Source organism: Camelus bactrianus, chromosome 7 (assembly GCF_048773025.1).
Source record: "Camelus bactrianus isolate YW-2024 breed Bactrian camel chromosome 7, ASM4877302v1, whole genome shotgun sequence".
NCBI lineage: Eukaryota > Metazoa > Chordata > Mammalia > Artiodactyla > Camelidae > Camelus > Camelus bactrianus.
Window position 1 is genome coordinate 2401662 of NC_133545.1, and position 139009 is coordinate 2540670.

General features: G+C 50.1%; 1 protein-coding gene and 2 long non-coding RNA genes across 4 annotated transcripts; 2 read left to right on the top strand and 1 right to left on the bottom strand.

The window, feature by feature from the left end:
• The first annotated feature begins 4450 nt into the window (after nucleotides 1-4450).
• LOC141578098 (uncharacterized) lies at nucleotides 4451-83381 on the top strand. 2 transcript variants are annotated; one of them, XR_012507977.1, is made up of 3 exons: nucleotides 4451-5724; nucleotides 72223-72366; nucleotides 74127-83381. It is a non-coding gene; the product is annotated as an uncharacterized LOC141578098 (long non-coding RNA). The 2 variants fall into 2 exon arrangements; XR_012507978.1 differs by lacking the exon at nucleotides 4451-5724 and adding an exon at nucleotides 56673-57066.
• A 10-nt stretch (nucleotides 83382-83391) lies between these two features.
• LOC123617003 (uncharacterized) lies at nucleotides 83392-91898 on the top strand. Its single transcript, XR_006725090.2, has 5 exons — nucleotides 83392-84564; nucleotides 85369-86503; nucleotides 86718-86807; nucleotides 88787-88870; nucleotides 90904-91898. It is a non-coding gene; the product is annotated as an uncharacterized LOC123617003 (long non-coding RNA).
• A 10-nt stretch (nucleotides 91899-91908) lies between these two features.
• HTR5A (5-hydroxytryptamine receptor 5A) lies at nucleotides 91909-102898 on the bottom strand. The gene is made up of 2 exons (XM_010955580.3): nucleotides 101962-102898; nucleotides 91909-92313 (listed from the first exon to the last, which is right to left on the bottom strand). Exons 1-2 carry the CDS (start codon nucleotides 102724-102726, stop codon nucleotides 91981-91983), a joined length of 1098 nt encoding a protein of 365 aa, XP_010953882.1. The 5' UTR covers nucleotides 102727-102898; the 3' UTR covers nucleotides 91909-91980.
• Nucleotides 102899-139009: the final 36111 nt, after the last annotated feature.

Here is a 139009-nt window from a genome sequence, read left to right on the forward strand (position 1 = left end):
CCTGGTGCAGGTGGAGGACGCCTGCCACGCCAGGCTACATGACAGCCTGCAAGGCCAGCGAGGCCCAGAGACCAGTGCGCCGCACGCCGGCCCTCCCTGGCTTCGTTGCTGGGCTGCACGTTCCCTCTGATTATGTGCAACCTGGCACCACCCACACTCTTCGAGAAATCCCATCCTGCCACACATCCGACATCTCCCAGGCCCACACGGGGCTGCTGTCTTGCCAGCTTGGTTTGGGGCTCTGACCACGGACCAGAAACCTGCCTTCCTCACCTGCCGCACGGGCCCTCGCTGGCATCTTGTGCTTCCCTGGTTATCGGTAGGAGCACAAATATCACTGGCGGTTAAATCACTGAACGTAAACAGCAGTGACGTTCTGGAGAGGTTGTTGACAGCAGAAGCCAGTGAACTTTGGATCTGTCCAGTGTGAATTCAAAAGCTACTTGAAGAAAGTTCTTCCCTTTTTTTTCCCCACATGATGAAATGTCGGGAAGTGTTTGGTTAACAGGATAAAAAATTCTAGTAGGAAATGACTTGTGTTAGATCGCAGAACCTCCCGGACGAGTCTTGTGGGACACACACCTGGAACTACATTTACCAGGCCAGTCTCCTCACGCTGGGCCAATTTCAGAATTTGTGTGCGTTCAGATACCAGTCGGTCTGAAGCTGGCTTTATCGCTTTCAATGGCATGAGATTTGCCAGCAAATATCTCAGTCATTTGGCAGACAATGTGTTTCAGGTTCCTCAAAAGCAGCTTAAAACGTCTGGACTGACATGTTAATTGATCAGAGCCCCAGGGCCCTGGAAGAGGCAGGACAGAGAGTGAGAGCGTGGGCAGCGCCTGGGTCTGCGTCTGGGACCTGCCTCCCGCCGCCTTGGTCCCTTGCTGCCTCAGAGCTGTTTACTCACCTGTGAGATGGGAGGGCAGTTACTTCAAAGGCACTGTCAAGACTGAACTGCGTTGATGTTTAAAGATGCCGCCCCTGCTTCAGCTCCGCCAGCCAGAACTTGGTCTGTCTGCTCCAGGGAAGCAGGGAGGGGCATCAGGGATTCCTGCCATCAGCAATATCAGTGCTGCTGTTGTGCTGAGTTGATATAAAACGGGCAAGGAACAAACAGACTGCCAAGGAGAGGCATGAACACGAAACAGCCAAACGTTCGGCATGAAAGCGGGACAAACCTGAGCGCAGCCCCTTGTCCCCACTGGCAGTTCCCTCCGCCCCAGTGACGCAGTCCTGATGAGAACCAGGGGGCCATGTGCGTTTTGTTTTTTTTTTAATTGCGCTTGTATTTTTACATATTTTATAAATTCTTAATTTTTTTAAGGGAGGCACTGGGGATTGAACCCAGGACCCCTGAGCTATACCCTCCCCCCATGTTTCCTTTTGCTGCCTTAATGAATCATGACAAATTCAACGGCTTGCAACAACACAGAGGAATGAACTTACAGTTCTGTAGTTCAGAAGTCCAGGCAGCTCTCACCTGGCTGAAAGCAAGGTGCTGGAGGGCTGGCTCCTTCTGCAGACTTCAGCGGAGAATCTGTCTCCTGGCCTTTTCCAACCTTAGGGGCGGCCCACGTTCCTTGGCTCCAGGTCCTGTCTGTCTTCAAAGCCAGCAGCAGTGTCTCCAGCCCCTGCTCCTGCCCTCACACCTTCCTCTGACTCTTCTTCTGCCTCCCTCTTCCCCTTTGAAGACTCCTGGCGAGTCTCCCCACTTGACGTCATCTGACTGGCCCCCTTAATTCCATCTGCATCATGCATTGCCTTTTCCTCAGGTGCTCATAGGTTCCGGGAATCAGGACGGGGATGACGCTGGGAGCCGTTATTCTGGCGACCCCAGGAGTGAACTTGGGTGACACCATCTGAGCTTCTGCTGGTTAGGACACAGAGATCACGTGGCTTTGCCAAAGTAGCCGCCGCAGCCAGTCAGGAATAATGATGTCTGTCCGTCACTTTGAGGCTCTGTTCAAGCATTTGATTCCTTGCTCTGGAGATGTCCCTTCTTGTTAAATCTCTGGGAATTCTGTGCTTTGCAGTGGATGGGGCCAGTTTATCTTCACTGAGGCCCTCGCCTGCGCCCATGACGCCAGTCTCAGTGATGGAGAGCCAGGGCCAGGCTCTTGTTCCTCCGGAAGGCCGACTCCAGGGCCAGAAATGCACGGAGGTCTGGGCACCCTGCTAAGTCTGCAGCAGTGTCCTGGGGTGTGTGTGCTGGGCCAACAGTGTCTGAATCCCAGGGGTGCTGGGTCGACGGGCAGAGCTCTGCTGCCCGGCCCGGCCCTGCGGAGGCCGGGTGGGGCTGGGAAGCTGCAGTCTTCTACCATCTTCCCGTGTGACTCTCACGCACGATGGACTCTGACAGCCATCCGCGGGTAGACAGAGCCCTGGCAAGTTAGCCAGGCGGGCGGCGCTATTGAACAGGAGTGGGGGCGGGGGGCGGGGGAGCTGTGGTGGCCGCGCTGGCCCGTGTTCTTCAAAAAGTGCATCTGGATGTACGGTCACCTCCACTCCGCCTGGTGTGACGCGGACTCGGGGTGAGGGCGACCCCTCCCGAGTTCCCAAGCCTTGGATTGAAGAAGTAAGGATGTGCGGTAGCCCAGGGTGTGCCTCGGACAGCAGGCCCTCCATGTGGTCTTATCGTGAGGGTTTGGGGTGGAACGGGTCGTTCTTGGCTCCATTGAAGGAAGGGCCACCTCCCAGGAGCCCCGCCTCCTCCCTCAGCGCCCTGCAGCGTCTCCTGCTTCTCTCTGGTTTACGGACACGATGATTTTCTGGTCTTTTTCACTGTAAGATTCATGGGCTTCTCCTGTGCCAGTAAAAGCCCATCCTGCACATAACTCACGAGGACCAGAGACTCTGCCGTCACTGACCCCAGCACCCTCAGCTGGGTCTTTAGGGCGACGACACAGTCTGGTTGACCAAGGCTGTTTGTCCCCACAAGTGGAAATGATGGTGGGTGGTGGACAGTGCTGAGTTACCTGACATGGACTACACCCTGTTCCGTCTACGAGGAAGTGTTCCAGACCGACGTCGTTTGGGGTGGGTGTTGTGCAGAGTTGCCCAGATAACCAGAATTTAACTGGTTTCAGCACGATCAGTGACGCTGACCCCACAAAGAATGCCCAGTGGGTACAGGGTCAGGCAGCTCGTTGGCCGGACGACGTGGCCCATCGCCAGCTGTTTGTTCGGGCAGATGAGAAGCGGGGAGGGTCCACAGGAATGTCACTCCCGGAGGGGGTGGCATCATGGAGTCTGAGAGCGCAAGGAAGGCTGGGGCAGGAGTGGGCCGGGGAGCCAGTGCTTTAAGTTTTTCTCTGCTTTTCTGTCAGTACGGGATTGAGCCAGGACCCCTGGCGCTGTGGCTCAGCCTCGCGTCACCGCCCGGGGAAGTCACACTCCGTCTGCTGCGAGTGCTTGACGCTCACTGTTCTTTTATTATTGTTTACATTTTTAAACAGCTTAGTTGAGACACAGTTGACATACAATGCTGAGTCAGTTTCCGGTGTGCGGCTAATGACTTGCTCTCTGTGCATATTGAGAAATGATCCCTACAGTAGGTTTAGCTGGTGGCTCACCTCACACAGATGTGTCTTCTATTTTCCTTGTGACGAGGCCTTGTAAGACCTGCTCTCAGCAACTTTCAAACACGAAATGTAGTCTGTCAACTGCAGTCGCCAGGCTGTACACACGACCACGACTTACGCGTCTGATAACTGGAGGTCTGTGCCTTTGACCCCGCCCCCTCCCCGCCCCCACATTACCAGCGTGGCTCGGCGTGGGCTGTCCCGGAGGCCCCTGTGGCCGAGGTGTGGGAGGGTCGCCACCCTCGCTCTTCAGAACAAAACCCCAGCTCTCTCCTCTCTTGTCCCCCATGTCCCACCAGCCAGGTGCCCGCTGGTGCCCACCTGGCCCCACCCCGACCCCCCGCCCGTGCCCGGCCTGCCCCCTGCACCCCATGCGGTCAGTTCCCGCAGCTCTCCCTTTCACTGTGAACTGGTGCCTTTGGTTAAAAGGCGCCGACACTCTCCGCAGAGAGCTTAGATGGAGAGACTGTCACAGGGAAAGGTTCTCCAGGAACCTAGGGTGGGAGGCACTGCCTTGGGCTGGGCAGGGCCTGGGGAGCCCCTGAAGTCAGGACAGTGCTCCCTTCCTTCCCTAGTCTCTCCCTGCCTCCCCGTCTCTCCAGCTCTCCGTCTCTGCTCTTCTCTGTGTCTCTGTTCGACCCCCTTAGTGCTCTGCATACCCAGCCCTCTGGCCAGCTGCCACCTGGTGGCTTCCCAGGATGGGGTCCTCAGAGCCTGGCCCTGGCCCCTCTCGGATGGTCTCCGGGCGGTGGCTGGCCCGCCCAGGTGTCCACCCTCAGGAGCACCGACTCAGCAGATGGCCATCGAGGACGGTCAGAGCCCCCGCCCCCGCAGAGCACTCAGCGAGGAAGGGCCCTGCCTCTGAACCCCCGCACCTCCTTCCTTCACCCGCTGCCCTCACCGCCCACAGGCCGTCAGCAGCTTGGGTGTGAAAAGGCCTGGAGACCGGCTCTGGCCTGGCACCCCATCCAGCCACTGCCCGGGTGGCCCAGCGCTCACTCCAGTCCATACGGCAATGGGGCCCGTGGTCAGGGGCACAGGGCCTCGGCCCTTTCTCTCCTCCTGGGAGCTTCCCTGCTGCGCACGGGGAGCAGTGTTGAACCCTGGAGTCCTTTATGCACCTTCCACCCCTCCCTGTGGAGGTTCTACAAATATTGACCAAGTCCTTCTGTTCCAGAAACTTTTAAAAAAAGAGCCACAACAAAATACAGGGTGGGCCTTGGGGGCCCCTCTGCTGGTGACTTCAGTTTACTGCTGCAGAAAAGCAGAAAGCCAGCACCTCTCCCCGAATTAAGATGGAACAGGTGTGTTACTTAGCACCTAAGGGGTCGTTCCTCCGTGGATGGTCTGTGCACATGAAAGTCGCGGGAAAGGCACACGGGGAGGGAGTGGGAGGCTGTCCCCTTCCCTCCCAGCCAGCCGCCCCTCCCAGAGCTTTCTGGAACTTTCTTCCAGAGGTGGAAGGAGAGCTTCCCGATGCTGCTCAGGTGATGTGTATTCATGGCCACGCTCGGTTCCTCCCGGGCTTATTTCTGCAAACCCTTCCAGGATTGTTAAGGAACATCTGAAAGGCTGCGGCCCTGAGCTTTGATCTGACTGCTTAATTGCCTTTACTAATCACACCAACATCAAGCGGATAAAAATAGCCCCCAGGGTGGCAGGTGGGGGTGGGGGTGAATCCCTTGTGTGGGGGTGGGGGCGGCAGGGCTGAGGTCTTGCTGACTCCCACTGGCAGCCTGAAATCATCGCTCTGCTGAAATGAGCTGACCATGACCGCCAGAGCTGAGCAAACATCCTGACCTCAGGTCTGGAGTATTTACCTACGGAGGAGCCAAAAGAGAACGGGGAGGAGCTTCCCGGAAAAGATTTCAAGTTATTTTCCCAAGTGCTCTGTTCCCTCTCTCCTCCTCCCGCCTCCCCTGCCTCTCAGTGTTTTCTCTTAAAGCAAACCTTCTGAATAAAAGGCTTCTGTTTTGTAGTACTGACTAGTGCTTCTTCTCATTTTGGAATATCCTCCTGGGCACCAGTCCATGTCCTGTAAAATCAGGCTTGAGACTTACAGAAGCCTCCTGCAGGAAGGCTTCCAGGATTACTCTCATCTCTTTCTGATGAACTCATCAGTTCTCTCTGCCCTTACGCAGTAAGTGTGGAATATGCTGTTTTGTCTTTACACGTAAATTCCTTTATAACTTATTTTAGTTAATGGGGGGGCTAGGTTAAAGCCCTGCTTTGTGATTCTCTGCTCACTGAGGTGCAGTCCGTTTAGTGTGTTACTGTCTGGTCTGGGGCATAGTGATCCAGTTACACAAATGTACGTGTGTGTGCCTTTTCAGCTTCTTTTCCGCTGTAGGTCACTACAAGGTGGTGAGTATAGTTCCCTGTGCTGTGCAGTAGGACATGGTTGTTTATCTGAACTTATTTTAGACGCATCATGCGTGCACATTTCAGCTTTCCAAATAGATTGTGTGTTGTATCGGGTCTGAAACGGTGTTTTTCATCTGTTTCCCGCTTCCCCAAACGGAGCTCACCTGTCAAATAGTCCAGGTGAGTGGCGCCGTCATCTCCCAGCCTCCCAGGCCTGAAGCCCTCGGCTAGAAAGCCCGAGTTATGCCTAACTAGAATAACTAGTCTTCTTTGTCTGTGACGTCCAGTCAGGCACCAAATCCTGAAAGTCAAAATTCCTTCTCCCGCCCAGCTGTCCCCGCTCCCCCCACCCTCACCTGGACAACAGCAGCCTGCCCGGGACACCCGGCCGCCCGGCTGGCTGACCGGCGCTTCAGATGCTCCTGCCCTGCGCCCGGAGGGGCTCGCGCCCAGCAGGACCCTCAGCGGAAGCTTGCTGGCTGCTCCAGGAGCGAGCATCCGTGTTTTCCAGAGCATCTACCCTGCTGCAGGGCACAGAGGGCGGCTCCTAGGGACCCACAACAGATTTGCAAATCTTTCACCACCCCACCCAGACTGCCTCAGGCCATTCCAAGGATGCGGTCCAGAACCGAGCTCCTCTTCTGCGGATGGGGCGTGATTGGTTTTTGAGGTCAGAAAGCCTTGTGCTCATCTCCAAAAATCTCTTTTCTCACCAATGGGGTCACTGGCACCCTGACTTCTGTGGCAAACCAGGAGAAATTTCCTCATTTCCAGGAGGCCACTGGGGTCTGGGGTGTTTATGCCACGTGGCTGGGCTCACCCAGCTTTGGAGAGGAGCAGATGTGGACAGGGAGGCGCTGGAGGAAGGACACACATCACAGCAGGTCACTCAGGGGAGGAGGGGCTCGGCTTCCAGCACGTGCTTGTCCTCGCTAGCCGTGCTAACCGGAGGGTCGGTCCTCAGCGGAGGTCAGCGCTGGAAGCTGGTGGAGCATCCTCGCCCATGCACACTGACATTTACACCCAGACACACTCCAGGCCAGCACGGGAACAGGATTTCACACCCCTGACCTCTACGTGGAAACAGCCGTAACCAGCAGCTTCAGAGAAAGCAGGGACGCTGTGAGTTTGGGGTTTGGAGCCGACATCTTCTCCTTTGACCTTGGGGGTGAAGGACAGGCCTTGGGAGCAGCTGGTCTGAAAGCTGCCTTTGAACTCCCGGGACTGGGCTCTGCCACTGGGGCCCGTGAGCCCCCTCCCAGGCACTGGACTCCCGCCCTGGCCAGCGAGGCTCCTCGTCTGTCAGAAGGGCCGAAGCTACCAGAGGAGCAGGTAACGAGTGGGAGGGGCTTTGCAGAGACAACAGCCTTGCAGACATTTTAAGATATCTTCCTAGTTTAAGATTTAGTAGCTCTGAGTGACATGCATGTCAATGGGGAAAAAGAAACCAGGTTTAATTCCGTTAGATCAGAGACACCCCCGCCATGAAGTCGCTCTGCCTCACCCTGAGATGCTCTCTAACCCAGCCGCAGCTTCATGCAGAAACCGCCTCAGTCCTTGTGTCACCTGGCCTCTGCCTCCACCACGAACGAGCAGGTGGCCCCCTGGTGCCTGGACCACCCCGCGGACACACCACTGCTGGCCGCGCTAGGCCACCGCGGGGTGCACGGAACAGCCGGGTGGTGAGTGCCTGATGCATCGCGGGTATCCTTCTGTCCCCAGTACCAGGGCCCTAAGAGTTTCTGGCAGAGCCGGCAGCACCGCCCCGCCACCCACGCGAGGCAAGAACACAGCGGGAACTAGAGGGAACTCCTCGCCACACTGGGCGGCCGGGTGCATGTTCCGCCTTGGTTTCACGGGTGGTCAGGCCCAGCTTTTCAGTCCTCCTGACACTGACCACGGGAGACAAAGCCATGGGTCCTGATTGTCTCGGCTCCCGATCTCCTAAAGGTCCGGCATCTGGAGGTCATCTCGTGCAGGGGGGAGGGCCCAAGGAGAGCGCTTGGTGGTGGGCCGGGACCATCCTTGGGTGATGGACACTCCTTCCGTGCTCATTCCTGGGCTGCTGGCTCGGAGCGCCGCAAGCCGGGCAGCTCACCGCAGCGGAGACCTACTGCTGGCCAGCGGCGCCCTCCTGGAGGGCGTGGGGGGGGCCCGGTGCGGCCTCTCCTAGCTCCCGGTGGGGGCCGTCCACCCTCTGCCTGGGGCTTCCTCACTGCCTGTCCCCGCACGGCCCTGTCCTCTCTGGGTCTCAGATCTCCTTGTCCTTTCTCTTGTAAGGACACCAGGGACTGGACTTGGGGCCCACCCTAAATCCAGATCTTAACTTGACATCTGCCAAGACCCTATTCTCAAATAAGGTCGCGCTCACAGGTCCTGGAGCTAGGGTTGGCCATCGCTTTTGGGGACCCCTATTCCACCCGCCACGCTGGCCCTTGGGCTCACGAGCTTGGACATCAACACTCCGGGCAACCTAAATGGGGCTGCATGTGGTCTGTGTCCTGCTGTTTGGGGACTCAGTCCTGCCCTCCAGGGGCTTGTCCTGCCTCATCCCGGGAGGGGCCGTTCGGTGCGTGCTGAGCCAGGAGGGCCACCTCCCGGCGCCGGGATGCGTGCTGACTCTGTAAATGACAGGCGTGTCTGGCCTGGCCCCAGGTGGCTCACACTCGGTACTGAGGACCTCCACGTGCAGAGAGTGAAGGCTTCCTTCACCCGGCGAGCCAGGTCAGTCGAGGAACAGGCGTCTGAACACAACCCACAGGGAGAAGTGCTACCACGTGCCCTGCCTCGGGCTTCGTGGGGCCAAACCTCCGGAATGTCTGATGCACTGAACAGGTGGTCTGAGGACACCTGCGGGGCGGAAGAGCCAGGAATGGGGGGCAGACCAAGACTGGAAAGTTCAGGCTCGTTTTAATGCGTCAATGACTGTAGCAGACTCTTAACAGAGGTTTTGGCTGGTTGGTTAATTGAAAAAGTTGTGAGAGCTAGAAGCAACTTCTTTTTTCCCACAGACATATAAATGTCTTGTTTAAATTTCAAACATAAAAATGTAACTTCCACCTTCGTATTTTTAGCGTGCCGGGCCGCAGCCTCCTCCTGGAGTGCATGTCCCCTGACGGGCGTTCCCCGCCCTCCCCTGTGCAAACCGTGCCTGCGATCTCGGTCTGGGGCTTCCAGCGTGGGTCTGTCTGAGTGCGGTGACCTTCCTGAGAGGCACAGGACGACGACTGCGTCCTGGGGAGGGACGAGAGGGACTCACTGCTGAAGGCACTGGGTGCTTTCACAGGTTCTGGAATGTTCTCCATCTTTTTTTTTTTTTTTTTTTTTTGGCCATAACTTCACTTTATTTGTATTTCCTTCTTACACAAAGCCATCAAAACAGGAACAAAGATGGGAAGGGGAAAGGGCTGAAAATATGTTCAATCCGCATGTTCTCAGGGCCATCCCAGGGAGCACCTGAAGCTGAGTGCCTGCTGGAGTAGCCTCGGGTCTAACAAGAATTCCTCATGCCCTGGCGTGAAGTCTTCACAGATTGGTGGCTTGAGCCCTGCAATTCTCATCCTTTGCCCATCTTGCCATAAGGTAGGAAAGCAGACTGAAACGCTCTTCTCTTGATGGGCAAGGCCAATCAGCACTCACAGCATACTGCGTCTTCTGTGCTACAGGAACAGAACCTGAAGCAGCTTCTGAAGCTCTGGACACTTGCAGACAAGGCTAGAGGCCGATGGTGTAAGAGCGGCCTGTGGGGTTGTGAATGGCAGAACAGACCGGTGCTGTCACAGCCCACGCACACCACACCTTCTTGGAGTTGCTGCATCGCCAGAAACGCACACAGATGGTTCGGCCTTCACGTACCGTAATGGGCTGCTTAATAGGGAAGAGGATGGGAAACCATGAGAACATCCCAGGAGAGTGAGTCTCTGGACGGGTACTCAGAGTGATGTCCTGAGAAAGCACAGTCTCAGAGTAGCCTGCAAAGCCGTGCAGCACTGTGTTCTCCTCCACGGGAAACTCCAAGGTGCGGAAGCGGTTGTTGTCAATCATAGGATCTCTGTTGGGATGGCTGAAGGTAAAACAGGGCTGGGGCGCAGAGAGCTGGTGGAAGTTGTGCAGCCGTTTTTTAAAGTAAGCTACCTTATTTTAAAAGTTTTGTACTGAGGTAGAAGATGCGCAAAACTGATCTTAAATGTGCAGCTTGGTGAATTCTTACCCTGTGACCACCGTGTGGTTTAAGATGGAGAACTAAAGACGCGATATAAACTTAGGGTGGAATTCTAAATTTTTATAACTTTCCTTATCTTTTCCAAGGGTTTTGCTGACACCTAATACCATAGCAGTTTTTTCTAAGGCAGGCTGTTTATGGAATCTCCCCAAAGTACTCCAATGCAGTGTTCACATAAACGAAGCTCTCTTTCTGTGCCCCAGTGACATCAGCTCTGTATTGTTTAACTCAGTTACGTGCTGCGACAGGGTCTAGGGACAGACTTGAATAACTCTTGCGAGGCACAGAGCTGGCTTGCAGGCAGCAGAGCAGTGGCCCTGCCGGCCAGGACCGTGGCACGCAGCTCCGGGCGGGGGTGGTGGCAGCTGGCCATTGGGAGGAGCCACTGAAAACTGGAGCCCTTGACTACAAATAGACAACCCTGACTTCTCACTGCTGTAAACTGGGCTCGATGTTTCATTTATATTTTGCAAGACAGTCTTCAGAAGCACCAGTTCTCCCTGGTGGCTCTATTGTGTGTAAACCAAGGACCTAGCTGCGGCCCCTGACCCCGAGGGGCTGCCCTGGAGGATGCTTGTGGGTGACAGGGAGGTGGCGGGGGCAGCACGAGGGTCAGTGTGGAAGCGGGGTCTCTGTGTCATCTCCTTGCCCCGCCGTGGCCTCAGCACCGGGGACTCTCCCAGGACTGAGCTTCGAAGTCACCCCTGTGGCAAAGCAGAGAGGAGGAGGACCAGTGGGAACAGGGACCGCAGCAGGGTGGGCTGGGGGCTACGTGGGCACTGAGGGCCCCCGGCGGCCGCCTGAGCAGGGACTGCTCATCTTCCAGAGGCTTCTCCTTAAGGCCAGCCCCACACGCTCATGGACGCTCTCATTAAAGCAAAGCAGAAACGCTACTGTGTAAGGTGTTGTCAGGGGCTGAGTGATGTCCCCCGAAATTTATCTGTCGAAGTCCTGACCCCCAGCACCTCGGACTGTGGCCACGTCCCAGCCCAGGGGAGAGGCCACAGGAGGAGCCAGAGCCGCTGACGCCTTGGTCTTGGACTTCCGGCCCCAGACGTGCCCTGCAGTCAGTCTCTGTGCCTCCAGCCCCGGTGAGTGGGGCTTCCCTGTCCCCGCCAGCTCACAGACCTGTAGTCCACCCAGAAACCAGAGCTGCTGTCCTTGGCGCTGCACACGTCACTGCAGAGCTGACACAGGAGGACAAGGGCCAATGCAATCACACTGAGTGCAGGCTGGCCAGACTGGAGGGACCTGCCTGGGGTTCGGGTTGGTAGGCACCAGACAAAGGGAGGTTCTGGGGCACAGGGGGTCAGTAGAGGGCTTGGGGTCTCAGCCTTCATCCCTGAACCGAGCAACTGCCGTGCCTGTCCCGCTAATCGGCTAAGCCTGAAAGCAAGCTGGTCACTTACAGAAAGGACACACAAGAGGGAAAAGATTCTGGACAAGGAAGTGGACTCATCTCCCAGAGACCTGGGGCTTGTCTGTTTCTCAAAAGGTGGGGACCACAGTGCCCATGGGAAAAATCATCTGAATGTACTGAAGTTTTTAAATAAGATGAGAATTTCACAGTATTTCAAGAATCCAGTGCCTCAGAATGTGACTGTATTTGGAGGTGGGGCCTTTGAAGAGGTGATGAAGGTAACGTGAGGTCCAGTAGGAGGGCCCTGATCCAGTCTGCCCGGTGTCCTTAGGAGAGGAGAGGTCAGCACAGACACACAGAGGGATGGCCACGTGAGGACGCAGGAGAAGACGGCCATCCACACGCCAAGGACAGAGGCCTCGGAAGACATCAGCTCTGCTGACACCCTGGTCTTGGACTTCCAACCTCTAGAAATATGAGAAAACACATTTCCATTGAGTAAGGCACCCAGGCGTGGTGCTGTCATGGCAGAGCTAGGACACTAACACACGCACACACAAGAACACACCCCCGACACCTCACACATTTTTCATAAGGGGCAGTACGGTCTGTGACTGAAAACCACGGGGCCAAGGCTACTGTTCATGTGCAAACATGGTTCAGGGAGGACGTGGGCCACTGACTGTCAGTAACGAATAACTTAGCATGTGAGGTGGAACAGCCCAGAGGGTGAGCCTGGGCCCTGTGGTCTTCCTACCTGGGTTGAATCCTGACTCTGTCCCTTCTTAGCTGTGTGTCCACCAGCAAGGATCTTAACCTCTCTGTGCTTCCTCTGTAATCGGGGGTGATAACAGCTCACCTCTTGGCATTATGAGGATTAAGAACAGCAGCTAGAAGTTGGGGAGGCACAGTGTGTTTGCTGTTCTAACCCTCACCTGAGAGGCCCAGGTGCCAGGTGACAAGGAACACAGGACACTGGTTTCCTGGAGCGGGTGCAGTGATCAGATCAACAATCAAGTACTCAGTCTCGGGACCTCGTCACATGCGCAGAAGTGATCGAGGGCCCCAGGGGTCATTTGTTTCTGTGGGTTGTATCTCATGACATTTGCCACATTAGAAATGATCAGTTACAAACTTGCCATATTAGAAAACAAAACCAAGAACATTTAAAAACATTAATCCATTTAAAAATAACAATAAACCCTTGATATTTTAACATAAATATTTTATGACAAACAGCCATAGTTACATGTTTGCAAATCTCTTTACCATCTGGCTTAATAGATGCCGGGTTTTCCTGTCTGCTTCTGCAACCCACCTGTCATGATGTGTTTAGGCTGAAGGAAAGTGCACAGACATGTAGCCGAGTGGGGAAGGGCTGTGTGGGGAAGGGCTGTGGGTCTCCTGAAAGGGCCTTGGGGCTCCGAGGAGGCTGCGTTTCCGAGGTGCTCGGCAGAGTGGGGTGTGGGGGGGTCGGGGGCATGCAGCAGGCTGACCCGCGGGCTCCACCAGGTCGGCTCCGTTTCCGTCAGGCTCGCTCGCCCCTGTGACTGCTGAGTCGTAGGCTCAGGTGCGTGGGCTGGTTCTGAGAAGTGAAGGCCTGGGAGGGTTCCACCTGGAGAGCCCTGGGAGTGGAGCACAGAGAGGCCTCCAGGTGCGCCCAGGTGGGCAAGGCAGGGCGCCGCTGCGCTGTTGGCCAAGCGCCGGGCCAGCTGCGCGCCTCCACGCCAGCTTTGGGAAACACCACCGGCAGCTGCACCAAGGCCCGTGGGTGCAGGCTGCCGGCAGCTGGCTCACCCAGGGGCGGCCGGCCCGGGGACACGGCGCACCTGCCCCCCCAGGGGCCTCGGAGCCGCCCTCCCCGAGGGGCTGGCCCCACCGCCGGCCCTCAGCTCTCAAGCCAGAGATTTGATCCCAGCGACCTGACTCTGAACACGTCAGGCCCTCAGCCGGGTCCCTTAGCGCCCACGGCAGCAGTGACAGCTGACTTAGCTCCACTCGCTGGTGCAAACGGGCCCTGGGCGGTGCTGGCCGTCCACGCAGCCTCCAGGCCTGGGCACCAATGTCCCTCTCGAAGGCAAAGATGAGCCTGCACCCTGTGCTGTGTCCCCAAGGCAGCCCGGCAGCCCGGGAACCCAGGCTCGTGCCGGGCCGTCCTTTTGGCGGCCAGGAGATGTCACCGTCACCTCTTTGGCAGAGCCAAGGTCAGAAGGCCATAGCAGGTGAGAGTTCAGACCAATGAGTGCAGCGTGCAGCCAGGTCACCAGAAAAGCAGAACCAGCAGGAGAGACCAGTATGTGTATATATATATTCACGTTGTAAGGACCTGGCCACGTGGTTATGGAGGCTGACAAGTCCCATGACCCACCAACTGCAAGCGGGAGACCCAGGAGAGCCAACGGTGTGAGTCCAGCCTGAGTACAGAGGGGAAGCCACGTCCCAGCTCTGAAACAGGCCGAAACGGTGCGTTCTCCTCCCTGCCTTTCGTTCTATCCCGGCTCCAACGGGTAGGAGGAGGCCCAGCCACACTGGGGAGGACCGTCTGCTTTACTCTGCCTACAAGTTCAAGTGTGCATTTCGCCATCCAGAGACACCCTCACTGACACACCTGGAGTAACCTCCAGAAGTCTGGGCGGCTGGGGCCCCGCAGAGCTGACGTGTAAAATTAACCGTCACATCCGGAGAGGGCTGCCCAGGTCCCTCCTTCCCCAGGCTCAGAACCTGATGTGTGTCAGCGCAGCCTGAGGGCACTCTGCCGTCCTGGGAGACAGGAGATCGGTGCCCCTCTCACCCCAGCCCCAGCCCCCGCGCCCGCCCTCAGTGTAAGCGAGGGGTCTGGACTGGCCGGCCTTCCAGCCTCTACCCCGTGACGCTGCCCTCAGTGCCTCTGGGAACGCTGGCATCACAGGGGTGGTTTGGGGGCCGCCCCCGCCCCAGGACAGGGCCTGCATGGCTCCTTCAGGCCAAGGGGCAGTGTGGGGACCCTCCTGTGCCCTCCAGCAGGGCCCCGCCCTCGGGACCAGAGTCCTCACCTCCCTGGTCGTTTTAAGGCTTGTTTTAAGACTTTCCCCAGAAATTGGCTCCCAGGCAGTCCCAGCTGAAATCAGTGCAGACAAGATTTTAGTTCATCCAAATGGAAAACCATGTTTGATTTTTCCACTTTGCCACTCCGAAACCTTAGGAAACTGGTTACTTGATCCCTCTAACTATGCAGTCACCCTGTGCCAGGAGGTGAGACTCCCCTGCCCAGGGGACCCAGCCAGTGGCCCTGGCTCCTTCCCCCGCAACCAGCCCTTTCTCCTCCTCGATGCTGGATGGAAGATCTGAAGTAGAATAAACTCTTAGCAGATATCAACGTCAATTGAGATGAACATCAAGCTTTATTGACCAAAGAGGTAAATATTGATGGAGCTTAAATACCAAATCAATATTTACCTCCAGGGACAACATAGCCCGAAATTGCAGTCGGGATGCGTGTGCTGAAACACATCCACAAATTTCCCACGTCTTCATCAGGAGCGCGGCCACTTCAGCAGCGGACAAGAGCCCGCAGACGTGCTGCTGGTCAGCTCGCACAGGCACCAGGACGGGGCGCTGGCGGGAGTTCTGCACAACAAGGGCGAGCGTCAGCTTCACCCGCGGGGTTGGAGCTGAAGAGGACGGCCCGTGCAGGACGAGCCAGGAAACCAGCTGTGCTTTGCTGAGTTCACCTGAGAGGACACAGAGTTCCAGCCAGAAACGCAGCAGGTGCCTGTGCCAGCCAGGTCTTGTCACCAGCCCCCAGGTGGCGTGTTCAGTGCCTGGCGTCCCAGCTTCCCGGCTTCCCGACCACGGGAAAGGGCTCACGGGAAGGAGAGTGGTGCGGATTGTTTGCTTAGAAAGAGAAGCTGCAGCAGGTGTGGAGGATTAAGAAGAGATTATCAGGGAAGGAAGCCAAGGGCCAAAGCTGTGCAGCTCCACCCACCAACTCCCCCGCCCCCCCGGGATCTGGGGACCGGTCAACATCACTCAGTTTTGGAGGGGTGGCCCCTCACCTGCCCACAGCGCCCAGGAATGTCTGCCCACCTCACTCCATTTCCACCCTCCGTGGGCAGATAAGGACTCAGAGGTTAGGAAGTTCCTCTGTCCTCGAAGTCACAGTTATCTGCTCCAAGTCCAGCACATTCCCCACCAGAGCAGCCCCTCCCAGGCTAGGTGTCCACCGCTGACCACTCATCACCGAGTCCCTCTCTGAATCGTCCTCAGCCCAGGAGGGGCTCTGCCCAAGATCACTCCCTTCCTGGGGGCGGCTGGATGCTGACTGGCACCAGGACGGGGCGCTGGCGGGAGTTCTGCACAACAAGGGCGAGCGTCAGCTTCACCCGCGGGGTTGGAGCTGAAGAGGACGGCCCGTGCAGGACGAGCCAGGAAACCAGCTGTGCTTTGCTGAGTTCACCTGAGAGGACACAGAGTTCCAGCCAGAAACGCAGGGCCACCCAGCCCCTGAGCTCCCTGCGTCACGGAGTTCAGCTTCTCCCGGTGCCCCTCCCTGCTTCTCAACAGCCCCCTGGGAAGCCCCTCACACCTGCACCTTAGAGCGGGCTTCCCAGGAGCCTGACCGGGGACAGTCACCAAGGACGTGAGAGATGCAGAGGGAGGCAGGGTTGGGGGTTTGGGCGGCCGCCCCTCCAGATGGCAGGTTTCTGAGGACGGGAACCATTCTCCTCCGGTTCACTGCTGTGTCCCAGAACCTGGTTGGCACCCGGGATGCAGTGGCCCTTAATTATTTTTTGATTGAATACATGAAGGAATTTGTGAGTTGGTAAGAAGAGGCAAAGACGTGTATCCTGTACCAAATTTGGGGCTTTTTGTTTTGTAAGCTCTTCCGTGTTCCAAGTTCCATGTCCTCCTAGTGGCAGAGTCTCTAGCACAGCAGGGACCCAGGACAGCAGGGACCCAGGACAGCAGGGACCCACCACAGCAGGGACCTAGGACAGCAGGGACCCAGGACAGCAGGGACCTAGGACAGCAGGGATCTAGCACAGCAGGCTGACCCTACACAGATTTTCCACTGGGCAGAGGGTCAGTGCCCCAACCCCTGTGTTGTCTGAGGGTCAACTGTGTGTGTCTGTGGTGTGTGTGCATCTGTGGGGGTGGGGGTGCACGTGTGTGTGTCTGCGCACTCGTGTGCACAAGCAGGAATGCACACGTTGAAAGAACCGCAGGCCAGGACGCCCACCCAGGCCTCTGCATCCGACCCTGTGGACACTGGGGCGCTGCAGCTCAGGGCCGGGTCTAAGGCTGGTCCCTGCGGGGACGGAGCAGGTGGGCACCAGCGGGGACTTGGGAGCGACGCAATGAGGACTGCACGGTGCCCCCAGGGAGCAGAGCCCCCAGCAGCCAGCGCTGTGAAAGGGACAGGGCGGGGACATGCGGCGTTAGCTCTGCTCTCCACTTGGGCGGCTGTGAGGTGACCGGTCCCCAGTCCCCAGACCTGCGTTCACGCCACCCACCACCCACCAGCAGTTAGACGGTGGGTGAGGCTCTTCACTTTCTCATCCAAACAGCAGCGGCCGGGGCCGCACGGGGGGTGGGGGAGCAGCCAGCCCTGCTGGGAGGACTCGCGGCGCCCACGCCCCGTGATGAGGGCTGCCCTGGCTTCCGTTTCTGTCAAGCACTGGGGTCGAACCTCATGACCTGAGGTCTTCCCGTAACCAGGACTGGTCAGACCTGTTTCCGGTTACCATGGCGATGAGGTTGCCATGGGGACGCTGTGGTTGGACGTCATTTCTGGGGGTGGGCCCACACACCGGGTAATTAGGGCTCACCCCTGGGGAAGGAGACCCTCGCTCTTCTCCCCACATCTGCCTCGGCCCAGGTTTTCTCGTCTGTGAGTGGCTTCTGACACGTCCTGCCTTCAGAAGTCCGTTACAAAGGCTGATAAGGTGACGTATTTGAGGCCCTCCGTGCTCGGCTTGTTCAGAGGCTGCTGCACCTGCGGTGCTCTTACTGTCCTGGGGACAGAAGCTGGCCTTCCCCGTGGGCCGTGCCATCCCGGGCACGTCTGCGGATTCCTCCAGGACCCGCCCGCGTCCCCAGCCCCTCGTGGCGCTCCAGGCTCAGGCATCAGCGCGCAGCCGGCGCCCTGGGAGCTGCTAAGTCCCGGCGCCCGGGCCACACACGAGCCTAGGGTGTCAGGCTCCCGGGCGGGAGGCCTTCCAGAGCTCCTGGTGGCCCACCTCACAGCCTCGGACCCCTGCCTGGTCTGCAGGCCATGGCTGCTGGCCCCAGGGACCAGGGCGGGGGCCAGCACATCAAGCTGCGTGGTCAGCATGGCATGTTCTCACACAGCAAAATTTCGGGAAAACTTAATTCCTATGGAAACAAGCACAGGTATATTTTGAGAAAGCCTCCCTGAGAGGCTCCCCTCTGCTGACCGGCCTCGCCCCTCCAGGCCTCTACTTCCTTCATTCTTTAATTTAAAAAGCCTGTGTAATAAGTGAACAAATCCCACTGTGTACAAATCCATACAAGCAGACACACAGGAAAAAAATTAAAGTCCTCCCACGCTGCATGCTCTTCTTGGGAAGCAGCCGCCGGGAGCTCCGGCCAGCTTCCCACCAGGCCTTTTGCCGTGAAGATACACGCGTGTGTCATCCCAGCTGAGCGAGTGACTGTCGCAGCTTCTTTGATTTTATATAAACGGGCTCAGGTCACAGACATGGGTCTGTAACTTGTCTTTTTATGCAACAAGGCAACATGGTGACCTTTCGAATTAGTAAAACAGAGCGAGTTCAGTCTCATCACTGCTGCATAGTATTCCTGAGCAGCACGGCTCAAACTTTGCTCTCAGGGCCCCTGCACACTCTTAAACATCACTGAGGACCCCAGAGATTCTTGTGGGCGTGGACTGCACTGCCGCCCGCAGTCTGAATTTTATTGGCCTGACAGGGAGACGGGGAGCGGGAACTCCACATAGCAGCGGACGAGCTGAGCGGGGGAGGTTGTGCCCAAACACCGAGAGCCGTTTCCTCCTGTGTCACTTTTGGGTCCTCTGGGGTGATGCAGGGCTGGGCCCCAGGGGTCTCTGGGGCTCACACCTGAATCCGAGTCTGGACTCATAGGTGACCATAAGGACCACCTAATTCCAAGCCAGCATCCTGCCAGGGCAGCACAAAGCTGATCATCTTATCGACAGAGCTCTGGGTACCCACCTCCGTGAGGGGAGAAGTCCTGGCTGGACGCAGCTCTCGGGGGCAACACCCCTGTGACACCTGCTTCCTCTTCAGAGATGTAGGTGGCCCCATGCTGCAGGGAGAGCCCAGGTGTGGCGCCCGGACGTGGTCATCTCCGAGCAGATTTCAACAGCTTCAGCCCTCGCAACAGTCCTGTTGGGTCGGTGCTATCATCTCCCACTTTGTGGATGAGAAAACTGTCACAGCTCTTCCCTTAAGGGTTTGTCAATCAGTCTGTGTGCCACCAGCACCTGAGGGTCTGAGCACTGGGCCTGGAAGGCGTGAAGCACGCCGCCCCACCCACAGCACCATTACTGGAAGTTTGTACCGGCTGGTTCTGATGGTTCAGAGGTGCGTGGCCAGGTGCCCTGGCATCTCTGGCCTCTCCCCACTGCCTGCCAGCAGCGGACTTCCCCCGGCTGCGACACCAAAAACGCCCCAGAACTGTGGGATGTCCTCTGGGGGCCCACGCACCGCCGCTTGAGAACCACTGGCTTGAAGCAGGGGGTCTGGGCCCACACTGTGGAAGTCGCCTCCTGGGGCAGGAGCCAGGGATACAGATCAGGAAGCCCCCGATGACTCCGCCGGCCCCAGCTGCCCTGCCTAGAGGTGGGGCCTTTCTCGGCTCAGGGAGATGAGAGGCTCAGCAGGTGAGGAGCTGAGGTCCGGGCCTTTCCCTGTAACAGCTTTTTCAAGAAGGGAGGGAGAAGGCTTGGGGTCTCCCCAGGCCCGAGGCGGGGAAGGGGCTGTGGGGTGCAGGCATCAGGAACAGAAGTGACTCCCTGCCGTTGGCAAAACTGGAACCCTCCCAGGTCCCCAGACGTCGCAAGAGGAGTTGAGCCTGTCTGACTGGCAGGTTCTGGGCAACTTTATCTGACACAACTCAAGGGAACAGCTGCTGGGCTCAGCGTGGGAAGACAGCCTGCAAGCGGTGATCTGGGGAGAAGAGTGGACAGAGGAGACGCCGCCCAGCCAGCTGTGCGTCCGGGGGCGAGTCGGGGGCCTCCCCTTCCTCGTCTGCAATGCGGGTGGGTTGGGGAATGTGAGTCCTGAAGATCCTGCAGCCCCGACGATCTCTCTGCTTCTGCTCTGTCCTTTTGACGTCCCCCCCGCAGTCCCCGAGCGCAGACAGCTGTTTGGTCTCCCGAGCACGGCGGGAGGACCGAGTTAGAATCCACTGTTGACGCTTGGTTGACCCAGAAGCGGAGGGCTGTCCTCCTGGCTGGCGCCCTGCCGCAGTCTCATCGGGCGACTCGCAACAAAGATCAAAGGGCACGAGTGTACTTGGTTGTTTTCCAGACCACAGTTTGCTCTTCTCTGTCTCAATCAGCTAAGTGAAAAATGTAAGAAAAATGGTCTAAGAATAGATCTCATGTCCTCCCTTTTGGGCCTCCCTCTTGCGAACCACTTTCCTTCATCAGAAAGAGGGGGCGCTGTGTATCTGGAACCAGGAAAGGTGAGTAGGTGTCTTCCTCCTGATGCTTTTAAACACTGTCGGAGTAAACTGGTCCTGGCCCCAGAGAGGAGGCAATGCCGCGCTGATCTCACCGAGAGGCAGGGCCAACAGCAGATCAAAATGCCCTGCACCTGCTCTGACACCCGACACATCAGCTGCATTAGGACGGGAGACCAGCGTCCCAGCATCACGGCGCCAGCCCAGGGCTTGGGTACCAGCTCCACCCTGTGCCGGAGCTGGAGACCGATGTGAGTCATGAGACCTCTTAGGGCCTCAGTGTCTCACTTGTAAATGGGGATGCATATAGTAATGGTAACAACAGCTGCCATTAGAGGCTTGTGGTGAGAGTCGGTGCGATCGTATGCGGGCAGCACTTAGCACGGCGCCTGGGGTTGTACCACCTTTGCCGGCTTTTGTTTTGTGTTTCTAAATTTTCCTCCTTTTTCTTTGATGAGGAATTAACCAGCCTTTAAATTTATTTATAAATCTAGCTGCTGTTCTATTTTATAACTCACTTTTTCTATTATCCTCATTAATCCTTTTTTCTGTTTTGCTTCAGTTTTTTTATTGTTCTTTTTCCAACTTTTTGAGCAAGGTGATGAATTCATTTTAATTTCTTTTTTACTGACGTAAATATTTAAGTCTATGAACGTGCTTTATTTATAGCCCACAAATTTGATCTAGTATTTTCATTATTACTGTTTCCCAGAAATTCTGTAATTTCGCTTTGTATTTCCCTCTGACCCAAAAGTTGATTAATAGGGAATTAGAAAATTTAGAAAACCTTTTTGGTTTTGTGATGTTATCAACCTCCAGTTTTATTTCACAATGATTAAAAATATTGTCTACGTTATTTTGAAATTAGTTGAAATTACTTTGTGGCTTACAACTTGGCCAATTTTTGTGAATAAAGTTAGCACAGAAATGGGATATTCTAATAGACTCTCCTCTTGAACTCTTTACAATGCACGTGACTGTCGAAATCAAGCACCCGCACATCTCCCGGATTGACTGATTGATTATGAAGGCACCAAGGTGGTTGTGAAGCTTCTGCAGTTACCGTGGAATTGGCAGAACTCGAACTGCATGCAGACCATGCGACGTTGGGGAAGCTTGCTGTAATCTCTGCAGCGACTGCTGATAAAATAACACAGAAAGATGAAGCCAAAAGGACAAGAGAGCATTTAAAATGGAATACTAAGCAAATACTCCACTTACTCGAAGGAGGCAGGAAAAGGGGGCACAGCCAGAGAGGACAAACAGCATCTCCTGCAAATCATGTGCTTCTGCCGACCTGCCTCGTGTCTTCCGTCATCTCTGCTTTTTGAAAGTTTTGCAATATCGAGTGTGTTGATGTTCACGATTGTTACATCTTTGTTGTAAATTATAATGCTAAAGGCCTCAAAGTGTCTTTGCTCTGCCTCATTTCATGTGTTGTGGCTGAAAAACTACCCTGTCCATATTAAGACTGAAAGTTTAGCCTTTTTTTTTTTTTTTTTGTATGTCTTTGCCTATACTTTGATTTTTTTTCCTTTTAAATACCTGGGTGAGTTTGGGGTGAATCTCTTGGCTACACCCGCAGAGTTGGATCTGTCCCTGATTGTGGCAGCAGCTCCCTGTGGTCCCAGAGCGCCTCACCCTTGCAGTCTACATCCCCTTGTGTGATTCCTCCTACGTCAGCCAGGGCAGCTCTGTGTAACCAGTGGAAGGTGGTGGAAATGATGGCGTGTGTTGGATGCGGGGACGCCTACTAAAGTGTCCAGGTCTGACTTCTTTCCCTTGTCTTTTTGTCTGGACACCTAAAGGATTTCCCTTGTATTAAACTCCACAGGGCACATGCCACGCAGGCACCGGTCCAGGGCACTGGGGGGAGCTCCCTCTGCCCTCGACCCATCGTGTACAGCCCCTCCCAGGGCTCCAGCCAAAGTGAGAAGAATGTGGGATTTGGAAAAGACACCTGATTTCCACACCCAGCTCTGTTATGGCTAGAATGTCCTGTGGCTTCTCTGAGCCCCATCTGTAAATGGGTTTAGTACCATCTCTGACACCTCTTGTCTGCAGGTTTTAGGCTTGATCAGACAAGCTAATGCAGGTGGGAAAGGAAGGCTTTCTTGAACAACACCAGGAGCTGGCAGACATCTGGATGCTGTTGCCTGACACAGTCCTCCCAGAGCAGGTTATGGGGGATATGGCCCTGGCTTTTGGGAACATGTGGTCTAGCTATGCCCACTGAGGCAACACCCGCAAATTAAACATACAAAATATGTTTAAGGAACCAAGTAAACTGTTCCGAGTCAGTGGCACAGATTTCAGAGAAGGAAGTGAGAGTGGGGGCTGAGGGTCTCAGGAGGTCTTCCTGGAGGAGGAGAACTGGAGCTGGTCTCCATGGGACAGAATTCAGAAAGGCAGAATAGGGTGGAGACTGGAGGACATCCCCCAGGGGCTTTAACCCAGGGCTGAGATTCCAAATACTGATAAGGATGCATGGCCCAGGAGGGCAAGGGAAGCACCAGCCAACCAGAAAGGACTCACCAACAGCTGGAGGCAGCCAACATCAGCTCTTGGTTTCCTGGATGTCAGGGTGGTTTGATGGCAAATTTTTTGTGTCAGCTTGGCTGGGCCATAGTGCTGATAATTGGTTAAACACCAGTCCACATGTTGCTGTGAAGGTATAATTTAGATGAGATTAACATGTAAATCAACAGATTTTGAGTAAGGCAGATTGCCCTCCATAATGTGGGTGGGCCTTGCCCAAGCAGTTGAAGGTCTTAAGAGAAAAAGACTGCAGTTCCCTGAAGAAGGAGCGTTCTGTCAGCAGACGGCCTTCAGACTCACTCGAGCTGCAGCGCCAGCTCTTCCCTGGATTTCCAGTCTACCAGCCTGCCCTGCTGACTTCAGACATGCCAGCTCCCCGCCTCCCTGTCACTCTGGGCCTGCATGGGGTCCTCCATTCCTGGTGCTGCTCCGTTGCAGGCCAGTGCGCCTGGTGCTGTCAATGCTGCTTGAATTGATGGGGGACCCAGCCCATAACCAGAGGCCCAAGATGAGTCCTTGGTTACATGGAGTCTTGTAAGACCACAGAAGTCTGCCCTGACCTTGCACATTGCCCCTCTGGACCTCAGTCCCTCTCCCACCACCCCCCCGCCCCAGCACCAGAGAAGGCCCTCTGTGTCCTGACTTCATGTGCTTCTGGCTGAGTCAGAAGGAAGGAGGGAGGTGACTCCAGGGTCCCAGGTAGAAATGCTCTGTGGGCTGCATGTGCAATTTAAACATGCTGGAGCCACGTGAAAGGTGTCACAGGAAACAGAGGAAATTACCAATGTCGTGTAACCCAGGGTACCGAATACCCTTCCAGTGTGCAGGCCATATGAAAGTGTGTTTACACTAGTTCACTTTCTTTTGGTGTTAGGTCTTCACTCTTGGTGAATATTTTATGGTTACAGCACATCTTAAGTCAGACACTAAATTTTCAACCATTAAGGGGAAATGTCATCCTACCACAACCATAAAGGTGCATTTAAAGCAAAAACAGCTTGCACTGCCTCTGACTTTCAAGCTGAATTAAAATTGGATTCAGCCTTTCAGACCTGCCATGCTGCGTGTGGGGTGCCACCCAGCGGCCGCGCCTGGGAGTGCAGGGTCCGGCCGGGGATTCGAAACCTTCCTGAATACTGATTGTGATGGCGGTGCTTGAATTTGAATGCACACTTTCGGTGGACGGAAGGAATGTGAGGCAAAGCAGTGGTTTGTGTGTTCATTCCCGGTTCCCAAATCACCGTGGTGACTGCAGCTGGCACGTGCAGGGTTGTCTGGTGTCCTTAGCCACCTGCTCTGGCTGCCGTGATGGGCTGAGCCTGCAGAAGGCGATGGAGTGTCTGAGCCCAATGGCTGGATTGCAGAGCTGGTGGCCATCTCGGTCAGCTCAGGTGCCCAGGACAAACTGGACCTCAGTTTGAGGTCCCTGAGTACACAGAACTGGGTACTCACAGCTCTGGAGGCTGGAAGTCCAAGATCAAGGTGCCATCAGGGTCGGTCCAGCGGAGACCTCTCTTCCTGGCTTGCAGACGGCGTCTTCTTGCTGTCTGCCCCTGCGGCCTCTTTTCTGCGTGCATTCAGAAGAGCGCTCTGGTGTTTCTTCTTACAAGGTCCACCACCCTTATGACCTCGTGTAACCTGAATTACTATCCTAAAGTCTTCATCTCCAAATTCAGTCACACTGAGGGTTAGGGCTACAACACATGACTTTTGGAGAACACATTTCAGTCCACAACAGTGGCAGTCGCCCCATTTTATAGCTGGCAACTGAGGTTAAGTCTTGCTCAAAATCATGCAGAGCCGGGAATGGGCCAGGCCGTCAGGCCCCTGAGCGCCCATTCTCCCGTGAGTGTTCACAGTCTCTTTGCCTCTGGTCCCCGTGGACAAAAAAATTAATCCACGGTCAATCTAAGAAAGAAATGGAAGGTTTTATTGGAGTGAATCTGGGGGTTATAACCCGGGAGACGTTTTCTCACAGAGAACTCTGAGGACTGCTCCGAAGAGGCAAGGGGTGGGGAGGTCAGCATAGCTGTAATCTGGGGGGAAGGGGGAATGTGCAGCCAAGCACTCATCTGGGTAGAAGCTCCTGCTGGTCCCAGGGAGCAGGTATCTTAGTCGATGGTTTGAGTGCTTGTCTAAGTAGGGGAAGATGCAAGACATCGGGTTCTTAAAACTTTCTCTTGAGAATATCTAACCATCTGAGGGCCAATTTTATCAGTTTTCCAGAGACCAAAGTGCCTCCTCCTGACCTTGGCCCTGAATTCCTTTCAGGATGTGAACTGCAGCGGCTCTTGACTTGGTTCTTGTAGAACTGGATGGTGCAACATTTTTTATTTCGCAATCCCTTCCCTTTCGGTCCTAATTTTGACTCAGGTTTGGAAGGCGTTTCCTGGCCGATTTGTCCCAAGGCGCCGGGAGTGCTCGCTCCAGGGTCAGGCGAGGCCTCCGCTGATGCGCCACTCCCCGCCTGTTACTGGACTGGGCCTGCTAGCAGTGGCCCAAGGCCTCTGCCCGCCTGTCTTACTGGTCTGTTACGGTCCGGGAAATGGTCTTCCATACCCAGAGCTGCACGCTTGCGGTCGTTGGCCTTACAGGGCCGCATGTTTGAGCAATGGTTTCCAGCTGCCTAGTCGTCATTGATTCTGTCTGAGGCACAGGCTTGCGTCTGATAACGCAGGAAGTGCGAGCCTGGCGGAACACACAGAACGCGGTAGCTAGCAGCACTAGTAAGGCCACACTTCTCTTTGTTCTAGAAAAGCGTCTAAGCACTTGAGCTAAGACCTTCTGTTAGGTGAGGCCCAGTGTCTCCCCAGGTCGTCTGAACAGCCTGTTCTGCACCGGTTGCTGCCTCTAAGGGAAGTGATGCGCCGGCATTGTACACAAGGTCCACCAAAGATGTCTGCACGCCCAGGGCGAGCGGTGGGTCACCTTGACCCCGTGCAGGGTTGAGAGAGGACTGCTACCTTCTAAGGAGTTCCATGGCTGGTGCCAGAAGAGAGAACACTTGACCTTTATGGTTGAGCAGGCATTTCTGGTGAACGCACAGTGCCGATGCAGATTACACTCCAGAGAGCAGGCAGGAGGCCCAGGCGGGCAGAGAAAAACTGTGCGCTTAAAATTGTCTTGTCTTGTCATGACAAGGGTCAGGAGAGGCCGGAGGGGAGGAGGGGCGGGGGTTTGAGAAGGGTGATTCTGTGTGCTTGATCGTTTTACCCTTTTCAGAGGCATGAACTGGAAAACCAAAGACACATTTCTCTTTGTTCTAGAAAGGGGCCTAAGTAACTGATTTCCATGAAGCAAGCAAGCGCCTCACCTCATGCTGTTGTCTGCAGCTGCCATCAGCGTCTCTCTGCTCCTCCTTGTCCTTCGTGGACGGACACCCAGACCGGCACAGACGTCCCTTAGACAAACCCGGTCCTCCAAGGCTTCCGAGGCAGCTGAGGGGTCAGGGTGGCTGGAGAAGGGCCACAGGCCCCGTGGGCGGAGGGGAGAGAGGGGAGCTCCTGGGCTCCCCAGGAGGGACACCGGTGTTGGGGTGCATGTGAGCAAGGGTCCCCGCAGGCTTCCCAGAAGCTGGAAGAAGGCCTCTGGGCTCATGACTCTGCATTCTGTGCGGAGGCTGGTCTGGGAAGCGGCTGGGCCCCACCCCTCCAGGCTCCGTGCACAGCTTCAACCCCAGTCACGTAGCCCCGAGAGGCACAGGGCCCCGCTGGGCCGCGGATGCTGAACTGTTTGTCTCTTTCAGGCTCCCTGAGATGTCGGGGAATCTGAGCAGCACCGCGGTCAGGAAGCACTGGGAGCCGCCAGGCGGGCCCTCCCCAGTCCCGTTAGGCAGGGTTGGCCCAATGGGGTTCCATTCTTGGGGTCCAGTTATCCCAGTCCCCAGACCCCTTGGATGGTGCTTGAATGAGCCTGTCTCTACAGCCTCCCATTTTTATGCCCCCAGAGCTGCGCCTTCCAGTCTGAGCACCCTGCCCGAGGCACCGGCGTGGCCTGGAGGGACCGCGCGGGGCCGCGGCAGCAGGAGGACCAGCAGGTGGCCGGGAGCAGCTCCGGCCTGCCCGGGGTGCAGCTGCTGCTCCTTCGACCCGGTGAGCCTAGGATGCCACTGGGTCGAAGAGCATGAGCATCAGTGCGGTTTCTCAGGCAGGTTGGGAGGGACATCATGGGAAGACTGGGCTCACCGCAGGGCCTGGACCGTTTGAATCAGCATCAGGAGAGATGTGGGCCTGTGGGTCACACCCAGGTCAGCAAGTGGAGGCCACAGGGCCAGGCGTCCAGGTATGGATGGAGGTGGGGGGAGGATCAGGCCTGGGCCCCACCCCCGGCATCTTCTTCTTCATCTCTGGGCTTTTCCTTTTGCCTGTGTTCCGATTTAGGGCAACGTAACTGGGGAGGCCTCTCCATTATCTTGGCGGACAGGCCGTTGGCAGCGCCCTGCCACGCCGCTGCTTCCCGACGGAAAGGCAGGCCACACGCGTCATCGACAGGGGCAGCCTCTCCCGCTCGCTCGGCGGGCCCAGCTGGGACGGGCCTCTGCCTGGGGAGCTGCAGCCAGACCCCCTGCCCAGGGCGCCAGCCTGGGAAGGTTGCTGCCCCACCAGCAGCTGCTTCTGTGGCTTCTGGTTCTGCAGAGGGTGGGCCCACCTCCCACTCCTGCAGGTGCCACTGGCAAGAGAAAGTGCTGGTGGACAACGTGGCTTGGTTTTGGGGGCAGCTGACATTTACTAAGAACCTGCCACAGCCGACAGAGAGGACGTATGTGGCCCCATGTGGCCTTGACTGAAGAGGCTGATTTTAGTGACACCGAGCATGAAGTAAGGTTGCTCAGAGCTGCATGGAATCGGGTCGTAACCTGTCTAGCGACTACTTCGTTCTCCAGAAGACAGGGCCGTGGGGCAGGTGGGAGACAGTCGGGAAGGTCCCTGGGGCCGGCTCAGCTTCTGCACACACTGAGGAGGGCAGAGGCCTGGGGGTGGTCACAGAAAGTCCAGGGCCCCAGCTGCCACTTCTGCAGCTTTGCCCACATGTCCTCACTTTCTGAGCAGCCGGGAGGGGACACAGGCTGGCTGGCAGGTTCCAGAGTCCTGGCTCTTAATCATATTAGCAAGAATCATACAAGTAAAATTGGTCTTTATGGAAAATGTAGAAAAGCAGAAAGAAAATGGAAGTCCAGAGGCTGTGCTGTGAAGAGTTCACTTTACCTGGATAGCAATCTGGCCTGTGCCCTGGGCCACTGAGAGGTGGCCTCCAGGCCCTGGAATGTCTTGTTTATAGGGGTGTCTTTGTTGGCCTGGGGTTTTGGCCAGTGGACAGTCTGTCGATGTGCTTTGTGACTTGGCTTGGATAGCCGTGGCCCTGAGGCCAAACCCCAGGCCTTCCGACCTGAGCCTCGCTTGTTTTTCATCCTCACGCACATCTGCGTTCCTTGAGGCCTCGTGTCCCAAACTCCCCTGATGATCAGGAGCGATACTGTCCTGTTCGTCGCCCTCAGGCCCCTGAGATGTCCGGGGAGTGGGGGCTGACGCTGGGAACTCACCCCAGAGCATCTGGTTCCTTTGGCCTGGGTGTGGTGCAGACATCAAAGTTAAAAACTGCCTCTCGGTGATTCTCCTGCACCCAGCTTGAGAAGCCCTGGCCTGTGCTGTAGCCTGCTTTGCAGCGAGGTTGTCCCTGAGCCAGCCGAGGTCCTAGTGCAGCCCCTGAAGATTTTTGTTGCTGTCGCTGAACATGAGAAAGGCCCACTCCTTCCCAAACTGGGGGCCCTGGGCCTCAGGGCTGGACACCTGCCCCAGCTCTCAGCTGCTCTGCCCAGACTTCATCATCCACTCCCTTGCATAGCTTTTCCAGGACTTCCCTCCCATCCGCTGCAGGACGGAAGCCCTCACTGCCCAGCAGGAGACATTTAGGAGTGTCCTTGTCGACATGTACCCCCGGCTAGCTTCATGGCAACGGCTATGATACTAACATTCACTGAAGGTTACCGTGAGGCAGGTGCAGCTCAAAATGCCTCACCTTTACATCGTCTCCTGATCTCTGCTGAGGCTGGTAGATCAGTACGAGACCCGTATCACAGACGAGGGAGGCAAAGCTCAGAGAGGTTGAGCTTCCTGCTCTGAGTCACACAACATGGGGCAGGTCTAGGTGTGGCCCCGGCTGCCCGACCCAGAACTTGAGGGGTCAGCCTCCGCGCCGTGCTCCCCCAGCTCTGCGGCCCGAGCCCCGGCCGCCCCGAGCCCCACGCGGGCACGCCTCTGCGTCCACCACGCTCCCTACCTGCCTTTGCACCAGCCGCTTCCTCTGCCGTGACGAGCCGCCCCCTGCCGCCCCGACGGCCTGGAGAGCCGCCCCGGGACTTCCACACTCAGTTTCCTGAAGAGACTTTCCTGCCTCCGAGCGCCCTTCCTACCCCCTCCCGCCGCCGTTCGCACGGCCACTCGGTGCCGGTGTTCGCACTGCCCGGGTCCTCCGGCGCAAGCGCACGCCTCCCTTCTCTCCAAGCCGGCCCCTCCGCGGCGCCCCGTGCGTGCGAAGGCGGGAGGAGGCAAGAACCGCCCCAGGCTTGCGGGAAAGCAACAGTGGACGTTGTGTCGTTGCTTAATTGTCGGTGCCACACGGAGTGTCCCTAATCAGCCTGCCTGAGCAGTTCGGCACCTTGCTGCGCGTCCGTGAGCGCTCAGCCCACACCCCTGGGGGCGTAGCTGTCACTCGTGTGTGTTTGATTAAAACGCTGCAACCCCGACAAGTGCTGCCTGTTTACCTCCCTGTAGGGTTAGGTTAACTCCACACATTGGTTACTTGTTGTGATTTCACAGCCCAGGAGAGAGGGACCCCAGAGCGGCTTCAGACCCCCCTGATGGAGGCTGAGCGGTCACACCCCCTGCGTCCTGTCGCCAGGCCTTCCTCTCTCGGTTGACGGCGAGTCTCTGTCCCTTAAACACCCCTTGGACCAGCTGCTCCTCTGTCTTCCTGCTGGTTCTCGCCTGACAGCGGTAAACAGTTTTCTGACCCATGCTATCAGGTCTTTTTGTGACTTTTGAATTAATAGCAATTCCTTAACTCGTATTTGTCAGAGGTACGCCTGAAGCACGGATGAGCGTGTTATTGCTGGCCGGCTTGGTTATCATCTGCCTCCAGGGAGACTGAAGTTGTGACAAGAGCCTCTGCTTCTAGAGCGCCGCCGCGGGAGTCACCCTCCGGTTCCAAGGGCACTTACCCGCGGCAGCACAGCACGCGCAAGCCAGGTTCCTTCCTGGATCGCTCAAGAGGAGACGCAGCTGCTGAACGGAGGGGTGGCCGTCAGGGGATGCCCTGCCCCGAGCTCCTCCAAGGGGACCTCTTCCTCCCTCAGCCTCGCCGGCCCCGAGCTGGGACGTGAGTCTGTCCTTGTGGGGGCGGATCTCAGAGCAGCTCAGGGCACAGGTGCGAAGTCACCCCATTTTCAGATCAGCGCCTTTGCCGGACGTTGGACAGCCAGGCCCTGCCCCTTCACTGGGGAGGCCAGGCTCACATTAGGGTCCCACGTCTGTGACCCCCCCCCCCATCCATTCCAGTAACCCCCGGCTTCCAGACCAATTTTCTCCAGGGTTCCTCCCCCAAAGTGGGAGGTGAAGACGTCCTGCTACGCTTTCCTGCCAGGTCCCCCTCCTCCCAGGCTCCGGGGGGGTCATTAATTGAATAATCACACACATCTCCCAAGAACTAAATGATACATTTCAGGCACAGTGTGCTATAAACTTTTTTTTTAATTAACATTTTCCTGAAGGAAATGAGCCCTTTCCTGAAGGAAACAGTCTGCAGAGATGCGAATAGGCCCACAGCACAAGCCTGACCCCTGATGCAGAGTTATCCGGCAATTCCTTCATGGGACCTTTATTTCTGGAGGAAAAACAGAATCCCACCCACTAAAGTTACTTTCCCAAAGGAGCGGTCTAGATGCAAAGATACATTAAAGAATTCACGTCTGGATGGGGAAAAAAATGTAGCTATAAAATGGTGACAACCAAGCCACCTCACCCGCAGCTGCCAGCCGTCAGGGTTTGAGGAGCACGTGTGGCTGGACCGCCCCCCAGCCCACGTCCTGTCGTCGCTCTAATGAACGTAATGAATCTGTTCCCAGCTCTGTGAAGACATAGCCCTTGCCTTGATGGAGCAAATACAAACCAAAGTAATTAGGGTGGCGGTGGCCAGGCCCCCACGGGAGGGCGCGGTCTGCGAGGGAGCTGGGCTCTCCCGGCAAGGTCACCAGGGCCAGGCCGGAGCTGCCTGTGCCACGACTGCACACCTGCGTTTCCGCAGAACCCCTGTGTTGAAACGCACGGTGTGACAGTGTTGGGAGGTGGGGCCCGTGGGAGGGTGGAGCCCCCCGAATGGAGTGAGTGTCCTTACCAAAGAAACCCCGAGAGCTCCCTGCCCACTTCCGTCCTGTGCGGCTCAAGTGAAAAGCAGCCGTCTAGGAGGTGAGCTCTCTCTGGACCCCGAGTCTGCCAGCGTCGTGGCCCCGGCCTCCCCAGCCCCCTGAGCTGTGAGGAATCAGGTTCGGGTTCATAAACCGCCAAGTCTAGGGTATTCTGCTGTGGCACTCTGAGTGGGCTGAGACCCTGCGGAGAAGCTCTTGTCTGAGAAGCGCCGTCCAGTACCGAGCTGCGCCCTGGATCCCCCGGGCCGTGTTTGCCGTCCTGCAGGGGCCACGTGCTGTTTGCACAGCTCTGTTGATAAGCATGCATGCCGTTTTCTAGTTGCAGAATTTAGCCAAGGGTTCCCTTAGAAAGAGCGCCAACGGAAGCCTTTTAATCCGTCACCAAGCAGTCGCCACCCAGAACGCCAGTGCAGCCTGCAGAGAAGAGCCTGGGTTAGTACGGTGTTAACTCATCGACCTGTGCGGACGGGTGAGTCCCTGTGACCTGCCGAGGCCAGGACTTTAACATGCATTCTGTCTCACACGAGCCGTCCTTCCTCCGCTCTGAAGGCTCTGGGGGCCCGTGTGACGTCAGGCGCAGCTCGGATGACTGTGGGCAGGCGGTGCTTTGGGAAGTCCGTGCGAGTCGGCACAGGTCGCCAGGGGCTGAGGTGGTGCGTGGGCCGGGCCTCCAGGCTCGCACCTGTGGCTTCGCCGTCTCAGCTGCGACCCTTGGTCGTGGAGGGCAGCGTCCTCCCCCCGGGATGAGGTCAGGGATGCGATCATCTGCCCCCCTGACCCTCCTCCTTTGCGCATCTCAGACGTCACCAGTGCGTCACATCTGCTGTCCAGCCGGACCCAGAGGGCGCGGAAGATCCCTTGTCCAGCCCCACCTGGACAAGGAGAGGCTCCTGGCGCCCCCGTCCGCCGAGGGGCAGCAGCACCAGGGCTGAGATCTGGGAGCCTCCCTGGGCTAGTGATCCCCGCAGTTCCCTCACGGTGGCCACCTCACCCGGCGTATCTGTTTCTGAGAGTTGCTATAACAAAGCACCACAGACTGGCTGCCTGAAAAACAAAGACAAGACAAAAACTTACTCTCTCAAGCTCTGGATCCAGAAGCTCAAAGTCAAGGTGTCCACAGGGTTGGCTCTGTCTGGAGGCTCTGGGGGGAGTCTGTCCAGGCCCCGCTCCTGGCTCTCGGTGGTTCCCGTGGCGCTCATCACCCCAGAGACGCATTGCCCGGGCCTCGGCCTCCCTCCCTGTGTGTCTCCCTCCCTGTCCCTCCTGTAAGGACGCCCGCCACTGGACTCGGGGCGCACACTAATCCAGGACGAGCTCGCGTCCAGTCACACGTGCGAAGACCCTGTGCCCAGTCAGGGTCACGTTTGCACGTTCTGGGTGTATGCGTCTTCGGGGGGACACCACTCAGCTCACCGCGCCTGGACAGCACGGTGACCCTGCCGTGAGTTCCTGGGCCTGGCCCCCTGGATCAGTGATTGCTACGCTGTCCTTAACCGCGGTGCTACGACGACAAGACCTCGGCTTTCCTTCTTACAGGCCTGCGGTGGGCAGCTGGTGAGGGGTCTCCTGGGCGTGCCTGGACTGGAGAGCCCGGCTCCAGGCTGTGGGGTGGGCCCAGGCCTGCTCCACGCACCTCTTCCTTTCCCTTGGACCAGTGTCCACCCTGGGCATGTTCCTCTGATGACAAACGATTGGACCACAAGGGGTGAAGCCAAAACACTCAGGCACATTTGAGCCTCTGCTTTTGTCCTGCCCTTCATTTCACACAGGCCAAGGCCTGTCACCTGGACCAACCAGCATGGACGGGGTGCGAGTGTACTGTCCCCACAGGGAAGGGGCAGCAAGACGACATGGACTGGGTGTGGATATCCAGGGGGTACACTGCCGCGTGTCACTGCCAGGTACCAGGCATGCGGAGACCTGGCCCGACTAAGCGGTGCCAGGGGACCTTGGGCCGCGCTGCCACCAGCACCCGGGAGGGCCTGCGTCACCAGGGGCCTGTGGCACTTGGCGTCTCCAAACCTCCAGCTTTTGTCAATCAGACGAATGTAAAGTGATAGCGCACTGTTTTAATCCGTGTTCCTCTGATTAATGGTGGCGCGGGCACTTCCTCATTTGCTGAATGCCTCTCTGGGTTTCCTTTCTGTTAACCAAGCTATTGGGCCCCTTTACCCATTTCCTGTTGGCGCTGGCATCCTTGTGGCTGGTGCAAGAATGCTTTTTAATTGTGTGTCAGTTTTGGATGTTACACTGTCTCCCCCCATCCCCGCTGTCTGCCACAACTGAGCCCAGGGTGTCCGTGGAAGGGAAACCCATACTTTTTATTTTATCTTATTTTATTTTTTATTGCAGCATAGTTGATCTACAGTGTTGTGTTAGTTTCTGGTGTACAGCATCATGTTCAGTCAACATACATCTATATGTTCTTTTTTATATTGCTTTTCACTATAGGCTATTACAAGCTATTGAATCTAGTTCCCTGTGCTGTACAGTAGGACTTTGTTTTTTGTCTATTTTACGTATAGTAGTTTGTGTCTGCAAATCCTGAACTCCTAATTTATCCCTCCCCCCTCACTTCCCCTTTGCTAACCAGAAGTTTGTTTCTGTGTCTGAGTATCCGTTTTGTAAATAAGTTCATTTGTATCCTTTTTTAGATTCCATATGTAAGTGATGTCATGTATTTGTCTTTCTCTATCTGACTTACTTCACTTAGTATGATCACCTCGAGGTCCATCCATGTTGCTGCAAATGGCTTTATTTCATCTTTTTTTTTTTTTTTTTGCTCTTTCTCTCTTTTTTTAATGGAGATATTGGGAATTAAACCCAGGACCTCATGCATGCTAAGCACACACTCTACCACTGAGCTCTACCCCACATTCTTTTTTTTTTTTTTAATAAAGTTTTTTTTATTGAGTTATAGTCATTTTACAATGTTGTGTCAAATTCCAGTGTAGAGCACAATTTTTCAGTTATACATGAAAACATACACATATTCATTGTCACATTTTTTTTTGCTGTGAGCTACCACAAGATCTTGTATATATTTCCCTGTGCTACACTGTATAATCTTGTTTGTCTATTCTGCATATGCCTTATTGTCATACAAATTTTGAAGTCCCAGTCTGTCCCTTCCCACCCCGTCCCCTTGGCAACCATAAGTTTGTATTCTATGTCTATGAGTCTGTTTCTGTTTTGTATTTATGTTCTTTTTTTTTTTTTTTTAGATTCCACATATGAGCGATCTCATATGGTATTTTTCTTTCTCCTTCTGGCTTACTTCACTTAGAATGACATTCTCCAAGAACATTCATGTTGCTGCAAAAGGCGTTGTGTTGTCATTTTTAAGGCTGAATAGTATTCCATTGTATAAATATATCACATTTGCTTTATCCGGTCATTGGTTGATGGACATTTAGGCTGTCTCCATGTCTTGGCCATTGTAAATGTGCTGCTATGAACATTGGGGTGCAGATGTCTTTTTGAAGTAGGGTACTTCTGGATATATGCCCAGGAGTGGGATTCCTGGGTCATATGGTAAGTCTATTCCTAGTCTTTTGAGGAATCTCCATACTGTTTTCCACAGTGGCTGCACCAAACTGCATTCCCACCAGCAGTGTAGGGGTTCCCTTTTCTCCACAGCCTCTCCAGCATTTGTCACTTGTGGATTTTTGAATGATGGCCATTCTGACTGATATGAGGTGATACTTCACTGTAGTTTTGATTTGCGTTTCTCTGATAATTAGTGATATTGAGCATTTTTCGTGTGCCTATTGATCATTTGTATCTCTTCCTTGGAGAATGGCTTGTTTAGGTCTTCTGCCCATTTTTGGATTGGGTTGTTTGTTTTCTTCTTATTGAGTCGTATGAGCTGCTTATATATTCTGGAGATCAAGCCTTTGTCGGTTTCACTTGCAAAAATTTTCTCCCATTCTGTAGGTGGTTGTTTCGTTTTACTTATGGTTTCCTTTGCTGTGCAGAAGCTTGTAAGTTTCATTAGGTCCCGTTTGTTTATTCTTGCTTTTATTTCTATTGCTTGGGTAGACTGCCCTAGGAGACCATTTTTGAGATGTATGTCAGATAATGTTTTGCCTATATTTTCTTCTAGGAGGTTTATTGTGTCTTGTCTTATGTTTAAGTCTTTGATCCATTTTGAGTTGACTTTTGTGTCTGATGTAAGGGAGTGTTCTAGCTTCATTGTTTTACATGCTGCTGTCCAGTTTTCCCAACACCATTTGCTGAAGAGACTGTCTTTATTCCATTGTATATTCTTGCCTCCTTTGTCGAAGATTAGTTGACCAAAAGTTTGTGGTTTCATTTCTGGGCTCTCTATTCTGTTCCATTTGTCTATATGTCTGTTTTTGTACCAATACCGTGCTGTCTTGCTGACTGTAGCTCTATAGTATTGTCTGAAGTCTGAGAGAGTTATTCCTCCAGCCTCTTTTTTTTTCTTCAGTAAGCTTTGGCAATTCTAGGTCTTTTGTGGTTTCATATAAATTTTATTATGATTTGTTCTAGTTCTGTGAAGTATGTCCTGGGTAATTTGATAGGGATTGGATTAAATCTGTAGATTGCCTTGGGCAGTGTGACCATTTTAACAATATTGATTCTTCCAATCCAGGATCATGGGATATCTTTCCATTTTTTTAAGTCTTCTTTAATTTCCTTCATCAGTGTTTTACACTTTCCTGCGTGTAAGTCTTTCACGTCCTTGGTTTGATTTACTCCTACGTATTTTATGACTTTAGGTGCTATTTTAAAGGGGATTGATTCTTTACTTTCTTTTTCTGTTGATTCATCATTATTATAACAAAATACAACTGATTTTTGAACATTAATCTTGTAACCTGCTACCTTGCTGAATTCTTCAATTATTTCTAGTAGTTTCTGTGTGGACCTTTTAGGGTTTTCTATATATAATATCATGTCATCTGTATATAGTGACACTTTTACCTCTTCTTTTCCAATTTGGATCCCTTTTATTTCTCTCTCTTGCCTGATTGCTGTGGCTAGGACTTCCAAGACTATGTCGAATAGGAGTGGTGATAGTGGGCAGCCTTGTCTTGTCCCAGATTTTAGTGGGAAGCTTTTGAGTTTTTCACCATTGAGTACTATGGTGGCTGTAGGTTTGTCATATATAGTTTTTATTATGTTGAGATATGTTTCCTCTACACCTGCTTTGGTAAGAGTTTTTATCAAAAATGGGTGTTGATTTTTATCAAATGCTTTTACCGCATCTACTGAGATGATCATGTGGTTTTTGTCCTTTCTCTTGTTGATGTGATGTGTTACATTGATTGATTTGCGTATGTTGAACCACCCTTGTGTCCCTGGGATGAACCCCACTTGGTCATGATGTATAATCTTTTTTATGTGCTGTTGGATTCTATTTGCTAATATTTTGGTGAGGATTTTTGCATCTATGTTCATCAGTGATATTGGTCTATAATTCTGTTTTTTGGTGGTGTCTTTGCCTGGTTTTGGTATCAGGGTGATGGTGGCTTCATAGAATGAGTTTGGGAGTATTCCCTCCTTTTCAATCTTCTGGAAGAGTTTGAGAAGGACTGGTATGAGTTCTTCTTTGTATGTGTGGTAGAATTCCCCAATGAAGCCGTCTGGTCCTGGACTTCATTTGTAGGGAGGTTTTTTATTGCTAATTCAATTTCATTTCTAGTGATCAATTTGTTCAAGTGGTCAGTTTCTTCTTGATTCAGTCTTGGTGGACTGTATGGTTCCAGAAACTTGTCCATCTCCTCTAGGTTATCCAGTTTGGTTCCATATAGTTTTTCATAATAGTCTCGTATGATATTCTGTATTTGTATGTTATTGGTTGTAATTTCTCCATTTTCCTTTCTTATTTTGCTTATTTGTGCTCTCTCTTTTTTCTTCTTTGTGAGTTTGGCCAGAGGTTTGTCGATTTTATTTGCTTTTTCAAAAAACCAGCTTTTGGTTTGATTGATTTTTTTCTCTGGTTTTTTTTAAATCTCTATTTTGTTTATTTCCTCCCTGATCCTTATTATTTCTTTCCTTCTGCTGCCTTTTGGGTTTTTTTTGCTCTTCTTTTTCTAATTCTTTTAGCTGGTGGGTTAGATTGTTTATTTGAGATTGTTCTTCTTTTTGAGGAAGGTCTGTATCACTATAAACTTCCCTCTTAGCACTGCCTTTGCTGTGTCCCATAAATTTTGTGTGGCTGTGTTTTCATTTTCATTTGTCTCAACGTATTTTTTAATTTCAACTTTGATTTCATCGTTGACCCACTGGTAAAGATGCTTGAGATAATTTCTATCTTCTTAAAATTGTTGAGGCTTCTTTTGTGCCCAAGTACATGATCAATCCTAGAAAATGTTCCACGTTCACTTGAAAAGAATGTATATCCTATTTTTTGGGGGTGTAATGCTCTGAAAATATCCATCAAATCTAATTTTTCTATTGTATCATTTAATTTCTCTGTTGCCTTATTTATTTTCTGTCTGGAAGATCTGTCTAGTGCTGTTAATGTGGTGTTAAAATCTCTGACAATGATTGTATTCCCATCAATTTCCCCCTTTATCTCTGTTAGTAACTGTTTTATGTACTTAGGTGCTCCTATATTGGGTGCATATATATTAATGAGTGTAATATCCTCATCTTGTATCACTCCTTTAATCATTATAAAATGTCCTTCTTTATCTTTCTTTATGGCCTTTGTTTTAAAGTTTAGTTTGTCTGAAATCAGTACTGCTACACCTGCTTTTTCAGCTTTTCCATTTGCATGGAATATCCTTTTCCATCCTTTCACTCTCAGTCTGTATGAGTCCTTCTCCCTAAAGTGGGTCTCTTGTATGCAGCATATGGAAGGTTCTTGCTTTATTATCCAGTCTGCCACTCTCCATCTTTTGATTGGTGCATTTAGTCCATTAACATTTACAGTAATTAATGATAGATGTGTGTTTACTGCCATTTTGAACTTATTTTTGCAGTTGATTTGGTATTTCCTCTTTGTTCCTTTCTTCTTCCTTTTGTGGTTTGGTAATTTTCCTTTGCATTATCTTGGATTTTATTTAGTTTTTGTGACTCACTTGTAGGTTTTTGGCTTGTGGTTACCCTTTTTTGTAAGTCTATTAACCCATTACTAGAACTGTTTGTATTAAACAGTTAGTAATATAAGCTCAAATCCATCCCACTGAGAACAAAAAATTTAGAAAAGAAAAAAAAAGTACTCTATATTTTCTTGCTTCCCTCTCCCACTCTTAATGACTTAGATGCCTTCTTTTACAATTTTGTGTTTATTCTATTTGTAATTCATGATAGTTATCACCTTTCCAGTTATGAGTTTCTCATTTTTGTAACATCCTGCTTCTTTTCTATTTAGAGTAGACCTGTCAATATTTCTTTTAGCATTGGTTTATTGTTGCTAAACTCTTCTAGGTTTTGCTTGTCTGTGAAATTCTTTATCTCTCCTTCTATTCTAAAGGATAGCCTTGCTGGATAGAGTATCCTAGGCTGCATCTGTTTTTCATTCAGGACTTTGAATATATCTTGCCACTCCCTTCTGGCCTGTAGTGTTTATGTAAAGAAATCAGCTGAGAGCCTTATGGGGGTTCCCTTGTAACTCACTCTTTGTTTTTCTCTTGCTGCCTTTAAGATCCTTTCTTTATCCTTGACTATGGCCATCTTGATTATGATATGTCTTGGTGTAGGTCTGTTTGGGTTCTTCCTGTTTGGGACCCTCTGAGCTTCTTGTACTTGGATATCTGATTTCTTCTCTAGGTTTGGGAAGTTTTCAGTCATGATTTCTTCAAATACCTTTTCAATCCCCTTGGTTCTTTCTTCCCCTTCTGGAACCCCTATTATGCTTAGATTGGCACCCTTTATATTATCCCATAGGTCCCTTATATTGTTTTCATTGTTTTTTTATTTGTTTTTCTCTGAGCTGTTCTGATTGGGTGCTTTCTGTTGTCCTGTCTTCTAGTTCACTTATTTGTTCCTCTGCATTATCCAGCCTGCTTTGTACAGCCTTTAGGTCAGCTCTCATCTCAGCAAATGAGTTTACCAACTTTACTTGGCTCTTCTTTATAGCTTCAGTTTCATTTTTGACATATTTTATATCTCTAAACACTATCTCTTTTAGTTCCTTCAGTACTTTGATCACTCCTTTTTTGAAATCTTGATCTAGTAGGCCATCAATGTCTATTTCCTTGATCTTCCTTTCAGGGGATTTCTCTTGCTCTTTTAATTGGGAGTGATTCCTCTGCTTCTTCATATTGCTCATATCTCTCTGGCACTGTGGCTTATGGAGTATCAGTTATCTATTGTGGTACTTAGGGAGTTTATTTATTTATCTATCTAAAGCCTATCCAGGAGTAAAACTTTAAAAAGAGAGAGAGAGAATTTTAAAAGAAGGGAGGAAAAAAAAGGTTTGAAAACAATGTATAATCAATAATAGAAGAGCAAGTTGAAGCAGAACAGCAACTGAGTTGAGACGTCTTTTAAAAACCCTAAAAAAAGGAGAAAAGATCAAAAAACAATATTTGAAACCTGTGTATAATCAATAACAGGAGATCAAAACCAAGAAAAATAAAAATAAAATGAGGTAGATTTTTAAAAATAATAATAATAAAAATATTTTAAAAGAAAAGTTTTAAACGGATTAAAACTGGAGACATATACAATTGTTTAAAAAGTAAAATTTTAAAAGGTAATAGAAAATAGAACAGATTTTTAAAGAGATAAAACAAGAGAGAATTTTAAAAGAAGGGAGGAAAAAAGGTTTGAAAACAGTGTATGATGAATAATAGAAAAGCAAGTTGAAGCAGAATAGCAATCGAGTTGAGACATCTTTTAAAAACCTTTAAAAAAGGAGAAAAATCAAAAAACAATATTTGAAACCTAGGTATAATCAATAACAGGTGATCAAAACCAAGAGAAATAAAAATGAAATGAGGTGGATTTTTAAAAATAATAATAATAAAGTTATTTTAAAAGAAATATTTTAAAGCAATTAAAACTGTAGACATATACAATTGTTTAAAAACTAAAGATTGAAAAGGTAATAGATAAAAAAAAAAAGATTAAGAAGAAAAAGGGATGTGTTCCCCTGGAGACTGTGTGCTCTTAATGATTTTATTGAGAAGTCTTTCTGTCTGCGTCCTGTTTCGTGAACTCAGCTTGCTGTTTCCAGAGGCCCTCCGTTGGTGCCCTCGTCTGTGCTGCTCCCAGTGCCTGTCGGCAAGCAGATCACGCCCCCTCCCAACACTGGGTCAGGTGCTGCTCTCCTTCGTGGTGGGCGGGTGGATCATTCCCCCTCCTGATGCCACAGTCAGATGCTGCACTTGGGTGAGGTAGGTGGGGATCGTGCCCCCTCCCAGCACCGTGGTCAGGTGCTGCGTTCCTGCCAGGAAGGCAGGTGGCCACCCGCCCTCTCCTGGCACCGGTCATTCCGCTGCTCTGTGCAGCTGTGCGCTCCGCCTCGGGTCAGCATTCTGTAGGCAGGCTTGGGGAAGACCGTGGAACCGCCCCACCCTGCTCCGTGCCAAAACTCAGCTCCTTGTTTGTCTTGGCAGCATGAGTTCTCTGGTACTAGGCTGGAAGGATCCTATCTGCCTCGGGCTGTAAATAAGTCTCCGTCTGGTCTTTGAGGCTGCTAAACCCTTAGGTACGGATTCAGGTCTCGGCCCTGCCCCTGCCTGGGCACTGCACACAGGAGGACATGGTGGCTGTGGCTGCGCCCTGCCTCTCTTCTCGCGTCTACTCTGTCATCTTGGCCCCTATCCCCCATTCTTTTTTATGGCTGAGTAGTATTCTAATGTGTGTGTTTGTGTATAAAATCTCACAACTTCTTTATTCAATCATCTTTTTATGGACATTTATGTTGCTTCCATGTCTTGGCTATTGTAAATAGTGCTGCTATGAACATTGGGGTGCAGGTATCTTTTCCAATTAGAGTTTTCTCCAGATATATGCCCTGGACTGGGACTGCTGGATCATATAGTAAGTCTATTTTTAGTTTTTTAAGGAATCTCCATACTATTTCCCATAGTGGCTACACCAGATTACATTTCCACCAACAGTGAAGGAGGAGAAACCCTTACTTTGACGTAATCAAGTTGCGTGTATGTGCCTCACGGTTTTGGGTTTGGAAGTTTTGTTGAAGAAATTCTTCCCAACTTTCAAGGTCAAGAGACATTCTCTTGAATTTTCTACCATGAACATTATATCTTTCACATTTAGGCTTTTCATTCATCTAAGTCCACTTTCACACGTAGGGGTTCTGGTGGGGATTCAGTTTTAATTCTTCCCTGGGAGAATCAATTTCAATTCATGAAGTTACTTGCACTCTAATTTCTCAATTTATTCCTAGGGAGGGATTCTTTTTTCTTCTAATAGAGGCAGTTATCATTTTTCTCTGGAAAAAGACTGGTACAGCTTGTACAGAAAATCATAGCTCTCATAGCTGGAGCTGCCATTTCTTGTGAAAATACAGTGTCTACTGGTGACCTGGCTGTGGCACAATAAATGAGTTTAAAATTTGATTTCTAGCTTAGCAGTTGGAGGGATCATTAAACTTGACATTTTGTTTGAAGTTGGAGCTCTTATAAGAACTAAAAATAATTCCAATTTACCCTGTGTCCTAGAAGGGTGATTTCATGGCCTATATACAAAACATAATGAGAATGAGACATTCCCAACTCTAATTGCAAAAACGTAATTTCATCACAGGGAGGACTGGGGATGTAGAATTACTTCCTTTCCCTTTTGTATCTTGGTTTACTGTTTTCAGTAAACACCCCGATTTTAATTTTTTTTCTCTTTCTCTTTTTTCTCTTGAATTCATAAGCCAACCTACCCCCTTTTCTCTCTCCTAATTTGCAGTTAATTAGGAAAAATGGAGAAATTTGAGTAAGCAAATGTCTGAGCAAGTAGACTTCCCCCTTTTATTTTACCGAATCTAATTGAAACATAACACATATACAGAAAAATATACAAATCATAAGTGTACAGCTCAATGAATTTCACAAAGTGAACACATCACACAGCCACCTCCCAGATCAAGAAACAAAAATGACTGACATCTCAGGAGCTGCCTCGGTTCCTTCCAGCAGTTACCTGCCCCCGCCAAGGGTGGTGCTGTCCGACGTCCAGCACATAGATTAACATTGCCTGATTTTTGAACTTTATCTAAGGAGACTCAGAATGTGCAGGACCTTGGTTCCTGTTGTTTACTGCGTTGTGGGAATTCACCCAAGTGTTGCATGTCAGTATTCCATCCATTTGCACTGCTGCGTGGTAGTCTGTTGTGTAGATATACCACCACACAATTATCCATTCTGCTGTTATAAACGTTCTTGGTTTCCTGTTTTGGGCTTTGGGGGATGGTGCTACTGTGAAGTTCTTATTCATGTGTTTTGGTGAATATATGTGAAATTTTCTATCGAGAGAGACACTGCCGGGAGAGAAACTGCCAGGAGAGACGGTATGTGTGTATGTTCCGCCAAACAGTTTTCTAACGTGATTGTACCGGTTCGCACCCACTGGCAGAGCGCGCGTGCGCTAGAGGCTTCACATCTTTGCTAATGCTCCTTTTGTCTGTCTTTTCCATTTACATTCTGGTGGGTGGGGAAGAATATCTTGTTGTGGTTTTAATTTGCTTTTCTTTGATTTGACTAATGAAGTCGAGCACCTTTTCACATGCGTACTGTCCATTGGGCACATTTCGTTTGTGAAGTTCCTATTTTGCTATTATTTATTGGTTTGTCTGTCATTTCCTTATTGATTTATAGGTTGTTAAAAATATGTTTTCAATATCCATCCTTTATGTATTACAAATATCTGCCTCACTCTGTGGCTTGACTTTTTTCTCTCTTAATAGTATCTTTTTATGAGTAGAGGTTCCTAGTTTTAATGTAGCTCAGTTTATCATCTTTTTGCTTTATGATTAATATTTTGTGGGTACTGTTTAAGAAACACTTGCCTATTCCAACAGCTGTATCCTCCTAGATTTTCTTCTAAAAACCTGGTTATTTTATTTCTCACGTTTAGGCCTACATCCTCCTTGAATTGATTTTTTTGAGTGTGTCTTGTGTACTATAGGTATCAAGATGCATTTTACTTTTTATTTGGATATATATTTGACCAGCATCATTTATTGAAAAGATTATCCTTTCTCCACTGTGTTGCAGTGTCACCTTTGTCACAAAGAGGTGGCCCCACATAATACATGGGCCTATAGCAGATGCATGTCATGACACTCCACCCATCAAGAGATGCAGGTTATCTCCCCGTCTCCCTCTCCTTGTGAGCCTTCTCAACAATGGAATATAGTGGGCGCAGCTGTACCAGCTGTGGGCTCAGCCCTGAGACACCTGGCACCTTCTACCTTCGTGCTGCGTAAAGAATCTGACTGCTGAGACCGCCGTGCTGTGCGGGAGGCAGAGGGAGCCACACAGAGTCCACAAGGGGGAGAACAGATGCAAATAGCCAATGGCGAGGACTGAGGCCCAGAAAGATGACTCTAGTCGGCTGTTCCAGCCAGTCCGCTGGTGTTTGGGCCACTCCAGCTGAAGCCTAGTCATTGTGGAGCAAAGAAAGCTGCTCTTTGTGCTCCTGACCAGCGTCCACTGGGGAAACTTGTCACACAGTAATGGGCCACTGGGACAGTTCTGTGTTCTGGTCTGTGGGTCTAGTTAATGTCCTTGTGTCACCGCCACCACATCTTAATGACTGTCACTCTATGGCAGGTCCTAGGATCTGGTCATGGAGGTCCTCCAGCTTTCTTCTTCTTCTTTAAGATAGCCTTGGCCATTTTTTTGTCTTTTATATTTTGAAATATGTTTTACAATCAGTGTTTCATCTTTCAAAACAAGCAAACAAACTCACTACTAGGCTTTTTGTTGATACCGCATTGAATCTGTAAATCAATATTGGGAGATATTTATAACCTTGAGTCTTCCAGTCTATGAACCATGGTATGTATCTCTAGTCATTAGGTCTTACTTAATTTCAGTAATGTCTGATAGTTCTCAGTGCAGACAGTTAAATTTATTCCTAGGTATTTGAAGTTTCTGATGCTAGTGTGTGTGTGTGTGTGTGTGTGTGTGTGTGTGTTTTACATTTATTCTCTACTTTTTGCTAATGAATAGAAATACAATTTTTTTTTATATATTAGACTTATATTTAGTGATCTTGCAAAGTTCATTCATTGATTCTAATAGACTATAGATTCCTTTGGACTTTCTGCATATAAAATCTTTCATTTGTGAATAATAACGTTCTATTTCTTATGTTCCATTTGTATGTTTTTTATTACCTTTTCTTGCCTTATTGTGCTGGCTGGAACCTCTAGTACAATGCTAGTAGGAGTGATAATGGTGAGCATTTTACCTAATGTCTGATTTCTGAGGGAAAGCTCTCAATAGAGTGTAAATTTTCTTAAGTATTTTGTAGATTATCAGATTACGAAAATTCTCTTTTATTTCTAATTATAAGAGGTTTTGGTTTTAATCATGAAAAGATATTGAATTTGACATTTTGCCACGTTCACTCAGCTGTTAACTAGGGTAAAGTTGGACAAGAGAGATATGAACCAGTAATTATCATTGGAAGTGGGTGTTGGGGACAACAGGGCCAACAGCAGAGCCAGAGCAGGCTGGGACTTAACAAGACTTCACACGATTCCAGAAGTGTATCTCACTTATTCTTCCATTCAACAAGGTGTCATTGAAGGTCTACTGGGTGCTAGTTACTGGGATACAACAGTGTGAGGATAGGAATTTACAAGTGCTGGAAAATGGGTCCAGTCTTTGCGCTCGGCTCCTGGGATGTAACCTCAGAGCCCTTGGAATACCCTTCCTGATAGGAGAGCCTGTTTGCCTGGGGCTCTGGTCACACTGGACAGCCTGACAATGTCATTTAGGGTGGGGGCTTCGGTCACGTGGTATCAGAAGATCCCCACAGAGTGTGGAATCAGCCACGTGGGTAATTAATTAACCTGTGTGGTGTCCATGTGACGGAACTCTGAACCCTCGGCTTGGCTGAGCTCCCCAGTAGTCTGTGAGCTCAGTGGCACATTGATGCTGTGAGTGTCACGCTGTCCTGACTTCCTGGGGAGAGGACCGTGGCAGCTCTGAGTTTGGACCTCTCCTGGACTTTTCCTTGACTGATGTTAATCTGTAGCCTTTCCCTGTAATACACTGTGACTGTGGCTCCAACAGCTTTTATGAGCTCAGTCAGTCCTGCTAGTGAATTACTAAACCTGTGGACAATCTCGGGAACCTGGAAACTTACAACCGATGTCAGAAGTGAGGGTGCAATGCGGACCGTTCCCTCTCGCTGGACAGGTGGCTGCCTTTTCACAGACAGTGAATGTGAGAGTTCTTACTTGCAGGGCCTGGCCATCTAGTGGGAACCCTTACCACTCAGGGTCACGTTTCCCAAATTGTGTCCAGATGGGAGCCACGGACACGAGGATTCTAAGGTTAGATAAACTGCTACACCCTCCGTCTTCCACCCGGGAATCACACCAATGGTTTCCAACCAAAGCCTCTGAGAAAATGTGAGTTTGAGAAGCTGATTGATGTGTTTATTTTTCGCAAGCTTTCCCGTTCATATCATCATCTAACACCTTTCCTTCTTTATCTAACTTTCTCTACTTAATACCTGGTAATTTATTGGGGAACAATGTCTGGAAAATGCTGTTCTAGGAGATGAGAATGGGTATCGTGACTGGAGCACCGGCCATGCACTGGTGCCTCGCAGACGTCACCTTATTGCCCCTTCGCTGCAGCCCTGCAGGCAGCTAAGACCCCTATTTTACAAATAAGGAAGCCAAGACCCAGCAAGACTAAGTCTGTCTGTGGAGCTGGAGCTGGTGGAAGGCGGAGCTGGGATCCCAGCTCGGGTCTGTCTGCTTTTAGCGCCTTCCCGTCCATGCAGAGACGGACGCCCAGGCTCCCCAGGAAGTCCTGGGGTGTGCGGTGTGTTTCTGTAAGTAGAGGGTCCACAGCTTTCCTTAGATTCTCGAGGTCTGTGACCCAGACAAGGTGAAGAAACACCAGTTCATGCAGATGCTCAGTCATCCGTCCCGAGCGCGCTCTAGGGTGCTAAGGCCGCAGGGCCCGTGCCCTTCTTCACGTGGGACAGCCTTGGAGGAGGGGCGGCACTTCCCCAGGGACAGAGGCCTTCCTCTGCAGTGCCGCTTCCGTCCCGGGGGGGAGCTTCTCCATGGAAAGAGCTGGACCTTTCACTCCCCCCCATGCCCCCAAGCATCTGGCAGAGCGGACGGCCAGCCTGTGCGTTATCCCTGGCGGGTGGTGCAGAGCAGGCCCACGTGTGGGAGGGCGCAGGGGGCAGGTGCTGGGCTGGACGGGTGGTCGGCCAGGGCTCCGGCAGGGGCTCAGAGAGCAGTGCAGTGGCTTCTGCCTTCCCTGGGATTTCCTGTGTTTGCTCCACACACAGCTTTGGGTGATTCAATCCTTTGTCACAAGTGGAGTCCCCTCCAAGGGCCGACCCGCCGGGAGCCACGCCCACGCCCTGAGCCCCTGCAGCGTGCGTGGCCGCTGTGCTCTGGGCACCGCGTGTGTTTCCTCCTCATTTATCCTCTTAGCCGCCTTCTGAACAAAAAAACTGCCGTAGCTAATATTTTACAGATGAAGAACCTGTCTTTGAGGGGATAAATAGCTTGCTCAAGGTCACTCAGACAGTGAGGCGACGTCCAGGGTGGGAGCCGGGCTGTCTCCGACCTGCTGGTGAACGATCTGAAGGCCGGGGCCCCGGGAGGTCACATGGTCTCTCGGATCCCTGGGGTCAGGCTCTATTTTTCGTTTTTCCATCTGTTGGTTCCAGCAGCTTTGGCCATCTGGTGACGTCAACTCCTGTGCAGGTTCATTTTCTTCTCAGGAGGGGGTGCTAAGATGCCGGTTGTTGCAAACCACAGGGGCAAAGCAGAGGGAGACACCTGGGGCGAGGGGGGACAGGGCATAGAAGCGCGGAGAAAGGGCCCACGGGGGATCTCCGCAGGTGTGTGCTGTGCCAGCAGGGAGTGAGGTTCCTGTCCGTTTGGAGACATCCGGGATCAGGTGACGAACCAGGACGGTGACGGAACCAAGGATGAGGCTCACGAATCTTTGTCCAGGGCTGTTTTCACTCTGACTGATGCGACCTGCATCACCAGGACGCAGAGGACCCCAGGCCCCTGTCTAGAATGAGGTCACCTTTCCTGCAAGGGAGCAGGGTGGTGCCAGCCACGCTCTCAGCAGGAACCCAGTCCAGCCTGGATCCTGCTAGCGGCCCAGCACCTGCAGCCACAGGGGCTGAAAACGCAGCGGCAGTCCGTGTGCCTGTTTCATGCCTTTGAAATCCATCTCCCAGGACTCTGGAGCCAGGGGTCCGATGGTCTGGGATGTTCTTACTTGGAAAATTGCCATCTTTTTATGTTTTGTTTGAACCTTATGAAATTGCCACTTTGTCGGTCAAATGGTCGAATATCAGAAATTTCATCTGGTTCCACTTGATAATAAGAGTGTTCATGGTGGAAGGATGCCTGTGAAACCTGAGCCGGCTGGTGAGAAGTGAGTGAGCCAGTGGATGGATGCGTGGATGGGTGGCCGGTCCTCGTGGGGTGAAGGGCTGCTGGCGCGCACGTGCTCAGGCAAGGAGGCGGGAAGGATGAAGGAGGCGGGAAGGATGAAGGCGGCAGTCAGAGCTCGCGATGCTGGATGCTGGGGCTTCAGGGAGAAGCGTGCGGCCTCGGGAGACCTAGGGCCTGACCTGAGAGTCAGCGGGAGAGGAGGAGCGAGGACAAGAAGATGTTTGTCAAAACCTGTGCGGTGCTTGCTTCTCAGGCCTGGGGCTTTGGTGGTTCTTAGATAGTGTGAACACTCCCACTTTACTGAAGCCAAAAGCAGGCTTATGAGTGTTCAAGAAACTGTATCAGCAGACAAATCCAGGTTCTAAATCAGGTCCAGCTGCCTCAAAACTGCATGTTTTTCCCACTGTTTTACTATGAGGAGACCTGGAGGAGCTCACACAAGCACAAGCTGAGCCGATTTTGAACTGCTGTCTCCAAGTCGTTTCTGTCTTTCCATGTTCGGTGTTTGCTTCGACCAGACCCACCCACAGAGGGAGCCCGGGACTGAGCTTTCCTTGACCATAAGTGTAGATATTGAGGCAAACGCACATCACATGCCTCTCCGGGAACGTTCTCTCGCTTCAGCCTCTCTCTAGGATCCTTGAAGGCGCCGGCTTGTCCTCTCCTTGTGTTTCCCACACTCAGGCCGGGGCTGAGCTCCCACTAAGTGTGGTGTTGATCTATGAGGTCATCGGAGCTGCACACGCTTGACCAAGAGGAAGTAGCCCTAAGGTTAAGCCCCGAGTGGGGAGTGCCCAGACCTCTGGGGTCTTGAGTGAAGACGGGAAGGGGGTAGGGGCACCCCAGCACGTGGCTCATCCTGGCACCGAGGCGGGTGGCGCTGGGGTGATCTGGGAGGACTCCTTGGAAGTGGAGTTGACCGTGAGCTGCAGCGGACTTGTTCCTGCTGCGTGAGTCCGAGAAAGCCCCCACGTTTCTGCCCGGCAGGGAAAGGTACTGACCTGAAAGGGGACATCACCACCAGCACTGGCAGTGGCCTCCAGGGCAGCCAGCACGTCACCTCCTGATTCTCTGGTATGTGCTGACCCTTCCAGACACCTTGAGACGTCAGCCTTCACGGGTGCCAGGATCTTTGTGGCGCAAATGTGTGGATCTCTTCATTTTTACTACCAGCTGCAGGTTGGGGGGCCAGACAGGATGGGTTGAAGGAAAATAAGGCTCAGAAAAGGAGCAGCCTAAACTTGTGTCCACCACCGGAAGGGGGTCCTCATATGGACCCCTCCTCGGTTTCCATGGTTAGACTGCGTCCTGAAGGATGCCCTTTCTCAGTGAAGAGCTCTTCCTCGACCGGGCCTTTTTCTGTGCAGATGTCCCCGATTGCCAGTTAGAACGTCAATTGTCAGCACCCCGTGGATGGGCTTCCCAGTTCCCAAGCACTTTCCCATGCCTGCCAGTGGTCCCTTCCCGTGACCCTCTTTCCCCCCACCGGCCCCCTCCACCCTCCCTCCTGCCCCCTCCACCCTCCCTCCTGGCTACTCTTGGAGACCCCGTGCCGTCCCTGTGGTGACTCCAGTCCCTGCTTTACTTGATTTCTCTACAGAGACAGCCACGCCTCTCAGAGTTTGGGTTTTCAAGATTTTAACATATTTTACAAAATAATGGATCTGTATTTCAAATTCTATCTTTCTGTAACACAAAGCATCATATTGTTATCCTTGGAGGATAAATGTTCTGCTTATTCAGCTGTTTGAGAAGCTGTGTGTATGTACACGAAATGTCAGTGAAAACTGCTGCTGGATTTTAAATATTGATGCTGTATTTAGCTTATCCGTTACTCATTATATTTTGTTTTGTCAAGAGAGCATATTTAGAATCTTTAATAGTACTTTGTTACTTTTCATCCCTAAAATATCCATATATTTTTTTCACAGTTTGTAAAACTAAAATTGTACCAGAACTTACATGGATGCTGCAACGCCAGACAGCCCCCCACAGCCACTGCCAGTCCACGGATTCTTCCCTCCGGGTTTTCCTCGTGACTCTCCTTGGTGGGGACCGCCTCTCTGGTTTTGTTAATAAAGTTTTATTATAGGAACATGGGCAGCCAGCTGTTCCCCTGTGCTGTAGTCCATAGACTTCCAACCTGGGCCACCAGCCAGCTGGTGGATTTCTTGCTTGTCTCGGGCCATTTAAAGCCTCCTTCTTGCATGTTTGCTTTAATTAATTAATTAATTAAGACTTTGTGTTTTTCTCAAGAATGTATTTTTAAATCGTTCTTTTTTTAAATGGCTGGTGTCACTCGCCAATGCTCTGTGTGTTGCTCTGTCAGCTTTCAGGGGGAAACGTATCTCGCTGTGGCTCGCAGGGGCATCCAGAGTTCCGCCTCGTCGGAAGTGAGGTGGGCCTGCCTCTTTGGCTAACGGGCCGTTCGGAGGACCCTGTGGAACCTGCTCTTGCCTGTCCTTTTGTGCAACAGCCGGTGCTGAGCTGTCCTCCTCTCCTTGCCTACTTTGTTTTTTGTTTTTAGGGGTTTTTTTGAGGGAGGAGGTAATTAGGTTTATTTATCTCTTTATGAGTTTGCTTATTTATTTTAATGGAGGTGCTGGGGATTGAACCCAGGACCTCATGCATGCTAAGCACGTGCTCTACCACTGAGCTACACCCTCCCCTTCCTTGGCTACTTGGGATTTTTCCTGGGAGTGACTCCCAGTTTCTGGTGTGTATTTCCTGCTTAAACAGATGGAAACAAGTAGATACCTGTGCTTCATAAATTGACATATAATAGAAGAAACAAAGCACTCATAGAAACCCCTGTGTTCCACTCACTAATACCGATCCAGACTTGCATCCCCTACGCCCCAGAGTAGCACCGGCTCCACACTCTGCACCATGTCACCGTGGGGTGTGTCTGTAAGTCCCTGTAACTAGCTGGTGTTTCTACTTGTTGTCTTATTTATTGTCTGTCTTCCCTGGACCGATGTTAGCCCCGCGAGGGCAGCTCACCGCTGCAGCCCAAGGGCCAAGAACAGTGAGTAGCAGAGTTGGGTTCTTAAACGAGTAAGTAGATGAACGGGAAAGTCGATGCAGGGACCTGGGGATGTCTAGCCAGGTCCGCAGTGCTTTTCAGTGGAGGGGCGGTGACCTGGAGGTGCGGGGCCGTGAACTTGGGAGGCCCGTGGTCACGGCCCACATAGGCTCTCGCGTTACCAGAGTGCCTTGGGGCCTTAGAGAGGCTCTTGCCAGGGCCAGGCCCCAGGCACAGAGCGAGGTGAGATCAGTCTTGACAAGGGAAGGCGAATGCTGGGGGTGTTTAAGCTTCAAGCTGAGGCGGTGGCTGCCCTGCCCACCTGGAAATTCTCCACACTTGAAAATCAGGGAGCTATGCATGTGGTCCCCCCACAAAGGGCGTGCAGGCGAAGGTCTGGAGTGGCTCGGGGAAGCCAGGCTGGCTCTTTCCTGACCTTTGCCCTTCCTGCTTCCGGGCTAGAGCAAGCCCACATCCTAATGGGCTTGGAGGCCAGCCCCTCTCTGTGTGTCATCTGTTACACCCGGGCCTGCCCAGGAACTTGGGGTTGGTGCCCAGGGGCCAGACCTCTGCTGTCTCCTCTGTGACATGCCTCTAGGGGAGTTCAATGGGCAGCTCTGGTTATAATTATCTTCCTTAATGACTGCGGGCTCTGCCTGTGCCCATGGCTGCGGTCTGCATGATGCAGGAGGGTTGAAAGGCCAGGGAAGTAAGCAGTCTTGTGGGTTGGAAGGTGAGTCCAGACAAGGCTGGAAGCATCCGTCACCCACGGGTCGTCCACCTGCCCGGCCGCCTAGAAGTGGGTGTAATTATTGTGCATTAGATTATAACCTGCAGGGATTTATGGGAAGTTCAGAGAGGTGCACCCCAAATGACACCTGGTCTAATCAATTCTTTTAGTTTATGTTGTTTCAAATTGGGCTCTGGTTCCAAATTTTGATATGACCCACGGGCAGGCATCACAGCTCCCCACCCCTTCACAGCGGCGCAGCCCGATGGCAGCACATAATTGCCTGCCTCTCGCCCATTATTTCCAACAATCCGTCGAGGGCCTGTGGCTCTCCAGCCTGCACATTTTTGATGATGTCAGGGGTGCCTGGCAGTTGATGACTTAATTTTCTCGGACCCTGCGACATCATCTGTCACTGCCCAAGACAATGAGTGTCACAGGGGCAGCGCAGTCACTTCTGATTTGCGGAAGGCGGTGAGCATGGGCGTGTGAGGGTCAGTCTGGCTCAGAGGGAGGGGCGAGGAGGAAGGCCAGGCAGCGCCTGGACCGGCAGCTGTTTAACGTCCCGGTGAAAATTCTCCTTGTCCGAAGGTGGCGAAAACCCCAGCAGCGGTCTCTCCAGGAGGAGGGCAGTTTTGTGCTTTAGGAAGAAAATGCTGATCATTTCATGTCTGTTTCCATCACCAAAATATACACTCCGGGAGGGCAGGGGCCACGAAAGCTTGAGAGCAGGAGAGCAGAAGAAGGTCGATGAATCCTCCTAGGGCAGCGCTGCAGCCTCTGGCTGGGGCAGGTCCAGGGGAGCTCTGACCAGCTGGCTGGGCCCTGGGCACCTGAAGCCTGCGTGTGGGGCCCCGCTGGTCAGTGACGCAGGATGCTGAGGGAGGTCGTGCTGGTGGTGGTGGTGGGCTGGGCAGTAGGACTCAGGACACTGTGAGAACGAGGGGGAGTCGTGACGAGCACCGCGCTGGCAGGTGCCTGGTCCACACGCATCATCCACACACACGCACGGCCTCCTGTGAGACTGGGCTGTGGACTGTGGAAGTGCTTCCCCTGATACGTAAATTTAGGTGGCAAGTGACAGTGACTAAACTAAGCCAAGTAAGACTTCATGGCTCACTCCTGGAAGGTCAGAGGGTGGCGTCACGCAGGTGTGGACCCGCAGGCTCACACAGTGTCACAGATACTTCCCACTTCTGGGCTCTGTTCCCTCCTTGTGGTAGCTTCATTCTCGGGCAGGCTTGCTCCACTGGGTGGGGAAGTGGCCACGGGCAGAGCCAGACCTAAATCCTGATACCTTGGAATCCAAAAAGCAGAGAGTCCCTCTCTCTCCCAGGACCAGACTCTGCTGGCCCTGCTGGGATCATTGCCCACCTCTGAGCTAGTCATGTGCTGGGGGATGAGGGGAGTATTGCCAGCCCAGGTCACGTGGGTGGAGAGACAGGTGAAGAGACGGGTGATCTTGTTCTCCCAGGACCGTTTGTCCCCACTGGAGCAACACGGGGTAACTTAATGAACACAATTGTCACAAAAATGAGGGTCTGGTGGAGAGAATCTGAAGGGAGGGTGAAATCCCCCAGGACGGGCAACAGCAGGAAGCTGGGTCCACCTCCAGGCCAGATGGTCGAGGGGAAGGAGTGGCGTCAGAACCCTAGCAGGACAGAGGTCAGCGTGGCCACACAGGCCCGGGAGGAGGGGCGGTCAGTGCAGCCCCCGGCAGAGGCCAGCGGCAGTGCGGAGGGAGGGACAGGAGCCCGGATCCTCATCTGCAGGCCTGCCCATGCAGTACAGCTCAGACTCCCCAGTGTGCAGTGTGAGGAGTGGGGATCAGAGAATGGGCCTGGGGCGGGCGGGGGGAGTCCACAGAGCACCTGAGAGGTGCTGCTGGGAGGCCAGTTCACAACGGCTTCACTGAGAGCATTTACCACACTGTGAATACTTGCTTGCACTTGGCTACACATTTTATTTTTATCCTTATTTGGTTTAATTAATAGGACATGGATTGTGAGAACACTCGCTAGACCAGTATAACAGAAGAAGAAAGACTGCTGGAGCGCAAAGATTTAGCACTGAGAAGCAGAACTGACTGCCAAGCTGGGGTCTGGGCACAGCAGTCTGGGTGGGCTCCTGGGAATGTGGTTCCAGGGCCCAGAATGGGGAAGGTTACTCAAAACCCAAAGACCACAAAGTGTCTTTGTTCTACATTCGGAAAGCAAAGCCTCTGAGTGATGCGACTGGCTGGGACACATGGCTCCTCTGTGATGTAGACATGGCTAGTTCAGTTGGTCTATGGGTTTCCTGCGGTGCTGTGTCAATAAGGTGTCCATCTGCCTCTGCTGAGAGGTGAGGGCTGTGGTGACACATGCTGACAGATGTCATCCAGCCAGGCCCAGGGCACAGGTATGGCTGCAGGGTGGCTGCTCTGGGTGGGGGTCTGGACGGCAGAGCTCTAAGGTGCTGTGATCCTGGGAGCCCCGAGGGGTGCGAGTGAGGAACAGGTTAGAGAGATGAGCCCAGTAAAAGAGCCCCCAAAAGACAAGAGATTCCAGAATGAGCGACAGACGAGAGTGGTGGCTGTCACAGGTGAGGCAAAGAACTGGTGCCGTAGGCTTGATTCCAAGCCAGGCTTCCCAACAGAAACCACACAGAAGGAAATTGTGCTCTAGGTGTCCGGTTGGAGGGACTAAGTTTGGGTAGGGCTAAAGGGAGCAAATTCTGGGTTATCTTAGACAAATTGTGAATTAATACAAGAAAGATTATCAAAATCTCTGGTAATTCAGATTGTGTCAGTAAGTCATATTGTGTAAAATATTGGAAACCATAATTTAATCATAAAATAGTTTTATACTTCTTAGATTGTATAAATTTTTAAAAACTACCAAAATTTGGTGAGATTATGGTGAAATTGGCACTTATGTGTTAGCCTACATACTAACACAATTGGGGGGGTCAATTTTTTATATAATATAACACATCCAAATAATTTGACATAGTAGTCCCTCTCCAGAAACTTCAGACCAAGGAAACAAGTCACAGTGATGATTACAAGGATGGCAGGGAAATACTTGTTATTACATAATCATGCATGGAAAAGCAAAGCATGGATTTTATTGTGTGCTAGGCCCACACCTAAGTGAAATGACATGTTTGCAGTAGGTTTCACCTATCCATTTTAGAAATTATAGTAAAGTATTTCTTATTATCAAATGATCCTTCTCTTCTTAGATTAATCCCACTTTGTCATGGTTGTTATTTTTTTAATGTAGCACCAGATTCCACTTCCTCATTTCCTATTCAGGATTTCTGAGTCCTCATTACCAGGTGAGATTAATCAAATAGTATTTCTTAAAAAAAAAAAACAAACCACTCTGTCTTGTTTTGGCAGTAATATAAAGCTTCAAAAAATGAATTAAGACATTTCTCGTCTCTTTCTATCATCTGAAACAATTTCAAAGGCAAAAGAGTTCTCTAATCTTCAAAGACTTGACATAATTTTTCTATTAAATTATCGGGGCCGGGTGTTTCTTGGAGGCATCCACCGATCAGGATGTCCAGGGTCCCCGTCCCATCCCCGGCTGGCAGGCGGGGTCAGCATGGCAGCTTCATTCCTTAATAACCTGTTTTTGTGTGAGGCCTAAGGTATTTCCTGGGAAACAGAACTTGAGGCTGGTTGCTAAAATGTAAACCCTTTAAAGTAATAGCTTCAGTCTTTAGAAAATCATAGGTTTTGGTTTTCTTTCTAAGCTCTTTGGGGAACTGAAAGACACCAGAGAAGCACCGCGGCTGTGGTGCCCCAGGCCGTCCCAGCGCAGGGGGTGTGGGGGATCCTGCACAGGAGTCAGTGTGCTCGTCTTCCTCGGTGTCTGCGCGACTCCACAGACCCTCCTGGCCATCTTTTGACCACGGTTGTGCCTCCCAAGCCCGCTGTCCCCTGTGCTGTCCAGCATCGCTGCTGCTGGCCGTTACTGGGAGTTTAAGGTGACGTGCGCCTCAGCGGACACTGTGTCCCTCTGCCTGGCCATGTGTGCCCTTTCCTAATCACTGAATCCTAACTGAACAAAGGCAAGAGCTGATTGACAATGATGGAAGAGCTTTGTGCGCGGCTAAGGAGGGGGTCAGGAAGTTCTCGGGTCCCTGCACTGAAGCCTTCTCTCAGCTTCTGTCCCTGCCCCACTGGCCCCTTGAGGGGACACGTAGGGCCGTATCTCCTTATGAGACAGACTGCCATACAGGGATGGATGCTACGTGGGCCAACCCTTTTTCCTGTTTCCAGTTAACTTTCAATTTACACGGTCATTTCCTGGGCTATCAGACCCCAGGGGAGGGCATGCTTCTGAGCTGGTCTCTTTTAAACAGCCGTTGTTCAGCCAGGGTTCGTTTAATTAACATCGATTGAGCCCTTTATGTCAGGCCCTGTGCTGGCCCTGAGCATTAAAGATGAATGAGACACCGCCTATGCCTCCAGGTGGGGACCCGGACAAATAAAGAGCAATCGCAACATTAGGGCAGGGACTCTGTGAAGTGCCCCTGGTCAGGCCGAGAGGACGCCCTGTGTGCCCGAGCGCGCGTGCGCATGGCCGGCGTGTGGCCACTGCCTGAGTGTGCGCATGCTGGCGGACAGAAGCCCGTCCTGGGGGGACTACCTCCGTCTGAGCCGAGTTCCCAGGAGCTGAGCTTTACACACAGAGGACCGCGGATTGTCCGCACAAGCAGAAAGGCTGTGAAGACCGGTCAAGAGAAAAGAAAGGGCGCTTTGGAGGAGGCACCAGGAGCTCGGCCAGTCAGGACCTTGGCCTCTGAAAGCCAGGGCAGCCATCACTTGGACCCGTTCAACCGTAACTTGCTTAACAGACACTGAGCCTTGCCCCGCGCTCATGGAGCAAGCTCACTTTAATTGTTTTTACAAAAGTTTTCGTGTCCTCCTAGCCTTACGTAGCCTAAGCAGGAAGATGTTTATATGAGGGTTTTTACAGGAACTGGGAGTCAGCTCGGTCCAGCTGGAGCTCCAACTCGCTAAGACTTGCTGGGACCGCCCCACCCCGAGCTGGGCATGCGGGGCGGGGCTGTGACGTCTGCGGACGGGACCTCCCCGCCTCACGTGCTTCCCGCCTCCGCGGAGCCGCCTGCGGCTCGGATGCGCCTGCGCAGAACCACGACGCCCTTGGCTTTTTCCCATTTCCAGTCCCCCACCCCAACCCCGCCACCCACCACCTGCCGGTCTCAGCTCGACCCGCTCCTTTGTCCCCCAGCACCCCAGCCCCTCGCCTGCCTTCAGGAGGCAGGTTAGAGATTTGTCCTCTGTCTCCCTGGCTGTCTCGGGAGGAAGCCCTCTGGGGGACAAACCCGGGGGGCTCCGTGCTTGGCTCGCGGCCTGACTCACCGACCCCTTCAAGGTGCGCAGGTGGAAGGCCACCAGCGAGTGGGGCCTTAGCGCCTCCCGGCTCGCGTCGAAGGGCTGCGCGCGGAGCGGGCGCAGGACCCCCGAGCCCCGGCGTGGGCACGGCCGGGCCAGGGGCAGAGCCCACCGCCGCCCGGGACGGCCGTGTGGGTGGCCAGAGCCGCGAGTACAGAGAGGCGGACGAAGGAGGGCCAGTCGGTGAGTCGGTGGTGAGCCCGAGGGGAGGCCCCAGGGGTTGGGACTTGGAGCAGGGAAGCGTCCGCGTGTCGCGTGTCGGGGGGAGAAGACGCTGGAACAGGGCGTGGGAGCTCCCGGGCACGTGCTGCGTGCGGCGCCGGCCCCGGGACGTCGGGGGCCTGGGCGGGTCCGAGCTCTGCAGGGTACATGGGCTGGACGCTGATGCTGGGTCTCTGCCGGGAGGCGATGACGGAAGCTTCCAGAGAGCCCCCAGCCCCGGGGAGGTAGTGTAGGGTGAGAAGGAAAAAGGCACTGTTGGGGGTGGGACTCGGGAACAGCGAAGGTCAAGGGCAGGGCAAGGAGGAAGGGCCTGCAGGAGCAAGAAGAGGTCGGAAGGTGGGAGAGGTATCCGGATCAGAGTGGCAGCAGCCCACGGAGGACAAAGCTCTAAGTTCTGAGAAGGGGGCGCGGCCAACCGCACTGACCCTGCGGGGAGCCGGGGCTGCGACCACCCGTCCTCTGCTCCCCGCCCAGACTCCTCCACTTTCCTCGTCCTCTGCAGCTTCCTCTGCAACCAGCTGCTCCAGGTCAGCCGCCCCCCCCCCCCCCTGCGGGACCCCTCGCGCGCAGGAGTCACTGCTCCCAAAGAAAGAAACGCTGGTAGGAATGGATGCGACTTGTGGGGCCACTTAGCACGCCTTCTCGCTTCTGTTGGATGGAGCACCAGGTGTTCTTTGAAGCAGCGTCTTTGTCTCGGTGGGTGCCTCAGGCCGAGCTGCCATCAAATCCTCTTACCCAGCGGCCAGGAGTGGGCGTGTGGCCCAGCGGGTCAACAGGATGCTTGTCCTGCAGCTTGGAGCGCAGTGAGAGCAGACTGAGGAAACAGCCGGAGCTGACCTGCGCCCAGCGCTGGGAACCTTCGAGCGCCCTGCGGCCTTCCGCCTGCTCGCCTGGTTCTCCAGAGGGGCTCTCAGTTCTGCAGCCCCTCTAGGCCCTTCCAATAAGTGTCTTCATGCCTGATGTGCCCGGTCGCACTGTTTGTCGCTAAAGCAGGCTGACTTCTGCCCAGCCCAGTCCTCACCAGCTCTGGACCGCTTCCCCACCCCTTCCTCTCTCTTCCTCTTTGCCCGCTTCACCTTCTGTCTTGCATTTCTTACTGTAAACTTGTTCTGAAATGCAGAGAATCTGACAGGGACCCTGAGAGCTTGTTCTGGGTCATGTGGGACCCCCCCCCTCCCCTGAGAGTAGGGGGAAACTTCTCTCACTCCCCCAGCAGGAGGCGCCCCACTAGACCAGACACTGGGTGCTGCTCCCGGCCTGGGCACTTGGTCCTCTGTGGGCCTGGACTCCAGGCTCCTGGGTCCCTTAAGCCTGTAAGCCAGGTACCCCCAGCACACTCTGCCTAGCACCCTGATGTCCCCCCACTGACAGGGCCACGTTTCCACGTTTGCCCTACACAGAAGTCACCAACTGGAGCAGTGCCCCTCCACTGGCACCTGCACCTAACCTGGGGCCCAGCAGAGCCCTGCCCGGCACAGCTTTTTCAGGGAGCACAGGGAAGGTGGGGAGGCCATTGCTGGTGGACTGGTTTTCACTTTCCAGGTAAAGGTTAATTCTGCACACTGTTCTATAGGACGTCCTGGAGTTGCTCTGGAGTCTGGGTCTTGACAGCCCTCGTTCTCACGTGCTGTCCCAGCATAATTCTTAGGCATGCTCCTTTCAGTCTTAAAAGTGTCCTGGTTTAGACAAGAAGTGAGAGTCGCTCTGCTCAGAAGGCATACAGCACAGATGAGACAGAAGGCCACCAGTGGGACAGTCAGTGCCCACTGGGCCTTCCTCACGCTTCCGAGTGCAGGCGTGCCGTGCTCAGCCTCCTCTGTGCACGTGAGCCCAGGGCTCACTTACCGCTCACCTCTTCAAAACCTGAGCAGTGATGGAGTCCATTCGAGCAGACGTGCGAGAATGTCAGTTCTAAAGAAAAGGCGTTGGCTGCCACTGGGCGTGTGTGTTCACAGAAACGACATCACACTGCAGCATTTAAGTAGTGGCAGCCGGTCCTGGTCAGGCACCAGGAGCTTGTCTGCCGAGGGAGGCGCCTTACCTCACTTCTCCCCGCACCCACAGCAGGGCAGGGGAGAAGGGGAAGGAAGGGGAGGGTTTGCAAATGTTTTTTTATTTTTATTTTTATTTATTTAATTGAAGTACAGTCAATTACAACGTGTCAATCTCTGGTGTACAGCACAATGTCCAGTCATGCATGTACATACATATACTTGTTTTCTTTTTTTTTCTGTTCAAGGTCATTATAAGATATTGAACATAGTTCCCTGTGCTATACAAAAGAAACTTTTTAAAATCTATTTTTATATATAGTGGCTAGCGTTTGTAAATCTCAAACTCCCAAGTTTATCTCTTCCCACCCCCTGTCCCCGGTAACTTAAGATTGTTTACTAAGTCTGGGAGTCTGTTTCTGTTTTGTAAGTGAGTTCATAGTGTCCCCCCCCTTTTTTTAGATTCCACATATGAGTAATATCATATGGTATTTTTCTTTCTCTTTCTGGCTTACTTCACTTAGAATTATGATCTATCTCTAGGTCCATCCATGTTGCTGCAAATGGCATTATTTTGTTTTGTTTTTAATGGAAGAGTAGTATTCAGAATGGCCATCATTCAAAAGTCCACAAAGGATAAATGCTGGAGAGGGTGTGGAGAAAAGGGAACCATCCTACACTGCTGGTGGGAATGTAGTTTGGTGCAAATAGTTTTACAGAGAACCAGCGAAACACTGAAGACCGACTGCCACCAAAAGGCAAAGGAAATAATCAACAGAAAGAAAAGGCAGCCTACTGAATGGGGGAGATATTTGCAAACCATATACCTGTTAAGGGGTTAATGTCCCAAACATATAAGGACCTTCTCGGACTCAATAGCAAAAAAACTAATAACCTGATTTTTTAAAGGGGGAAAGGACTTGAATAGATATTTCTCCAAAGAAGACACACAGAAGGCCAACTGGTGTATGAAATAGTGCTGAGTGTCCCTCATCGTCAGAGAAATACAAGTTAGAACCACAGGGAGGTGGCACCTCACACCTGTCAGAATGCCTGCTATCAAGAAAGCAGGAGACAGCAAGTGTCGGCGAGGATGTGGAGAAACTGAATCCTTGTACGCTGTCCGTGCGGGCGTAAAGTGGGGCAGCTGCTCTGGAAAACAGCATGGAGGGTCCTCCCGAAACTGAAAATGAAGTGCCACTTCTGGGCATTTATCCAGAAGAATCAAAATCAGGAGATCAAAGCGGTGTTTGTACACCCATGCTCATGGCAGCACTCGTCTCAGGAGCCAAAAGGTAGAAAGACCCAAATGCCCATTGATGGATCATGGATTTTAAAAGTGTGGGATATGAACTTACTTGCAAAACAGAAAAAGACTCACCAACGTAGAAAACAATCTATGGTTACCAAAGGGGGACGGTGGGGAGAGGGATGAAAAACATGGAATGTACATTGTACAATGGAATATTATTCAGACATTAAAAAAGGAAATCCTGCCGTTTGTGACATCATAAATGGACCTTGAGGGCGTTATGCTAGGTGAAGAAGTGAGACGGAGGAAGATGAGTACTATAACATTGTGTGATCTCCCTCAATATGTGGAGTCTGAAAAAACCTGGATCCATAGGCACAGAGGACAGATTGGTAATTGCCAGAGTTGGGGGGAGTGCGTGGGAGACATGAGTGAAGGGGGCCAACGGGTGCAAACTCCCAGTTACAGGATATGTAAGCCCTGGGATGTGATGCATAGCGTGGTGACTGTAGTTAAACAACCGTGTTGAACATTTGAGCGTTAAGAGAGTAGATCTTGAAAGCTCTCATCACAAGAAGAAATGTTTTACCTCTTTGGGGTGATGGAAGTTAATCTATCTGATTGTGGTGATCATTTTGCAATATATATAAATATCCAACCATTATGTTCACTTGAAACTAATGCAACTTTGTATGTCAATTATTATATATATGTACATATCTCAATAAAACTGGAAAAATAGGTTTCAAAGAGAGAAGGAGGTCCTGCTATTTGCAAGAACGTGCTTGAACCCTGAGGACATTATGCTAAGTGAAATAGCCCAGTCACAGAGAGACGGGTGCTCCGTGATTCCTCTTATAAGAGGTACCTAAAATAGCCGAACTCACCAAGTCAGAGTGGGGTGGTGGTTTTTCAGGGGCCGGGGTAGAGGGGAGGGTTTGCTCTGTGGCGGGTACAGTGTTTCAGTCGAGCAGGAGGCCTCAGCTATAGAGACTGGACAGCGTGGTGCCGACAACAGGACTGCCTGTCACTTAAAACCTCTTAAGAGTAGATCTCGTGTTAAGTGTTCTTACTCCAGTAAGATAAAAAAATAAATTAACATACAGTAAAAAAAAAAAAAAAAGCAGAACCAAGGCCGGTCTCCTTCCTGGCCCCCTCAGGCACCTGGACCCTTCCGAAGGAGGCCTCATTCATGCAAGTAATGGACTTTTCTTCCTCTCTTGCTGGGGGTGTGGCGGCAGCAAGCTCCACATCTGAGCCACTCTGCGGGTGGGGGCCCCTCTGCCTCTGCTGGGACCACCCCTGCAGGCTCCCTGCACTGCGCACCTGCCGCGATGCTCCCCGAAGCGCTCGGCTTTCGTGTCTGTCACAGTCTGAGACGCCGGTATCACTGGTGTGCCTGAGTCCAAGCAGTAAAATGGGGGTAAATCTGCCTGTTTCTCAAATGTCTTGAAAGGAATGAAATGAGGTAATTTATGGAAAATGTTCAGCACAGTGCTGGCACCGTCTGCTCAATCCATCATTTATTCAGGAAGGTGGTTTGGAAGGCCTGCCCCTTCTGGGGTCTCAGCCCAGCCGGCACGTGCGGCCCCCTGACCTGCTCTCCCCGGAGGACAGGCTTCTGGGGGCCAGACTCAGCGCCACATCCTGGGACAGAGGTGACCGGCTGTCCTCTCGCTCGGTGTTCACTGCGTGCTCGTGGGATGCAGGGAGGCGTTCAGAGCACACAGTGGACAGTATTTGGTGAAACCAGGAGGAATGTGTGCAGTTCTGAGAGGTCTTTCAGAATTTCTTCCGGATTTCTGTAATGGAAGGAGGTTTTCCTTCTGGGAAGAGGGTCAGATGATTTAGATGCTTGGAGCCGAGGGCTGCTCTGCTGGGCTGGTCGACAGGGGTTTCCCTGGGCTGCTCCAACCACAGGGGTGTCCAGGGCCTGAGGGCGTGAGCCCTGGACTCGGAGGGGCCAGACAGAACCCGGTGTGGAAAGGCCCGGCGGAGTCACCAGCCCCCTGTCAGGGGAGAGCCCCGAGGGGGCAGAGGCGGCAGGCTGAGTTTAACCGGAAGTTCTGAGTGTCCAAAGGTTTCTTTCAAGAAGTAATCTGTAAGAGCTCATGTTAAAATGCTCTCTGTAGCTTTCTTATGTTCTCAACTAGCACAGCCCCCAAAAGAGCCCAACTTTTCATGTCTGTGAAATTTACAATACCAGCGAAATTCACAGGCTGTGTTCTCTCACATGCGTACTGTCGTTGCGCCTCTGGTAAAGTGTGCGCACGGGTGTGTCTGAGCAGGTGCGCGTGTGCACATGTGTGCACCCCCCGCCGCAGGGAAGGAGACACCAGTCTGCACATTGTACGCAACAGTTATTCCTAAGTATTAGGAAGAGAAATGTGAAGAGGCCGCATTCCACAAAGCAGTGCCCCGGGAAGATTCATGGAAGTGTCTGTGTGGATGTTCTAAGCTCTAAGAAGGGAGAGGGAAGCGGACACCAGTGGAAAAGCTCATTCAGGAGGTCTGTGCCCCTCAGTGTGGCTTCCAGGGAAACGCTTGGGGACCCTTCAGTCAGAGCAGCCACGCAGTGGGAACACGTGTCTCTGGTATTTTCAGTGTCCAATTCTCTCTTCCTTACAGGAACCAGAGCACGGAGGTGAAGCAGATCCTGCTTTTGCTTTTTTTAAATTGAGGTTTAGTTGATTTGCAATGTTGTGTTAGTTTCAGGTGTCCAGCAAAGTGATTCAGTCACATATATTCTTTTTCAGATTCTTTTCCATTATAGATTACAAGAGAGACAAACCCCGTTGGCTGTTGTTTTAATTCCCCCAATTTTACTGTAGTCTGCAGTGCTTCTCGGGGAACGGGGGGTGGGGAGGGACAGTTTGCCCTTGGGCGCAAGGCAGGGTCTAGGGTGAGCTACAGCCTGGGGACTTCCAAGCATCACTGATCATCTTTGCTTCCTGTTGGGAGTGCTTCACACCCTGAGAGTATAATTATAATCTGGTGTTTCTCACTAATTGAGGGTTAAAGAAATGGTAAATTAGGATTCCGTGAGTCAGCGGACATAACCCATTCCCTTGGCTGCCCCGCGTCTGTACCCTTTTCGCACGGCTGGGGGTTCCTGTCTCTCAACCAAATCTTACCTGCCTCCACCACCATCTCTCCCCTTGGTTCACGCTGGCAGACCCAAGCCGCCAAAGGGGGCGTGAGTGGCCACCATTGGCCCATCAAGGGCAGAACCAGGGCGAGAACCTAGTTTTCAACTCCCTTCATCTCCTGTGTTGTATTATTTCAAGGTGATCACTGGTGCAGTTAATCAGAAGTCCTGAATTTTAAAAAAAAAGTTCATGATTTGTCATCTTTGACAAGATTTAGGATAAAGCTGAGGAAGCAGTAAAGCACAGATGTGGATTCATTTTCTAAAAAGTCACCAAGGATATTTCTTTAACATGACAAAATATATCTATCTCAACCCCAAAACCCATATAAAGTTGGGTTTTTGTAGGTCATGTGTGTGTAACCAAGGACCCAAACCCGAAACCGAACGAGAGAATTTAGTAAGGCGTCGGGGCACAAACCTGTAGTGCAGCGATCATAGTTTTCACATTCCAAACACGATAAATAACTAATTGGGAGAAATGATCCTGTTTACACTGACAACACAAAACTTGAGATTATGAGAAATAAATGTAACAAGTAATTGACAAGGTCTGTACCAGGGATGCGTTAAAATACCCCTGAGGGCTACAGAGGACACTTCACCGAAAGGGCAGTTGTCCCGTGGTCTTGGGTAGGAAGACTCTACGCCTGGCCCGTGTGCGTACCGCCCAGATCTCCCCGTCAGGACTGAGGCGCTGGTTTCCTGAGCTGCTGGGAGTGTTGCCTGGAGCTTCTGTCCTCAAGTTGTCCCGAGGGCGCTGCCCTGCCCAGGAGTAGCCCTTCTCCCTGAGGACAGCTGTCAACAGTGACTGGCCAGTGCAGGGTACAAGGGCCGTGCCCCACGTGCCGCGGTTGTGCACGTCCGTGGAGGGCCAGCCCGAGCTCAGAGCCCCCATGGGTCGGCTGAGGTCTCTGCCGCCGTTCAGCTCCTCTCTCTGTCCAGTTCTGTTCTGTTCCATGGATCTGGGAGAGTCCCTCACCCTCTCAAAGGTGTTGGCCTGAGGAGCACACCCTAGAAGTTTTTCTGCATGCACATCTTCATCTTAGCGTGTTTCTTGGGGGACCTGGTTTACAACAACATCATAAGGTGTCATTTCTCCCTAACTTAATTTATAAAGTCAATTCCAGTAATCATAATAATATAATTTTGAGGTTGGATTAACAAAGGATGGTAGGCAGGATTTGTCCTATACCAGACGTTAAAACTGAAAGGCTTTATGATTAAATCAGCACCCCCCCCCCAGTGGAATAGATCAATAGAACGTAAGAGATAATCCAGAAATAGGTCCACATACGTGCAGGAACTTAGTACAATTAGCAGGGAAGTAGATTGTTCAGGAAACGATTTGTCAGACGTGTGAGTTACCTCCTGCTGCAGAAGAGCTCGTCCCCGCAGCCTGTGTCTTCACACCTCGCTGAACATGTATCACCTCCCACAGTTTCTGTGGGGCAAGAATTCACCAGGGGCTTAGCTGAGTGGCTCTGGCTTGGGGTCTCTCCAGGGCTCAGTCCCGCTCTTGGCTCGGGGGGCTTCAGCTGGAGCCTGGGGCTGGAGTGTCTGCTTCCGCTGCTCGCTCACACGTGTGCGGGTTGATGGCTGGCTGTGGGCTGGCGGCCTCAGCTCCTCCCGTGGGACTTCTCCACATGGCTGCTCGGGTGTCTTCACAGCATGGTGGCTGTTGTCCCCTGAACCGTGACCCGAGAGCGAGCCAGGCAGAAGCTGCCGTCTCCTTTATGACCTGGTCTCAGAAGCCACACACCCTCACTTCTGCCACGTTCTCTTAACTGGCAGTGAGTCACTAAGTCTGACCTGTACCCAAGGTGAGAGGAGTTAGCCTCCACCTTTTGAAGGGAGGAGGGTCGGAGAATTTATGGACATGTTTTAAAGCAACCACAGTGGAAAAATGGGTAAGCAGGTGTAAGACAATTGACTCCGGGATAAATTCCAAATGGATTAAAAATCTAGAGGCAAAAATAAAACCTTCAACTACCAGAAGAATCTCTGGGAGAGCTTTCCTAGCCTGGAGCTGAAAGGCCTGAGAACATGAAACCCAGAAGCCGTAAAATTAAAGGTGAAGAAATCTGACTACTCATGGTGCTCTTGCCATGCCGAAATTTGTTCCCTGTTTACAGTCGAAAGGCAAATAAAGTGGGGAAAGACACTTCCGAGTAATATCCCAGACCAGGGGTTAATTTTCATACTAAATGAAGAGTGTCCACAAATTGATAAAAATGAAGACCCAGGACTCAAAAGCGAGAAGAGCTTGAGGGAAAAAAAGAGGCACATGAAACAGGAAAAGACACTCAATTTTACTCCTGACGAGAAATGCAAAGGGAACTGTGTTGTGATTTCATTTTTCGCCCCTGATATTGGCACAGATTTGAAAGCATGATGACTGCTCCGCCTTCTGCCGTCGTGGGATTGTAAATCGACGCAGCGCTCCGGAGGGCGAGCTTGTCATCCTTACTGATTCTCACTCATACTCAGCGACCAGAGATTTCTACTTCCAGGAATCATGGATGGTTTATTGTGTGAGTGCCCATCAACAGAACGAAGAACGTTGTAGTGCAGGGTGTGCCCACGTTGCACACGCACTCACACAAAGGTGGAATTCTTTATACGCTGATGTGCAAAGAACACCACAGTGTATCATAGAAAGAAAAACAGTTTGAGTGTGCGTCAGTATAAACTGACCATTTTTTGTAGTGGGCTGGGTAGAGGCGTTGACGACCGCTAAGACTGTGAACCCTTACGTGTGTGTTCATTTTCCAAGTTAGCTCGATTTTATTAGCAGGAGAGGTGTCTCTGTCCGCTTCAGCGTCTGTAAATCACTGCTCACGTCCTATGTCACCTTTACTTCTGGACAGGGAGATTGTCATGAGGATGTTTCTCTTTAAGAGGCGTTGCCCCTCGACTTTGAAGCCCGCGAAGCTCGCTGAAGGGTTAATTCAGAAATGTGTTCACATCTGTGTCTGATGTTGAGACGCTGCTGCAATTCCAAATGCCACGGGCTCAGTACAAGCCAGTAAGATGGCGTTTGCGAGGGACAGATGCTTCTGAACAAAGGAAAGGGCAGAAAACGAAGCAGCAATGACCCAGAGAAACAGGTGGCTGCTGAATTGCGCTTGGGGGGTTTGCAGCCGCTGCCACACCGCACCCCAGACAAAGGCCCAGCAGGGCTGCTGTCTGCCCAGGCCCGGCTCCTGGAACCTTGGCAGGTGCGTGCAGACTGCACAGACGCTGGGCCAGGAGCCACGCTCCTCTCCCTCATCCCCCTGGCAGGGCTGACGTTCAGCGTCACGTCGTGGTTGGACTCAGACAAAACATCTCTCTGCTGAGCCCTGAGAACATGGCTCAGACTTGGAACGTCCTGAGCAACGGTCAGTCTGATATTGGTTAATCCCAAAAGGCTGGCCTGAGGACTCTCCTCTGTGCTGTGATGGAGCACAAGCCGGGACAGAGAAAGACTCCGTGAATCGATGGAAAACTGGCAGAGGTTGAGGGAAATTCACAGACAAGCAAATAAAAACATCCCTGACGCCAAGGCTGGTGCTCACGTGTGCAGGAGCCTCCTCTGTCCGCGGTGCATCTGCTGCTCGCTCCCCGCCCCCGGCGCCCTGGTCCTGCTCTGTGGTAACCGTGCTCGCCGTCAGGCGCCTCCCCGCAGCGCGAGCACAGCGCTCAGTCTCTCAGCAGAGGGTGCTGCAGGCCCGCGGCGGGACCAGGACGCCCCGCGGCTGCTCTGAGAGGTCGGTCAGCGGGCGGGCGGGCTGAGGACCCCCGGCAGGGCTGCCCCGCTTCTGCAGCCTCGGCCTGGCAGTCCCCCTGCACTGGGAACCTGAGCCCCCGTGTGCCACCCCGCCTGACCCAGCTGTGCCGCGCACACCTGCCCCTGGCCATCGCTGCTGCCTGCCCCGCGCGCCCCCCGCACTTGGAAGGGCGGCCCGGTGCCTGCCCAGCAGTGCAGACCATACTGAAGGCCACGGGCCCTCGGGGACCAGGACAGCTCCCATGCCCCAAAGTTGGAAGCATTTTCACAAAGCGACCATGCGTGTGAAGGTAGAGAACTCTGGGTCGGGTCTGCCAAACTGAGCCTGCCGGGGCCACGTGAGCAGGCCCCGGGGCCTGCGTCCCCCCACCCTCAGCCTGCCAGGGAGCGGCACTCTCTCCTGGGGGAGCCTCTCCAGCACTGGTGGCTGCCCCTCTGGAGTTTTAATTGCTCCCTCAGGATTGAGAAGCAGCTCCCAGAAATCTGACTGAACTGTCAGCTTACCTTCCAGTGGTGAGAGGGCCCTTTATTCTTTGGGGGAAGGCAAAAATAGACTGGTTTCACGGGGTCAGCGAGCCCAAAGAGAAGGCAGACCGAAGGCGGAATAATTATCAACGCGGTTTGCAGCTCCTTGCTGAACACAGCACTGGGGTAAGAGCTTGGAACGCGAGTGTAGAACTCTGGTTACCGCAGCAGTGTACACGCCGGGCAGACTGGATTGGGCAGTGCTTGAGTTTAGTTATCTGAGCATCGGGTCGTGCATGATTAGTGACAAGGCAGTCAGTGGTGGACTCTCAGAGCTGCAAAACACATAGAAGTTTCTAGATTGAGTCTTTGTCCGCAAAGGGAAATAAGGTAGTGGCTCCATTAACAGAGGGCACAGTCGAAGGTAACCCCAGGTACCAGGTGCTGCCCACCCGGCCCCTCCCCTTGCGGCTTTTGCAGGGCGGAGCCTTCTTTGCTCAGAGCCGTGCTCCTCCTCTTTCAGCCTGATCTCACATCCCAGCTGCTCGCCCTCCTCCAGGACCAGTCAGTACTTGGATTAATGGGGCCTTTGGGTCCGAAGCTCTTTCCCAGGCTTGCCTGGCGTGCTCCCAGTCACACAGCAGGAGGAGCGCAAGGCTGGAGCACAGGCCAAACTCACGTCAGAATCACTTTTCCTTCACGCAGGGTGGAACCAGCGTCTGCCAGACCTGCCTCGTGAGTTCTCCGGAAATGAGAACGTGGACGGGAACTGTCGTGTATTTTGAAAGTGTAAACCGTAATGTTACTGTCAAACAATCTTCTGTAAGTCGATTCTCTGCTAATTCGGACCAGGGGCTTGGAGCCCCTGCAGCAAGGGGAGCTCATTCGTAGGAAACTGAAGGAAGGCATCTCATGCACTGTGAGCAGAGAGCCGGGCGCTGGTGCCGGGCGGTGGCCGGAGTCGGTACCGTGGCCTACGGGTCCAGCAAAGAAGCTGTTCAGCGAATGACAGCCTCAGAACCAGCAGGAGTCTCGAGAACGATGTGTTTAGACTGAAAGCAGACAGAGCCCTAAATCTCCCAGGCTTGTCCCCAAGGGCCTGAATTCCACAGGCAGTGTGTGTGGACAGCTTGTCTCAGTCTCATGCTTAGCCCAGAGCTCCCCCGTCCCCAGACTAGAAAAATTCTTCTGTGGTCGGGGAGACTGTAAGAAGCTGGGGTTGGAAGTGGGAGGAGTGAGCCTCGCAGACTGGGGACAGGCAGCAGGTGTCGCTGGGTCGCGCAGCTGGTCAGCAGTCAGTGATTCTTTCAACTGGCTAATCTCCTGGGAGGAGTCATATGAAAGTCTGTCCAAGCTGCTGGGACAATACGACATCCACATGCAAAAGTGAGGTGGACCATACCTCACAGAATACACAAAAATTAACTCCAAGTGGACTGAAAACCTGAATACAAGAGCTTTAAAATCAGGAAACTCAGAATAAAACACGGGTAAATCTTAGGACCTTGGATTTGTTGACGGGTTCTTAGATACGAGACCAAAAGCACGAATGATGAAAGCACACCTGGCACGTAGGATGTCATTAGCATTAGAGGCTTCTGGGTAGCAAGGGCCATTATCGAGAAGGGACAGCCTGTAGAGTGGGAGAGGATATTGGCAAATCATGTGTCTGGAAAGGGTCTGTTATGCAGAAAATATAAAGAACTCTTGCAACTCACCACAGAAAGACAGCCCAGTTTAAAAACTGGCAAAACCTGGCAACGGACGTGAAGAGACATTTCTCCAGAGAAAACATACAAATGGCCACTAAGCACGTGAAAGGGTGCTTCACGTCCTGAGGCATCAGAGAAACGCAAATCAAAACCCCAGTGACAGGTGAGGTGCCACTTCTCCCCTGCTGGGAGGGCTGGAACAAGAAATTGAACGAACAGGAAACAGCAAAGCAGAGGAAGTGCTGGTGAGGACGTGGACAGACAGGAAGCCTCCTGCTTTGCTGGTGGGCGCGTGAAGCGGTTCCTCCTAGTGGAAACAGCCTGGCTGCTCCTCAGGAAGTTGAACACAAGGTTACTGCAGGTCTCCGAGATTCCGACCCTGGGCACATGCCCGAAAGAACCAAAGACAGGGACTCAGACAAGTGCTCGTGGCCGGATGCTCACGGACGCCTCAGCAGCACTGCGCGCAGCAGCCAAAGGACGGAAGCAGCCCAAACGTCCGTCGGCAGACGGATGGATGAACTGCGGTGTGCTCGTACGCTGGAGCATTACTCAGCCACGTGAGGGAGGGACGGACGGACGGACGGACGCCCGCAGCAGCAGGGGTGGACCAGGAACTTGTGCTGAAAGTGAGAGGCCCCGGGCGGCAGGGCCCGTGCTGCGTGGTCCGTGTGGCGTGGTGTGCAGAAGCAGGAGGTGGATTGGTTGCCCAGGGGAGAGGGGAGAGGAAGTGGGGATTAACCACGTGATGGGTCCAAGGTTTGTTCGGGGGAGATGCAGCTGTTTTGGAACTGGATGCGGGTGATTCAGCACTAGGTGTGGCTGAGTTGTTCACTTCAAAGTAGCTAATCGCACACTGTGGGAATTCCACCTCAATAAAGAGAAATCGACACCCAAGAGCACTTGAAGTCAGAGGGGCAAGCTCAGGCATCAGTCCTTGTTAGAAAGTCCTCCAGGCGCCGTGAACTTGTCCCTCTGGCTGAGACCCGCAGATCTAGGTGGAAAGGAATGTGGGTCTCCGTGTCCCGAGCGTGTCACAGGAGGGGAAGGGTGTGGCATACCCCGGATGCGGGCTCTCACGCGTCTCCGCAAGGACCCTGGCTGAGGCCAGGCGGGCAGGCCCACTCCCCTCCCTGCGGCGCTGGACGAGACTCTGGAACCACACTGTAGCTTGGCAGTTGAAGGGCGCCACCCACCCGAGGAAAGAGGACTTGAACTGTAATTAAAGTGATGTTTTGAGCACATCTGAGTTCAAGGGCTGACCTTAAATGCTCCATGTCCTTACGCATTTTAATTTACATGTGCTCACTCATAACATAAAATTCCCGCAGGGTGCTGCCGAGGGGAACGGGAGTCTGGCTACCATTTATTCATTAACAAATATTTCCTGGGCTTCTACTGAGTGCCGGGCACTGCCCCAGGCACTGAGTCATAGCAGTGAACCAGCAGGCACTCGACCTCTTGACGTGTTAGTGGGCGCACCACTGGCCCTGGTCCATGTTCTCATGGCGCCAGCCCACGTGACCTTGGTGTCTGTGTTTAGTTTGAGGGTTCTCTGTTGCTGTCCTCGGTTTCCCTCCGGCAGGTGAAATGACCCCAGGGTCACGGTTTAATTGCCGCATCGGTCTTTAACCATCTCATGTCACATTTGTATAATAATCTCCAAGAGAGCCCTCTCGAGCAAGGCTGGCAAACTCTCCCAGAGGGCCAGATAAAGGCCGTGTGGGCCAGGAGGCAGCACTGAGGCCGTCGGGCGGGCACCTGCAGAACTCTGTGTTGTGAACATTTGCAAATGGTAAAGCCATTGTTGGCTCATGGCCCTGGTGACAAGCAGCAGGCTCTGGAGGGTCCCCTTGCCAGAAGGTGGATGTGGCAGGTGGAGTAATGGTCTCCAGTTGCTGCAACCTTCGGTCTTGGAGGGAGGTGGGCTCTCCTCATGACCGGGCTGGTTGTCACAGGGCGGCAGTGATGGGACCTCGAGCTCCCCTTGGGCAATGATCTGTCCACCAAGATCTCCTGTGAAGGGCCTTCATTACCTACATCTGCATCACTGACCTTTCATTGGTGATTGCCCAGGGCTTTCTCCAGAACACGATGAGATTTGCTCTCCTAGACAAAAAAAAAGCGGTTGGTGGGGAGGTAGGCAGGTGGGCTGGAAGGAAAAGGATTAAGCATAACTGGGGTTTTCTTGCGGCTTAGTGAGCTGATCAAAATTAATACTTTATCATTGGTTGTCATTTGTTAATAAGTTTCTTCATCAATGGGGCAGTTCAGTAGCTGTCTTTAATAAGCCTGTTTGTCCTATAACAGAACTTTCATTTCTTTGGGTAACTTACAATATTCATCTGCATGCCTTCCCCTTGGACTTTAAAAATAAGTGAAAACTTTGCCCAATGACAGGACAAAGACATGAATTAAAATTTAAAGTTTTGTCTCTGATTTCAAGTAAGTCGACTGAAGACAGATTAATAGGTTTAAAATGAAAGTTTCAAACTCAACTGAATGTTTGAGTCTAGAACTTCAGTAACCACTAACTGGTAAGGGAAGACTGTTACCTTCTTAGAATTGTACCGTAGCTTCATATTTCTGTAGTTAACTGTCTTCAGAAGTAACTAAAACACCACGATCTGGTCTTAATACTCATCAGCTCAGCGGTGCTCCCTGGGCCAGTCCAGCCTTGTATTCTTTAGTCATGAGTACTCCAGTGTTTTAAAAAAACTTGGCCAAAAATAATTTGTTATCGACCAGCACTGAGGAGTCCTCTGTCTCCCCCCCAGTTTCATCTCCCAGGTCCTTCATACAATGCATCATTCCCACCGTGGGCTGATGCGCAGGCCTTCCCGCTGGTCCGTACCGTAGACCCATCGTCCTGGCACCTGTCGCCCTGGAATGCCTGCATCCTCGCTCATCCTGTGAGCCCGGTACGAATCTCAGTTTACTCTCTAATCTCTTCAGTGTACAGAATTCCTACCTCCTCAGAGGCCGTCAGTTACCTCCAGGTTGAGATCTTGGGTTTTGGCGAGGGGGTCATTGATTTATAAGGTCTTGTGTTCCGCAACCAGCTACGTCTGCTTTAACATTTATTATCCATATGTGGACTTTGCTGCTATGCCTTTTCCAGATCCTTCAAGTCTCACGCCCTCACTCACATATTTGAAGATGAAGTCCGTGCGGGCCGTTAGCAGGATGGGGGGCAAGGCCACCTGGCTAAGGGACATCACAGTCTGCTGAGATTCGTGTCACGAGAGAGGCTGCGTGGAGGAGGGTCCCAGAGGGGAGCCTGCATGGGCTGCCGGTCCTCTCTGAGCAGGTGGCTCCCAGGTCTTGGGTGTGCAGACCCCACCCCAGGGCCTCACACCCAGCCTGCTGTGTTCTCATCCCTCTGGAGCCCCGTGCGTTCCCCCCCACCCCGAATCATAGAAGGAGCTGGTCGCCTGAGAGGCTCTGTGGGGCCGGGGCCGGGGCCGGGGCGGGGGCTTACGTGTCAGTACGTTTAGGCCAGCGTTTCCCAGCCACAGCACCACTGACCTGTGAGCCCCAGCAGTTCCTCGGGTGGGGTGGTCCTGCACGTCCTGGGCTGTTACCAGCATCCCCAGACTCAACCCACCCCACGTCACCAGAGCACCCCTTCCCCCCACCGGCCCCCAGTTTTAGCAACAGAAACTGTCTCCAGACCTTGCAGAAGTGCCCTAGGGGAGAGTCCCTTACAGAATCTTAGACATTCGCAGTGTGTGTTTCCACAGGTTTTGTTCCCAGAAACTTAAGAAGGTCATTTTACTCAATTTTTCCTGAACTTTCTTGTCTGTAGATACAGAACGCTTATGTTCATGTGGGAGCTATTAACATTTCTTGGAATTAGGGGTTTTATGAAGCACCTTGGAAAGGGGCCGGTTTAGGAGCTATCCCGTCCATCAGGGCTGGGCTGGAGGGCTGCGTGTGGTGCAGGGCGGGTGAGGAGTTAGTCGGAGAGCGTCCATCGGAGGACCCCCTGGCGCACGTGCAGTGAGGAGCAGCCTCGCCTGCCCTGCGCTGGGTCCTTCAGACTGTTCCTTCTGGTCCCTTCTTGCGCAGGTGGATGTTAAAGCAGAGGTAGGCCCGGTGGCTGAGGGCGTTGGTGTCAGGACAGGTTTCATTCTCTTTCTGGGGTGGGATCTGTGGAGGAAGCAGCCTTGTCAGTGTCCTGGTGGGGCCCCAGGCCCCCATCCTACACCGAGATGCTCTCCCCCGACCGCAGATCCCTTTGGGGACACTTTCTTCTCCTTTTTCTCCTTCTATGGCTTCAACTGATGTCTTAAGGCCGTTTTTCAGTGTATAAAAGTGTTGTGGGGAGTGTCTCCCCACCCCAGACCCTGAGAACGGCCTGGAATCTGCAGAGGGGAGCAGGGCTGGAGTTGTTGGTCGGCAGCCTCTTATCCAGGCAAAGCCCTGCACACGCACTCAGCACCGGCGAGTCTCAGCTGGGCCTTCCCGTGACGTGTCAGAAGAGCCTTTTCTCCTGTGGAGCTTGGGCCCAGGCAGGAAGAGATTTGGGTTTGACAAGTTGTTCTACTTCATAAAAATGTACTTCTTCTGCCCTACATGGAGCATCAGGGAAACCAGATGTATCCCTTTGAATATTTATGGTCTCACAGCTTCTTCCATGAATAATTCATCACACGTTGTACTGTCTACCCATCAACAGGGCTGCACAGGCGAGCAGGATCAGAACCCCCTCCCTCCCCCTGGACGTCCCAGTACCCGAAGCAGACAGATGGGGAGCTGCATGCCTTGCTTGGATCACCCTGTGCAAGATAATAAAACACACTTTGTTGGAATTTTCTGCAACAAGCCTTCATTACTGTAATAAATCACAGGGTTGGGGGAGGCGGCAGTCATCAGGAAAGAAGCATTGCTTCCCAGCCAAACTTCTCAGAGGAACATTTGGCTGCTTTTGTCGTTGTGGGGCCAAATATTGTTGCTAAATTAGTCTGTTTTACATACATAAGGAAGCTTTCTGCCCCGTACAAGTTAGCTCTGTCTCCAGCTTCTATAGCTCTCAAAATTGCAAACACCTTTGTTTCTGATTCTAAATCGTGATCGCCGCAAGAATGTCAGAAGATATTTTAAAAGTTCAGATAAAAAGTCACCTGTAATCCTACATGTAGAGATCAGTACCCTGTATGTCTCGCTTTATAACTTTCTAGGATATACAGCCCTATGTGCATAAATATGTACTTCAAATCAGAAGTAGTGTCATACTGTAAGCTCTTGTCAGTTCTTTCAGTAGAGACGCATCGTGGTCCTCATTTCCTGTAATTCACACGCGGTGTGACGGCTTCATGACCTTCCATTGTATGTATCGTTCTCTCATCAAATTCCCTACTGATTAATAACAACATTACTTCCACTTTTCTCTGTTCTTAAAACAGCGCTGTGATGAGTGCTCTGGTGTTGCGATGTCGTGTGATGGGAGTCCCTTCTCCGCTAGTGCCTCCGTCCCCATCCTGTTGGGCGAATGTCTGCGCCTGCACATCTCACCTCGTCCACTTCGGTCCAGTGGATGTGGGCCGGCAGGTGATGACATTTCCCTCATTCTGCCTGAAGGTTATGGGCTTTCCTCCACGGTAAGACACAGGAGCAGAAGCGGTTCGAATGGACAGCTGGATAGCCACGCCCAGACCCTTCCCTGTGGGGTCAGTGTCCTGCTCCAGGAAATTAGTCACAGAATCACCCTGCGGGGAACTCACAGAGCCTTTGTGATGGGATTTTTTTTGAATTGAAGGTTTGAGCACTTGGGATCCTAGCCCTGAGCACTGGAGTTTGATGCTGTAAATGAAATGAGTTTTTCTGCTGTTGATGGCTATCCAGGTGGTTTTCTCAAGGACGTATAGCAAGTGTGTCAGAGCATTCAGCAACAGAAGTGAACAGAGCAGGGTCACACAAGCCCCAGGAAGGCCGGGCACGTGGTGTCACGGCACCCTGCCTCCTGCGCTTCTGCTGCCCGGCGCTGTGCCCATCTGCCGTCCCCCGTGGACGCTGGCCTCCCTTGACTCCTCATGTCACAGCCCACTGAGGCTGGGCTCATCAAGACATTTTGAAGACTTGACGTCCCTCCGATGGAATTCTCCTAAACACTAGGTCCTGTCACCACTTCAGAGTCCGCTGGCCGTGTGCCTTCAGACACGGGACCCCACATAGAGACGAGTCTTGTCTCGATCTTACATCTCAGGGGCTTGATCTGACTTCATGAAACAGGCGTCTCGGTTGGCAGGTCTCCACCTCTTCCGTTCTCTCCCCAGCCCTCAGCGTGGAAAAACGAAATCCTGTTAGAACCTTGATCTCTGCATCTTAGAAAGAAATGATCTTGCATTAGGATGTAAGATAGTTCCAACTCCTAGGTACTAACTTCACTTCAGAACAAGATGTTACTTTTCAAGGCTCAGCTGAAGACTCTTCCCAAATAAAAGATCCCACCCTGCTAAGTGAAGTTCATTCTTCCCCTCCAGCAAAACTGAAAACAAACAAGGAACCCAAGAAATAGCTTCCTGAAGACGTCAGTATTTCCGGGTCAGTTTCTTAGCCGGACTTGGTATCAGAGTCCTCAGACACAACCACCACCTTCTCAAATATGCCTTCTTTTCTGAATGGAAAGCTTTTCTGAGCTTCGTGGGGACTCGTCCCCAGTGTGGGGGTGGGAGGAACAAGTAGAATGTACATGTGTTCAAGCATTTGTTAGAAAGGAGCCAGGTGGACCTTCAAGAGTATTGAGGCGGTTTCCACTCCCATCAGCTGGGAATGAGGATACTTGTGACCATCCCAGCACTGGGCAGGGTTCCTTTTTGCCAATGTGTTACAATTTTTTCAACTTGCTGATTCTTTTCTTAACTAAAAGATTGAGTATTATTTAAATAACATACTGTTCTTTATAATAAATCACATAGTATTGGTGATGCGTAATTTTTTGAGCTGCCTACTTATACTCTCAGCTCTGTTTTCCATTTGGGTATTTTTCTGGTGTAAGACATTTAGCTGATGCAAAGCCATGAAAACCATAACAATCTAATGTAAGTTATATGTAATTAAATGAGATCACCATGAGTCAGAAACTCAGAAACTCAGAACGGAAACAGGAAAGTATTAAGGCCTGAAGTTGTTGACAAAAGATCAGCCCCTGTCCCTGATGAGCCGGACTGAAACTCAGAGACAGGGTCTTGGAGCTTAGAAAAGAAACAGCTTTATTACTTTGCCGGGCAAAGGGGACTCACAGCAGGCAAGTGCCTTCAAAAGCGTGAACCCCACTTGGGGATGGGGCGGGGTGATTATACAGCCATAGCTCGAACAATAAAACATTCGTAACAATCAACAGAATCGTTTTCTTCCCATGAGACTCAGAGTGGTTTCATGGTGTCTCCAGGTGACCAGTTCTACAGAGGCTAGCGGTTGTCACTTGTCACTTTTTCGATCTCTTTATCTCGCAAGTGCCCAAGGTGTGGTCTTCTTCGTATTTGGCCTGTTTTGTAAGGTTACAGTTCGTGACCTTCTCCCTAGAAGACAACTCAGAAACTAAGTATGAGTATCCCTTTTGATGACTGGAGTGAAGCAGAAACAGCAAAATTAACAGCTTTATTTTAACAATGGGCCTGGAACTGTGAGTAGCAACCGGTCAGTAGGTCAGTTGAACATTTTAACAGCAAGTGTAAGAATAAGCAATCTGTCAGCCTGAATGTGGCCGTTTTATTAGTTCTCCTTCAAAGTGGGCACTGATCAAACTCAGAAAAGGAAAAGAAGAAAAAGACAAAGTTAGATCAGAGATGAATACTGAATTACAAAGATAAGCAATGGAGATGACACAGAACCAAAAGCACAGCGAGGAGCATAACAGAGAAGCATAAGAAATGCCCAGGGGAAGAAGAAAAGGGAATTGGTCAAAGAGAGTCCACGACATAGAATCCCAGCAAAGAGGGCCCAACGTGCGGACAGGTGGAGTCCTTCAGCGGTAGAAGGCGATGGAAGAGATTACGTAGAGTTTAATTCAGGGAAGTTTTTCTGAAATAGAAGATTGATCTGAATAAACATCTCGAAAGGTTCTACTCCCAGGCAGCTGGGAGAATTGAAATGTCCACTCTGAAATACAACCTAATAAAACAAATTTTGAAGATTAAAAAAAAAAAATCCCTAGGACTCCTTGCCAAAAGGAGAATAAAGAAAATGAGGCTGGCATCCGACTGCAGTATCACCATACATTGGAAGGAAGTGCAACATTTCAGGAAAGTTAAAGACAGAAAGCAGGCCTTTATTAAAAGGTACAGCAAGGGAACAGTTCAGGAAGCAAGAAATTTAGAGATTTTAAAGATTAGATCATAGTTGAGAAAATTCATCTGTGGGCCAAGTCTGCCACCTATTCTTGTGTGACACACTAGCTAACAGTGGTTTTTACATTTTTACATGGATGGAAGAAAGTCAAAAGAATAATACTTCATGATGTGTGAAAATTGTATGAAGTCCAAATTTCTGTGTCCATAAATAGTTTCTTTAATTAATGGATTTTATTTTTTTAGAGCAGTTACAGATTTACAGAAGAATTGAGCAGAAAATACAGAGAGTTCGCACAGAGCCCTCCCCACCCACACATATATACTCCCCTACCCTCAACATCCCGCATCAGTGTGGCATATTTGGGACAATCAATGAACCAACAAAGACACATTATCATCAACCAAAGTCCATAGTTTACATGAGGGCTCACTCTTGAGGTTGTACATCCTGTGGGTTTTGACAAATGCGTGATGACATGCAGCCGCCGCTGTGGTATCGCAGAATAACTTCCTTGCCCTAAAAGTCCCCTGTGCCCCCTCTGCTCAGCCCGCCCTCCCTCCCTCTCCCCAGACCCCTGGAATCCACGGTCTTTTTATTGTTTCTGTAGCTGTGCCTCTTCCAGAACGTCCTTTGGTTGCAGTCGTACAGTTTGTGGCCTTTTCAGGCTGGTTTCTTTCACTTAGGAACGTGTCCTTTAAGTTTCTTCCACGGCTTTCATGGCTTGATATTTAATTTTTTTACTGCACATGTATTTTTTAGTTTATGTATATGTATATCAAGTGTATATATATAAACATTATTTATAATTGCCAAGATACGGAATCATCCTAAGTGCACATCAGTAGTTGAATAGATAAAGAAGATGCTGCATATATATATGTAACGGAATACAACGCACCCGTAAGAAAGGATGTTTGCCATTTGAGGCCCTTCATTCACTTTTTTTTTTTCACTTCAAAAACCAGAATTTTATAACTGGCATAAACATCTCCATTACATCCAAAACAACAAAATACCTAGAAATAAATTTAACCAAGGAGGTTACCTATACTCTGAAAACTGAAATGACACAAAGAAATGGAAAGATTTCTTGTGCTCTTGGATTGGAAGAATCAACACTATCCAAATGGCCACACTGCGCAAAGCAACGCACAGATCCAACCCAACCCCCATCAAAATACTCAACGACATTCCTCACAGAGCGGGAACAAGCAATTCCAAAATTTATAAGGACCCGCAAAAGACCCCGAACGGCCAAAGCAATCTTTTGTAGGTCCTTTTTTTTTTTTCTCTCTCTTTCTTCTTTTTGTTCTCTTTTCTTGTAGTTTGATGACTAGAGAAGGTCCTTTAACATTTGTTGTAAAGCTGGTTTGGTGCTGAAATCGTTCAGCTTTTATCTGTGAAGCTTTGATTTCTCCATCAAATCTGAACGAGAGCCTTGCTGGATAAGAGTATTCCTGGTTCTAAGTTTCCCCCTTGTATCACTTTAAATACACCTTGCCACTGCCTTCTGGCCTGAAGGGTTTCTGCTGAGAAATCGGCTGATCACCTATGGGAGCTCCCTTGTATGTTTGTTGCTTTCCTCTTGCTGATTTTAATATTTTCTCCTTGTCCTTAATTGTTGTCAGTTTGATGACTGTGTGCTGTGGTGTGCTCCTCTTTGGGTGGATCCTGTGTGGAACTCTCTGCACTTCCTGGACTTGGGTGACTGTTTCCTTTCCCAAGTTGGGGAAGTTTTCAGTGATTCTCTCTCCAAAAATTTTCTCAGGTCCTCTCTCTCTCTCTTCTCTTTCTGGGACCCCTATGATGTGAATATTAGAGCGCTTCATGTTGTCCCAGAGCTCTCTTAAACTACCCTCATTCCTTTTCATTCTTTTTTCTTTTTTCTGTTCTGCAGTAGTGATTTCCACTAAGCCATTTTCTAGCTCACTGATCTGTTCATTCTTCTGCCTCATTCAGTCTCTTCTTGGTTCATTCTAGTGTGTTACTCATTTCAGTGATTTTATTCTTCAACTCTGCGTATTCTTTATATTTTCCAGTTCTTGGCTAAAAACTTCTCTCTGTGCATCTATACTCCTCTTGAGTTCCCTGAACATCTTGGCCATCATTACGTTAAACTCTTTCTCAGATAGGTTGCCTATCTCCTCATCACTTATTTCTTCTTCTGGGATTTTATCTTGTGCCTTGGCCTGTGAGATACTCCTTTGCCACCTCATATCGTCTATCTATGTGTTTGTGGATTCCTTCCACAGGCTTTGGGATTATTTTATTTCTGGTACCTGCCCTGGTGGGTGAGGCTGGACTAGAGGCTTGTGCAGGTTTCCTGGCAGGAGGAGCCGGTGCCTGCCCACTGCTGGGTGGAGCTTGGTCCTGGAACTCTGGTGGGTAGGGCTGTGTCTGGAAGCCTTTGTGGCTCAGGAGGTCTGCTGGTGGGTGTGGCTGTGCCCCCACCCTGTGTGTTGACTGGCCTAAGGCTTCCCCACAGGCTGTTGGGTGGGGCTCAGTCTTGGTGCTAATGATCCAGTCAAGACATCAGCCTCCAGGAAAGCTCATGTAGATGAGCACTCCCTGAATGTCCGCCACCAGCTTTTATGTCCCCTGGGTGAGCCACAGCCGTCCCCCATGTCCCCAGGAGACCCTCCAGATCCAGCAGGCAGGCCTGGCCCAGGTTCCTGTGACATCACTGCCTCCGTCCCTGGACCCGGTTCACGCGAGTTTCCACGTGCGCTTCCCGAGAGAAGGGGGTCTCCGGTTCCCCCAGTCCCTGGGGCTCCCGGAGCCACGCCCCCTGGCCTTCAAAACTAGGTGTCCTGGGTCTCTTAATCTTCCAAATGCCAGAACCCCAGCTGGGGGGCCTGACGTGGGGCTCAGAGCTCTCACTTCTGTGGGAGGGCCTCTGCGGCTTAACAAATCTTCAGCTTATGGCTCGCCCACCCTGGGGGGTATGGGGCCCAATTGTATCACAAGCACCCCCCTCCTACAGTCCTGCCGCGCATCCCTCTTTATGTTTCCAGTTGCAGAAGATCTTTTTCACTAGGTTCCAGTCTTTCTGGCATTCAGTTGTGGTTTTGGAGTCACGAGGAGAGGCCAGCTCGTGGTCCTACTGCTCCACCATCTTGACTGGAAAGTAGTTTTTTTTTTTTTTTTTCAAGTATAGTTGATTTGCAATGTTGTGTTTCTGGTGTGCAGCATAGTGATTCAGTTATATACATGTGTATATATTCTTTTTCATTATAGGTTATTACAAGATATTGCATATAGTTCTCTGTGCTCTGCAGTAGGTCCTTGTTGATTATCTGTTCTTTATATAGTAGTGTGTATCTGCCAATCCCAAACTTCTACTTTATCCTCCCAACCTTCCCCTTTGGCAGCCACAAGTTTGTTTTCACAGATATCATATGATACCACTTGTATGTGGAAACTAAATAAAAAAATGGCACATGCAGTTCTACTAGAACACAGCCACTTTGATTTTGTGTTGTGGTTGGCGGCCCTGGTGCTCCAGTGACAAGGTTACTGGTTATGATGTGAAGGAAAAGCCCAGCTGGGCTAACAAGCTAAGTCACAAATCTAAGTGTAACAAGTGTCAGATTACTGATCTGAGTTCTGCTGGGCTAACTCGTAAATCTAAATTAGTAAGTGTCAGTTTGCTGATTCCCTGTTCATGTTTTGCTAGCCAGCTGGATTTTCAAAGAGACATATCTGGCCTTGAAATGTTGGTTTGCTGCCTCCCTGCCTCTACTTTTGTGATAATGATGCTGCTAAAGCTGTTCCATGCCTATTGGCAGAACACCCCAAGCTTGTACTTAACCCTATAAAACCTCATGTGCACGTCTTGGAGGTGCTCAGGGCTTAGGAGCAGAAGCCCCTCTGAGCCCGCCGGTGTAATACATCTGAGTACTCCAACCCTCCAAGTGGTGCTTGTTTCTTGACTGGCCTGTCATTTCCGTAACAATGACAGAGACTGTATGACCTGCAAAGCCTAAAATATTTATTCTTTGGCTCTTTACAGAAAAAGTTTGCAAACACTTGTTTCGATTGAGGCAAGTCCGAATCTCGTGTCGCCCTGAGATTGCTCATTGTAGCATCTCTCCTGAGGTCTGCGGAAGCTGCGGTTAAATTAGCGGCGAGATCGGCGGTATTGTTTAGAACCACTGTTGGACGATTAGGATTGAGAAGGAGGAATGGCAAGGAGCAGGGTGCTGCGAAGATGGGACGAAATGTCTCGTCCTTCCACATCTTTCAGTGTGCCGGCCGCTTGGATTTGTGTGGCTGCTGCAGCTGGAGTACGCAGTCCCGGCAGGCTCAGGCTCTGCAGGCAGGTGCGGTGCACTCCGCGTGCGTGCCTGCCCCGCCCCGCTCCTCTGGAGAAGGCGCTCTTGGTGGTGGGTGGGCTCACGACCTAGGAGGTGCCCTCTGGACCTGCTCTTGTCTCTGCTGTGGAATGGCTAGGATGGCTTTCTTGCCAGCCCACTGACCTCAGATTAGGGACTGGTCCCATTTTTCCTCTGGAGATTGTATGCTGGAACCTGGTGCTGACCTATCTTAGCCATTTATATCTTTGTACCATCCCTGCCTGTGGCCACTATCCATTCATCATCCTTCGAGGCACCTATGTGTCGCCTCAGAACAGAGCACAGCAGGCTGTCTCCTTGCACCCCCCTCCCCCAGGTCACATTCTGGACCAGCAGTAACTCTAGCCACTCAGCTCTGTCTCTCTGGTTCCATGTTGGACTCAGTGCTGAACTCGCACCGACTGCTGCAGTGCACAGATGCCCAGGACCCTGCTTCTGCTGCAGGAAAACGGATGTGGGGCGTGAGGAGGGCCGAGTCCCAGGTCTCGGTTGAGCCCCTGGGACGTGCCCTGCCAAGTGTGGGTCCTTGGCTTCGTGCAGGAAAGAATTCAAGTGCGAGCCACCGTTGAGTGAAAGGTAGATTTATTTAGAGAGGCACGTACTGCATAGTGTGAGGCAAGAGAAAGGCCAGGAAAGAGGTGTGGGAGTTGGGTGCTCAGGTTAAAGTAAAAGTAGGTACACACTCCATAGACAGAATGCGGGCGTCTCCAAAGGGGAGAGCGTGAAAAAGGGCCACTAGACGTGTTGTTGTCAGTTTTTGTGGTCTCAGTAGCTTCACAGGCCTACAGGTGGGACCATTCCAACTGCCCTGGGGGAGGGGCTGAGATTCCCAGGAAATGGGCCACCGCCCATTCTTTGGCCTTTTGCGGTTAGCCTTGGGGCGGTCATGACGCCTGCGGGCGTGTTATTTATAATGCTGTTACACTGAGCATATAATGAAGCTCGAGGTCTACTAGAAGTTAAACCTCTCAATCCTTAAGGCTAACTGGGAGTTGAGTCTTCCACCATTTTGGTGAATCTTCCACCATTTTGGTGTTAAATTGCTGTCATTCCTTGAGTGGCTGTGCCCTGCCCCCCCCCCCCCATCTCACGTCCTCAGTCTCCTGCATAGTGGCTGAGTCTAAAGCATCCCAGGAAGGCCTGAACCACAGGGACTGTATGCCTGACCTCACCGCTCACCTCCACATCCGTTCTTCTCAGTTCCTTCAGTGGCAAAGGCAGAGTTTAGCCTTTCTACTTTTCTTCAAAAAAATATTTGAGAGCTTACTGTGTTCCAGATACGGAACACAGTGCGGTAGAGAATGAGCAACATGCTTCTCCTCTGCCGTGGGCTCCAAGTTTCATGGCCAAGCTGCCACAGGCAGGAGAGTTAGCCTCTATGATGGTGAATTTTATGTGATACTTGGCCAAATATTAGTCTCGATGTTTCTGTGAAGATATTTTCCAAGTGAGACTAGCATTTAAATCAGCAGGCTTTGCATAAAGCAGATTACTCTCCATAATGTGGCTGGGCTTCGTCCAATCAGGTGAAGGCCTTAGGAGAGAAAGGTTGAGATTCCCTGAGGTCAGAAGTGTTTTGGATCCCAGCTGCAACACCAGCTATTCCCTGGGTCTCCAGCCTGCTGGCCGACTATATCCTAGACTTCCAGCCTTATGGTCATGTAAGCCAATCAGTCCCTTAAAATCCTCCCCACCCCCGTGTACACACACACTCTCCTATTGATTTTGTTTCTCTGGAGAAATATGACTAACACCGCCTCTCTACTCAAATGAACAAGTTGGGGTCTCCCAACCCTAACTCTGTTACCTAAGAACAGAGTTAGAGGAACTTGGAAACTGCTTTCCTCTCAGAGTTTTTGTTACTGAAGTTCCTGTGCCTCATGCACAGTGAGGCCAAACAAACTGAAACGTCAGAGTCTGGAGCAGAAGGAGGTTTACTTCCATCCTGTCTCACTGTGGTTTTCGGAGAAAGGCCTTTATGGGCAGAATCTGGGGGGAGGACTGCAGGGTGTGTGCCTTGCTTCTGATTGGTTGGTGGGGAGGTAACAGCAGTGCTCCGTGAATCCTGGGCTCAGCCTGAAGTTACCAACCTGGGTGGGGGCCTCAGTGCAGGCAGAAGAAGTCACGGACATTGTTATGTAAATCCCTTGGGGAGGAACCAGAGCCCTGCCCCCAGGCTGCTCTCTTGTTTCTTGATTGTCCTCCCCTGTCTCTGCACCTCCTCCTTTCTCTGATTAGCAACTGTTTGAATCTGCTCTTTGGAACTCCGGGAAAGTCCAGGAGGCTGACTGAAACCTAGGTCCCACCAACAGGAAATAGAGGACACAGAAAGTATCTGCACCAGGGAGGACCCCGCGGGGTCCTGCTCCATTTCACTTCCAGGACTGATGTCTTCTCAGAGCTGCTACTCAGAGCTGGGTGGATCCATCCTGTCATTCTTGCAACAGCCTTAGCCTCCAGTCCTGGCAGGTGGGTACCTCTCATGACGAGGGAGAAGCCTGTTTGCCTGGAGGAATAAGGCATGTGAATGTATTCTTTAAAGAGCGTGCCAGCTCCTCCTCAATTTGCATTTTGAGTAAGTAACACGGGGTGTAGTTAGCGCGGTCACCACAGCACATCCCATGGCCTGGGTGGCTCGTACCACAGAAACGTATTTTCTGACAGTTCTGGAGGCTGGGAGCTCAAGGTCAAGGTTTCAGCTGATTCAGTGTCTGGTGAGAGCACCCTTCCTGGTGCAGGTGGTCACCTTCTACTGTGTGCTCACGCGACCTGTCCGTTGTGTGCGTGCGCAGAGACTGCAGACTCTGTGTCTGTTCTTCAGGGGCCCCACCCTCACGGCCTCATCTGACCCTGGTCACCTCCCCAAAGTCCTCCCTGCAAAGACCATTACGCTGGGGGTTAAGGCTTCCATACATGCACTTGTCTGCATGTGAGGGATGGGGGACACTCAGTCCATAATACGGAGTTTGCACCTTAAGATAAAAGTTGGGAAACAAAGTTTACATAGATGAGAAGGTACAGACGTAGATGAAATGGAGGACAAGGCTTAGCTGGGTGAAATCTGATTTTGTCCTTCCTTGGAACCAGCTCCAATGACCGCAGTAGAAAGTAGTTGGCAATGTGTTGAAATATCAGAGAGGAAGTTGTTTTTTGGTTTTGTTTTTTTTTTTTTTTTTTTTTTTTTTTTTTTACTTTTTAAAATCAGTTTATGTGGTTTTAAAGACCCAGGTGCGGATGTGACTAGTTTAAAACAACAAACCTGTCATTTTCCAGACAGATTCCACGCGCTGAAGTCTCCCGCCCTTCCTGCAGCAGCAGGGCACTGCCAGCCGTGTGACAGGCCGCGGGAAGCTGCTCCGACGGCGGGTCGGTGAGCCGCGGTCGCCAGCCAGGGCCTCAGCCCGCGGGGCGCCTCCCGTTGTTGGGGGCGGTTATCTAGGCCCAGCGCCTTGGGCGTAAACGTGGCTTGTCGCCACTGATTGTTGCCCCAGGCGCGGCAGGGGCGCAGCGGAACCAGGGGAAGTGCGGCTCCGCCGCCGCCAGACGAGGGCGCGCAGCTCACCTTCCCCGCGCCGGCTCCCGCGTCCGGGGCCGTGCGCTCGCCGAGACCGGGGGCGCTCGCCGTGGCGCCCGCAGGCCGTGCCGCTGGCAGCGAGGGCAGCACCGCGGAGCGGCAGTGCGGAGACCCGGGCGTTCCCAGGGTCGGCCTTGATGCCGCCAGCGTCCCCTCGCACCGCCGCCTGGGGCGGAGCTGGTGGGCTTCCCGGAACTCAGGAGGAGGGCGGAGGTCGACTCCCTTCCTGCCTTCAGAAAGGCAGCAGTTCCCTGCAGACACCCCGAGAAGCCTGCTGAAGAGCTTACAGGTTTTGTCACAATTATTTTATTGTCTGGTTTTCTTAGAAGCTGCCTCAGAATCTCCCAAGGACCAAGGAGGGAAATAACGATTTTCCCCCTAACTTCACACTTCAGTGAAAGCCCAGAAGCACGGCTCGGATGGGAAGTGGTGAGGGGGCCACGTTTAGTATTTTCTAAAGGAGTCGGTTTACACCATGGGGAAGATGGTAGTTCCAAGCTGTCACATCAGAAACCTACTTTATTTTGTGTGTGGAGAGAGAACTCATCATTTCAGAAAAGCCGCCATTGGGATTTTAGCCCCACGGAGCAGAGAACAAATTCAGCGTTAGGGACGCAACGACTAAACCGGCGAGTTTCACGCTCCTTGTCACCCAGAGACAGGGACGGAAGAGGGAAACCGTCTGGACCCGTCAGTGCTGAGCTTCTGTCACTGAGGGTCTTCCAGAGAATGTGTGCCCTGATGAAAGTGTCCTGTTGCCAAACCTGTTTGCGAGCCAAGCACCTGGGTGGCTGGCCTCTGTCTGACAGGGGTTACACCAGAACCACCCTGGAGGTGAGAGCCTCCTGCGCTGCGATGGAGCCCCCCTCGCCTTCCGCGTCTTGCCCAGCCTGGGCTTTGAGAAGCAGCTGGGGTGGGCCCTGTGGGCCAGATATGATTTCTCCTTGAGTGCATTCTTCACTCCTCGCTCCCTTCCAGTCATGGAGAGGGTGAATTGGGGGGGGGGCGGTTCTTTGAAATGGCTTTGTTTTTCTGTGTGCGTGAACAGGTGGAGCCCTGCCTCCCAGCCCCCTGGGCGGAGCCTCCTGGGAGGGTTCTCCCTGTGTGGACCTTCCACGGCCAGACCAGATTCTCTCAGGTAATCTCCCAGAGCGAAGTCCCTTGCTTCCCCTCCTCTGATGGAAGATCTCGGGCCTGGCATCCCCGGTGCAGCACCATGCAGAGTGGTCCTGATCCGGGGGGAGTGTGGTTTGCACGGCCCCTGGGAGGGCAGCACATCCTGGGTGATGTGGGTGCCATCCCTTCAGATTTCTAAGCAGACTCACTCTGGGCCGTCTGTCCACTCAGCCACGTGTGAGATCCCATGTTCTCACTGCTTGCTGTGGAACTTGGTGCTGAGGGGGTGTCAGAACGGCCATGGGTGGCAGGTGACAATCCTTACAGGCGCTCTTTGATGGAGGAAGACCCTCGGGGGGCCATGTCCTTCTGGCTGTCGATGCACTGGCTTTTTCGTGGGTTTAATCCCTGGGACATTGACGTTTCCTGGGTAGCCTACTGTGAACTTCCCGAGAATTCACGGCAGAGGAAGGTGGCCGCTGCGAGGAGAATGTATTCCTGCTCGAGGGTTTGCCGCGACCCAGGAGCGGGAAAGGACACTCAGTGAACACGGTTCTCACTACACGTGCACCTCATACTTTGACTTAAACGTGACGGAAAAGGTATGATCTCTCAACACAAATTTGAGGGGTGGGCTGGGCCTCAGGCATGAAAATTAGAGTTTTGTTCCTTCCATCCATGGAGCAAAGAAACCAGCCCCTCTTTGAGAAAAGAACACTGCTCAGATCCTCCAGAGCTCCTGTCACCGGGGGCTCGGGTTTGAGGACGAGTTCTGCCTCAGAGATGCACAGATTCATAATCGTCACTCAGGATTCGCAGGCCCTCCCCCCGCAGCCAAGGGCGTGGCGCGGTACAGCCGCAGTGAAAGGAAAGCAGAGGCGTCAGGACCTGAGGGGGAGAGGGTAGCCAGCGCTCCAGGGAGGTGAGCCAATCCCTAGGAGCATTTTGAGTTCCAATTCAAGATTTCCTCGAAAATGAACATGGTTACAATTAAAGAGAATTTTGCTGCCCTCGAAATTGAAGCTGAAGCTCTCCTGAGCCCACGGTTATTAAATAATACTCAACAGTCTGAAATGCCAGAGTCTGAAAGTCACAGGGTTTATAGAAACAAGAGGTGGCCATTCAGAAGCCTCAAGAGTGAACTGACACGACATTGTAAACGGACTGTACTTGAATAAAAATATGTTAAAAAGAAAGAAAAAAAGAAAGAAAAAAGCCTCAAGAATGCGAGGAATAAGGAACCCAGAAATGCTGCTCTGGCCCAGGTCCAGGAGGGAGCGGGCCCCCCCGGCTGGCCCCCTGGAAGGTCTCGGGAGGTGACTGCAGTGTCAGTGAGGACCGGCCAAGGCCGCCGGGGGCTGGGCCGCGGAGGGCGAGGACGGCTGGCAGAGTCTAATGCTCTCAACGCCTGTCACCGCAGCAGCGGCTCACGGCACGAGGGGGAGAACTTCCTCTGCGTCTTCTGCAAACGTAAAACGCTCACTCCTAAGTTTTCCCTTTGGAAATGATCTTCGCCTTCACACCTGAAGCACCCTTTTTCTCAGGCACCTACACTTCTGCAGCGAGCAGAGTGGAGTGAGTGCCGCTTCCCGGAGTCACGTGCATCCGCTCTAAGTGTAAGATGCAGTCACGTGATCGGGGGTCGAGCCCGAATCAGGTCACCTGAGTGACATGTTTCTCGGCTCTGATTGGCTTCAGCGTGTCCACCTGACCCTCAGTGAGGTCTGCTGTAGCAAAACAAAGGATAGTTTGGGATGTGCTGTCTTTAGGACAACTTTTAACTCGGTCACTGAATGCGGCAGCTTGGCTTACGTGTTAAAAGAGTGAACATTGTAAGCCAATTATACTTCAATATATACTGCCCTTAAACTGATCTAAAATTCCTCAACTATGGTTCCAGTGCAATATAGGTGGTTTTATAACCGTGGGCTCGTGAGATCTTGTCTCTCAACTTCGTGGGCAACAAAATTCTCTTTAATTGTAACTAATTCTGTTTTCTAGGAAATCGCTGACCTGGAACTGAAACCATGGCTTGCCTTCACGCTGCTTACAAGCAGATGTAAACGCTGACTGAAAGTTACCAAGGTGGGAGTCTTCGCTGTCTGAGCGTTCTTTTTCAGGGTGACTGGTACACTTGGCCCTCAGACTGAAGAAGGCATATGTGCATGTTCTAGACAAACGGCACTGCTGTCTCCTGGGGCAGCCTGAGCCCACTGGCGTTTCCGATGCTCCTTAAAGCAGCGGGGAAATCTCAGTGATGCTGAATTAGCCAGGGAGGTGCTGGTGGTAGGACAGCAGACTCTGAAGAAGACCTCTTGGATTTCCAGTTCCTACTCTGAGAGCTGCGCATGGCTAGGACTCCGCTGGTCCCAAGTCTTCTGAACAAAGCTGGAGAAGGTGGCACCCAGCCGGGGGAGCCGTTCACGCTCAGATTCTGGGCTTACCCCTCTGCTTCTTTTCAGAAGGATTTAAGGCAGGGAATGAAAGCCTGTGTTAATTAAGAAGGCTCCATCCAGGGCGGAGACGCGGGCTACCGGGTCTGCACGGCGCTGTGGCTAAACTCAGCCCTCTTAGGTCCACGGACTGGTGAATGAACAGCCTGATGGCAAGGTCAGAGGCCCTGAGGCCTCTTGCAGAGGTGACGAGACATCAGGCTAGATTAAGGAGTGATAAGCGTTGGGCCCACTGACATCCTTCAAAGTCCAGCGACCCCCACTCCTGGTCTCTCAGATGTCTGACACTCTCTCCTGTGCGTGTTTCCCTGACAAACTGATAGCCCCAGGTAATGCCTACCTCAGCAGTCAGATCCCTTCACAGACCCTAAACCTCTCACCTCCCTGCAGCCAGTCAGAGACTTGTGCACGGGCCGATCGGGCACCTCGTGACCCGACCTTATAGAACACCCGACAGCCGGCCCTCGGGGCGCGTGCGGCTCCCCGTGCCTGTGCACCCTGCTGTTGTCTGTGACGGTGCGCCCCAGTAAACTCCTTCCTGATCTTACACTTACCCTCTGGTACATTATTCCACCAGCCTGCGCAAGCAGCCTGCCCCATGGGTCATACAACAGCAAGGGAGAAGGAGTGAAATCTCGTGGAAGGTAGCCTTTGTTCTTAGGATGGCTCGGTGTCACGTGACACCTGGGAGATGCTAAACATACATTGAACAACAGCCGTAAAGGATTTACTCATCTTACGAAAATGTGAATAACCTCACTGGGAGACTGAAATTAATATTACAGTAACGTATGTCTCCAGCAAAGTATACAGAATCCTGGCAGAGCCAGGGAGTATTTGAAGCCACCAGACAATGTAGCCCATTTTCCCAAACCTTCACTTTACTAAAAAGTCTGAAATAAATAAACCCTTTTTTTCCCCCAAGCAGTAAGGCACTGAATTTATGGAGGAAAATGAAAAATTTCACATGGACTTTCAGATAGAATAGACTCTTCGATTCTGATGTCCCAGCTCCAGGTCCCCAAGTCGGAGTTTATCCTTCTTTGCTGTGGGGTATTTAACAAAGTTTTGGAAACACTTCCCTTATTATAACCCTAGAATATAATCGTATTTGATCATCTCTGGCTCTGAGTAATGGTGGGGAAGAAAAATTGAATAAGTGAACAATGTGTATTTAAAAATATTTATGGGTTTAGTGCTTCAAGTAATATATACAGAAACAAGAAAATCTAAGGATTTTTCCAGGTAAATTCTTCAAGGAATTTGCTCCAGTGCATAGGTGAGAGATCTGCACTGTCAGTTGGCCACTTTACAAGAGATGTAACATTCCCTCGTCTGCTCTTTTCTTTGAATAATGACCGTCTTTGCAGTAAATGCAGACTAAACATCAAACCAAGACCACAAATAGACACAAATTTCCTATTTTTGAAATCTTAATTGATATAATTAAGTGTGTACAAAACAATACATATAATAATATATGTATTGGGATAATTCAAAGATTATTATAACACAATTTTTAGATTCATGCATTGAAAGAATCAGGCACATAGCAGACCACAGGCAGTTTTATTGTCCAAGATCTTTTTACAGTTTTGTGTAACGGCCGGGGTTTTGTAAGGTCTATAAACGCTGCATCCTCACTCAACTGTCTTGTCTCACCAGGCGTGGCAAGTGTTACCTTGTGGAGGACTGAGGGCTCCTGGTACCATTTTTCAGCTTTCCATTGAGTTCCCGGTGTTGGCCTCCCAGCAGGCATTCACAGACCAGTGAGCAGTAGCAGCTGGCAGATCGCTAACGACGTCCGTAAAGTGCGCGTGCGTGGGACTGTGCCGCCATAGCTCTTGGGTATGAGGCTGTGTTTAAGAAGCCAGCACGTTTGTGACAGCTGTTTTACGCTGGTCTCGTGATCTGAGGATAAAGGTCTTTGTCCAGCAATGTTTGAATAAACTTCATACAAGTGAAATCCATACTAAGTAACCAAGTTTGACGGAACCTGGGGACTAGTAGGATTTCTGTGTTTGTGAGCAGTTTGCTGCAAAATAGAAGGAGGCATTTGGCTTGACTTTTAGCTCCTGTTTCAAGTTGATGAGTTGCATTTTAGAACAAGCTAGCCAGCTGGAACTCTGGCCCCCTCCGTAGGTTTGATGGAGACGTGTGTGGGTGCCTTGAATAAAAACTTGAAGGCGTATTGACGGGTCTGACAGATGCGACTGTGTGCGTTAATATGTTTGGAGATGCTATTTTGTGGCCAAATGTTGGGGCCTACACAGTAAGTGTTAGGGTGTGCATCCCAGGACCATGGAATGGAATATCTGAGATGGGGACTATACTGGAAAACTTGAAATTACGGGTTCCTATCCTCTGCCGTGACTTATTACCTGCTCTTTTCTGTCTGTGCTGGCGCTGCCCACGCTGGTTCACCTCCTCCTCCCCCCGCCCTGTTTGCCTTCTCAGGGACGAGGACGGTAACCGTGCTGGAGTGGCTTTCGGAGAGGAAAGGGCAGTTTGTGGGCCAGCCGCGTGGCCGTTAGGTGCCGAGTGAGGCCCAGCAGATCAGGTGGCTGATGAGGTCCCCAGACCCACCTGCAGACACTCACACTCCTGCCTGGAGGAGGCGGCGAGGGGCTCATCTCGAAGACGACCCTGGGGGACTCGGTTGCTCCTCCCTGTGGTGCGGGTTGGGGTGGGGAAGGGGCCGCCGCGGGAGGTTTCATGAGCTCGGCAGTGGTGGGGGGGCCTTCAGTGGTGCCTGGAGAAGAGGTTCCTGAAGGCGCTGCTGTAGCTCTTGCTGAAGGCCGTGTAGATCAGGGGGTTGAAGAAGGAGTTGGAGTAGCCCAGCCACAGGAAGACACTCTTCCATGGGGCGGGGGCATCGCAGGAGCACAGGGGGCCGACGAGCTCCACGGTGAAGAAGGGGGTCCAGCAGAGCACGAACACCCCGATGAGGATGCCCACTGTGAGGGCGGCCCTCTGCTCCTTCTGCTCCCTCCACGTGTCCCCTTCTGTCTGGAAGGTGACGGTGGCGTGACGAGCGGTGAACACCATCTCGGGCTGCTGGGCAGATGCCTTCACCTGGAAAAGATCAGCAGAGGCTTCAGGAGGACCCACCTCGTCGAGGCTGCGGGGCCGGGGGGCTGAACCGAGACGCGGATGTGCCCAGCCCAAACGCCCGCTTCACAGGGGGCCCTTGTAGTCGGGGCAGGGGCCGGCCTCCCTCGGCTGTGGGGATGTAGTGACGGGGCTGCACGCTTGCTCCTGCCTTAGAAATGGAAGGAAGATGGGAGCGTCTGCGGCAATGGGGGCCACCAGGGTCCCTGTCGCTGTCTGTTCAGCAGCGGACAGTGGGACAAGCAGGTTGTGCAGCGACACACGAGCAACCACAAGTGTGCTGAGTCCTTATCCGACCCTGCATGCTTAGGACTCAGTATTCTGAAATCTGTAACATTCTGGATTCCTGTGAATCCCCTCCAAAATGTGAGGATTTTCTAGAACTTTCCTTTTGGTATAAGGTTCCAGAACATAGTCTACTGTTTGGGGCAGTCACTCACCAGGACGCTTATCTCCTTTTGGTTTATTCTGTGTTCTGCCCTCTGCCCCCAACTTACATGGAGAAAGGAACCTCTAAACTCAGATTCCCTCCCCTCTGGCTCACAAGTCCTCTTCAAGGCAGGTGTCTGCAGAGTCAGGGTCTCCAGCTCCGCTCCCCTCCTCTGAGGAGGTGGGTGGGCTTCTAGGGAAGGAAGCACTTCCTTCTGTTCCGGGCCTGATTCGAGGTCTCTGGGGGACTTGAGGTAAGGAGTGTCTGTTGATCAGGCCCCAGATGCGAGGAAACTGCAGTGGGCGGATTTGCTAAATGAGCAAATTAGTTGATCCAGTCACGACATGGGACAGTTTCTGGGTCGATCAGTCATGATTCACTGGTGGGGAGACTCCACTGACGCTAAACCCCGTTCCTCCCAAGTCCAGCGTACTGTGGCCCCAGGACATGCGAAAAGCAGAGCTTCACGGCTCTCTCCCCGGCAGCACACAGCCTTTCAGGCGATGAGCTAGGTCAGAAGGTCTGCCTCTTTAACCCACAAACCCAGTTCACGGCTGCGTCTGTAGACTGGAGTCAAGAGGAGCTGACCCACCGAGCGTGCAGAGCGCCCGAGTGAGACAGGGACACTGTAGTTAAGGTAGTGTCCGTTCACGTGTGAATTTTTACGTCTGTGTGATAGCCTTCCTGTCATCTGTTTGAAAAGCAGTGAAGCCCCAAGCATTAGACAATCAACAGAGGGTCACAAAGACTGAAACAAATCATTCGTAATTGTACAACCCTTAAAAGCACGTATGAGATAAGAGATGAAAATTTCTTTTTCCCAGTCTCACCCCTGGGTGGAACCATAGTAACTTTCTTGCTTTATCAGTGCATGCCTGGGGATCCATTTCAGGGGACTGATTTGTAGAAATGCAAACACAATATTTTGTTTCATTTCCTTAATAAATCTGAATCCCAAAGTGGCATCAAGGAAGCCGTTCCCCGCCCACCCCTCCCATTTTCCAAAGATGGTGATGGAAGAGGGATTCTGGTCCTGACTCTTAAATACCCGAGAAATTCTCCTTCCTCTCAGGATTTTTCACTGTTAACACTGTCCCCTCGGGGGTGTGACGCCATTGTGACCACTCCTTAATCTCTATAGCACGCCTGGTGCGAAGGTGGAACAGTTAAGCCAGACTCAAAGGCTCTGAGATAACAGAAATAAACACAGCAGCAAGCAGCTAGGTGTTCTGGCTTTTGAGGCCCGTCCACCCCGCCCGTCCGTGCTGCCTGGAGCCTTTTCAGGCCGACACCAGCAGCCCCTGCTCAGTCCGTAGGTATCAGTTTCCAGTTGCAGTTCACAGTGAGCCCCACAGCGGGACTCCCAGTGTACGGCAGCCTTCTAGGAAGGGTGGGGGACCCCCAACGCTGCTCATGCTGTCTGTAGGAGTTCGCTATCGCACAACGGGGGAAGTCGCAAGGTTTCCATTCTCAGGAGCTGGCCGTCTGCTTTCTCATGACTGACTCTGAGAACGCTTGCGTCTTCGGAGACCCTGCAGCTCCTCAGGCGCAGTCCTGCCCTAGACCCGAGGGGCTGCTGTCACCCGTCGTTCATCTGAGAGCACAGGGCCCCAGGGGGGTTTGCTCCCAGGTGTATTGCTCACGCTTAGGTGCAGGATTTGAATATTTCTGTAACAGTTAGCATTAGGAAAGGGGGCCAAGCGTGTGAGACAGTTTACGGCCCCGTAGAGGAGCGCTGAGCGCCCCAGGCGCAGGCCTGCCTGGCCCTCGCACCATCAGATCCTGGATTCTCCCGGTGCAGCTTACCCAGGTTCTTAACGAACGACGAGCTGTTCCCCGGGACTGCGACCACTCATGGTATCTGCAGAAACTTTCCGCTGTGTGATAGTTCTCATGCTGAGTAAGTGTACTTAGCGATGTCCTGGTTATTTTGTTCTTAAGTGTGTCTTTAGGGAGGTTTCTCCATGTCAGGAGGACCCACAGGCACCTGCCAATGGCCCTTTTCGCTGAGTTCTTAGCGCAGCAGGTCGGGGATGCACCTGTGGGGCCCCTCCCAGCAGGGATCCAAATTCATTTTTAACAGGTCTTTTAAATGCTACTTCGGGTCTTCTCCCAACTCTTAGAACTCTACTTTGAATTCAAATTGAACTTTTTTTTCCCCTAAGTATGTTCTTTTTTATGGTTTGCCTTGAGTCAGGAGCTTTTACAGGTGAGTCGGAGAGCTCCACGTTTCTCAGAAAAGACGCTCTCTGTGACCCGAGCAGCGTGGAGCCCTCGCGTGTGTGGAGTTCAGTGCTGACTCGCCTGGTGAAGGTCATGGGTCCGGCCGGGCTGCTCGGGGCAGCAGAGACTCAGCCGGGGGAGCGTCTTTGCGGCTGGGGAGCTGCAGGTTCCGAGGTCAGTAGGTGGCTGATCTGGTTGCCCAGTTTACCCAGGTTCTTACGAAAAGCCCTGTGCTTTTCTGACTTACAGACGCCCTAGGTCTGCGCTGTCTGCTCATCCGTGACTGCGGTGAAGCGCTGGATGGAGCTTGGAGAACAGGCCCTGTTAGTTGCTCTGTCAGTCACTCAGCGGGCTCGTGAGTGGTTGCTCAGAAAGGGAGGTGGTGGCGTGAAAGGAGCGAACGTTCAAGCCGCGTTGCCCTTTCCCTGTTTGTCTTTGACGTGCTCTCTCGTTTAAAGCCCAAACCCCGCAACCTGAGATGCATGTGTAGAAGATTTTCTAAGTGAACAGTTAGCCTCATCTCTCCAAATACATCTATCATTCTTCCCAAATGGCCATGTGTTAAATAACTATGTACTGGTTAATCATAAACCTAGCATGTTCTTTCATTTCCTCAGACTATTCTGGCTCCTGCCCTATGACTGTGACAGATACTCAATAGATTATCATCAATAATGGTATTGAAATTAGGGGATAGAGACTCTCACCTTGGAAGTGTGGTTTCGGGTGATTTGCATGTTGGACTAGGCTGTTGTCAACATGCAGGATGCACTGATGGGTCAGAATCTTCGAGCTAGAAATGATCTCACCGATTTGGGGGGGGCGGGTGGCGGTCCACAAGGGGATGAATAAAAACATTCCCACACACTGAGGAGGAGACTGGCTGCTCTGTGGCTGTGGCAACAAGGAGCCTTGGTATTTGCTTAAGCCTGTTCAGCGGATGAAGGGCCATCCAGCTCTGTGAGGATACGTGTGCAGATCAACCAGTCCGAGTTAGCCCTTACCTCTGAAAGTCAGCCAGTTAGGGTGGGACTCGCCCCGCTAAACACACCTCTGGGCGCTAGTCAGTCGACAACAGTCTCCCGGAGTAACCCCACTGTTTGGGGGATGTCAGCTCGCTGCTCCTCTGAATGTCCTCCAGTCCCCAAGCTCGGTGCTGTCCCAGCCCCCGTGAGCGACGGGCGTTCCGCTCTGCTCGGGGAGACGGTGCCGGACAGGTTCAGTCTTCTGCCCTCTAGCGAGCAGCACTTTTATGTCAGATCCTGGGTGGTGGCTGTACCAGCCTTGGACAGCTTGGAGGGCCCACTGAGGTTATCTTGAGGACCCTTCACAGGATGCTTGGATCGCAGGTGCATTCGCTGAGTCCCAGTGTCCCCAGTTGCCTTCGAATCTGCAGGCACGAGCTTCAGCCCCACTGGGCGCTGCTTGCTCTGTGTATTTTGTTACCACAGGATTTGTGACCAAGTGTGTCTTTGTGTAAGGTCATTCAGCTTGAGTCTTTGCATCAAGTCCCTAGACCTTTGTTTGGTAATTGACTTACACCTTTGTCTAAGGCTATCAGATCTTGTCCTGGAGGTGTACCATTTAGCAAAAATTTTTATGCCATAATCTACTTATATATTGCTGTTTTCTTTGCTTTTGCTATTGTTTGTCTAAATATGCAAAATCTTGTTATAAATTTTTGTTTGTTTTTTATCCTGGAGTACTTTTTTTTCTTTGAAGATAAAAAGGATTGTTCTACAAGGCATTGGCTTGATAAACTTCTAATCCATTCCAAGCCAGATCTGAAGGCTAATGATTTGGCAACCATTAGACTTACGACCAATTTGTGAAAAAGCACTTGATCAAACTTTGCTTTGGGTCCTTCACAAAACTCCAGTGAGGGCATTTGCTGTCTTGTCAGTTGGTGAACGCAGATGTCACCTTGCCTAGTTGGTATTCCAGCTGACTGGTTATCGGGTTGGTGATCGCATGGCCGCTTCTTGGCTTCTGGTCGAGGATCCTGAGACGCCATTCACAAGACGAACTTGTCCAACTACAGTGGCCTCTTTCTTGAGTTTCGTGATTTGTCCAAGTCAAAGTCTCAGACTCCCCTTTGAGAACTTCTGTTTCCTATTTTAAATTGCACTGCGATCCTCACTCTTGCACTTTTCTTGTAAATGCAGAAATAATGTTTTACTTAATAAGGAATTTCTGAGAGTCAAAATCAATAGAGAAACTCTAGAAAAATTAGGACACAAACACCAAATAGTTGAGAGTCAGCTTCTCTAGCTGTTACACTAAGGCCTTAGAACAAAATTCTCACCCTGAGATGGTCTCAGAGCTTCTGTGACCCTCCGAAACCTGCCCCCCCCCGCACACCTGCACGTCACGTGCTTCTGTCAGCTGTAGCTGGCCTCCTAAATGAATTGTCATTTCTTCAGGATTTTCTCGGGAAAAACAAAATCTCATTGTAAAATTGCCGGACAAAAAGTCAGATCTATAGAATCTCAATTAAAACTGTGGTCTAGAGCCTAGGTAAGGCTATAATTAAGACTTTTTCTAAACTTCAGGGAGAAGGGCAAAAGATTGTCCCAGAATTTAGAATTTTTAAGAGTACTGAACAAAATTCTTACTGTCCTGGACTACAGATCAGTTCCAACTAGTTAAATTAATTAAAATACCCCTCAGATGAGGAAAAATATTTAAAAGTAAAAGGATAGAAAAGAGAAGAGCTATATACCCAGCTATGAAAATTTTAAATATAAAATACATTATGTAAAGCAATGTCATAAGCCTTTCTTTTAAGAGAAGATTGAATAAATAGTAAAAATTGTAAACTAAATAAAGACAGCAAATAGACTTCAGAAAACTTCAAAGTAATATTCTGGAGAAAACCCAACAGCTGAAATACACAGTCTTATCCTGTTTTTCTATAAATGGGTATAAACCCGAATTAGGGAACTTATAAAAAATAAATTGAAATTGCCAATTCAGAAGATATACAATATGGGGCTAGAGATTTCCAGATACTCTTAGAAGGTAAGTAGGCTAGAATCAATGCAAGATATGGCTCTCTAGATAAAACATCCAAAAGCACCTCTGTTTTCAAAGATTTGGGGGCCTCGATAAGGATCCTTGTAAGGTTTGCCAGCAGAAGAATCCTTGAAAAAATCAGTGTCCCCTATTGACTAAAAATCCCAATGACAGCTATCTAAAATCTGTCCAGCGAAGTCACCCCATGGGAGGTATCGTCCAATCCGCTGTCCTTCTAAACTTCTAAGGGGACTTACCTATAATTACAGATGCACAACAGTGCAGCGTTCTTACTCCTACGGCTGTCACCGTAACTATGATGGTCTCCACCACTATAAAACAAGAGGCCCCTCGGCCTGAAATTTTAAAGTTGCCTGAAAAAAACATGCAAACTGACTTGTAATAAGTTTTGAAAGATTAAAAGCAGAGGAAAAAATTTCTTTAAAAAATGATTGGTCATACCAGACGGTGAAATAAGATCATGAAAGACAAATTTGCAGCTATTTTAAAAAACTTGGAGGAAAGTAAACCTTAGTCAGTAGAAAAATCCAAGTGGTGGAAGTCTTGAACAATTCTGTGCGCCAGCTTGTGACTGGTATTTCAAGATCGTTGTCAGAATGCCTCTCTAGGTTCTGTGACGCAGCTCCAAAGTTAATAGGATCTGCTTGCAGATGAAGTGTCCCGCTGTCCTCACACACGATCGCATCACAGCTGATCTGCACGTGAGATACCTACACTGTGTGTAACTCAAGACATCGCCAAAGAAAGAGCGATGGTTCTGGGGACCGATGGACGAAGGCGCCGCAGGCAGCTCAGTTGGAGCAGAACGCGCATGAGCCCAGACTGAGTCGTCCTAGGCTGTCGTGAACCTACCCTTTTGTACACATACAAAGGTGCTGGCCCGCGTTCCAGGTGGCACCTATCCCAGAGCTGTTTCCTATTGAAGCCTGCCCCTTAATTTAGGAGTCAAGGCTTTGCCTCCTTGCCTCTGAGAAACCACAGGCATCAGTTGAACTAGTCAGCACATCTTCAGAACTTATATGAAGCCTTTAACTCTTATGTTACCAGACATAGTGAATCTCCATTGCTAGCTGAAACCACCCAGCATTTTACTTCTAGTTGGTTGTTCGAGATTCAGCATCTGTTGTCCAGAGCTTTAAGTGCTGCTACGTCACGCTATTCTGACAGACAATTTAAAATCATGTTGATGGATGTGCAGTCTGAACGTCAGATCTCCACAGATGAAACTGCACCTTCAAGGAGAGCCAAAACCAGTGGTGAAGACACAGGCAGTCTGTGTTGTCTCTCCTGGAGCCTTGGCTGGGGGAGGACCAGACACGGGAGGTGAGAACCGAGTGTTCCCGCAGACTCAGCCTGCAGCCTGGAACCGGTCTTAAATGTACTCAGTCAGTCAAGGACAGCTCGTCTCAATGGACTTACCTTTGCAAGCCAGCCTGCCGTGTCAGTCCCCCACTTCTGGAAGTCAGGTGACCAGGCCACCTCCCACGGGAGCAACGACCATCCACAAAGCTGCTCTTACAGCGATGCCAGCCCACTCAGACCTTGGAAGGTCCACCAACCCCGGATGCCACACTTCCCAAAAATGCCATTGGAGGTCAGCATTCTGCTTTCCCAGAGAGACTGCCTGACCAGCGTAGGTCTCCCTGACACGAGTGAGCAATAAAGCCAGCTTTGCCTTCCCAGACCGGATCTTCCTCAGTGGTCTCATCAGCCTTTGCCAGGGGCAGGGACTATCTCTCGTGTGCGTCCTGTTTGCATCTCAGTGTCTGGCACAGGGCCGGCTTTCAGCCTGTGTTTGAATAAAACTCTGAAGATGAAGAAACGGGGAGGAGTGTTGTGTTTCTCTGCGTAACACAGCTAGTTGCTGGTAGAGCGTATGCAGAAATGTTAGCTCCTGCTACCACCGAGGATTCAGGAAACCTGGTTTTTAATTAACCCTTCACGTGGGATGAGGACAGAGGCAGCTCCACATTTTAGGCAGAACCCTGGGTCACTTAGAGGCCTTGCAGAGCCACAGAACCCATATTTGCAAGTTACCTGGCAGAGAAAGGGAGGATGTGAGACAGTACTTGGCTTCTGCTCCCTCCAAAGCTGAGCAGTGAGAGCCCCTCTCCTTCCGGAATAAGCAACCTGAGGCAGAATTATCATTGCTCTTCCCCTTTAAAGCTGTTTGGTGTTGATTATCAATTGTGTTTTCCTGGATAAGCATCCTGGCAGAAGAGGGTCCGTGTAAGGAAGGCCTCAGCGGGCAGCCGGCCCCCTTGTTCCTGACCCGGGATTGCACGCACACGGACACTCCGGGCAGTCGGTGGCGCTCCTACCCATCGGCACGCCGTGTCCAGCTCAGAGGTCTAATAAGTCGGGGCTTCCCAGCTGTGGCACTGCTGACTTTGGTCTGAACAAGTCTTTGCTGTGGGCCTGCCCTGCGTGTTGTTCCACATTTACCCGCGTCGCTGCTCGCTACACACTAGGTGCCAGTAGCGCACTCTCCCCAAGTCTTGATAATCAGAATGTCTCCGGATGTTCCAAGTGTCCCCTGAGGTGGGGGAGGGCAAACCACCCCTGGCTGAGACTAGTATTCTAGATAGAAGGGCAGGTAGCCTCTGAGCACCCCCCCCCCCCCGCATCCTTCTTTCTTCTAGAGTGAGGCCTCCCCTTTCTGCCTCAACCATACCTCTGGTTCCTCTAAGCTTGATGGACTGATTATGGCTGGAATTAACCACCGACTCTAGAAAACATGGAAAAATTGTATAGCTCACAATAGATGTCTCTCTCTCTCACTGGACTGGACTCTTCATAGACGAAGATGGTGTCTTTATCATTCTTTTACCCCTTGCAGCAAGTGCATGGTATGTGATCGGTGTGCTTAATTGAATTTACTTTGCTGACCCAGAGCCGATCACAGAAGTGAGTGCTGTGTAGATTTCCTAACTTGCAGTGTGTGAATTAGGTTCAGGGGATCGTTCTTGGCTGTGAGCTGGGGGGAGGCAGTCCCCGCATCCAGTGAATTCATATGAAGTCTTACGGTCCCCGGTCTTGAGTCATAACCTGATTGCTAAGAGTTAACAAAGAGCAGGAAAGTGTGGGTGGAGAGATGAGAAAAGAGCCCCCACGGGTGCTGTAGCAGTTGTCCTGCCTTAAATGCCGCTTGTAAAGAGCTGGGGAATTGCCTGCCTCAGATTTGCAATTTCCTCTTGCAGCTTTACTTGTACTCAGGGAGTCAAACAAGTGATCCTCAGCTGTGCATACAGTCTGATTGGGGGGTGGCTTGTGTGTGTGAGAGGGCTGGAGGGTTAGACTCAGAAGGTAGCCCCGCAGGCAGTGGGAGCAGGTAACAAAGGCAGGCTCTGAGCTGGGTGTAAACAACATCTTTAGTCTTGTATCAGGAGAGGAGGATGCGGCAGAGCGGCAGTTAGTAACCCAGGAGATACCACATTTTGCAAAATCAGTTGCTATAATTTGCAAAGAAGAAAATAGACTGGGTTGAAACACTAATCTGCTTTGCCTGCTGTATAGCAGTCTTCCTTCCAAATCATATTACTGTCCGTCCCTTCCCAATCCTCAAACACCTCGCTCCAAGTGCAGGAAGCCAGCACCAGGCACCAGCCTCCTCAGACGCTCTAAAGGATGTTACAGATCCATAGAATTTTCAAACCCAGTAGGACCCTGTAGAATTAGGTAGTCTGGACTCCTCATTTTAAATACAAGGAAATAGTCTGTCAGAGATGACATGCTCTGTGATACTGAGCAAGTCAGAGCAGAGTCTGTGACTCTGTCTCTCTCCCATCTACCCCCTTCCCTTCTTCCCCTCACCTCCCAGTACTAAAAAGTTGCACTGTCTACAAATCTAGGGGGCGGGGTACTGGGGATAAGGCCTGTACACATGCAAGCAGGGTATTTTTAAGGATGACTTTAACACCCACCTCCACCGCTTCTGATATGGGAGAGATGCTGTTGGTCTTCCGGGGGCCCACGCGGAACTTGGCGGCCTTGTAGATCTTCCAGTACACGAAGAGCACCACGCAGAGCGGCAGGTAGAAGGCGCCCACGGTGGAGAACACGGTGTAGGAGGGCTCGCGGCTCACCTGGCACTCCGCGCTGACCTCAGAGTAGGTCTCCCCCCAGCCGAAGAGCAGCGGGGCCAGGGAGATGACTGCGGAGAGCACCCAGGTGAGCACGATCATCACGTTGGAGACACGCTTGCGGGCGCGGAGCGTGTATTCCAGGTGATGGGTGATGGACCAGTAGCGGTCCAGCGCGATGGCCGTCACATTCCAGATGCTGGCGGTGCAGCAGAGCACGTCGCATGTGATCCAAAGCTGGCACAGCCGCTGGCCCAGGTGCCAGCGGCGCCCAGACAGCTCGTGCACCAGGCTTAGCGGCATAACCAGAGCGGCCACCAGCATGTCCGAGATGGCCATGGACGCCACCAGGTTGTGCGGAACGCGGTGGAAGGCGCGCACGCGGAGAATGGTCGCCAGGACCAGCAGGTTCCAGGCGAGTGTCGCTGCCACCAGAAAGCCCAGCAAGGTCAGAACAAGCACGCCGAAGACGGAGAGGAGGGCTGGGCTGGGGCGCGGGTCTTCTGCATCAAAGCTGAGGTTAGTCTCCAAAGGGGCGGGGGTGGAGATGGTAAAGTAGGTGAGGTTCACAGGCAGATCCATCTCTGGGTCAAGAGCCTGGCTCATCCGTATGTGGAGAAGGGGTGCTCAGGAGAGCATAAGGTGGCCACTGCACCCGAAGCCACTCCGGATGTGTGTAACGTCTGACCAGTGTCAGGATTTCTGGGGAGTGCCTGTGAAGCTCGCCCGAACCTCCTGCCAGTGAGCATCCGTGGGAGGTGGTGTGGCTGAGAGGAGAGTGCCTGGCTGCAAGCCGCGGCGTGTCTGAAGCCCTCAGAGGCTATGAAAGCAGAGGCAGGGGCTGCATCTGGCCGCCAGGGCCCGCCTAAGTGGTCACGTGCCCAAGGCTCTTCACCTTGGCGGAGACAGCAGTCTGGTCGCCCAGAGCCGAGCGCTTCCCAAGTCGGGGAGAAGCTGGGCGGCCCGGGAGCGTGTGGGTGCCAGGAGCGGGGCTGGTGCGTCAGAGCAGTAGTTCTCGCCGTGCGTGACCTCCCTACCTGCCCCTCTCTCCAGGCAGCTGCAGCGGGCTGCAGCCTCAGCTCGGTGCTGGGAAGCCAAGCAGGGACCTGCTTTCTCCTGCCTTCTGCTGTTCCCCACCCCTCTCCCCACGCCTTCTGGGGCTGCGGCTCCGGAGAGCGAATGCTGGCACGCCCACCCAGACCTGCCTTATCAAACTCGGGATCCAGCCTACGTAAGGCATCAGCTGATAAGGCCGCCTCTCAGCCCGCGCGCGCTGCGCTGGCGCTGTCCCTGGTGCTGCCGGCTGTCCCCGCCCGAGCGCGCGCTCTCTCAGTGCTGTCCATGGTGCTGTTGCTCCTCCCTGAAATGAGTACCCTTCGCGGAGCAAGTTTACCAGTGAATTTGCCTTGAAGTGTTCCTCTAGCCACCCGCTACTCGTGTCCTTCTAGGGGTGGTCTGGATACCTTGAGCAGGTTCTTAGATTTCTGCAGGTCTTGCCTTTACTACGTGTGTTCAGAGTTAAGGGTCTAAGATGATTTCGCGGGCTTTTCTGCTGTGGGGGATTTTAGTACAATTGCTCCCTTCTTATGCAATACTTGATGTTTCCCTGAAGGGTTGTGTTCCTTTTAGAAGAAGAGGCAAGGCAGCAGTTACTGCTGTTCCTAGAGGTGGCTGAGGTATTGGAACTGGAACTTTCAAATCGTCTCCTCCGAGTCATAGAGAAGATGCAGTTTCCAGTGGGATCTACTACATTTTCTTCTTGTGAGGGAAGGAGTTGGATGCAGTTGTTATCAAAGCTCTATCTCACTAGAAAAAAGGGCACGTTTAACTCTTTCCTCACACTTACATAACCATACACACGTCCATAATAATTGAGAAAATATCAGTATCGCCTACTCAGAAATTATGCTTTAAAGCACCTCACAAATAGTGCAAGATAACAAGATAAAATAAATTAGAATCAGGAAAATGAGATGACAGAAAGTAAGATGGAATTAAGCTTTTTTTCTTTAAGTACCTACTGTGAGTGTCATGGAATCCTATACATTTACAAGTGGTTGGCTGCAAATTTGGTCAGAAGCATCATAGCTATTTGAAAATGAGAAACGTATTTTGGTACAAGATCCAGTTTCTTAATGTTATTTGTTACTTTTTAAATTAAAGTATAGTTCATTTACAATGTGTTAACTTCTGATGTACAGCATAGTAATTCATTTATGCATATGTATATATTCCTTTCATACTCTTTTTCATTATATACCATTACAAGGTATTGATTATAGTTCCCTGTGCTAGACCTTGTTTACCTATTTTATATATAATAGTATCTACAAATCTCAGGCTTTCAATTTACCCTTCCTCACACCCCTTCCCTGGTAACCATAAGTTTGTTTTCTGTGTCTGTGAGTCTCTTTCTGTTTTGTAAATAAGTTCATTTGTGTAATATTTTTTTAGATTCCACATATAAGTGATATCATATAATATTTGTCTTTCTCTTTTTGGCTTACTTCACTTAGAATGACGATCTCCAGGTCCACCCATGTTGCTGCAAATGACATTATTTCATTCCTATTTATTGCTGAGTAGTATTACATTAGATATATACCACAACTTCTTTATCCAGTCATCTATTGATGGACATTTAGGTTGTTTCCATGCCCTGGCTATTGTAAACAGTGCTGCTGTGAACATTGGGGTACATGTGTCTTTTGAGTTAGAGTTTCCTCCAGTTATATGCCCAGGAGTAGGATTGCAGGATCGTAGGGTAAGTCTATTTTCAGTTTTTAAAGGAATATCCATGCTGTTTTCCATAATGTCTGCACCAAACTGCATTCCCACCAGCAGTGTAGGTTTCCTGTTTCTCCACACCCTCTCAAGCCTTTATCGTTTGGGACTTTTTAATAATGGCCATTCTGACTGGTGTGAGGTGATACATCATTGTAGTTTTGATTTACACTTCTCTGGTAATTAGTGATATTGAGCATTTTTTCATGTACCTGTTTGCCATCTGTGTGTCTTCATTGGAGAAATGTTTATGTAGGTCTTCTGCCCATTTTGGGATTGGGTAGGGGTTTGTTGTTGTTGTTGTTGTTGTTGAGTTGTATGAGCTGTTCATATATTCCAGAAATTAAGCATTTATCAGGCACATTGTTTGCAAATATTTTCTCCCATTCAGTAGGTTGTCTTTTCATTTTGTTGATGGTTTCCTTTGCTTTGCAAAAGCTTGTAAGTTTAACTAGGTTCCATTTGCTTATTTTGCTTTTCTGTTGCCTCAGTAGATTGTCCTAGGATAACATTGCTACAATTGATGTCAGAGAATGTTTTGCCTATGTCTCTTCTAGGAGGTATATGGTGTCTTGTCTTAAGCCATTTGAGTTTATTTTTATCTATGGGGTGAGGGAATGTTCTAACTTCATTGATTTATATGTGGCTGTCCAGCTTTACTAACACCACTTGTCAAAGAGACTCTTTTTCCATTGTGTTTTCTTGCCTGCTTCGTTGAAGATTAATTGATCACAGGTGTGTGGGTTTAGTTTGAGGTTTTCTGTTCTGTTTCATTGATCCCTATGTCTGTTTTTGTGGCAATACCATGCTGTTCTGATTACTATAACTAACTTACGTAGTATTGTCTGAGGTCTGGGAGGGTTATTCCTCCCGCTTCGTTATTTTTCAGTATTGCTTTTGCAATTCTGGGTTTTTTGTGACTCCGTATAAATTTTACAATCATTTACTCTAGTTCTGTGGAAAATGTTCTGGGTAATTTGATAGAGATCACATTGAATTTGTAGGGCTTTGGGTAGTATGGCCATTTTAACAATGTTAATTCTTCTAATCCAAGAGCACGGGGTATCTTTCCATATCTTTAAATCATCTTTAATTTCCTTAATCAATGTTTTATAGTTCTCTGCATATAATTCTTTCACCTCCTTGGTCAAGTTTATTCCTAAGTATTTTATTTTTTTACTGTGATTTTTAAAAGGGATTTTTTTAACCTTCCTTTTCTGATATTTCATTGTTGGTGTAAAGAAAAGCAACGATTTCTATATGTTATTCTTGTGTCCTGCTACCTTGCTGAATTCTTTTATCAGCTGCAGTAGTTTTCGTGTGGAGCCTTTAGGGTTTTCTACAAATAGTGTCATGTCATCCACATACAGTGATGGCTCTATCTCTTCTCTTCCAACCTGGATCCCTTTTACTTCTTTTTCTTGTCTGATTGTGTGGCTAGGACTTCCAATACTATGTTGAACAGAAGCAGTGAGAGTGGCCATCCTTGTCTTGTTCCAGATTTTAGAGGGAAGACTTTCAACTTTTCACTGTTGAGTATTATGTTGGCTGTGAGTTTGTCATAAATAGCTTTTATTATGTTGAGATATGTTCCCTGTACACCCACTTTGGTGAGAGTTTTTATCATAAATGGGTGTCGAATTTTTTTTAGTTGGTGTTGAATTTTATCAAGTGCTTTTTCTGCATGTGTTGAGATGATTGTGTGATTCTTGTCCTTTCTCTTGTTGGTGTGATGTACATGTTGATTGATTTGTGTACTTTGAATCATACTTGTGTCCCTGGGATAAATCCAGTTTGATTGTGGTGTATGATCTTTTTAATGTGTTGTGTTGTTGGATTCTGTTTGCTGGTATTTTGCTGAGAATTTTTGCATTTATACTCATCAAAGATATTGGCCTGTAATTTTCTTTTTTTGGTAGTGTCTTTGTCTGGTTCAGAGTGATGATGGCTTCATAGAATGTGTTTGGGAGTGTTCCCTCCTCTTCAGTCTTTTGGAAGAGTTTGAGAAGGATCATTATAGGTTCTTCTTTGTATGTTTGGTAGAATTCCCCAGTGAAGCCATCTGGTCCTTTACTTTTGTTTGCAGGGAGGATTTATTGTATTACTGGTTCTGTTTCACTTAGAGCGATCAGTCAGTTCAAGTGGTCTGTTTCCTCTTGATTCAGTTTTGGTGGACTGTATGTTTCTAGAAACTTGTCCATTTCTTCTAGGTTGTCTGGTTTGTTGCCATATAATTGTTTGTAGTATTCTAGAATTCTCTTACAGTTTTTTGTATTTCTGTGGTGTTGGTAGTAATTTCTCCTCTTTTGTTTCTTATTTTGTGTCCACTCTCTGTTCTTCTTGCTGAGCCTAGCCAAATACTCAGCTTCTAACAGAATAAAACAGACATTGAAAGACTGCACTCAGAAGAGAGAAGCTCCTCCACGGGGACCCAGTGGAGCAGACACCGTTAGGAAATTTTGGTGAGAAAGTTACTCATTAAATAAAGATTATTCACAGAGCTGCTGCACCAGATATCTCTTAAAACAGCTGATGGTGGCTGCCTTGTGCACTGCCACTCGGTGTGGCTCTAGTCAAGGGACAGACTTGTGCTTGTTCAGAGCCTTTTCGGAGTCACAGAACTAATTGGAATGAGGTGGAAAATATCAGTCCTCTTCTTTGGAAAGAAGTGCTGGAACAGTCCTGCCTTCCGTTCCAGGGAGCCGTGACCAGGGGGGACGGGCGAGCAGCACTTTTGGTAGGCGGGCCTTGATGGTGATGCAGGTCTTGGAAGGCTCATGGGCTTGAGATTATGTCTCCCTACCCCCAGCGTTTCCCGGCACAGTTGTCTGAATTGGTAGTTAAGTGAGTAGCTGCCTAATAAGGGACCGAGCCAGGGATAACTGAGGACATTTTATGAAAATTGGGGCATCAGAAACTGAACTGAACTGAAGAGAATGCTCTCGCAAAGAAGAGATCCAATGGAGCATTTGCAGAAGAACCAAATCCTGCTGAGAAATTCTGGTTTATCTTTTATACACACGCAAAGGAAAAATCAGAATATTTCAGATTTCTTAAATCTTAAAGCATGGCCATAATTTTAGCTTGAAAAAAAAATGCAAACAGCTGCCATAAAGCACCTTTGAAATGCCAGTTTTGCAAAGTTGAATTTTCTTGTTTACCACCTATGGGCTGAATTTATGTCCTCCCCCTTAAAACTCACATGCTGAAGTCCTAATCTCCAGCACCTCAGAATGACTGTATTTGGAAACAGAGCCTTTAAAGAGATGATTAAGTGAAAATGAGGGTACTGGAGTGGGCCCTCATTGAATCTTACTGGTATTCTTTTTGGTTTTTTAAATTGTGTATTGAAGTGTAGTTGATTTACAGTGTTAATTTCAGGTATACAGCAAAAATGATTCCGTTATACATGTACATACATATATATTTTTTCTTTTCAGATTCTTTTCTGTTATATGTTATTACAAGAAACTGAGTATAGTTCCCTGTGCTATACAGTACATCTTTGTTGTTTATCTATTTTATATATTGTAATGTGTGTCTGTTAATCCCTAACCTTTAATTTATCCCTCGCTGCCCTTTCCCCAGTAGTAACCATAGCTTGTTTTCTATGTCCATGAATCTGTTTTTGGTTTGTAAAATAAAATTTGTATCATTTTTTAAGATTCCACATGTAAGTGATATCATATGATATTTGTCTTTCTCTGTCTGACTTACTTGACTCAATATAATAATCTCAGTCTACCCATGTTGCTGCAAATGGCATTATTTCATTCTTTTTTAATGGCTGAGTAATATTCCATTGTGAATATATACCACATCTTCTTTATCCAGTCATCTGTTGATGGACATTTATGCTGTTTTCATGTCTTTGCTGTTGTAAATAGTGCTGCTGTGAACACTGGGGTGCATGTGTCTTTTTGAATTATACTTTTCTCTGGATGTATGCCCAGGAGTGGGATTGCAGGATCATAGGATAAGTCTATTTTTAGTTTTTAAAGGAACCTCCATACTGTCTGACACAGTGGCTGCACCAAACTACATTCCCACCAACAGTGTAGGATGGTTCCCTCTTCTCCACATCCTCTCCACCATTTATCATTTGTGGACTTTTTAATGATAGCCATTCCGACTGGTGGGAGGTGATGCCTCATTATAGTTTTGTTCATTTCTCTAGTAATTAGTGATGTTGAGCATCTTTTCATGTGCCTGTTGGCCATCTGGATGTCTTCTTTAGAGCAATGTCTATTTAGGTCTTCTGCCCATTTTTTGATTGGGTTCTTTGTTTGTTTGTTTTGATTTTAAGCTATATGAGCTGTTTGTATATTTTGGAAATTAGTCACTTGTTAATTGTGTCATTTGCAAATACTTTCTCCCATTCTGTAGGTTGTCTTTTCATGATGTTTGTGGTTTCCTTTGCTGTGAAAAAGTTTCTAAGTTTAATTAGGTCCCATTTATTTATTTTGCTTTTATTTCCATTACTCTAGGAGCTGGTTCGAAAAAAAACATTGCTGAAATTTATGCCAAAGAGTGTTCTGCCTGTTTTCCTCTAGGAGTTTTATAGTATCCGGCCTTACATTTAGGTCTGTAGTCCACTTTGAGTTAATTTTTGTATATGGTGTTAGAGAATGTTCTAATTGCTTTTTCTTACACGTCGCTGTCCAGTTTTCTCAGCACCACTTATTGAAGAGACTGTCTCTTCTCCACTGTTCTTGTCTCCTTTGTCATAGGTTAATCGACCAAAAGTGCATGGGTTTGTTTCTGGATTTTCTATCCATCCCATTGATCTGTGTGTCTGCTTTATGTGCCAGCACCATACGATTCTGATTTCTGCAGATTTGTTGTATAGTTGGAAGTCAGTGAGTGTGATTCTTCCAGCTCCGTTCTTCTTTCTCAAGATTGTTTTGGCTGTTCATGGTCTTTTGCATTTCCATACAGATTTAAACATTTTTATTCCAGTTCTGTGAACAGTGTCATTGGCGATTTGGTAGGGATTGTATTGAATCTGTGTGTTACCTTGGGAAGTGTGGCCATTTTAAGAAAATGGAGTCTTCCAATCCAAGAACATGGTTAACCTTGCCATCTGTTTGTGTCATTTTCAATTTCTTTCATCAGTGTCTTACAGCTTTTGGAGTACAGGTCGTTTACCTCCTTAAGTAGGTTTATTCCTAGGTATTTTATTCTTTTTGATGCAATGGTAAATAGGATTGTTTCCTTTTCCTTAATTTATTTTTCTGCTATTTTGTTGTTAATGTATAGAAATGCAACCGATTTCTGTATATTAATTTTGCATCCTGCAACTTAACCCAATTCATTGATGAGCTCTAGTAGTTTTCTGGTGGCCTCTTGAGGACTTTCTGTAGTGTCATGTCATCTGCAAACAGTGAGTTTTACTACTTTTCCAATTTGGATTCTTTCTATTTCTTTTCCTTCTCTGATTGCTGTGGCTAGGACTTCCAGCACTATGCTGAATAAAAGTGGTGAGAGTAGACATCCTTGTGGTATTCTTAACAAGAAGAGGAAATCGGACACACAGAGAGGTACCAGGGATGTTTGTGCACAGCAGAAAGGCAGCTGTCTGTAAGTCAAGGAGAGAGGACTCAGGAGAACCAAACCTGCTGACATGTTGGTCTTGGACTTCCGGCTTCTAGAATTGTGAGACAGCAAGTTCCTGCTGCCGAAGCCACTCAGCGTGTGGTATTTGGTTATGGCATCTTTAGCAAGTGAATACACCGTCCAACAAAAGATACCTGCCAAACATACAACCAGGTAACCCAGTCAGACGATATGCTCTGTGGCGGTTTATAGACATTAACAAGTTATGGGACATTGACTGAAACGTGGTCGAATCATCCCAGCCACCAGCACGTTCATTAGGCTGAATAATTAATTTCTCAAGTCAGAAAGCTTTTTTAATTGTTATTTTCCAGTCACACTCAGCAAAGGGTCTTAAGTGTATTAGATACCACAAATACTTGCTAAAAGAGCAAAATTTTTTAAAAAATTATAGGCTTCGGTAGTTAGCCTAATTTATAAAAAGCCACAATCTCCTGCCCAGTATTAGACCTAAACCACTTCTCAGCCCAGAACCCGTTGATTGAAGGAGAGGCCAGGTGCCTGTGAGCAACAATCCTGCCACACAGTACAAGGCATGCTCACTAAAAATATCCTCAGTCCTCCCCCAGAGAACCTACAGCTAATGTCACAGTAACTGCACGGAGGAAAGCAAGCATCCAGACCCTTGGAGGTCTGCTGCACACAGAGTCTGAATTTGCACTGATATTCCGGAATCCAGGGTACCGCTGTGGTCTCCCTGTGAGAGCCGTGGTTACTGGGGGCCAGCTTGTGGATGGATGCTGGTCAGGGGCCAGCTCGGAGTGGATGCATTGAGTTGGTGGACACACCCCCCCCCCCCCGTAGTTATTTCTCCAGTTCCTAAGTATATAATTGCAATGCACTTAATGGTAGTTGGCAGACCCCCACATTGAATCCTTGATCTGCAGGGTAAAAGCTATTGTAATAAGGAAGGCCAGGAGGAAGTCTCCAGAACGTCTCCCCAGCCTGGCAGCCAAGACAGCAAACCACGTGAACACAGCTGAGGGGCACAGGCAGAGAGAAGGCCTCCCTGTCTTACCCACACACAGGCCGCTAGCTGGTCTCCACCGCACCAGTTGGTCCTGGCAGATGACAGTGACCCTCACAAGCTCTGTCGTGTCTCAGCAGTCGCACCGTCCGTCCATGTGGGGCCGGGGAATTGGCGTATTTGCTAGAGCGGATTGACGCGGCCTTCAGCTCCTGGTCCGCAGCTGCTGATCTGGGTGCCGAGCTCCCTTCCGTTCCTTCAGGCGGGGGAACCGAAGCAGCCCGAGCTCGCCTGGAACAGCCAACGGCAACCATTTATGTTCTGGCTCCAGGGCTACGTGAACTTTCCCTCCCTCTCTCATGTGAGGGTCTGAAGGACCCTGGATCAGCTATGGCAGTGGTTTGTGAAGTGTGGTTCATAAACCCCAAGGGGCCCCTGGGGCCCTTTCCATGGGGCTCCAAGGTCCGGACTGTTTTCACAATATTAGAAAGATATCGTTCGCTTTTATTCACTGTGTTGACCTCGAGGGCGTAGTCACAGCGGGGAGGAAGCCTGGGGGCCCCCGAGCACGGACCAGGGCGGTGGTGTGACATTGTGCAGTACCGCTGGCGTTCCTCACTGCCGTGCCCTCACAGGAAGGAAGGAAGAAACTGCCCGTTTCACTTAAGGATGTCCTAAGGAAGAGGTAAAGCTATTAATTGTATTAAATCTTGATGTTTGAACAGACACCTTTTCAATATTCTGGCAACAGCTTGGAGAGTGTGCACACAGCATTTCCAGTACACTCAAAGATGGTTTTCCTGAGGAAAAGCGCCTGTGTGCTTATCTAAGTTTGAGCTGCATTAGCAGCTTTTTTTTTTTTTTTTAAACGAAACACCTTTTTCACTTGAGAGAACTACCAACAGACAATAGCTGTCATTACTCAGTCTTGGCTATTTGGGAGATATCTTCTGAAAATGAATAAAGTTAGCCTTTACTTCAAGGAGAACGGCTGATGGTACTTATTGCCTGTGCTAAAATTTGAGCTTTCAGGTGGAAATTAGAATTTTGGAAAACTCATATCCACCATGGTGAACTTGAGTGCTTCCCAGCACTTGAAGTTTCCTGATGAGGTTGGTGGCGATATTAACAATTGATTTTTTATATCATACAACATCTGGGAGATCTGGGTAACTCCGTGGGCCAGTATTATCCACATGACCAGTTCATGATGCTACGGAACCACAGAAGGATAAAATACCCATTTCACAGAGCAAAACAGACTATTGGATGTTAATCTAACAACGTACAGAAGTGCATGATACGGCTTCAGATTCCACGTTGCAGTAAACCTTTAATAAGCTACCACTGGTAGAGTTCTGATATACCATCATAGAAAAATATGTGTAATTGTCTGAAAAGATTATTAATATTCTCCTCCATCTTTCAGCTGTCTATTTCGGTGAGGCTGGATTTTTCTTTATAAACTTAAACCAAAATAACATATCACAACAGATGGAATGCAGAAACAGATACGAGATTCCAGCTGCCTTGAAGAGATTTGCAAAAATATTAAACAATGCCTCTCACAAAACTTTTTTTTGTTTTGGAAAATACAGTTATTTTTCATGAAGACTTTTTTTTCATGGAAAAAAGATTTTAGTGGATTATACATATATGATGCATCCCACATGGCAGAAGATATTTGCTTCAGAGTCTCAGGAGTCATAACAAACACAATACAAACTTTCTATGACTATAAAATACTCCCTGTCACTAATTAATTTTACATCCTACAGTATGAAAATTCATGACAGAAAAACATTTTTAATCATCCGTAGTCCTACCACAAAGATAAACATTGTTAGCATATACATATGTATTCAAGACTTTTTCTTATTCGTGTTCATTAACTTTTTCACATACAAATATTTTTAACTTGTTTTTGTCATTAACAGTATATTGCTAACACCATCCAGAAACAATGCGTATGTGCCTGTGTGTTTATTTGCAGTTACTCCATAGTATTCCATTATGTGGGTTATCATGATGAGTTTACCCAAGCCCCTGTCATTGAGCATTGACCTCTGTCCAGTTTTTCTGCAATATTAACAACACTATGATAAACCTCTCCATAAATCCATATTTGATCAGTGGTCTGATTATTTCTACAGAAGAATTTCCTGAAAGTGGAATTACTAAACCAAAAATAAAGCGCAGGGGAAGGTCCATGATCTAGAGCACCAGTTTCTCGTGAAGACATTATTTATGTAAACATTTAATGGGTTTATTCTTTTATTTTTAATGAATTAATATGCTAAAATATCTCCATTAAGATTTATATTCCAGCAAATACAAATAGCTGTAACCCATGTAAACAAAAGCTCTTCGGGGGCTCTCCATGATTTTGAAGACTGTAAGGGGTTCCTGAGACCCAGCATTTGTCAGAGCCTCATGTCGACCTGCTGCTCTGATGCAGAGTGTTTAAGTCCATGGTAGGTACGTGTCCTGCGAAGGGTGGGAATAAGGCCTTTGAAGAGCCAGGCACCTGCTGGGGGTGAAGTAAAGACGCTGGGGTTCAGTGGTCTGGGACTCTTCCAATATAAAGGAAGATCATTCACTTCTTGCCACTAACAGGGAACCTTTTGTCGGGGCCAGGAGCAGGAAGGGGCCCCAGCAGAAGTCCTGCTTGGGCCTGCAGACTCAGCGAGCCCTCTGGTACCAGATGCGCTGTAGTAGGAAAGGACTCCACTCAGGTTTTGTGATGAACACTGATGGAAGTTGCAGTGGTTGGGCTGTGTTCTGCTTTTTTTTTTTTTGAAGTGGTTTTGATTTACAATGTTGTGTTAGTTTCTTGTGTACAGCACAGTGATTCAGTTATACTATATATATTCTTTTTCATATTCTTTTCTACTATAGGTTATTACAAGATACTGAATGTAGTTCCCTGTGCTGTACAGTAGGACCTTGTGGTTTATTTTATATCTAGTAGTTTGTATCTGCTAGTCCCAAACTCCTAATTTATCCCCCTCTTACCTCTTTGGTAACCATAGTTTGTGTCCCACGTCTGTGAGTCTGTTTCTGTTTTGTAACTAAGTTCATTTGTGTCATTTTGTGTTTTAGATTCCACATGGAAGTGGTACCATGTGATGCTTGTCTTCCTCTGCCTGACTCACTTCAGTTGGCCGTTTGCAGCAACATGGATGGACCTAGAGACGATCATACTAAGTGAAGTAAGCCAGGCAGAGAAAGACAAATACCACATGACGTCACTTAGACGTGTTCTGGTTTTAGCTGTAAAGGGAGAGATGCAGCCGGCGTGGCTTGGAAAGAGCCTGGTGGCCAGTGGATCAGAGCCCTCAGGGACGAGGGCTTGTCTGGTGGGGTAGCTCTGACATCCAGATCTACAGAGCTAGCAGAGGTTCGGGACTGCAGACAGTAGTGGAGCAGGAGACATAAGGACTCACAAAGCCTGGGGGCAGGGGAGGGTATAGCTCCGTGGTAGAGTGCCTGCTTAGCATGTGCCGGGCCCTGGGTTCAATCCCCAGTGCCTCCATTAAGAAAGAAAGAGAGAGAGAGAGAGAAAACAAGACCATGAAGCCTGGAGACCAGCTGTGACAGGGGGACTGTGGTGTGTCCCACCAACAGAACCTTGGATGGGAAGAACTTAGGGCAAGAAGCAAGTGGGTTCGAGGGCATAAGGAGCGGGCTGGGGTGGACACCACGGAGTTTCTCCAGCTCCCTCCCTCAACACCAGTGCTGCCTTCCCCAGGGGGTGGGGTGTGGGCTACTGATGGTCAGAGCTACACCCCTCGCTGGAATTGCGCTCTGCCCAAGGTTGCATCGCATCCCAGGGGCTGGCCCATAGCCAGTGACTGTCCAATGCAGGGGGATGGAGTCCCAGGCCCCTTGCCTCAATTCGGTACATTCCAGCAGCAGCCCCGCCCCAGCGCTCCAGCAGGCTTGCCTGAGGCCTCCGTCATGCGCACTGGCCAGCTTTTCCCTCCCCCAGCCCTGCTCTCCTCACCCTCGCCCTCATGGGTGTCTCTCCTAAGAGAACTTCCCAAGAAACCTACTTGCGGTCCTCTGTCTCAAAATCTGCTTCCAGGGAACACAACCTCAGAGCAGCGGTCCGCACCACATCCCTTCTTGGAAGGACATGATGTCGCCACCAGCTGGGTCCCTAACACAGTTCACGTCTGTGTCAGTGCGTGGCGCGGCAAAGGCTCAGACAAAGATAAACCCAGGAGCGCCGATTTTCTGGAGAAGAAAAATCATGCTTTTTTTTTCTGCTGGCTGAAGTTCCTCACTAGTCTGAAGCTAATGGATTGTGGATTGTGATGAGATTTTGAACTAGCTAACGCTGGAAGAATAGAACAATTCTCCCTTGTTCCAGCCTCTAAGTTCCCTGTGATGTAAGGGGCTGAGCATGAGCGCACACGTCGCCGTCCCATTCGGAAAGTTGAACTACGGCCTTGCGAGGCCTCCACGGGGCGGGTGAGTGACACCTCCTGCACGCGAGCGTGTGTGCGAACCTCCTAGGACAGGTGCGGAAGCCTGGCAGACTTTGCCTTTTCACCCCCGGCGTGCTCCTCAAGCACCTGAATAAAAGTGAGGGGAAGCAGCGCTGCGTGGGGAGAGGCTGGAGCAACCCCAGTCCTTGCCTTCCTGCCTGGGGCAGAGACTGACTGCTTCCCCGGTGACGGCCCCGTTTCAGGAAGCGCCTTTAAAAACGGGCGTTTTGTCTGTTTGGCTTTGGGGAAAGCAGCAATCACCACGGAGTTTAGTGAGGTCAGACCTGTCTTCAGTTGTTAGAGCCCCTTCCTCAAGCCCTCAGGGGCCCCGTGTCTGCAAGCCCCCAGGACGTGCGCGGGAGGGGCGGCGAGGGTGCGAGCAGGTTCCCAGCCCTTCCTTCCCATCCTGGTTTTTACTTTGTGGGTCCCGGAGTTGGTGTAGATACTCTGCACCTTGTAAGTGTCTCCATCCTGACGACGCATTCAGAAACCACGTCTGCGTGCTCACTGGACCCAGGCTGTGATGGACTGGGCTACGGTTTTGTCACCTGGCCTTGGTCATTCCCACTCTGCCTGGGAGACCGTGGTGGTGTGTGGGGGCCCCAGAGATCCACATCAGTGCAGATACAGTTTTTTATATGAGTCACTCCCCCAACAGAGCTGAAATGGGGGCTTCCGTATTTTGGCTATGGTAAATCATGCTGCAGTGAACATAGGGGAGTGTATATAGTTTCAAATTAAGGGTCTTCATTTTCTTCAGATAAATACTCAGGAGTGCAGTTGCTAGATTCTGTGGTAGTTCTATTTTAAACTTTCTGAGGAACCTCCATACTGTTCTCCACAGTGGCTGTAGCAGTTTACATTCCCACTAGCAGTGTAGGAGGGTTCCCTTTTCTCCACAGCCTCTCCAGCATTTCCCATTTGTAGACTTTTTGGTGATGGCCATTCTGATGCATGTGAGGTGATACCTCATTGTGGTTTTGATTTGCATTTCTCTAATAATTAGCAATGTTGAGCACCTTTTCATGTGCCTGTATGTATTCTTTGGAAAAATATTTATTCAGATCCTCTAATTTTTAAAATTGGGTTGTTTGAGTTTTTTATGTCAAGCTTCATGAATTCTTTGCATATTTTGCACATTAACCTCAATGGGATATATTGTTTACAAATACCTTCTCCCACGCAGGAGGCAGCCTTTTCCTTTTGCGGACAGTCTCCATCACTGTGCACAGGCTTTTTAGTTTGATGTAGCCCCCCCTTGTTTACTTTTACTGTTGATACCCTTGCCTGAGGAGACATATCCAAAAAGACTACTGAGACCAACGTCAGAGCAAACTGCCTGTTTCCTTCTAGAACTTGTATGGTGACAGGTCTTACATTTAAGTATTTAATCCACTTTGAATTTATTTTTGTGCATGGGGTGAGAGAGTAGTCCAGTTTGATTATTTTGCATTAGCTGTCCAGTTTTCCCAACACCATTTTTTAAAATTTTATTTTACTGAGTTATAGTCAGTTTACAATGTTGTGTCAATTTCCAGTTATTTTTTTTCCAATTTTTCAGTTATACATGAACATACATATATTCGTTGTCACATTCTTTTTCGCTGTGAGCCATCACAAGATCTTGTATATATTTCCCTGTGCTATGCAGTATAATCTTGTTTATTCTATATATGCCTGTCAGTATCTACAAGTTTCGAACTCCCAGTCTGTCCCTTCCCAACCCCCACCCCCACCCCCACCCCCCAGCAACCACAAGTTTGTGTTCTATGTCCATTTGTCTGCTTCTGTTTTGTATGTATGTTCATTTGTCTTTTTCTTTTCTTTCTCCCAGCACCACTTGTTGAAGAGGCTGTCTTTTCCCCATTGTATATTCTTGCCTCCTCTGTTGTGGATTAATTGCCTGCACAAGTGCGAGCTCACTTCTGGGCTCTCTGTTCTGTTGCGTTGATCTGTGTGTCTGCGTGCCAGAACCATGCTGTTTTGACCACGGTAGCTCTGTGGTATACTTTGAAATCAGAGATTATGATACTTTCAGCTCTGTTCTTCTTTCTCCAGATTCTTTTGGCTATTCAGGATCTTTAGTGTTTCCGTCCTGGGTGGTCCTAGCCCTAGTGCTGGCTGGCTGGTGGGGGGGCTGGGTCCTGGTCTAACAAGCTAGAAGGGGACTCCAAAGTGGCGCTTGCAACATCAGTGTCCTCATGGAGAACAAGCTCCCAGAAGTGGCCGCTGCCGGCAGCTACATCCCCAGGGTAAGTCCCACTCGCCTCCTGCCCCTGCGGGAGGCTCGCCAAGATCAGCAGGCGGGTCTGACCCAGGATTCTTTCAAAGCGTGGCTTCTTCACTGGGCCCTGGAACGCGTGCATCCTTTAAGAGTGGGGTCCCTTTCCCCCAGCCCCATGGCTCTCCCAAAAGAAGCCCCACTGGTCTTCAAAATCAAATGTTCTAGGGGCTCATCTTCCCGGTGCAGGACCCCTGGACTGGGGAGCCCGATGTGGGGCTCAGACTTCGTGCTCCTTGGGCAGAAACTCTGCAGTTGTGATTACTCTCCGGTTTGTAGGTCACCCACCCGGGGTGGGTGGGATCACCTGTGCCATGACTCCGCCCCTCCTGCCCACCTCACTGGCGCTCCTTGTGTATCTGTGGTTGTGTGTCTTTTCTGCTTATCTTCAGAGCTGATAGTCGCTCTATAAATAGTTGTAATTTTGGTGTGCCTGGGAGGAGGTGAGCCCAGGGACTTCCTCCTCTGCCGTCTTTGCCACTCCCTCTGCTGGTCACACTGTAAGTAGCAAGGCTGAAAACCCCCACGTTCTCAGCTTAGCTGATTGCATCTTGAGTTGTGTCATTCAACATGTCCCTCTGTCGCATGTATTTCTTGCAAATTATTAATCAGATCTGGAGCCTTGGTCAGATTTGGGTTCAGATTTTTGGTAAGAGTGTTTTCTGGATTGTGTTACAGGAGACATCAAGTAAATTGTGATATAATTTTCTCAAAGAACCAAATCGGAGTTTTATATAAGGTATTGCTTTGAAAATAACTGAACACCTCTTTCTTTGCTAATCTCCTGGGTCCCTCCCAGATTCAGAGTCCTCCAGGCCCACTAACTTGGCCTCATTAGCACCAAGCATTCCCCTACCATGCTCAGAGGCGGGAACCACAGTCCTGATCCGATTGTGTGGGGGCAAGCTAGGGCAGCCATCACCAGTTTAAGAAGGACTGCTCTGCAAAACCGAAGACCTCAGCATCTCCATGGGGACAGTATCCTCACCGAAAACAAATGTTTGCTCTACCTGCCGAATGCAGGTCCAGCCAGCGCTCGCTCTCCTTAATTAGCTGGAAAATCTAATTAAAACCAGCGAAAAAATGCAGTCAGTGTCACGGCTGCCACAGGCGGTGATCGAAACTCTTCCCACCAAGGCTTGGCCCACACGCGGGGAAGAGGCTGACTAGCCTTCCACCCAGGGCGGTGTTCCTCGGCGTGGAACTGCGTGTAGCTCACGCCCTCCTCTGACGAGCGTGAAGGCTCGTGTCCGCATCTGTTTCCCATCCTCCTCTGAACGTGAGCACCTGCCCCCTTCCACAGCAAACGAGCGATGCGTGAGTGCCCGCCCCTTGGACCAAAGAAAAACGTTGAGCCTCTGTTGAATGTTCTGGTCTTAATTTTGTTTCTTTTAATCTCCTGCCGCCTTCTCACGGTCTCACTAAGTCTCCCGTCCTCCGATTCAGAACAAGAGTTCCACCACAGTCCTCACGCATTCTTTCCTTCCAGCTCTTCCAGGAAGAAACGAGCTATGAGCACGTTCTCTGAGGCACGTGGGCTGATGGCTAATGCTCATATGAGTGGAAAAAAGCAAAAACCATGATAATGGGTCAAGGTCTTCTGTTCTATCCATGATTTTTATTAGATTTCTCCAAAGTTAAGCTCAGTCATTCGGGGAAAGAATCTATTGGCGTAGCTAAGCAAATGCTGTATTTTTTTTTCTTCTAATTTTTTAAGGATTATTGTCAAATTTTTAAACTTTTTTTTTTAAATTTACTTTTTAAATAGGTTTTAATGGAGATACTGGGGATTGAACCCAGGACCTATTGTGTGCTAAGCATGCGCTCTACCACTGAGCTCTGCCCACCCTCTTCTGTGTATGTTTTGAATATATTCACATATATGCATAGCATGTGAAAATATCCATAAAATGTTTAAGAAATGAAATTTTGAGGTGTTTAGGTTCAGATTATTCAAAGTTAACAAAACTAATGTATTTCTCTCTCACTTAGCATTCAAAAATCACTTTTCACAGGAAAAACATATGAGGTTTCCATAGTTCCTTTATAGTTAAGAATTTAATGTACTTCAGCCAGAATATGAAATGTATATAAATGAAAAAGATGGCATAACTATTTAGAACATGATGTCTCAAATTTTAAAACTCCAAACACTCTGTTTTCCTTACTAGTTTTACACTGCACTTAATTGTGAAGGGGGGGAAATACTTTGCATAAAAAGTGTAATTTTCTGCAAAATTACATTTGATTAGAAATCAGTACAGGTACACCTAAAACTAACTTTTAACAACTTTAACCGAAATGGTGTGTTGAGGATACTAGTTCTGAAACAATTGCTGGTGTGTTTTCCTTCTCAATAATTAAGGCCACACATCCTGGAGGCCCAAAATGGACATGGGCACTCCAGAACTGGTGGGTCCCAGCGGGGATTCCCCAGCATGGCGGAGCCTGCGGACACTCCCAGCCGTGGACGGAACAGGACCCCCAGGGACACAGCCGGGTTAGTCACAAGGAAAGGCAGGCTCCACCCCAATGCCATGAAGATACAAAAAGAGAAAGAGAATGAGAATGTTTAAAACATGAGTAAAAATACAACAGATGTGAAAACAGCCAAAACGGCCAGTAAACATCAAAGTCCTCAACGTCACTAATCAAGGAGATGCAGATTAAAACTGCAGCATAGCACCACTGCTTGCCCACCAGGACGGCCAGGATGGAAAGGACAGCACAACCAGCAGGAGTGAAATGGTCCAGCCGTTTTGGGACACTGACAGCATCTCTCAAAACTGCACATCCGCACACCCTGCGCCCCAGCATCCCACTGCCCGAGTGTGTGTGTGCGCCCCGAGATGCATGCAGCTGCGCACCGGGGGCACGCGTGGAAATGCTTGTAGTAGCCTGTTCGTAACGACGCGAGACTGAAAACTGCCTAAATGCCCAACACTAGTTACGTGGGTACACAGACCGCGGCGCGTTCTCCGCGGATCACGGCCCAGCAGCGTGGCTGAAGGGCCTGTAACGGCAGGCGGTAATACCGATGGAGCCCGCAGACCTGACTGAGCAACAGACAGACACCAAATAGGTGATTCTGCTTACGTAAATTTGATAACAGGAAAACGGCTGCAAAGTGTCAGACATCAGGATAGCTAGCTATGCTTTGGGAGCAGGGTGTGTAGGTCTTGGAGCTTACACGGTGTGTCCACCTCGTGAAATCCTCTGAGCCGTACATGTTCGGCTTGTGCACATTACCACACACACACGCACACACACACACAATGCTTTATGTTGTGCTTCAGTGAAAACGCCAACAGTAAGAGCAGCTCTTACTGCTCTTCTGAATATCTTCCAGTTGAAAGTGGTCTCTTTCCGATTAATCACTCCCCCTCCAGCACCATGACCTGCAGCAGAAAGGAGCGCTCATGACTGTTATGAAACCATTTATTTAAAAATATTGAGAATGTCACATTTCGTATTCCCCTGAGCAGCATGAAGTGTTACCCCACGTCGGGAGATTATAATGACAACGTTTAAAAATCAGAATGCTGTGTGCCTACGACAGCCGCCTGCTGCTTCATGTATTATTTTGCAGTCATCTGAAAACTGTCGTGGAGAACCAGGAATGCGGTTGGCCACAGGCAACAGGGTGCCCAGTGAGCAGTGATTCCGAGGTGCAAGCATCCCGTGACGCTGGTCTAGGGTCAGAGCCGTGACTTGTGTCGTCTTCGGGACTCAGCCCTCTCTGCTCTGCGCCCTGACCTCTGCAGGCTGGCTCGCCGCTCGCCGCTGTGCATCAGCTCTGCACGTCTGAACACCTCATCCATTCACAGGAAGATAGGGAGAGTGGTGAGGGCCACACTCAACGCAGCTCTTCTGCCTTCCCCAAAACCCAGAGTGCAGATCCCAGGGTGCCTCTCTGGGAGTCTCCTATTTATGTTCCATTTACATTTGTTGCATATTTTATTATGTATTAATATTTATATTCTACATTTATGTTAATATTATTTAATACTTAATATCAAATAAACACTAATATTTATAATGTTAATTATGTATTAAATAAATATATACATATATAGCAATATATAATATAAATGATCTATAATTATATAATATATAATATATAAAAATATTTTTTTCTATCCTATTTATATTTCATTGGCAAGAGTTTTATTCCATGGCCAGTGCTTGCTACAGAAGAAGTTAAGAGATTTAGTAACTAGAAAGCTCTTAAATCAACGCTCCACTCTGTATAGTGGAGGAAGGAGAAGGCAGAGTGGGTCAGGAATGAAGTTAGGTGAGCCAGCTTGCAATGATTGCCACTGTATCATGCAGTTTCTCTGGCTTTTTAAAAAACTTAACATTATATTATAAATCCTTCTTTTACTATACCCAGCATGGACCCGTTCTGGAACTCTGAACAGTGTAACCCCTAAGGTCCCAACAGTGGTCCTGGCAGGGTGACCTCTCCTTCAGGAGGCAGTGCCCCGTCTCCAGCTCATCAAAGAAGCACTGCCTTGGAGTTTCACAGGCAGGGTGTCCATCCTGCAGAGAAGCCAGGTGGCATCTTCCCTGAGAGCTGGAGATGGAAGCGCAGATTCATCGTCTCAGGAGTGCTTCTAGCCAACCGTAGTCCGTGCTCGGTAGACAATTACGGCGTCTTTTGTGTAGGACCCAAGAACCAGTGTTGTGCTGGAATTACATCGGCTGCCTTTGTCACTTTCGTCAGTCTGGGCTCCCCAGCCCTCCCTGCAGCACCGGACTGAGCTTTACCTGCTGAGGGAGTTTGCAGCCAATCAGTAAATCCAGCCTGAGTCCGCTGTGGTTCCCACCTCTCGTTACCGCCGGCGACAGCTGTCGGTCTGGCCCTGTCTACCGGACCACTCTGTGTCCGGCCACGCTGACCTCAAGCTGGCTGCCACAAAGGTAGCTTCAAAAGCATAGCCACTGAGCCTTTTATGGTAAAATAAGAGAAAGTAGATCTTCTGGCAAAAAGCATTTTTTGAGGCCCAGAATGACGTTACAAGTAAAAATTCTTTTTTAAGTATTTTCCGTTATGTCGTAAAACCTCTCTCTGTGGACCGCCCTTCCCTAGACGTGTATGTCTCCTTTCAAGGCGTCTGTCTGAAGCCCACTTAATTAACATGTTCGTGGAAACCGCTTCCTAGCACTCTGTCCAGACTGTGAGGTCACGTGGCTCTCACGCAAGGCTGGCCTTGGTGCTCTTCCAGGCTCTGCTGGGAGGCCAGGGACACTTGGAAGAGTAATTAATGGTTTGGGCCCTCCGTGACATCTGTCCAGTAACCCTGGTAGGCCAGATGGCCAGCCTTAAGGAAAGTGGTCACCCGTGCTGCAAGTCTTCAATGAACTGTCCCCCGGCGCAGCTGGAGCCGTGCTTAGAGGCGGCAGCAGTGGCAGCCCCTCCGGCCCTGGTCTTGCTGGCACGGGAGTCGTCTGTCCCTCCCTGAAGGGACGACCTCACTTGAGGATGACAGTGACCGCCCTCAGACCACCTCTTCAGTTGGGAACTTTGATTGGCTGCCCTTGTAGCAACGTGGAGATGACTGAGACTGTCTCCTTCACCAAGCTGTGGTCCCGCTGCTCCGAGCCTTCTGACCAGCCCTGTCTCCGGCCTGCCCAGCTGCCCAGTCTCTGCAAGAATCCTGCTAGGTCACCCCACCTTGACACCTGACCACACTGACACCTGACCCAGTGTCTCATCCCCCACTTCTGATGTCCGAGTCTTAGCCTGCCTTCAGGAAGGGTCCCGTTAGGTCAGTGCAGCAGGGGTCCCATCCTTGCTGCCGCCTCTGAGTGATTTCCATCCGCTGACCCCTCATTCTGCTCGTTGGCACATGCCCAGCCGTCTTTGCTGTATTTGGAGTTGAGCCCCAGCTCGCTCCCGTCACAGTAGTCATGAATAAAGTCTTCCCTGCCATTTCCACAAGTGTTAGAGCAACCTTCTCTTCAACAGAGGCTGAGTAGGCAGTTTTAGGGTGAGCAATCATCTCAGTTTGCTCTGGTCTGAGAGGTTTCCTCGGGTATAGGACTTTCAGTGCTAAAACCAAGGCAGTTCTGGGCAAAATGGGACTATTGGCCACCCTGGAGTTTATACACAGAAACTAACCTGAACTTGATGCCACTCTGCCCAGCTCTCCCAAGCAAGTCGTAAGGAGAGACTCAGCTACCAGAGAAGACATGCTAAGCGCTGGACACCGGCTTGAATTTAGCTCATGGGTGGCACTGGAGGACGGGTGAAAACGCAAGGCTGAGACACCGCACGGATCAGGGCTGGGAAGACTGGAAGCTGGACATCGGGAAACAGGTGTGGTGGTGGACAAAGAAATCGGGCCGCCCATGTCAGCCTTGGAAAACCCAGAGGCATGAGAGAGACGCTTGCAGCTGGACAGACCGCCTTTCTCCCACAATTTGTTTTGAAAAATGTTCAGCTTCAGCAAAGTTGAAAGAATAATAAAATAAGAATGTGTGTGTCTAACCTGGACTTGCTAATTGTAAACATTTTGTTACATTGCTTTCACTCACACACACTGTACAAGTATGTATATATGCAGACAGTTTCACTTTTTCATACACACGCTCTGACCCCCGTGGTCCTCACAGGACAGGCATCGACCCAGGTCTGGTGAGTTAGATGCTGTCTCCAGGGACTCGGGATCTTGGGAGGAAGGCGGGATCGTGGAAGCAGTGGCTGTCTCACCCATCCCAGCGGGCGGGTGCTGGCTGCCGCCGGCGGACTGTCCTCAGTTAATCCTCCCCATTGGCCAGCGCTGGCTCGGTTCCGGCCCACCCCCGCACTCGCATCTCCAGCCCTGCGCTTTATGGCCAGACTCGGCTGCGGCCGCGGTTGACGTCTCCACAGCTCATGACCCTTTCTGACTCACGCTGTTTCTCCTATGAGCTGCTCTCGTGGCCACTCCGGATCCAGGACCTTGTAAAGTGGGAGTGTTTAAATGCATGAGCTTATTGGAGAGCTTTTTGGAGGACTCAGTAAAGAGAGGCTGCACCTCCGGGGGAGGAGGAGAGCTCCATGAGCCCCTTGAGGACGTCAGCAGACGGGAAGGGTGCGCAGCTGGAGAGATCCAGAAGGCGGTTTTCAGTTGTAACCGAGAGAACAGGAAGTTGCACATGCAGGTGAAGTTGTGTGTCACAGACCCTGAGTCTAGTCTAATCAGAGAAGAGAAACCAGGCGATAAGCCAGGGATTTATTACAGCGGTGGGACCCTACACCGCGGTGGGGCCGATCAACCCGTCGAGGTAGGGCGGTTGTTTCCAGTCTGCCAGACGGCGTCAGGGAGGGGAGGGGGCGGGGACAGCCCAGGGACAGAGGGAGCAGCACAGCGGGGCTGGCCTCTGTCTTCCCTCGCTGCGGGGGGCCTCAAGGAGATGCTGCAGGACTTAAACACACCCCTGGCTCCGGAGGCAGAGACGCTAAAGGGGGGCTCCCAGACAAGCTGCCATAACCAAACCTCTGCCCGCGCTGGCCGTGGGGGCGTAAAAAGGCGGGCTCCACCCTGCCTTCCAAACCTTGGGCAGTCTCCTGTGGCCTCTGCTAACCCCCAACCACGCAGGGAAGAAAATTCTCGGAGGCATGGTTCCCACTTAGCGGAAGTGACATGATGCGATTCCACCACCGTCCATCCTTTGTCAACTTGGCAAAGACAGGCACTGCTTTTAACCATGCTAGACTCCAGGAGGAACAGGAGCAAACATGCATCCACCGTCTTAACAGCACACAGTCATCCTTTCCCCAGTAAAACACGCCCATCCTCCCCCAGAACTGGATACAGAGACCCTTGTTCAACTTTAGATGACGGTGGTTCCTCTTCTGAGTCTCGTCTCACCTTGGATATTCTGTAAACTAGACCCTGAGATGTGACGCTGACTACTCTGCACATCTTATGTTCAATAGAAGGAGGATGGGAGGGAGAAGGGGAAAGGTCAGCTAACGTATACATGAACATTTTCATGTCAAAATAAGGAAGAAACACTCGCACCCGTGACAGTGCTTGTTTCTGCAGCGCGTCTCGTGGTCACTGCTGGAGCTGACTGCTGCTGTCTCCTGCTGGTCCGTCCGCGCCCCCTGTGCCCTTGCTGAGCACCTTGGCTGGTTGTCGGCTGTCTGGCTTTCCACTGGTTTCATCACAGGGGTGGCAGTACCAGCAGTCCCCTGCCATCCAGAAGGAGATGTGCAGTCGTAGGAGGAGGGATGTGCGAGTCGGCCGTGAGGCAATGGGATGTGGACCAAGGTTATTATTGGATGGAATACGGGAAAAACAGGTCTGGGAACTTGATGCAGTTAATAGAGGTGACAGAGGCCCCTGCAGGAACTTGACAAGTGGCAGTACAGACAAGTGACAAATGTTAACAAGTGTTTAGTTATCCTGAGCCAAATGAATATTGTGATACACAAGGCGAAAACAGTCGTGTATCCACGTCCGATTTTCCTCACTTAAGCCTGCCTTTAGCATGTTTTACTTTACAGCTTACCCTTCTCCAGGTTTCCCGTCTTGGCACTAAAGATATGAAGAGGAGCAGTCATACCGAGCCAAGCAAGAGAGGGTCAGAGAGAGCGCCTCGGAAGGAGCTGGGGAGGAGCATGGAGGGAGGGGGAGTGCTGACGGGCCAGCTCGGGGTCCTGACAGTCCCTCTGTCTCTCTCCCTCTCTCTCTGTCTCTCTGCAATTTTGTATCTTCATTAAGCATTAGGAAGGCTGGAATTAATCATTTTATACCTGAAAATATCTGATTCACAATAAAGCAACTGCTCCAAGGATGGGTTCCGAGAAAGGGCTGCCTAGAATAATGTACTGTGGCAAACAGCAGGGGACTGAGTTTCTAGTACGCTCATCTGGGGTGAGTCTTTGTTTTGTTTTTAACTTTTTAAAAACTGAAGTATAGTCAGTTTACAATGTTGTGTCAATTTCTGGTGCGCAGCATCATGTTTCAGTCATACATGAACATACATGCCTTCCTTTTCATATTCTTCGTTACAAGTTACTACAAGATACTGAGTATAGTTCCCTGTGCTCTACAGTAGAAACTTGTTGTTTATCTATTTTATATGTAGTAGTTAGTCTGCAAATCCCAAACTCCCAATTTATCCCTTCCCACCCTCTTTCCCCCACCCCAGTAACCATAAATTTGTTTTCTATGTCTGTGAGTCTCCTTCTGTTTTGTAAATAAGTTTATTTGTTCATTTTTTTAAAGATTGCATATATAAGCTGTATCGTATATGTGTCTCTCTCTGTCTGACTGACTTCACTTAGTGTGATCATCTCCAGGTCCATCCACGTTGGCTTCAGATGGCATTATTTCATTCTTTTTTATGACTCAGTAGTATTCCTATGTGTGTGTGTGTGTACGTGTGTGTACACCACAACTTCTTTAAGCAGTCATCTGTTGATGGACATTTAGGTTGCTTCCATGTCTTGGCTATTGTAAATAGTCCTGCTGTGAACACTGGGGCAAGTGTATCTTTTTGAATTCGAGTTTCCTCCAGATACATGCCCAGTAGAATGGGATTGCTGGATCATGTGGTATGTTTAGTTTCTTAAGGAACCTCCACACTGTCCTCCACAGTGGCTGCACCAGTTACATTCCTACCAACAGTGTAGGAGGGTTCCCTTTTCTCTACACCCTCTCCAGCGATAAATGAAGCTTCTTTCTCTGATTTTAACGAACACACCGTAGGTAAATGCAGTGAAATACATAAACTACAAAGCCTAAAATAAAATGTAAAGGTTCTGCTCTGTACACATCCCCCAACGCACTGGAAACTTCCTGCAGGGAAGGAGCTCGGGTCGCAACCCCACCCGTGTACTCTGCTTTGCAAAACACATTAATGAGTGTTCTCATTGCTGCCACACACAGGCAAGTAGATTGAGAAAATTCTCCCACTTTGAAACATAGTATTATTATCCAGAACTCTACTAAATCATTTAATCATCAAAGTGACTCCCCGGGCAAAGTGTTGTACAAAAAAGCCGTAAAAATACACTGTGTTTATGTTCACTGAGGTCGTTCTTTGCTATCCGTAGTCTCATTTTTCTTCCTCTGCGCAGGCACAGCACAGGCTCTTCCACGTGAGTACATGAGGGACACAGACGCGAGGGCAACGCCGACATCCCTTACCTTCAGCCTGCGCGTTTTTCTCATATTACAACTGGAATAGCGGCAAGTTGCTGACGCCCAGTGACAGCGCTCTGGCGCCTGCTTTCCTGTGACTTCCTACTGACCCATCCTCCTCCTCCCTGGCCACTGACCCTCTAACTGTGGACTTTGTTTTTCTAAGGTTTCCTAAAGAGTAGAATATTTTTTGTTTGTTTGTTTGTTTTTAGAACAAACAATTCCAAAATTTATATGAAACCGTAAAAGACACTGAATTGCCAAAGCAATCTTTTGTAGGTCTTTTGTTTGTGTGTTTCTCTTTCTTCTTTTTGTTCTCTTTTCTTGTGGTTTGATGACTAGAGAAGGTCCTTTAACATTTGCTGTAAAGCTGGTTTGGTGCTGAAATCTTGTAGCTTTTGTTTATCTGTGAAGCTTTTGATTTCTCCCTCAAATCTGAATGAGAGCCTTGCTGGATAGAGTATTCCTGGTTCTAAGTTCCCCCTTGCATCACTTTAAATATATCTGGCCTGAAGGGTTTCTGCTGAGAAATCAGCTGATAACCTTATGGGAGTTCCCTTGTACGTTATTTGTTGCTTTCCTCTTGCTGATTTAAATATTTTCTCCTTGTCCTTAATTGTTGTCAATTTGATGACTGTGTGCCTTGGTGTGCCCCTCTTTGGGTGGATCCTCTGTGATTTTGGGTGGAACTCTCTGCGCTTCCTGGACTTGGGTGACTGTTTCCTTTCCCAGGTTGGGGAAGTTTTCAGTGATTCTCTCTCCAAAAATTTTCTCAGGTCCTCTCTCTCTCTCTTCTCTTTCTGGGACCCCTATGATGCGAATATCAGTGCACTTCATGTTGTCCCAGAGTTCTCTTAAACTACCCTCATTTTTTTTTCTTCTGTTCTGCAGTAGTGATTTCCACTCATCTGTCTTCTAACTCACTGATCCTTTCTGCCTCATTCAGTCTCTTCTTGGTTCATTCTAGTGTGTTACTCATTTCAGTGATTTTATTCTTCAACTCTGCGTATTCTTTATATTTTCCAGTTCTTTCTTTGCTATAACCTCGCTCTGTGCATCTGTACTCCTCGAGTTCTCTGAATATCATCTTCGCCATCGTTACTCAACTCTTTCTTGGGTAAACTGCCTATCGCCTCACCACTTATTTCTTCTGGGATTCTGTCTTGTGCCTTGGCCTGGGACACACTCCGCTGCTGCCCCACGTCGTCTATCCATGTAGTTTTCGGTAGGTTAGTTTCTTTCTCGCCCTTGGCGAGGTGGCCCTCTGTGGGCAGCGCACTCCTCTTGTCCCCCAAGGGCCAGGGTCCTGTTGGTCCCAGTGTGGAGTCTGGCCTGTGTGTGTGGACTTCTTCCACAGGCTTTGGGATTATTGTTTTCTCATTTCTGGTACCTGCCCTGGTGGATGAGGCTGGACTAGAGGCTTATGTAGGCTTCTTGGCAGGAGGAGCCGGTGCCTCTCCCCTGCTGGGTGGAGCTTGGTCCTGGACCTCTGGTGGGTAGGGCCGTGTCTAGAGGCCTCTGTGGCTCAGGAGGTCTGCTGCTGGGTGTGGCTGTGCTTCCACCCTGTGTGTTGTCTGGCCTGAGGCCTCCCTACCGGCTGTTGGGTGGGGCTTGGTCTTGGTGCTAAAGATCCAGTCAAGATGTCAGCCTCCAGGAAAGCTCAAGTAGATGAACACTCCTGGAATGTCCATCACCAGCTTTTATGTCCCCTGGGTGAGCCGCAGCCATCCCCCACATCCCCAGGAGACCCTCCAGATCCAGCAGGCAGGCCTGGCCCAGGTTCCTATGAAATCACGACCTCTGCCCTTGGACCTGGTGCACACAAGAGTCTGTGTGCACTTCCCAAGGGAGTGAAGTCTGTTTCCCCCAGTCCCTGGGGCTCCTGGAGCTGAGCCCTGCTGGCCTTCAAAACCAGATGTCCTGCAGTCTCCTCCTCCTCCCAGTGCCAGAACCCGGGCTGGGGAGCCTGACGTGGGGCTCAGAACTCTCCCTCCTGTGGAAGGGCCTCTGCGACTAAACTGTTCTTCAGCTCGTGGGTCGCCCCCCTGGGGGGTAACGGGGCCCAGTTATATCACAGGCATGCCCCTCCTGCTGCCCTGCTGTGGTTCCCTCTCCATGTTTCCAGCTGGAGCAGATCTTTCTGCTGGGCTCCAGGCTTTTTGCTCGATGGTGGTTTAGCAGTCAGTTGTGGTTTTGTTGTCACGAGGAGAGGTGAGCTCGTGGTCCTACTGCTGTCATCTTGACCAGAAATCTCCAGCAGAATGTTTTTAATGAGGAAAATGACCAGTTTACAATGGAGGAAAGAATTTCTGTGAACCCTAGTCAGGGGAGAGAGCGCAGTGTTAGAACTTCTGTGTCTCTGGGTTTTTAATGTCTCAAGAAATTGTCTTCAGAGTTGCCTGGGAATGGAATGTGCATAAACAGAGAGCATCTTTTAATTCACAGTCCCTAAATCTGTTCTAAGCTTTAAGTGTAAAATTCTTGTTCATTTAGGAGATAGAAGAAAAAAAAGTCTATTCGCTCATTTAAGGAACCGCATAACTGGTTTTGTGACCATTTTCTTTTTGTGGGAAAAAATGTTCCTAAAAATGGTTATCTCATATTGAAATGTCTGCTTTTTGCAATAAAAATGGCTTTTTATTAATATGTTGGGGAAATATTCCTAAAATCTCCGTATTTATCTTGACAGATATTGAAGTATTGTCACTGCTTTTGGACAAGAACTGTTCTTTTTTCCACAAACTTCACTGCACAGTAGGCGTCTCTGTTTGATACACTGAATAAATTTCACCAAGACTTTGTTCATTTTCACCTGTGCTGTGCTAATAAGTCTGAAATTAAACAGCTCCATCAAGTCTCAGCAGCTAGCATCGGGTCCCACTGAGTATCACAAACTGGAAAATGATTATTTGGGGAAGCTTCATAATTATACAAAGATGAAAATGTTGGCAGCCAGGAGATACACATTTTTCAAGATTTGAGAGAAAATTTAATGAAAGTGCCACAAATATATTAGTTAGGATGATAGTTTGCACTTAATATGAGGCCCTTTTCTCTCTGGACTTCAAAGTCTGGACTAATTAATTAGCCCTAATTCCCCTGTCCTCCTGACGGTCAAGCATTCAGACAGCCCTCGGGAGGCCAGCGCGTTATCACAGCAAAGTAGAGAAACTGCCAGCTGGGGGGCAAGAGGCCTGTGAGGTAGTTCACACCTGTTGGTGTTGGTCTTTGCAGATGAGTTTGTGCAAGTTTGTGACCTTGGTTGCCCCAGCCCAGAGCTGGCCAGCCAGGGCCCACGGCTAAGTCTGGCTGCCTGCCTGCTCTCGTGAACAGAGTTCCACTGGAGCCAGCCTTGCTCATTGGTGCCCGTGTCCTCTCTGGCTTTTTTCACACCGCGGTGGCAGAGTTAAGTCAGAACGAGACTTTATGGACCGTAATGTCTGAAATATTTTGTCTAGCCCGCTGCAGAAGAAGTTTGCTGAGCCCCGACCTGACCCCTCTGAACGTGTCTCTCCATCTGTAAGATGGAGCGTAGCCATCAGCAACACAGCCGCGTCCGTGAGAGGAGGTAGATTTCAGCTTCGCACAGTGATGACAGTCTTCGAAGGTACCTTAAGCCCAAGGTGAAAAATCCCTGGCAGTGATGTGAATTCATGCAAAATGCATCCATCTACTCTTTAAATATCTACCTACCATCCACGTGACATCAGGCACCAAACAAACTAAACAGTTAGGGGAATACTTGTTAAGAGAAATAAGTCCTGTTTCAGTCAGTGGTGGAGGGACCACGTGGGAGTGGGGGTGCTATGTGGGATGGCCAGCTATCTTAAAATCAAGTCTTTCTGGCATTTTTAGTGTGAGTATTGCGATGAAGGCAAACTCCCCCGTCTTAGGTTCCCTGCCCTGGTTGTTTTCCTTGCCCTGAGGTGGTTTACAGGTGCATCACACCAGCTGTTCCATCGATTTGAGATGAACTCTCCCACACTTGGTTGGCTTGGCTATCCTTGATCCAGGCCCAAGAGCCCCCAGTCACGTAATGTATTTATAACCATAAATAGACGGGACCAAAGAAATTGATTGAGAAATTCTGTCTCCAGGCACCAGAGATGTTTGATGAGATGGACATTTGAGCTTGGACACAGAAGGGTTTGAAGGGCACAGGCGGGTAAGTGCAGGGTTGTCTCAGGTGGAGGGACGCATGGTCTGTACAAAGCCACGGAGATGCGACGTTCTGGACATGTTTGAGGACAACCAGGTAGCGCGGTTTGGTGGGAAGAGGCAGGAATACAGGGGAGTGGCGGGAGGTCAGCGGGGCGCTTGGGTTCTGGGGTTACAGGTCAGGTGGAGGGTGGAGAGCAATAGGAGGTCATGGAGGTCACGGATGGCGGCCAGTTGGATTGCACTTTGCCCTGCTAGCAGTGGGAAGCTCCTGGAAGCCTGGGACAAGAGCAGTGAGCTAGTAGTTTTCTGAGTATTGGGGGCTAGTGGTGCCGCTCTGCCTGCTCTAAGCTGAACAGGGGCAGACATTTGCCAAATGGGACCAAACAAAAGACCAGCTTCTACTGCCTCAATTTCAGCCCAGAAATGTTTGGACAGGGATTTATAACAGATGGGTTCTACTGTATGAGAAACATGGGCGGTTATTGTTTCTGCACACACACGCCTTCCCTGAAGGCTTCAACCTGCTTCTCTGTAGTGTTGGCCACGGCTCCACCACTCCCCTTCCTCTGGCCGGGGGTCTCTTCCCAGCCCTGCTGCCCCACGCTCATCAGACCCAGCTCCCTGCTCAGGCTGCTCCTCCAAGTGGGCCTTGGTCTCCTCCTCCTCTCTGCCTCCTCCTGGTCCCCCTCCCCTCCCCCACCTTCTCCTTCTCCTGTGGTCCCTCAGAGCCCTCTTAGGACTCACCTCCTCAGAGAGGCCCTCCCTAACCACCCCAGTCCCCCTGGGGTCTCCCTGTCCCACTCACGTCGGCACCGCTCCCAGAATGGAGCTCAGTCATTCCGCGGGCCCACCTTGCTAAGCCTTGCTTCCTAGGCCAGGCCTATTTGCAGTGCACCTAAGGGCTCAGTTGATATTTGTTCAACTGAAGTGGACTTCCTACAATCAGACCACTTCATTTTACTAAATACGTTAGGTTTGTGTTTAAAATTGTACCACCGCCCAAGCCTTCCTCACGCAGCTCTCAGTGGACCTGAGCTTCTGCTGGGGAGCAGTGGTGCCCTGGACAAGCGGTGATGGAGAAGTGGGGGTAACGGAGCGTCTGTGCCCTGCCTCTCCCTGCAGGGGACCGATGGCTCCCATCCACGACGTAGGTACCTCAGGAGTGGCAAAAAGAAGCATCCGGCCATTTTGCAGATACAGCCTCATTTTTGTTCTCTAAAAAGTAGTTATTTAATATTTCCGGTATATCACTACATTAAAATAGTTATTCACAAATCATTTATATTTACACCTATATAAACGTGAAAGAACAAGGCCTGTTTGATTTCCATACAGACACTAGGCTTATGATTCTACTGAGACTTCCCGGGACGTTATCCATTTAGCTCGTTGACAAATCTGAGGGGAAACGGAGTATTTTGATATGCCATTATACCGGGTGATAATTTCAGAGAGTCTCCCTTTTATTAGAATTATGCAGCATTATTCAGTGCTTTGTAATTTTGTCTATAACTAAGGTCATACAGTAGGGCTATTTCTTATAAAATCCTATATTCTAGGATATTTTAACCTTACATAAAAGATAACATCCGTTGAGTTTTAATTCAGTAGAGATTGTTGACTCCCACCCACGTTTTTACCTGAACCACATTTCAGAACAAGTGGGAAGGAGCCTTTGCGTGTATCTGACGTCTCACCTAAAATTCCCTTCAATTTGTCCCATTCCGGCCACTGATCATAAAGCAATAAGTGTAAAACTTGGCAATATTCCCCCTTGTCATGGCTTTCCATTTACTGAAAATTAAGTATCTCCCTGTAGAGGAGAAATCATTAAATATATAGTAAATAATGAGGTTAATTAATTTAACCCCTTCTAATTAGGAAGCTAATTAAATCAGAAAATTAAAACTGACACAAGACATTCAAATAGGGAAATTCTGAACTTAGACCTAACAGCCATCTCTTCATCCTCCACCAGCTCAAAAGAGGAAGAGGTATTAGCTACAAAAATATTAACCAGTGGACTGTTTTCAATCTGTGTAGTTAAACTTTCCATACCACAAATGTTATTTTTAGAGTTTACTTTTTTCCTACTTCTATTTAATATACAATTAAATCTTGTTCAGTTTTTTAAAGAATGAATTAGAAGAAGCCCAAAAAGATGAATTTAGCCCAAATCCTGCTAGTAACTGTCATCAACCGAGCAAGTCACTTAAATTCTCTGATCCTCAGTTTTCTCATCCTCAGTGTATCGTATTAAAAAAAGTGAGATCGTCTCACAGTGTCTTGGAGATGGAAATACATCTCAGTGGGAGGAACAGATCAGGCAGCTAGAGTTGGAAAAGATGGTTAAAATCGTTATCGGTGCGTTACAGCGCAGAACCGTCCCAGCTTAGGATCTTTGGTAATTAGTTGAACAATCTGAGATAAAATTAAAGATACATTTTCTTTTTTTTTAATTTTTATTTTTTTAACATTTTTTTATTGATTTATAATCATTTTACAATGTTGTATCAAATTCCAGTGTTCAGCACAATTTTTCAGTCATACATGGACATATACACACTCGTCACATTTTTTTCTCTGTGAGCTACCATAACATTTTGTGTATATTTCTCTGTGCTATACTGTATAATCTTGTTTATCTATTCTACAATTTTGAAATCCCAGTCTATCCCTTCCCACCCTCCGCCCCCCGACAACCACAAGTCTGTATTCTGTCTATGAGTCTATTTCTGTCCTGTATTTATGCTTTGTTTTTGTTTGTTTGTTTGTTTGTTTGTTTGTTTTTGTTTTTAGATTCCACATATGAGCAATCTTATATGGTATTTTTCTTTCTCTTTCTGGTTTACTTCACTTAGAATGACATTCTCCAGGAACATCCATGTTGCTGCAAATGGCGTTATGTTGTCAGTTTTTATGGCTGAGTAGTATTCCATTGTATAAATATACCACATCATCTTTATCCAGTCACCTGTTGATGCACATTTAGGCTGTTTCCATGTTTTGGCTATTGTGAATAGTGCTGCTATGAACATTGGGGTGCAGGTGTCATCCTGAAGTAGGGTTCCTTCTGGATACAAGCCCAGGAGTGGGATTCCTGGGTCATATGGTAAGTCTATTCCTAGTCTTTTGAGGAATCTCCACACTGTTTTCCATAATGTCTGCACCAAACTGCATTCCCACCAGCAGTGTAGGAGGGTTCCCCTTTCTCCACAGCCTCTCCAGCATTTGTCATTTGTGGATTTTTGAAAGACTGAATCAAGAAGAAACTGACCACTTGAACAATCCGATCACTAGAAAGGAAATAGGAATAGCAATTAAAAACCTCCCTACAAATAAAAGTCCAGGACCGGACGGCTTCACCAGGGACTTCTACCAAACATACAAAGAAGAACTCATACAGGTCCCTCTCAAACTCTTCCAGAAGATTGAAAAGGAGGGAATACTCCCAAACTCATTCTATGAAGCCACCATCACCCTGATACCAAAACCAGACAAAGACACCACAAAAAAGAATTATAGGCCAATATCACTGATGAACATAAGACACCAAAATCCTCACCAAAATATTAGCAAATAGAATCCAACAGCACATAAAAAAGATTATACATCATGACCAAGTGGGGTTCATCCCAGGGACACAAGGGTGGTTCAACATACGCAAATCAATCAATGTAACACATCACATCAACAAGAGAAAGGACAAAAACCACATGATCATCTCAGTCGATGCAGAAAAAGCATTTGATAAAAATCAACACCCATTTATGATAAAAACTCTCGCCAAAGTGGGTATAGAGGGAAGCTACGTTTTCAAAGAAGCGCAGCTCTCCCTGGGCTGCTAGAGAGATGCCTGCCACCGTCATCTTTGGGTGTAATTTCCAGCCTCTAAGAAAAGCCTCAGAGCAGAGTAACAGCAGAATGGAGATTAGAGTTGGTGTTTAGTGCCGTTGGCAAAGGTGTTTCTAAACTTAAACGTATCTAAGCAGGGATCCTGCTAGAAGGTTTTGGACTCTGCTAGCAATTGTCAAGGGCACGGAGCACTGCGGTCAAGGCCCTTTGGTGGGGTCTGCTCTGGGTGGTAAGTTAATATGGATTCCCCAAAGCCAGCACCAAAGATCACTTTGACCCGAAGGGATCCTTGAAAGACATTTGGTCTTACCTACAGGGAGGTGAGTAGCCACAGTTTGTAGACAGTCTCCCAGATTCCGAGGCTCGTACTTCGTACGTGCTTCCTTACCTGTTGCCTGCGCACCGTGACAGAAGTCAAGTGCAGCCAGTCCGGGCAAGGCTTTATAAACCACTGACGGAGCACAATTTCTCCCCCCAAATTTGAATGCTTAATTCATTGATTTAAATTACTATGTGTTCTAATTCCTTGGCATGTTAATACTGCTGGGTGCTTGACATCAAATGGTCAGCACAATTCACGATGACGACTGTGTCTTTACACACTGCGAAGGCCTTAAGCGAAGCAGCTGTCAATCCTATAGCCAGCCTGCCACAAAGTGTGTAACCTTAAGGAGCTAGTGAACTATTTTCCTCCTGTACCACGGCTGCAGGACTATTCTGCACCTCAGAGTCAACAGCCTGCTCTGGGACCCCAGGATCTGCATATCCTTGGCATTTATTTTGAATTAGTTCCCATTTTTTTTTCTTGTATCAAATAACCAATTACTTAATATCTAGAATGCGCAGCTTTTTATTCAGTACCAACATTCTGACCTCACACCTCTTATCTGTGGTTTCCTCCGCTCCAAGAATTACCCCTTCCGCATCCACTGTATCCAAGAAGGTTGCCCCAGCTGTCAGTGGGTGCACCAGGCACTCAGGGAGCTCTTCTCTGAATCTCTGCTGCATTTATTAATAGTCCCACTAGTGTTACACTTGTGTATCCAAGTGTTTGTTAGCTTTTTGAGGACAAACATAATATCTTACTTGAAAGAAAAAAGTTCTCAATGTCCCTACCAGGTTTTCATGTTCACTATATAATTGGGGTCACACCTGGGGTAGCACACTCAAATTAGCATCATCTGAGAAAGCTTATTAATAAAAGGAGTATTACAGAGGTGCAGGCAGGATGTGTGGATGGTGACGTAACCCAGGTCCAGAGGGGTAAGAGGAAGGAAGGATGACCAGAACCTGGAAGGAGAGAGGTGTCTCGAACAGGTTACTTTGCCAGCTCAAGGACACCTGACAGGGAACCTGGAAATAGTGTAATCCCACGCTTCGCCCTCCCCTCGCCTCTCAGCTCTCTGCTGGGGTTCCTCACTCAGCTGACTGAACTGGGAGCCAGAGTACACGGGAGCCTATTGAGATACTCCTGTGAGGGCAGCATCCTGGACTGAGAACAAGGTAGAGGATGGAGCGTCGATCTGGGGGTGGAGAAAGATGAACGTAGGATACTCAGCACGTCCATTAGAGGCCTGCAGCAGACACCTGATCACTTTCTAATAGAGCACTGTTCACCCTTTCCATAGAAAGCCAACAGCCCCCAGTTCAGCATGTATCTATTGGGTCACTATGTACGAGCATGGTTTTTTAAAAATTACGAATTTTTTGTTTTATGTTGTGTTGCATTCTGTAATCTTAATTTGTAGACTTGTTTTGAAAACTAAAAAAAAAATGGCAGAAGTTGGCAAAATGCCATCAATCCCACTTCCTGTTCCTGGATACACAGCAAGACTACATTGCCCAGCCTCCCTTGCAGTTTAGGGTGAGGTCAGAAGACCAGGTTCTGGCCAATGGAAGTGGGTGGACAAGGAGTAAACCTCTTTGTAGGCTGGCCATAGGACCCTCTGCGGGATATTCTACTGGCTTTCTCCCGTCTGTAGAGTTGGAAGCAAGCAGCTCTCAGGGAGCAGAGCCACACGATGACTGAAGCCCTGAGTGCCCGTGTGTCCAGCCAATGGAATGCTCTAGTTTGTTACATCATCTTAAGCCAGGTTTCTCCACAGCAGTGCAAAGGACATTTTGCACAGGGTAGCTGTTGTGGGGGCTGTCCTGTGCATCGTGGGGCGTTTAGCAGCTTCCTGGCCTCGACCGCTAGATGTCAGTTGTACCCCCTCCGTAGTCTTGACAACGGAGAATGTTTCCAGGAATTGCCAGATGCCCCCTTGGGGGCAAAACTGCCCATACTTAAGAACCACTGATCTAAGTCCTCTTGACTAACAGGCTGACTGGGTGCCAGTCGCTGTGCTCAGAGTGAAGGGGGAGCAGTGTGTGGGCACCTTCTGACCTTGGAGCATAATGTGTAATACATTATACGTGCGTGCTTATTCTAAGATGACTGCTTCATCGCAGTATTGTCTGTGTTAAATTGGAAACAACAAACGTGCAACAACACAGTTGATTAAGGCAATTTAAAATGGGGCATTATATATTCATTAAATGATGTAATCTATTATCTACTGACATGGAAGGACATTCTTGTTTTTGTTTT

Bases quoted from the DNA above. Each gene is read 5' to 3' on its own strand.
- HTR5A (XM_010955580.3), bottom strand. From the start codon at position 102,726: ATGAGCCAGGCTCTTGACCCAGAGATGGATCTGCCTGTGAACCTCACC. The intron at 92,314-101,961 runs GTGGGTGTTAAA...GATCTTTTCCAG, and splicing joins CCATATCAGAAGCGGTGGAG to GTGAAGGCATCTGCCCAGCA.